At 40.2% G+C, this 114,633-nt stretch overlaps 5 protein-coding genes across 9 annotated transcripts; 2 read left to right on the top strand and 3 right to left on the bottom strand.

The window, feature by feature from the left end:
- Positions 1 to 55: 55 nt before the first annotated feature.
- POLR2J (RNA polymerase II subunit J) lies at positions 56 to 5,533 on the top strand. Its single transcript, XM_060693175.2, has 4 exons — positions 56 to 200; positions 3,131 to 3,220; positions 4,342 to 4,516; positions 5,322 to 5,533. Exons 1-4 carry the CDS (start codon positions 148 to 150, stop codon positions 5,355 to 5,357), a joined length of 354 nt encoding a protein of 117 aa, XP_060549158.1. The 5' UTR covers positions 56 to 147; the 3' UTR covers positions 5,358 to 5,533.
- Positions 5,534 to 7,037: 1,504 nt separating this feature from the next.
- On the bottom strand, positions 7,038 to 45,144 carry LRWD1 (leucine rich repeats and WD repeat domain containing 1). 2 transcript variants are annotated; one of them, XM_034420857.2, is made up of 17 exons: positions 44,895 to 45,144; positions 37,499 to 37,573; positions 29,865 to 30,004; positions 28,198 to 28,432; positions 20,406 to 20,525; positions 18,518 to 18,670; positions 17,981 to 18,178; positions 15,670 to 16,008; positions 15,336 to 15,462; positions 14,288 to 14,397; positions 12,664 to 12,871; positions 12,335 to 12,407; positions 12,100 to 12,243; positions 10,762 to 10,859; positions 9,677 to 9,835; positions 9,106 to 9,230; positions 7,038 to 7,476 (listed from the first exon to the last, which is right to left on the bottom strand). In XM_034420857.2, exons 3-17 carry the CDS (start codon positions 29,942 to 29,944, stop codon positions 7,336 to 7,338), a joined length of 2,310 nt encoding a protein of 769 aa, XP_034276748.1. In that variant the 5' UTR covers positions 29,945 to 30,004; positions 37,499 to 37,573; positions 44,895 to 45,144; the 3' UTR covers positions 7,038 to 7,335. The 2 variants fall into 2 exon arrangements, with proteins under 2 accessions (XP_034276748.1, XP_034276749.1); XM_034420858.3 differs by lacking the exon at positions 37,499 to 37,573.
- On the top strand, positions 44,701 to 70,348 carry ALKBH4 (alkB homolog 4, lysine demethylase). 2 transcript variants are annotated; one of them, XM_034420860.3, is made up of 3 exons: positions 44,701 to 45,148; positions 52,952 to 53,149; positions 66,808 to 70,348. In XM_034420860.3, the coding sequence occupies exons 1-3, from the start codon at positions 45,011 to 45,013 to the stop codon at positions 67,462 to 67,464; spliced, it is 993 nt and encodes a 330-aa protein (XP_034276751.1). In that variant the 5' UTR covers positions 44,701 to 45,010; the 3' UTR covers positions 67,465 to 70,348. The 2 variants fall into 2 exon arrangements, with proteins under 2 accessions (XP_034276751.1, XP_034276750.1); XM_034420859.3 differs by having other exon boundaries at positions 44,717 to 45,148; positions 52,952 to 53,188; positions 66,808 to 70,281.
- Positions 70,349 to 84,294: 13,946 nt separating this feature from the next.
- Positions 84,295 to 102,227, bottom strand: ORAI2 (ORAI calcium release-activated calcium modulator 2). Of its 3 annotated transcripts, none has more exons than XM_034420862.3 (3): positions 102,115 to 102,227; positions 88,600 to 88,840; positions 84,295 to 85,988 (listed from the first exon to the last, which is right to left on the bottom strand). In XM_034420862.3, exons 1-3 carry the CDS (start codon positions 102,117 to 102,119, stop codon positions 85,443 to 85,445), a joined length of 792 nt encoding a protein of 263 aa, XP_034276753.1. In that variant the 5' UTR covers positions 102,120 to 102,227; the 3' UTR covers positions 84,295 to 85,442. The 3 variants fall into 3 exon arrangements, with proteins under 3 accessions (XP_034276753.1, XP_034276752.1, XP_034276754.1); XM_034420861.3 differs by lacking the exon at positions 102,115 to 102,227 and adding an exon at positions 100,516 to 100,923; XM_034420863.3 differs by lacking the exon at positions 102,115 to 102,227 and adding an exon at positions 94,139 to 94,264.
- Positions 102,228 to 103,863: 1,636 nt separating this feature from the next.
- On the bottom strand, positions 103,864 to 114,121 carry PRKRIP1 (PRKR interacting protein 1). The gene is made up of 6 exons (XM_034420864.3): positions 113,928 to 114,121; positions 113,243 to 113,321; positions 111,747 to 111,847; positions 108,194 to 108,279; positions 106,203 to 106,270; positions 103,864 to 104,521 (listed from the first exon to the last, which is right to left on the bottom strand). Exons 1-6 carry the CDS (start codon positions 114,042 to 114,044, stop codon positions 104,415 to 104,417), a joined length of 558 nt encoding a protein of 185 aa, XP_034276755.1. The 5' UTR covers positions 114,045 to 114,121; the 3' UTR covers positions 103,864 to 104,414.
- Positions 114,122 to 114,633: the final 512 nt, after the last annotated feature.

The raw sequence follows: 114,633 nt of genomic DNA, 5'->3' as shown, positions 1-114,633 counted from the left end.
TGGGTGGTGCACAGTCGTCGGATTGGCAGAAGGAACCTGAACCCGGAAGTAGTCGTAGAAATTTGACCACCACCCCCGGAAATATATTTCTCTCCCGGAAGCGGCTGTTTTGCTGAAGAAACCGTCGGCGAGAATCAAGTGGGGAGAATGAATGCCCCTCCGGCCTTCGAGTCCTTTTTACTCTTCGAAGGGGAGAAAAAGTCAGTGGGAGAGTGGAAAGGGGCGCGCGGGGGGGGGGGGTGAGGCAGCCAGAATCGACCCTCCTGGTTGGGGGGGGGAAGGTCTATGCTAGCCCCCTGTGTCTCAAACCCCTGCATAGGGTGACGGGGATGGGGAGAGCAAATGGGGCGGGGGGGGCTATTCGTGATGCCTTGAACTCCTAAAACAGGGATCCCCAAACTTGGCAGCTTTAAGACTTGTGGACTTCAACTCCCAGAATTCTCCAGCCAGCAGAGCTGGCTGGAGAATTCTGGGAGTTGAAGTCCACAAGTCTTAAAGCTGCCAAGTTTGAAGACCTCTGTCCTAAAAGAAAGATTTTCTTCATTTATTTAAAAACTTAAAGGCGGCTCGAATCAACCGCCTACCCTTAGAAGGGGTAGAAATACGAGGGCGAGTTTTTGCCAGAAGAAGCCCTCAGCTTTACTTGTTTGGCGTTTCTTAATTGAATTTTAATTTCTTCAATTCCTCAAGATCTTGAAAAAAAAAAAAACCAAACCAATGCCTGTGAAATAGGCTCATGCTAGATTTTAGAAAAAAAGGTCCCGATTGATCTCATCTCCTGTTGATTTCATGAGTGGCATCTGTATTGATGATATAGAATAGAATTATAATATAGATTTTTTTTTTTTTAATTGGCCAAGTGTGATTAGACCCACAAGGAATTTGTCTCGGTGCATATGCTCTCAGAGTAGCTAAAAGAAAAGATACATTTATGATGTTTTTAAAACAATCCATATGTTTTCTACATTGAATACTTTCTGAATGTTTGTTTCCTTTTACTTGCCAGACTAACCGGCCACCCTAAAATATATACTGCTCAAAAAAATAAAGGGAACACAAGCAGAAGACATCCGAGATCTGAATGAATGAAATAGCCTTATTAAATACTTTGTTCTTTACATACAGTAGTTTATACACTGCTCAAACAACTAAAGGGAACACAAAACTACTGTATGTAACGAACAAAGTTTTTAATAAGGCTATTTCATTCAGTCAGATCTCGGATGTCTTCTGCTTGTGTTCCCTTTATTTTTTTGAGCAGTGTATATCTTATCCAAATCCTAATCAGGTCCAACCCCATTTATTTATTTATTTTTGTGAGCAGATAAGCTTAGCTATATGCTGCCACCTGACTAGACATACTGGGCTTTGGAAATACATGTGCAAATCCTAAGAGCTCACCAACCTATTCACTTGGACTAGATGACCTCCAAGGTCCCTTCCAACTCTCTTATTCTGTGTTCTGGTATATTGCCTCTGGGAGATTTGTATATGTAAAATATTTTCCATACTTATTTCATTCCTTCCTGTTTATTTCATCCATTAGCTTTGATAGCCAAATAGGCTTCAGATTCTGCCTCAGCACACTCTTCTTCAATAAACAACTCAGTCCGAAGATCATTTAATACAATTTATTAGAGTCTAGGGAGATTCTCAGTCATCCAGGTTGTCCCAAAGATGCCTTTTATTCAGAAAGCCCAGTTGCTTCTTGAAAAAAAAAAGCACCTTTGGGACAATTTATTAGAGTACTCTGACAAAGGGGGGGGGGTTTCTATGAAATACAAGAGACCAAGAGAAACCTGGGACAAATCCTTGGAATATCTTTTATACACTTAGTACAGCAGAAAGCAATACAAAAGAAAAGTTGATTGGATGGAAAAAAAATCATCCTATCCAATTGCATCAGAAAGATTGACAGTTTGCTAAACATCCCATAATATTAAGCATGCCCATTTGAATGAGCATAGTTTTAAAAGTAAGAAAAAAAAAGTTAGCATGGGAAAAGAAGTCGCAGTCTCTTTGAATCTGTTGTAAAATGATAACAGTTGGCAGTCAGTTGAAATAGTACATAAAGCTGAATATCCATTTGTTATCTCTGCCTGAGAAAGTTCTTATCTTGCAGTTAGAAAGTTACAGAAATTTGATTGCTAAGGTAGAAAACGTCTGCATTCCATTCTACATTACAGGGTTATGATAAACTGTAAAAGAAAATATAGTATCACAAAACCCAATTTACAGTTGTGTGGCCCTCAGTTTCTTGATGATTTGTGAATGTATATATTGCATATTTTTCCAGTTTCCTCCTTTTGTTATATATTTGGCAGAACTATTCAAATTTTGTAAAGAGATCTGCTGTGTATGTTTTAGTTTATATTTTGCGTATTATGGCTTGGTATGTGCTGATTGATTTTCACCAGGTTTTAGGACTTGCTGGATTTTGTTTGCCCCCGAATAAATAATTAGAATATTTTCAAGTAGGAAATTGGGCTAGAAATATAAACAAACATCTTTGCATCCAAGCACTGTGTCTATTATTTTCTCTCTTATCTTTATTTTAAAAAGATATAGTGATTAAAATACTGGAGGAGACCCGGATTCTAATCCCCACTGATCCATGGAAGTTTTCTGGGAGCCAGTTCCTTTCTTAGTCCAGTCTATCACACAAGCAAGGTTGCAAAGAAAATTGGAAGAAGGAATACATGGACCCTGTCCAAAAAAATGGCAGTAATTGGGAAAAAATTGAAAAACAGATATTTATCTAATGAATAAAATGTTTTTGACAGGCTCTAAATGCTGCTTCCACTCTGAAATGGCTTTATAAAACAACTTCAATTTTGTGTCAAGGTAGCTTTATATACTTATAGTAAAGAGAGAGTTAGAATTAGGTTTTCCATTGAAAAGGACCGTGATTAGTTTCTGACTTGTCTATGCAGGTTTTCAAAAGTTCCTGCCAGAATCCTTGAAAGTTTTGGTCATAGCATGAACTATTTAGGCTGGATTAACATAATCTAGGTTTACATAAAACAGTTGTAACATTATTGCATGATTATCTATAAGAGAAGACTGCACAAGCTGGTGTTAATGTGACCCCACCCCCTTTTTTTTTCTCCTCTGATCTTTCTCATTGAAGGATTACAATAAATAAGGACACAAAAGTGCCAAATGCTTGTCTGTTTACAATCAACAAAGAAGACCACACTCTTGGGAATATAATCAAGTCGTGAGTAGCAATGATTTTTGTTCTTGCAAAATAAAGCTGATGAAAGAATGCAATTAAATTGGTCAACTACCAAGAAAACAGAGAAAAAATAGTGAAGTTTTTCAGTATCCCTAACAAATTTGCTTTTAAAACCCCAGAATATATACAGACCATGTGGAGAGGTGGTGTAATTTAAATATACAATGCAGTAATGAAGGACATACACCGTATTTTTCGGACTATAAGAGGGCACTGGTGTATAAGACGCACCAAGATTTTGAAGAGGCAAATAAGAAAAAAAAAACGTTTATGCCCTCCCCAGTCCCCAGGAGCACTCCGCAGGCCTCGCAAACCCTCTGCGCACCCCGTTTTTCACAAAAATGGAACAAGTGGGGCGGGGCTTTGGGAGGCCAAAAATGGCTGTATTCGGTGTATAAGATGCACCAACATTTCCACTCTCCTTTAGGGAAGGGGAAAGGTGCATCTTATACTCTGAAAAATATGGTATATTTAAACTCCCGCCCCCCTTTCGCTTAATTTCCTTTCCAGAATTTTCTGTTCCACAATATGCTAAAACTTTTCATGTTTAATCACACTCAATATGACCTTATTGCAGGGATCTCCAAACTTGGCAGCTTTAAGACTTGTGGACTTCAACTCCCAGAATTCTCCAGCCAACTATTCTGGTTGGAGAATTCTGGGAGTTGAAGCCCACAAGTCTTAAAGTTGCCAAGTTTGAAGACCTCTGCCTTATTAATTGGTTTTGTTTCTCTCTTTTCTAATGGGGCTTTTTTTCCCTTGAAATTTTGTAGAACCTTGCAAATTATTGGGCTCTTTCAGGACTAGTGAGTTCATTTCCTAATCAATGGATGGAGCTATTTTGGCTACAACAGAGCCAATGCTCAATGCAAACATACACACAATATATGCAATATGTAGAAAAGGGAAGAATGTTCATAGTTACCAAAACAGAAACTTTCTTTTCTAGTTGTTAAAAATGAACAACAAGAGACATATTTCTCTTTGCATTCTTATTGTATAGTTCCAAAGCTGTCTTGAAATGAACAGTGAGATTGATTGGCCCTTAGTCATCCAGCATCAGTTATAATTTTAACAATAAAATTTTGTCTGTTTTCCCCCAGGCAATTGTTGAAAGATCCTCAAGTGTTATTTGCAGGATACAAAGTCCCCCATCCCCTTGAACATAAAATAATAATTCGTGTTCAGACAACCCCTGATTACAGCCCTCAAGAAGCTTTTACCAACGCAATCACAGATCTTATCAGTGAGCTTTCTCTCCTTGAGGAGAGATTCCGGGTAAGTCAGCAGATCCTAACAATCACATGATTTGGGGGCTGAGAGCTGTTTGCCAAAGGCAGAATGATGAAACCTAAAGCTATGTCTGTGAATTAGGTGAGATATTTCAGTTCTGCTAAATACTTAAGTTTCATTGGGGGCTTTAATTATGCATCTACCCTTATAATAGCAAGATGGATTTTGGTGCTGAAATTTGAAACTTTTGGGATTGAGGCAGGTTAAGCCTTGTAGGAAGGCAGAATCGGAATTGTCACCCGTAAAATATTCAAGTATGAAATTGCTAGAGAATAAGGCATCAAGAAAATTGTGGGTAGTACCTTTTGATCTGAATAGGCTCCAAGATCCATCATCTATTCCCACCTCTAATGTCCTTTCTGACATTTCCATCAAATTGTGTTTCTGGGGCTTACCATGAATAATTAGGTACAGAGAAAGAGAGATGAAACAGTTGTGTTGACTTTTCAGATGTCTTGGTTTTCTGCGAAGTGTGAGAAAAATCTCAAGTATAAGAAAATGTTGCACCTTCTTTGATAATTTCACCAATGTGCCATTAATGATGGTGAATAATTAAATGGCTTATTATTTGTAAAAATAATAAAGGTGGACTATGAAGAAATACATTTTGTCTGGTTAGGTTGAGCTCGTGCATTTTGAAGTTCAGATAGACTTGGAATAATGGCAGCTCCTTTCTGCAACAAGGGAAACTTTCCTTACTACTTTTATAATCAGACCTTAAATAAAATTGTCGAGATTTTTATTTATTTATTTTTATTTTTCAGTTACCATGTGTTTATTTTTCTCTTAGGTTGCCATCAAAGACAAACAAGAAGGAATTGAGTAATGGTTATGTATATCAAATATATTTGTAAATAAAATTCATTTTTCAATGTAGTAGTCTACAAGAAATGTATTTATGATTACTTTGCTACTTCATAACCTCTAAGAAATTTCAATATAGGTCATTTACATGAAAGTTCAAGTTGGCTTATGTGATGGTTAATAAATTATACTTCTTAATTGTTGCTTCTTTTGAAGTGATTCATACCTTCAGCAAAAATATGGTAAAATAGTTGTTGAAATTCCCTCCTAATTTAAAACTGACAATATACTGTGTGCTTTCCATTTCAGTTAGAAATACCTCTTGATTTTCTTTCAGAAGCATAGTTGTTTTTACTTGGCTTTCTCAAGATGTGCCTTGGTATAATTTTTCTTTGCCTGTTAAGATACTGCTCTTTTTAAATTATGCAGGCAAACTGTATGTCTATGTACAATATCCTACTGAAGTTTTAACTAAAGAATGGGGCAGTTTTCAGTTTCCGTATTGGTAGAGAAGTAGCAATAGCACTTAAGACTTATATACCGCTTCACAGTGCTTTACTGCCCTTTCTAAGCAGTTTACAGAGTCAGCATATGGCCCCCAACAATCTGGGTCCTCATTTTACTGACCTCGGAAGGATGGAAGGATGAGTTTGGTGAGATTTGAACTGCCAAATTGCAGTCAGCAGAAATAGCCTGCAGTACTGCACTCTAACCACTGCGCCTGTGTAGAGTATAACTGTCTCTTGAATTAAATCCTATATTGTTTTAAGTGCAAGTATTTTGGTTGCCTCCTTCATGTACTCTAGTTTGCTGAACATTTTAAAATGTAGCATTCTCTACTACATGCAGTACCAGAGATTCACTCTTTATGATCTCTGAACTGAATGAGGCTTAGGTTTTTTCTTCTTCTACTGCTGGCTAAAGTTTATTTTATGTATATTTAATTCTTGCACTTACCACTTGCCTTTCTGTTGAAGGCAAAAGTTAGAAGAAAATTCTTATTAAAATGGTGATTGCTAAGGGGAAATGTATCTACTCAGAACCCTTTCCCAGAAGAAAAGATCACCTAGTTATCCAAATTAAACAGCTGCATTGAGTATAAGGTGCCCTTTTCCAGTTTAGATAATAGTACTGATTATGTTCTGCAAATGTGGGACGAATGATAAAATATTCCATCACTAATTTTAAAAAAATGGTGCTTCAGCCTTGTCTCTTGGTAGCCACTTGAAGTTGACACAATATGCTTTCCCAAGCACATATTTTCTGTGCCTCAGGGTATTCCCAGAGGCAATTGTATATAACAGAAAGGAGTAGGGAATGCATTGCAGAACTGCCATTGTTCCCTAAGAGTAGGCCAAGTAGACAAAGTTAATTACATCAAGAGTCAGATGATGAAGAATTATGAAATTAAATTTTACTTATGTTTGCACCTTATGAAATAATAGTTTTACTCAAGGAGGTTCTCATGCTTCCTCCTTTTTGCAGCTTGCTCTAAGGGGAGTCTTCCTTTATGCAATTGCCTGAATGAAATTATCCTTGTACATACAAGTCCACACTACTTTACAATTAAGAGTATTTCTTTTCAGTGAGTTCAACAGTCCTGCCTGCACAATGCAAAGTTGGATAGGTAGCTTTCCCCAAGATCCTTCAAGATAGGGGCCTAAGTAAATATATTTAACATATTTTTTAAAAAGTGCTTCAATTATGTTGTATCAAGTTTTATTAAATACTGTCCTATAAAACAAATACACTTAAGACACAAATAAAGCAAAGTCACAGTTAAGAGATGTCGGCATTGGCAACAACTTCATGTAGTTCCAGCCAATACCTTTGGTTGATTTTCTTGCATTGAGAGATATATATATATATATGAATTTCATCCCACCAACTCCCATCCCTATCCCTAACCCACCCTGATTATTCTCAGAACAGTCACAAATACTGCACTACTGAAATGTGGTTGAAAAAATGGGATTGCTCCTTCTGGGTTGCCAACCCAGCTAGACTTTCTTCCATATTGCGGCAATGTTGACATCTGTCAGCGCGACTAGATATGTAAAAGTGGGATCTGTGACCACGTTGTTCACCAAGACATCTGTCAGCAACTCGCCATTTGCCTTCAATTCCGGCCACTTTAGAATCTACGTGGGAAAAGAGAGTGAATTTATCCAGAAACTTATGAGATTCACAAAATTATTTTATTGCACTGTAAAATGTTCAGATCAGCTATTTTCTTTAAAATTGCAACGGATGTTTGTCAAAGGCTAAGAGTTTTCTCTATATTAATCCTGACAAATTTATATACTGTATATGGGCACATAAAGGTTTGTCAATCTCAGATCTTGGCTGGGGAATTCAGGGAGTTGAAGTCCATACATCTTAAAGCTAGTAAGATTGATAATTTTTGATTTAAGCCGAAACGTATCCCTGTGCTGAGATCTTCTCATATCCGTCCCTCTGTCAGGTGCAAAGAATCAGGACCATATATTAAGTTCCAGTTAAGATGATTTATTGCTCATGCCTTTGTACAGGAATCTACTCAACTGATGGTCAGCACTAAATTGGTGCTAGTTAAAGAGTCAAGAGAATTCAGGGGGAGGGGAGTTTGGACTTTTTGTGGTCCTCTCTTGACTCCGCCTCAGGTTCTGCCTTTTCTTCTATATCTAATTCATAGCAAAAAGCTGTACAGGGAATGAATTTTAATTTTCTTTCAGAGGGGGAGGGGAAGGTATTTTTATGTTTAGAGGATCATCATTCATTCAACCAAACGAAGTATAGACACTGCATTGTAGATAAATGATGCTGATTTGGGATGGCAGGGCCAGCAGCTGATGAAGCCTGAATGGTAGGAATGGTGGCTAAGGAGATAAGGCCTAGTAATGAGATAGGTAGATCACAATTAGTACAAGTTTAAATAATGCAATATTATTTTAGTGCAAATTGTAAATCGATGCCAGGTTGTGTTTAATGTAACCCCAATTTCAATTAATGCAAGGCTAGCACGTGTGCAATGATTATTTGAAGTTATGACGATGCTAAACGAATGGGGATTACAATTGGGCCTCAGAATTCCAGCCACCTAGCATCCCTATGGACACATGATTATAATCTCTGTACTTGACAATCAGGTCACATTTATGACTGATTGCTGTGCCCCAGGATCATATGATCTTCATTTAGGAGGTTCCCCAGAAAGTTAACCAGGAAGCCAGCAGGCAAGGTTGCAAGTCACTGAGGTAAATCTCCCACACCCATGCACTCTCCTCTAACCCGTCTGCACTTGTGCCATGCTAACCATTTGCATATACTCCTTGCACCCTCCCTGAGCCTCAATGTGCCTTCCTCATAGCCCTTTCCACCCTGGAGCAGCCACTTCCCTGCCAGGCAGCCTGCTTGCAAACTTAACTTGGTTGTAAAAACCTGGCAGGAAGTTGCCTCATTTAACAACCATGGGATTCAGTTAATGATGGAAATCAGGACTGCAGGAATTGTTAACGCCATCATGCTTTACAACTGCATTGCTTAGCAATGGAAATTTCGATGCCAACTACTGTCATAAGCTGAGGTTTACCGTGTGCTCTTAAAATTTTAAGTTTATAAAATTAATTTATAAATTCAATAAATAAATAAATAAATAAATTGTAAGCTGCCCAGAACATTTTTGGGTGACCTCAAAATCGAATAAATGAAATGAAAATACTTGTTTGTTATTACAATTCGAACCAACCAACATTGGATCATTGTGACCCAGACTCTACATCCTTCAATACCTGGGAAGGCCCTATTCTCTCGGTTGGGCAATCTTCCTTGGTGGCACAAAGAGCTGACAAATGGTTGCTGAGGTCATACATCCAGATGCTTCCTTTCTCATCACCACAGAACACATATTCTTCTGCTGCAAAAGTAAAGCAAGTATCACCAAATTGTCCAAATGCTTCTAGGCCAGGCTTGAATTCCACATCTGAAGCTCATCTTGCTGGCGGCTCCTTCTCAGTTCACTAACCAACATCCACCCTTCCTACCAACTATATCCTTACTCCACCTCTTCCCCAGTGCTTGTCTGGCATGTTGGGGATTGAAACCAGGGAGCTAACATCATCTACTGCCCCAAAGGTAAGCCTATATTAATCTGGAACTGCAGCATTTCATAAAATACAACACACTTGATGATGAGTTAAGAGCATTCCCAAATTGCCAACCCAACTGGTCAAGCTTATCTGAGGGGACAGCAGAAGCAATAGCAGCTATAATAGACTAAAATAGTGGCAGAGGACATGTTTGTGCCAGAGACATGAATGGAATCTATATCCATGGCTATTCAAACACGATACCATTACTTACTTGGGCAGGTACTGAGAGTGAGGTAAGGAAGATCTGTTGAAGACCATTCCAGTTCAGCCAGAATGACAGCCTGCACTGTCCTCCGCCCACCTTTGCCTTGTTTGAAAGAGCGACTCCAGCTCCAGAGGTTTATAGATGCTCTCTTTGAACTCTTGGTGACTGAAGAGGGAAACAAAAACCACTAGGACCCTTGCTAACCAATGGGTCTGCTGCTAGATCAGCATTTCTCCCCATATTGGCTACTGTTTAAGTCAATCGTCATTAAGGCAATTATCACGGCAGGCTCAGTAAAAATGTGCAATATCAATGGCATTACAATTTATTTTCTGGCAATTATGGTGCAATCTTAAAATAAAGCCCCTAATAATACAGCTATACCCATGAGCTCATAACTTACAACACATCCTGTAAAATGCCGTTGACATCAATTAATTGAATTCAGTGGCTTTGGTCCAATGTTTTCTAACTTTGGGAATGTTTTCTAACTTTGGGAATTTCCAGGAGTATGGACTTCAACTCCCAGAATTCCATGACCATTGATGAAAATTCTGGGAGTTGAAGTCCACACTCCTGGAAATTCCCACGGCTGGGGAACCTTTGTGTGCAGCATAAAATAATAGGTCCCTGTCAGGTATAATTTATTATTCTAAATTAAAACATACCAAGATAGAAGAGTTCTAATGGATAGTATGGACTTTAGAATTGTCTATGTTTGGACTAAGCATGGAACAGCCTGGAAAAAACTCCACGCAAGCCTTGTTTGGACAAAGCCTCCTTATTATCTCTAGAAAAACAGACTGAAATAACACAGAACTGTAACATTTCCCTTCTCTGCTGTTACTCTATGTAAATGTAGATAGATCAGCAGCTCTGAGGGAATACTAATCTCTTAGTTTTTCCGTTTCATCCTTTTCCACCAAATGTTTTCTAAATGTACATGTTAAGCCAAAAGATATTTTGAGAGTATGTGTTGCTCTTTTCCCCAAAACAGACTCATTGTAAAAAATGAGTATGCAAAAAAAGGAAAAGATGCTCTGATGAATTTCCCTAATTTACTTAGACATATCATAATGCTTATTTCTTACCCACAATGTCTTCATTCAGAAAGGCTAGGCCATCCACCCGGTGAGAAGACGTGTCATTCCCTTCATCATCTGGAAACTGAAATTCAACTTCAAAAGCTCTGAAATATTAGAAAATACAATAAGAATCAATCTATTGAGCAATTACTGTAACTTTAACCTACAGTAAGCAAATGCTCTAATATTAAATATATTGGTTTTAATCCTTTATAACAGGTGGACATCTTCAAAATGCATAGGCTGTAGTTGTGTCTACTGTAAATCTTGACAGAAGTTGGACCACAGTTCTGTGGCTGAACACTGGAATCAGTCCATGAAACTCTAACTACATAAACCATTAATTTAGATGAAGAAAAAATATATCTTAAGACTTGAATAAGACTTGATAGAAAAATAGTAGACAACTGGAAACATTCATGTGATATTATTTATTTATTTATTTTATTTTTAAATTTATATACCGTCCTTCCCCTGAAGGACTCAGGGAGGTGAACAGCCAAGGTAAAAACACAAAATACAAAATTTAAAAGCAATTTAAAATAAATTAAATAATATTAGCATTGCTAGTTAATTGTTTTTGCATGTAAGGAGAATTTAGAAATAAGTAAATTTGGCATAACTAACTACAAGTTAGAGTTATATCGTAACTGGTTTGCCATCCACAGATGGCTTGCAGAAGTAGCAAAAAAAATGCAGTTTTTAGAGTTTCCCGAAAAAATGCTGCTTATTTTTTCCAACTCCAATTTTAAAAGCCAGTTTCAGTTTTAACTTCTCTTTTTATTTTTGCCTATTTTCAAAATATTTTGCTCAGCTAAAACATCCTGTAAAGGGCAGTTTGAAATCAAAGAGATCCCTTATCAAAAAAATTGCCAATTATTTATACAGAATATGCAAAAAAGAGGTATCGTTTTCTTTTGATGAAAGGTGTAGTATCCCAATTACAACCACTAAACACTGGGGGGAAAATGCCCCATAGTGAACAATGAGTTCACTTTATGGCCATGACGTTTGCTTAACAACTCTCACAAAAGAAGTCATGAGATCAGGTTTGCTGATGTGATAACATGCTTTGTGACTGTTACAATTTATGACTACAATTGCCAGGCTCACTGTTGTAATTCAAGGATTACTTGAATTTTTCTGGCTGTACACTGCCCTGAGTCCTTCGGGAGAAGGGCGGTATAGAAATTTAATAAAATAAAAATAAATAAATAAATATATAAAATTACTTGTAATTTATCTTTCCAATACAAGGCATGAGCTGATTACATGCTATAAAATTGGTATAGATTCTTAGCAGCCACACAGTTAGATTTTCCCCAGGAAGACACTTCTACTCACCTGTTTTTTTGAGGCTTATCATCCAGTCTAATATCCCAGGCGAAGCAACCCTGTTCGCAACCAGCCACCAAGAACCGATCTGGGCAAGAGGGTACTAGGGCAATACGTAAAGGTGTGGAAATGGTCTCCAGTACCATCAGCTGCCTAACAAATGAAATACATTTCAGTTCCTCTCTTCTAGTATTAATGCAAACACCCCTTTGCAGATGTGAAAGGCGGAATCCTGTATCATTACCTTTCTTGGAAGTTATAGTCACAGTCTGGAATTCCAATGTCCCATGCACATATTTTTTTGTCATAGGAGGCAGCTGTTGGGAGGCAGAGAAGACAGAGGAAGAGATGCAATGAAATAAAAAGACAGGCTTCCAAATAACAAATTAGGAAAATAAGACCCACCTCCTTCAAACTCAGAACCCCAGAATATTGCAGCTAGTTTCAAAGATAACAACCTGAGATTTAGCTTGTTATCTTTGTACTCGCAGACCAAACTAGGCAGTCTGCTCTTGCCTTGACTCGAAAAATGCTGAGAAGAAATGAGTGATTGGAGAACATAAGGTGTCTTACTGAAAAGATGTGTTTCACAGGTTGGACTAAAGCAAGCAGTAGCAATGGGTTTCTTGTGAGCCTTGATTTCTCCATAACAGTAATCGGCAGTCACATGAATTAGCTTTACGATTCCTCTTCTCCCAGCAGCAGCCAAAACGTTGTGTTTTTTCTTTCTCCCATCACTTGTTACCATTGTCAGAGTTGTCCATGCGACAGTATAAAACTCCTAGTGAAAAAGGCAAGGTATCGGTGAAGAAGAAGCCATGCAAGACTAGTAGTTTGGGTAGACTTGGATAAAGACAACCAAGGGCACCAAACAATCTTTTAAATAGTAGTTTTATGAAAAATTGCCCTTACAATGATTTAAAAAACTAAACCAAAAAGAAAAAAAAATAGAAGTGCATAAAAAAAAATAATAAAAAAAAAACAATAAGAAAGAAAATTAAGAATGTAGTAAAGGAAAAGAAATATATAAATAAATTATTTCTCCCTTCTTCAGACATATAAACAGTTTTAGTAGATTATCTTCTCTTAAAATACTGTATAACAAATAATCTCTTTTTCCCCACCTCTCATCTCTTTATAAACACGCTTGCCATTTGAGTTGGTTTGTTATACGTATTTCCCTTTTAATTATTAAAACATCAGCTGGATTATTTTGTATGTTCAGTGTAGCATATTTTTCCATTTCATTCTTGCAGAAATTCACTTTCAACTCAACCTTGGTCTTGGCAGGAAGAACTTTTTGAAACAGTCTAATGACAGATGCTCAAATCTATTATTCAAAAATATTCTTTAATATGTCCAATGTTAAAATATTTTGCTTCATTCTATAACTGTATACTTATTCCATTTGTAACTTTCCAAATTTAAACTTCTAATCACTCTTTTGCTGTTTATTGAAAAACATTTTTTTAAAAAATCTTTAAACTTGTATTTTAAACATCTTCCTTTCACTAAGGATTGAAGGAAACTCATCTAATGTTTTCACACTTATCTATCCAAAGCATGGTTCCTAATAGTTGAAGAATTTACAAGCAATTTCCAAAAGTGATTAGAAAATGAAGTATGTGAATTTAGTGACCTTTCACTGCCATCATAATTTGAGCAAGATGGTTACACTTTCCAAAGACTGTTGTTTTGCAGTCTCTTCGCAAGGAGCAACTATCTGGAGCACTTGTGGCCAATCATAAGTCCTCTCCTCATTCAGAGAGGAATTATGAAAAACTTGTCTACTTGCTGATTCTTCATTCTGCCGCAGTCATTCAGTCTATCTTTAGTGAAGTCATCTTCAGTTTGCTATTTTTTTCCCCTGGAAGTCCAAACATTCTAACTTATATACAAACCTGTTAAAAACTGCATGCGAATTTGCCATAACAGTTTGCTTGCATTCGCTTTTTAAAGATTTTCTGATTATAATTTAGCAGCATCCTACCACTCTTCTGATGACCTCCCCTGACAAATTTCAATTTAACAGAAAGCTTTATAGTAATAGAATTAAGGTATTTTGAAGAACAAAATTCAACACATCACCAGTATTAAGTCATGGAATGCATCAGGAGACATCACTAGACTAATAAAACTTTTGATCAATGTCCCACTAAATAAAAAACAGAAAGTTGAGAGAAACTGTTTCCCTTACCTCCCCAGTCACTTTGTACTTTTTCAAAACAATGCCTGTTTCACAGTCAACCAAACAAACAGAATCTCCGCCACAGGTTGCTGCTGTCCTAGAAGAGCTCACCACAGGGTCTGAAAGATAAAAGCACAATGACTGTAATCCTCTTGTCATCATAAGCCTCCTGTTTTCAATTGCTGTAAAAGTGAAACAGATATTTAAATACATACAATGTGTATATTCCATACCTATTATCTATATAATACTTTTGTAAGTGTGAATCAAGGATTACTACACTCCATTTAGTAGGCTAGTTTCTTCTTCATATAGGTAGACTTCACTTAATGACTGCCCTGTTAGTGACTGTCTGAAGTTATGACAGTGCTAAAAAAGTAATTCCACAACCAGTCCTTGCATTTACAACCCATGCAGCATCCCCATGGTCCCATGATTCAAGCATTTTGTAACCAGTGTATGTTTACACATGATTTCCCTTTGCATGCTTTGCAACCAGTTTGACAAGCAGAGTCAATAGAGAAGTTTGCAGTGAAATTATAAGTTGCAGTCATATGACATCTCACTTAATGACTTAACGATGGAGTTGCCAATCCCAATTGTGATTGTTAAGTGAGACTATCTGTACTGCAAGAATAAAGTTCCCCAAAAAAGCCTGATACTTCAAACATATGAGTAGGATTAGGCCCTTTGCCAAAGTCACCAAAGTCCTAATTTGCTCCTGTCTCTTTGTATTTTTATTAAATTAGGAGTGGGCACCAGCCTGATCACCACATGGTAACTGCAACTTCTTTACTACTTTACAACTTCTTTACAACTGGCATACCTTGAATTATGAGTGTACTGAAAAACAGCAGCTCCTGTATAGCAGTCACCTTCATATTTGAAATACAAATAAGCAACTTGCTGGAGAAAACAAACATGTAAAAATTATGGAAAATTTGCATAAAAATTCAGAATTCACAAGAAGAAAGAGAGTTCCTGCAGAACACTGTGATCTGATTTATTGACTGGCATTTTTCTTCTAGGACAACCCAGGCCACTAGACCATTCTCACCTTTTCTCGTTCCACAATCTAGTGGTGGCTCAAAAACACAGGCCCATAATTGGGTCTTGAAGTCATCCCTGTTGTTGGCCTTACTGTGACATTGTAGAAAATGGACCGGTTCCAGGGTGATTGTCTCCTGTAAGAAGGCAGAAAGCTTTGAACACAAAATGTCCCAGACAGAGGTTTTCTGGATGGAGTTAAAATCAATGTAGGTACACAAAGAGTCACGTTTTAAAGTCAAGCTTTTTAAAGTAGCCCTTTGCCACATCATTATATAACTATTTAACTGACTCACAGAGTTTATATATTTATGTGTCTTTGTCAGTGGAAGGAAATGGGTTACCTCACATTCCAAGTCCTTCACTGGAGTGCTGCAAACATCTCTTTCATCCTCTTCCTCTTTGTGCTCCTCTTTCTGCTGAGTGACCTTTTTGTGGCTTTGTGCTTTTGGAAGCCGTCCTCCATTCCGATGGGCTCCATCAGGATCCTGAGTGGTCTGGGATTCCTTGGCCTGTGGGCGAGAGGCTCTTGTGGCCTCAGTACTGGGCTCATCCTGCAAGCGGCTGAGCTTCTTGGGGCTGGGTGATGCTTCTTCCTTGGAACTGCTTTGAGAATGGGATCTCTTGCTCTTTGCTCTTCCTTTGGAACGAGCCCCTTTCCTTTTGCTGGGAGTTACTGGGCCCTAGTAAAAATAAAGATCAGCAAGGTTCAACATGATGCTGTCAAAATAATCTCAATTGTGCAAGGTAACTTTCCCAACAGAGAAATTTGCCTGGACTTCTTAAATCTACAATGTCCGCCAATCAGATGAATATTATTTTCACATCTGAGAGAGCACCATCCACTATTACATTTCCTATTGACATTAATGGAAAATAATCCATTCATAACCCACCAGACTATTGCAGTGTGCTGTACATGGGGCCAGCCTTGAAAAGTATCCAGAAGCTTCAGCTGGTATAGAATGCAGCCTTACGGGCAATTTTAGGCATCCAAGAACGGTTCATGCAACACTTTTACTGCGCAAGCTGCATTGGGTGCCAGTTTACTTCTGGGTTCAAGGTGTTAGTTATGACCTTTAAAGCCCTACATGGCATGGGCCAGGTTATCTTTAGAACAATTTTTGTTCCATTATATCAGCCTGTCCCACCCAGTCAGGCAGAGAGGGTATGTTGCAGACTTGTCAGTTAAAGAATTCCAACTGGCAGAATCCAGGAAGAGAGTCTTCTTAGCTGTTCCTCCCCATCTCCCAGCTATGGAACTTTCTCTCCCTGGAAGTGAGGTCCCCCCATTCTCTTGGCCTTCCAGAAAAAAAGAGTAAAAACATGGTTCTGTGGCTTTGTTTAGGGCTCATATAGAAGCTCACAGCTGTGAGGCTGGTTAATATTTGAAAAATCCTTCCCCCTGTCTTTTAACTTTCACAGATTCTTAATTCACTCTTGCCTTTTTAAATTTTACATTTTATACACTGTTTTTATAATATGATATTTTGTCTTTAGAAGAGCATATGACGGCCGTGGCCAGGGGGGCCTTTTATCAGGTTCGCCTGATCCGCCAGATGCAGCCCTTTCTGGACCGGGACGCCTTGCGCACGGTCACTCATGCCCTTGTCACCTCCCGGCTGGACTATTGTAATGCTCTCTACATGGGGCTCCCCTTGAAGAGCACTCGGAGGCTCCAACTGGTCCAGAATGCGGCCGCGCGGGTGGTTATGGGCGCAACTCGTTGTGCCCGTGTGACACCCCTCCTGCGCGAGCTGCACTGGCTCCCAGTGGTCTTCCGGGTGCGATTCAAGGTGCTGGTTACCACCTTTAAAGTGCTCCATGGCATAGGACCCGGGTATCTTCGAGACCGACTTCTGCCACCAATAGCCTCCCACCGGCCAGTTCGCTCCCACAGAGAGGGTCTCCTAAGGGTGCCATCGGCCAAGTTATGTCAGCTGGCGACACCCAGGGGGAGGGCCTTCTCTGTGGGAGCCCCAGCCCTGTGGAATGAACTGCCCCCGGAAATACGTAAGATCTCCAACCTCCAGGTGTTTCGTTGCGCATTGAAGACCCTGTTGTTCCGCCAGGCCGGGCTATCAACATAATGATTTTAAATTGGGGTATTTTAAATTTTTGGGGTTTTAAACTGGCCAAATCTATTTAATTATTTTAAATTTTAATCATTGTTGTGTCTTGTGTTTTTAAATTGGCTGTACACCGCCCTGAGTCCTTCGGGAGAAGGGCGGTATAGAAATAAAATTGCTACAACCTTCCTCCCAGAATGAATTTTCAATGCTAAAATATGCACAAAATCCTTTCCTGGCATAAAACATATAGATTAGCTTCACTTACTGCATTAAGCCATGTTTTCTAACAGAGTGGTTTAGCATAATGTGTGAAGTAATACTTCCAAACAGTTTTCCCTTTATTTGACGGGAATTGTTTTGTTTTCTAAATGATGGAAACATTATTAAAAGGGGACATTAAAAGGGAGGATATTTTATTGTACTGCTCGCATTGGCAAAAATGGTTTAAATGGTTCAAGGACAGGAAGTCTCCCAAACTCTTAGCAGTTCCACATGGGGCAACATATTCCTATCCAGAACTAATGATAGAAGATCTCTGAATTTGACTGAGGTGGTCCAACAAAGAAGTCTCTTGAGTTCTGACCTTAGCAGTAACTTTGTTGTCAGCATCCATGGTATTTTTTTTAATTTCTTCTTTTTCTTCTTCTTCCTCCTCTTCTTTCTCCTCTTCCTCCTCCTCTTCCTCCTCTTGCTCATCTGTTGATTCTGCTGCTGTTTCGGTAGCAGGCTTATGTTCCTCATTAATCAACGAAGTAAGGAATTCCTCAGCAATCATTTTCACCTAAAATAAGAGAATACAGACTTGTCAAATTGTTATAATAGGAAAGGAATTTAGAATAGTGTCTCTCAACCTCAGCAACTTTAAGGTGTGTAGACTTCAAAAAAGCCCTGTCTTGCCTAACTCTTAACACTAATGCTGACTTTAACTACTCTAAGCTTACCACTTACTCTGGCTTACCACTAGTTAGTGGTCTCTTGATTTCATGTGTGAAGGTTATGTCTCACAAAGTTATTAAACACTCTGGCTTTGCTGCCCTACTTTTTTCTAAATGTCATCTACTGACCAAAATTCTACATATCCATGTGACAAGAATGCAAACAATTCATAGTCTGAATTTACCCTCCAACGTGTGAAATCGCTGAGCGAGCTGGGACCATATGCTACATGAGCTTGTGCAGACCTGATGAACTTTTTTCTAATTGGCTTCAGTTGTTCAGAAGACAGTGTTTTAGGCATCTGATTTCGAAATTTTTTTCCCCAATGAGCAGAGACCTAGGAAAAAGGCAGACATATGATGAAGTGATCTGGGAAGCCATACATGGTCCCGTACAAAACTTCCCATGATGCAATGTTAGAAATCTTTAGCTAACATACTCTGTTCAAGTTGTGTCCAGCGGATGAGGTAACAAGAAAGAAATAGGGGCATCCACAGGGGCACAAAAAAATAAAATAAAAATCAAGATAGCAGCTACAGCCATAGGATCAAGATTCCATCTTTTCTAAATGTGCATTGTGGATGTTCCACATCTTAAAATGCAGTGGGTTTTCAATTTTACAGTTGCAGGCACCATCTTGATTTTATTGACCTCAGCCATTGATATCCCAGGAAATAGGGCTTTTTCTAGATCCATATTAATCTAATGTTTGTCATCCTATCTTTTAACCACTAGTTCTCCTTTTTAAAAAATATCCCTCTGTTGGATTTCAAAAACTGATAAAATATAGAAAAAGTTAGAAAAAAAAGAAAAGCATGAAAAATAATTAAATATTTAACAAGAAAAAAGATATAAAAATGATTTACTAAAGCTTTTACTATAAAATAGTAAAATCACTGGAGATCCACTTGAAATGGTATAGTAGAGGGTCTCCTGCTTGAGCAGGGGTTGGACTAGAAGATCTCTATTTTGATTAGCATTAAAGAAGATTAACTTCCAATTTCTTCACTACAGATATAAATATATAATACCATAAAATGTCTTACTCGAAGTTTAAACAAAAATAAAAGCATAACATGTAAAACATACATAACAAACAAAAGCAATAACCATGCATAATGTTTCTATAAAAAGAGATCTAATATCAGATGCCAAATCAGAGTTTTATTTCAATCCTTTTCGAGCAAGAAGTCCCAAAGTGGTTTCCTAATGGAATTAGAGTGGACAATTTTTTGTTTTTCACCAAAGTGGTCAATTTTGCCATTTCAGCCAGTCGTGCTGCTTTTGTATTGCAAAGTTTCTATTTAAAAAATTCCCAAACATTGTTATTGTATTTTGATTATAAAAACAAGAGAGGAAGGAATAAGCTTAAAGGCACTTGTGGAAGGCAGCTAGATGAAATAGCAACTTGAACAGGCAACTTTGTGCAAGCCCTTCTTCCTTCTTGTGACAAATTTTGGTTCTGGATTTATGAGTGACATGTCAGATAATGAAAACTACATGACACTTTTCATAGATTTGAACTTGTTCTCATCTTATCAGAGTACAGGTAGTCTGCTTTAATAAAATCACCAGTCAACATTTTCTTAACAGTCATGAGAACCAGAGAATTAAGCTGCAATTCTAATTCTTAACAGTACTAACAGTCAATCAGTTTCACTGTATTGGTTAAAATAAATGGATATGCAAAGGAATTACGTTGTTAGTTGCATAAAGAACCAAATAAAAAATGAGATACCAAAAGCAGTCAACATGTTTCTTATGCTTCCAGCATGCTTCTAGCTTTTTATAGGCATGGAAAGAAAATGGAAATTGCTCATTTATTTTATATATATTTCTGATCAGCAATGTTCTAATACACATGTATGACAGTCAAAGCTATAGTTTGGTTTTGCAAAATTGATGAACAAAATATTTATCTAAATCACTATTATACCACTCTTTCAACTAAAAAGCTTCACGTTTATAAAAAAGGAAAGCACTTTCACTTCACTAATTTCCTCCAACACCTTGAAAAATGCTGTACAATTTTTGATTAGCAGCTAAGAAATTATTCATACTTTGTCACTTACTCTATTAGTCAGCTCTCGACTGTTGACGACTCTCACATGATTGGCCAGCTTGGTGATGTCTTTGCCATTCAACTGACGGAGATTTTGCAAAAGAAATATAGCCTTATAATCATCACTGGGCTAGAGAGAAAAAGAGTAGTCTTGTCTTAAAAGAATCCTTGAAAGCAAAATTTTCATGTGGTAAAAGTTCCTACAGTCCAACTCAGTCCAACACTGCCATCTATTGCTGTCTAGAGCACCTTAGATTCAGCACCCTGAATTTACAATGATCCAGTTAATCTGAATCAATTAATTAGTTAGTGAAAAAACTTCAGGATTGTTAAGAAGGTAGGATCAATCTAAAAGAGATGATTTAAACGACTCTCCTCCGTGCAGATTTCTGTTTCAATGATAAATATTTTTTCTACAGAATCCTAAGAGCCTTCTGAACTGCGAGATGGGCAGCAAATAAGTTTCATAAATAAAAATGAAAAATAACGGACGTTGCTTACCTGAACGTCCCTTCTCGACGCGCAGCTGGAGAATCCAAAGCTTCGGGTTGTTCAGTAGTTGGATAGCCTACACTGAGTGTGTTCCTTTAAGAGATTTCTCTTCAGACACGCCCACTTGCTCAACAGAGTTCCAGTTTTGTTCACGAAGTAAGGAGCAGTAGAGCGTAAGGAAGGAATGTTCAGCAGCCAAGCTGGGTGGGTTGGATTCTCCAGCTGCGCGTCGAGAAGGGACGTTCAGGTAAGCAACGTCCGTTCTCCAACGCGCAGCTTGGAGAATCCAAAGCTTCGGGATTTACCCAAGCAAGTTCAGACAGGGAGGGAAACTGGCTGCTGCACGTTGTCTGAAGAGTTGCATACAGCTTGGAGCACCCGGCGGCCGAAGGATGCCTCCGCCGAGGCGAAGGAGTCCACCTTGTAGTGCCTGATGAAGGGATTCAAGGATGACCAGGTAGCCGCTCTGCAGATGTCCGAGACGGAGGCATTAGTGGCCCAGGCGGCCGTTGTGGCGGCGCTCCTGGTAGAGTGTGGAAGAATCCTCTGCGGAACCGGTCTGTTCCGAGCTGAATAAGCCCTGGAGATGCAGGATTTAATCCATCTCCCGATTGTTGTTGAAGAAACCTTCTGGCCCATGGAAGCGGGCAGAAAGGAAATGAAGAGCGATTCTGATTTCCGGAAATGCTCTGTACGTTTAATATATCTGCGCAGGGCCCGTCGGACATCTAAGAGGTGCCAATCTGCTTCCCGGGGATGTCGAGGTTCGGGGCAGAAGTCCGGAAGGATTAATTCCTGGGATCGATGGAATGAGGAATTGACTTTAGGTAGGAACGAGGGGTCTAGTCTTAGTACCACGCGATTTGTGTGGAAGACACAGAGGTCGCTTCTCACGGACAGGGCCGCGAGTTCGGATATACGACGCGCCGAAGTTATTGCGACCAGAAACGCCACCTTAAGTGTCAGAAAACGGAGGCTGATGGAAGCGAGGGGCTCAAATGGAGGATGCATGAGGGCCTGAAGGACCAGAGTCAAATCCCAGGTCGGGTAGCGATGTATAACCGGTGGGCGCAGGTTAGATGCCCCTCGAAGAAAGTCACGAATCGTAGGGTCTTGAGAGAGAGGGAGTGTTGCCGAAGTCGAAAGTACAGTACTCAGTGCAGCGACCTGGCGACGAAGGGTGTTAGGTGCAAGTTGCCTGTCCATGCCCTCCTGAAGGAATCCCAACACTTCAGGAATGGAAGCAGACGTTGGATCCAGGTGGGATTTAGCACACCAGGAACAGAAGGCAACCCAGGTTGCGTTGTAAATTCGGCACGTTGATGGCCGTCTTGACGCCTGAATTGTGGGAATCGCATTGCTAGGTACGTTGACTCTCCTTAGCAAGATCCTCTCAAACGCCAGGCGGTCAATTGCAACCACTGCGGATCTGGGTGCAGAATGACCCCCTGGCTGAGGACGGCCCTGTCCCCTGGAATCCGCCATGGCCGTGCCACCGACAGTCCTATCAGATCCGCAAACCAGGACCTCCGAGGCCAATGGGGTGCGACCAGAACGACGTCGGCCTGTCTGCTATTATCCTGCGGATCAGACGAGGCAGGAGTGGTAGAGGGGGAAAGGCATAGAGGAGACCCCTGGGCCAGGGAGAGACAAGGGCGTCGACTCCCTCCGCCTGAGGGCACTGGTACCGGGTGAAGAACCTGGGAAGGTGTGTGTTGTAGAGGCATGCCGAATCTGCGGACTATCTCGACGAACAGATCCGGGTGAAGACGCCACTCGGCGTGGTCCAGGTGTTGCCTGCTGAGCCAGTCCGCTGTGATGTTCGTGGTCCCGGCGATGTGCTCCGCGACGAGGGACAAGAGATGCGTCTCCGCCCAGATCAGAAGCAGATTCGCTTCCTCCATCAGCGGGCCTGAACGGGTCCCCCCCTGGCGATTCACGTGTGCCTTCGCTGTTACATTGTCCGTGCGTATTAGGACATGGTGCCCCGACACAATCTGTTGGAATCGTTGGAGGGAAAGGCGGATCGCCCGGAGCTCCAACCAGTTGATCCCTTTGAGACTCTCCTCTGTTGACCACGTACCCTGGGCAACGTGAGAGAAAAGATGACCTCCCCATCCCGTCAGGCTGGCGTCCGTTGTCACTACCAGGTGCTGCAGGTTTTGGAAGTGGCAGCCCTGCTCTATACTCTGGGAGGACCACCAGAGGAGAGACCCTGAGACCTCCGGCGGGAGGGCTACTTGCGCGGAAGAGTTGCTTTTCCTGGCCCTCTGAAAGGGGAGGAGGAACCACTGGAGCTGGCGGGAGTGAAACCTCGCCCAAGGGACGACGGACAGGCAGGATATCATTTTGCCGAGCAGGCGGGACAGGAGCAGCAAGGTCACCCTTCGCGAGGAAAGGACCTGAAGGGCTAATGACTGGAGACTGGAGCATCGGTCCGGTGACAGGAACACCTGGCCCTTTACTGAGTCTATTACTGTCCCGAGGTGAAGAATACGAGTAGTGGGCTGCAGCTGGCTCTTCGGGATGTTGAGGGAGAAGCCATGATGACGAAGGCAGCGACACACCACTTCTAGGTCTCGAGAGGCCCGGACCGGAGAGGGGGAGAGCACTAGGATATCGTCCAAGTAGCAGTGGAGCCGTATCGGATATTGACGTAGATGGGCCGCCACTGCTGCCAGGAGTTTCGTAAAGGTTCTTGGGGCGGAGGAGAGGCCGAAGGGCATTGCCCTGTATTGGTAATGCCTGTTGTTGTAGGCAAAGCGTAGAAAACGGCGATGGGACAGCCGTATGGGTACGTGGAGATACGCTTCTTTCAAATCGATAGAGGTCATCCAGTCCGTTGGTCGAATGGAAGCCAGAATCGATCGGAGGGACTCCATCTTGAACTGATGGTATACGATGAATTCGTTCAGCCTCTTGAGGTCTAGGATGCCCCTGTGACCCCCGGACGATTTGGGGACCAGGAAGAAAATCGAATAGAAGCCGGTCCCGCGATGATGGTGGGGAACCGGTTCGATGGCTTGAATTTGAAGCAGGTGATGGATTTCTGCCTCCATGAGCTGGCGCTTGTCCAGGTTGGGAGAAATAGGGCATTGGACAAAGTGAGAGGGAGGTCTGGAGCGAAACTCCAGGGTAAGGCCCAGCCGAATTGTCTGGAGCACCCAGGCGTCCGTTGTCGAGATCTCCCACTGGGGAAGAAAATGAGTCAGACGGCCGCCAATGGGAAGATGGATGTAGTCACTTCCCTCTTCTAAAGGTACGGGAGCCCGTACCTCGAAAAGGCCATTTGGGCGCTGGGGCCTTTCGACCATGGTCTCTGAAGGCGGGTCTATCGAAGGAACGGTCGAATCCTTGAGAATAGGGCCTTGAGGAGAAGGACCCAGAAGGTCCGGCGTCATTCCGAAAGGGCTGCCTGGTGGAGTAGGACGATGTTTTACGGTCTGGCCTTTTATAAGAGGACGGCATTACCTTCCGTTTATCCTTGTCCTCGACAAGGATGGGGTCTAAGGCTTCACCAAAAAGACGGGAACCTTTATACGGAGTTGAAGCGAGACGCCATCGAGACTTGGCATCAGCTCTCCAATTCTTAAGCCATAATAAACGGCGAGATGTGACGGACAACACCAGGGCGCGCGAAGCGAACTTCGCAGCATTGAGCGAGGTGTCAACCGTATACTCAGTAGCCGCCACCAGTTTGTTGACATCTTGGCGGAGTCGAGAATCTGCAGAGGGAAGGCGCTCCTGAAGCTGGCGGAGCCAGATTAAGCAGGCACGGCTGAAGAAAGGAGCAGAGGTGGCTGCCTTGACCGCCCAGGCGGCCGCATTGTGTGTACGCCGGAAGGTAAACTCGGCTTTCCTATCCGCAGAGCGCAAACCGTCGGCGACATCGTTGGAAATCACAGAGGAGGCCGTCAGGTTGGCCACGGGTGTGTCTACTGTTGGCAACTGAAGAAGGTCCTGGAGACTAGGCGCCAAACAATAAAGTTTCTTGTCTAGCCCCGAAGGGGCGGGCAAGGAGGAAGGCGAGGACCAGGATCGTTGGACTACCTCAGAAAAGAGTTGTGGGCACGGAATAAAGTCCGCCTCCGGCTTAGGCGCCGTAAATAAGGCCTCATGTTGTTGAGAGGAACCAGGCTGATCCACCAGAGGGGCCGGGTCTGCCATATTAGTGGCCAACTTTGCCTTGTGCAGGAGCGACTTGAATAACGAGGGTCTAAAAAGTCCAGAAAATGCTGGCTTTTCGGGTGGCATATCTGCATCATCGGATAGTTCCATATCCGATGGGTCAGCCTCTCCCTCCTCTGGGGACGACTCCCCACCTTGTCCATAGTCTGACTGAGGACCGGACCCCAGGCTCCTAGGTTGGTACTGGATAGGGACTGGTTGCGAGTCCTGGGCCAGAGGCGGAGGAGGAGGAAATCGCCGCTGAGTCCAAGCCCCATACTGTGCTGCCTGCTGAGAAGTTGCTGCCAGGGTCCGGATAACGGTGTCAGATATGACCTGCTGAATGTCATACTGAAAGGGCGGGTGGGCCGACTCTGTGGCGCGCAATCCCGCAGCCGTGGGAGTAAAGGTTGCCTCCGGCTGAGGCCGTCGAGAAAGGGAGGCGTTACACGAGAGGTCCACTGGTTCCATGCTGTGAGCCGGAATCGCCTCAGTGAAAACTTCCATGGCCGGTGGCTGATGTAACGACCGTAGAGGTTGTTGTGCAGCTTGATGGATGGGTTGGACAGCAACTTCAGCTACAGGTGAGAGTGGGGCCGGTAAGTGTGAGAATGTAGCCTGGGTTGACTGGCTGCGCGCCTTCTCAAACTGACGCTCCAAGGCCTTGTGCCTCCTGGAGGCATCCTTGTCCGCAGCTGATGAACGTTTGGTCTTTTTAGGGAATGGAGCAGCAGACGAAGACGAATGTGCTGAGCGTTTTCGTGACCGTTTGCGTTGCTTGGTCTGTTCAGGAAAGCGCTCAGGGGAGCTGTTGTTGTCCTCTAGTTCTGACGAGAGATCACGTTCCGCCATGTTAGGACCTTTTGTTTTCCTCCTTATTAATGTTATTATTAATTTTTTTTTTTTTTTATAGATAATGAAGATGAATTTCAGGTAAGTACCTTATATTTTTATGGTTATGTAGATATTTTTTATTTATTTATTTATTTATTTATTTATTTATTTATTTATTTATTTATTTATTATTTTATTTTATTTTATTTTATTTATTTTATTTTTTTATTAATATTTATAACTGAATGTGAATTAATCAGGATCTTTTCTTTTCTTTTCTTTCTTTTCTTTAAGGTATAAACAGATGATTATGGTAGAAGAGCCAAAAGAAGCACAGCAGGTAAGTCCAAAGAGAAAAATGGGAGAACTAAGAACTCTTAACAGTTATAACACAGAGGCAATGTCATAAGCACAAGAAATTGCCAGCAGGAGGCTTTTGGCTTCCAGCAGCCAACTGCGCATGCGCAAGGCAGTTGCTGGACAGAAAAAAACAGCCGTTGACTTCCTTGCCCAGGGTGGAGGGAATGGCTTCAGGGGAGGGCTGCAGAAGAATAGATGATTTTTTTCTGGCAGGGAGTCCTTTGCTTGTCGTCTCCCCTGATGGTGGAAGCAAGGAGCCCAGCTGTAGGGAGGATTGAAGAAGGCTCGCCGGAGGGACAGGCAATCTGGCGTGAGCTGTCACAAATGGCGGCTCTGAGCGCTGAGGCGGGCGAAAAAGGGCGCGAAAATGTCAAAGGCTCCTAGCACCGCTGTCCAGCAAGCGAGAGGACGAGGAGGGAAGCCAACGATAGAGAAGAGCAGCTGAAGCCTCAGAAGAACTTCCAGTGCTGCGTGGGGCGACTGGAGCTGTGAAACGCCGCTTGCGATTTCAAATTGAGGCTGCTGATTGAAGTATTGGCAAGGGAAAGTTGCGGCGCTGTCCCTGTGCTTCCCAGGCGCGCGATCGTTCAGAAGCGATCCCAGCGCCAGTCAGCAGATCAAGTTTTAATGAGAAAGTGCCGCTGGGAGCAGGGCAACTATCTCAAGCCGCTAATGTCCGAGATCAAGTCCAAGGGGCGGGGGCGGTGTTACCGGCTGGCCGGGAAACCTACCCACACGCCAGCGGCTATAAAGTGGAACGGGGATTCAGATAAGTGGCCAGGGCCCGGAGAAGGTAAAAAGTCCCAGACAGCCTGCCTGAGGTGGCAGGCAAACTCACCCCTGGCCAACCAATCGAAGAGAGAAATTTAATCCAACAAAAATGCAGAAAATTATGAAGAGAATCCAAAGCTTTAGGAACAGTTTAGTAGAGAAATATGAAGAAAAATTCAGACAGTGTCACAGGCTCAACTGAGTGAACTAAACTGGAACTCTGTTGAGCAAGTGGGCGTGTCTGAAGAGAAATCTCTTAAAGGAACACACTCAGTGTAGGCTATCCAACTACTGAACAACCCGAAGCTTTGGATTCTCCAAGCTGCGCGTTGGAGAATAAAATGGACCAAAATCTGTTAGAACTTGTTTCTATCAAACTTTTATATATATTATCTATTTAAATGAACACTCATCAAAGGCTCTCGGATTAGCTAGTGGTGGATATTTCAAAACTTTCTCTGAAAGATTTTCGAGTCTTTTTAAAGAATATAGCAACTGTTCTTATAAAATGGTAAAAGTATTTAGTTGTTTAAACTGCTTTAACTTCATTTTCATGCTGAAATCAGTAAATGATATTTCACAAAAAATAAGTTAATGGATTTTGAGAAGGCAGTTCAGCTAAAACTGGAAGTGGACATTTCAACCCTTTTCTTCTTTCACTTCCAAAGGGAATGGGGAAGCAGTATGGGAGGTCAACTTTTCACCTTAGTCATATATTTAGACGCAACGCATCTGAGCAAATACAGCTGAAAATCAATTAGGATTGAGGTTGAGTTGAATTGCATTTAAAGATCTGTACATATATTTGAGTTGAGTTGCATTTAAAGATCTGTACATATACTTTCATTTGTTTGAAATCAAATATACTAAATCCCAATTTTTCCTTTCTTTACATTTTGAGCTACAACTCTGTAATGTGATGGCAAGACTGTTATGAATAGATGATGAGTAACTGCAGCATCAAATTAACTTAAATGAACCATACAGTTCACTGAAGATAGATGACGAGACTAGAGAATGTTCAACAATGTCAAAATAAGCAGAATTTACTTTATTCTGGGACATGAAGGCATTACAATTATAGCTCTTATTGCAACTCTTCAGCTGTATGAGGACAGCAGTGCTCCAAGAAGTAGTTGCAAGGCCTAAAACTTCTACTGGCTGCCAGATATACTCACTGTCAGATATACATTGTTGGTATAGGTGAGCTCTTCCAGCTGTGGAAACTGCTGCAAGGCTGTCACATCTTCCAAGTGATTATTGTTACAATTTAGGATGCGGAGGTTTGGCAAACTGAGATTGTCAGGAAGCCGTTCCAAGAGATTGTCAGAGAGATCAAGTTCCTGGAGATGGCGGAGATGAGAGAATAACTGTGGCTCCAAATCTTCTGTGGTTATTTGCAACTTGGACAGGCTGGAGGAGGAAATGATTCCATATATTACTGATAATCATCCCATCCACATTTTGGAACATTCTACGTTGTATGTTAAAAATCCAAAAAATGGAAACATCAGACTGAGATGAAAAACATAAACAAGCAATCCTCATTTAATTACCTTAACTGAGACCAGAAGCACCAGAGCAAATTGCTGTAGTCATTACTATGATGACTTACAATAGCATTTTTGCAGCAATCATTAAACTAGGACCACACAGGTTGTTAAGTAAGCATTCTACATGACTGCATTTCACAATTTCCTACAGCTTTCCCATTTACTTTGCTTATCAGAAGCTGGCGGGGAAGGTCATAAATAGTGATCATGTAATCACAGGATGCTGCAATGTTTGGAAATGCAGGCCAGTCATTATGTGCCCAAATTATGATCCTGTGACCACAGGGATAGAGTGATGGTGGTATGTGCAAGCTTCGTCATAACTTTAAAAGTTTATTGAATAAGTGGTTGTTAAGCAAGGATTACTTGTACTGACTTGCACAGACTATTAGGTTACATCAATTAATTTACAATTAAAGAGTACTATCCTAAATTTAATTTAATTAAAATGTTTAAACTCCACCATTACCTTAATAATTCACTGTTCACATAATATACTGCTCAAAAAAATAAAGGGAACACAAGCAGAAGACATCCGAGATTTGAATGAATGAAATAGCCTTATTAAATACTTTGTTCTTTACATACAGTAATTTATACACTGCTCAAACAACTAAAGGGAACCCAAAACTACTGTACGCAACGAACAAAGAATTTAATAAGGCTATTTCATTCATTCAGATCTCGGATGTCTTCTGCTTGTGTTCCCTTTATTTTTTTGAGCAGTGTATATTATTACCTATATTTTATTATTTAAAGCTGCTTTTCAGAGTAATTTCAGGAATAGGAACAGGATCAAAATAGTTCTTAAAATATTCATTTTTTAAAATCATCCCACTAATTATTCTGGGAAAAGATGGGGATGGTTAGATTCAGCAAAGCTGAATTGTTGTTGTTGAGTAAACTCTTGTTACAGAGTATAGGATCAACTTCAAATTGAAAGTTGTCATGATTGCTATTGATACTACTATTCATTCATTCACTGATTGATTCATTGATTCATATAATTTATCTGGCAGCCCATCTCACAACAATGATTCTGGGTGGCATACAAAGATTAATATCCAACAACAAAATTAAATCATAATAATGTGTTCAATTTTTTACAGGTGATTTAGGTTAATTCTTTGCACTTTGTAGCTGTAGTTTTGGGGAGAAAAGAGAAAGAGGGCAAAATCACAACTGAATTTGCTGTGAAGATTGAGAAAAAAAGGGACCAGGAGTAATATTGTATGGTTTTTGTTCTTAAAAGTCAGATTTGTGGAGTTCTATGTACACATACATGCACTTACTTCAGTGTTTTGATCTTTCGTAGCCTTGTAGATTTGGGCACTGCTCTTTCCAGCAGAAGTTCTGTAGTTATTTTAGACATACTTAACTCCTTCCAATATTCAGCAGATCCAAGAGTATATTTAATCTTCCTGAAATGTTGCTGGTAAAAAGAATAACAAGAGAATTGTTTAAATATCATCCCAATGTTGCAGATCAAGAAAATAATTGCTCAGCCAGGGGTACAGTTGTAATATAGGTATTCTATTTCCTTATCTTCTTTAGTAATACTGGACTGAAATGCTGGTTACAGGCACTCTAAGAAATGTGGCTTGTGTCTCTTTTGAAATGGAAGAAACTTAATCTTCTGTATTTATTTATACATGCCAGTTTAAGATACTAAGATCTGTCAAACATTTTATTTAATTTTGGGATTTTCACTTTAAAATGTTATTTTAGAAAAATAATCCCATGTGAAACAAGGTGTCTACTCCAGCAGTTGGTCTCCTACTAGCTATATTTTCCTGAAATTCTGACCGCCTTTCTACCTCAGAAGTATTGTGACAAGTTACTTTACTTTGATTATTCCTGCCTTTCTTAAGATGCTTTATGCCAGTTCCTTTATTTTTTTTATAGGCTTTTCAACTTCAGATCTCTCAATTAGATGGCTCATTAAAAAAAAAACACCTATTTAACCATTTATTCTAGGTCATTTGGTGATTATAGTATGCTTGGCAGGCATTTTGGTACTGTGCTAAACTGAGAATCTTTCTGAACTGCTTTAGGGTTTGTTACCTGTAAATGGAGGTTTTTCCTCCCCCTCTCTCCTGGGATTGCTTCTGAGCATTTATAAGGGCTGAACATTTCATTCACATCCCCCCCCCCTTAAAAATGTGAATTTACATTCAGTCAGATAAGCTCTAAATTAAGGCATTTCAGTATTCTAGTTTTTTTCAGCTTACTAATGCTTGTTGGATTTTAGTACTTGCTGACTGCATAGTAAACCATTCTGCATAGCAAATTCGTTTTTGTTTGACAAATTCCAATAAATAAACAAATCAATCATTCTCCAGTGAATTAAATTTGTTATTATGGGCTTCTAGGCTATCATCAGTTGGAGTCTTGGGTATATTATGCCAGGCATAGCAAAATCATGATGAATTTATCAAATGTTCTGTACCAGCAATTCAGCCAACTTGGAGGCTAAATTTTCTTCAGGCACCTCTGGCTCTGTTTATACTCAAATCTGGTAAAGACCATCATACAGTTGTTGTTTACTGTCCCCCTCCCATATGAAACAGGGAAGGGTAATCCTTCACTTATTAAGATTTCTTTCAATATTACTTATGGTCAGTATTAAGCCTTGTTCATGAGTTCTTTCAATCCTTCGGAATTCATTCAGTCTCATTTTCTTAGGCCATAAACATCTGCTTACATTAGGGCTTCAAAGCAAAGCAGTAGCCAGAAGGAAAAATATATTCCAAAGAGCATATCCCAGAGAAAGATAAACAACCTTCACTTCAGGAGCACAACATCTTATCCAATCTTGGGAAAATAGACTGAAATGAAGTGCATATTACTTCCTTTTCAGCATTACTCCCAATTGTCACGGAAGTATGGAAGAAGATAATTATTTCTTCCTTGCCCCATTAATTTTAAACCATAACCACACTTAGTGCTGCAGTGTGCTCCTTGGCAAAGCAAAAATTCAGCCAGCCAATTTGTTTAATGATCAGGGAAAGATTTTAAAAAATGGAATAGGTGTTATCAAATTTTCTGTCCCTTTTAATAGGTATTGTTGCTGGGGTGGATAAAGGGGAAGTGGATCCCTTAAATTTTGCAGACACTTAAAGGGTAAGCTGGGGGGGGGAGGGGGGGTTGAAGACCTAAAAAGAAATACTGGGAGACAAATCTGGCAGGTGGATTTCCTCACTTAATATTATCATTTGATGTTACTTGGATATTCAGTTGGCATTTTATGAAACTGAACAATACTTTTTTATTAATATTATTAAAGTAGTATTATTTAAAAAACTACTTATTTTAGATCAGCTGTATCTTCCCCATTTTAGACAAGTTGCACAGCCAGAAAGAACGGAAGTCCCAGTTATTCAAGTCAAAAACTAAAATGTCTGATACATAAAAACACCAGAGTTCTTTATTACACACATAACTTATTTCCATGTTGAAAATGTGCTCCATACAAGCCAGACTTGTCTCCCAGCAGGGATCCTCAGCATCAGTAGAAATCTCCTTTAGCATACACCAAACTTAATGTAATGATCTTTAAAAAGCATTACTATTTTTATGGATTTATTTATCTAGGAGGCAATGTAAATACTGCCTCCAGTGTCATTTATTTTCATGAATCCTTCTAATTCATTTTTTATAAGTGTGACTGATTGCACTTCAGTATTTTGAATCCTGCGATCTATTTACATGCTGCCTCATGCTTCTTTTTTAAAAAAGATTTTGCAGAATGTAATTTTATCATAAAGAGGAAATGAATTTCTGACCACAAACAGTTACTTGAAAAAATGATTGTATATGTGGAAAGATGAAGCTTGAAATAAGTCGTTGGAAGATGGAGAGAGACTGTGCCCATCGGCCATCACTTGTGGGGTGCCACAGGGTTTCATGCTCTCTCCCCTTCTGTTTACCTTCTGTTTACCATGAAACTTCTGGGTGAGGTTATTTGTCAGTTTGGAGTCAGGCACCACCAATATGCTGATGATACCCAGCTGTACACCTCAACATCAGGTAGACTGGCTGCTGCTGCTGAAATCCAGGGCTTGGGGCCTGTGTGGATCTTGATGGGGAGAAACAGGCTGAATCTTGACAAGACCGAGTGACTATATCTGGGGTCCTCTGGATTTGGAGATACTACATGTTAACTATTAGCGGGGCAGCACTTCCCCATTCATAATCTGGGGGACCTCTTAGACTGTTTTTGTCAGTAACTTTGACCAAGAGGGTTGTTGCATAGGCACATCTGGTTTGCTAGCTATTCCACTTCTGGACCAGTAGGCTCTTTGGACAGTTGTGTATGCCCTCATCAGTTCAAGATTGGATTATTGTAATGTGCTCTACATGGAGCTGCCTTGAAGATCATCAACTGGTCCAGAATGCAGTAGCACAGGTAGCGTTGGCAGTGGTGTCTATGCTCATGTGACCCTGCTGCTCCATAAGCTGCAGTGATTACCAGTTTATTTCTATGTACAATTCAAGGTTCTTGTTTTCACTTTTAAAGCACTTTGTGTCATAGGGCCTGATTATCTGAAGAAGCACTTATCTTCACTTGTTTCTGCCTGTTCAATGATCAACCTGTCTTGATCCCTAAATAAAACCCGATTACAGGTGGTTCTTAATTAATGACCATTTGTTCAGTGATAATTCAAAGTTACGATGGGTCTGAACAAGTTAGACTTATGGCTCGTCCTCAAAATTGTGGCTATTGCAGCACCCCATAGTCATGCAATCATGATTTAGACACTTGGTAACAGTCCTACATTTCCAATTGTCAGTGTCCCATGGTTTTGTCATTGCCATTTGCAACCTTTCCTGCTGGATTCCCACAAGCAAAGTCAATGGGAAAGCCAGAAGGAAATTGCCAAGTTACGGTCATGTGACCTTCTCACTTAATAACTATAGAAAATTTGCTTAATGATGCCAATCAGAAATGCCAAAACTGCCATTACAAGTTGCCAGTGTTGTATGTCACACCTCATGATTGCATTGTTTAGCAACAGAGTTTCCGGACCTAATTACCATCATTAAGTGAGGTCTATGTGTAAATGAGCTTCTGAATGGAAGAGTCCAACTGATAAATTCAGGTGGTCTGATATAAATCAAGTTCTCAAACTTGTTCATTCTTATCTTTGTCCATGACACCTGACTGAGAGCCAGTCTAACTAAAGCAAAGAAATGACTTTTATTAGCCATATATAAAATTTACACCAGAGAAACTGTCCAAAGTTATATTGATCAGAGTAAAGAAAATAAAGGTGACTCTCAGATTGATGGTTTAGAGAGCACAAAACCATTTTTGAAAAACACTTTGTATTTACATGTGTTGAAAATAGAAACACTGTGGCTGTTGTTTTTGTAGCAAAATTCAGCAACATTTAAAGACCATGGCTGGCAGCCCTGTGTCTGAACCTTTGTTTGATACTGTGGCCTATGCATCTGACAAAGTGAGTTATAAATTACCTACTGTATAGCTTAAAAGTTTATGCCTTTTCATAAAGTTTGTTAGTCTGAAAAGGTGCTAACAGACTCTTTGATATCTGACAGCCAGTTTCTATTTACTTTTACAGGTAATCCTTGTTTAGTAACCATAATTGGGATGACAATTCAATCATTAAGCAAAGTGGTGACTAAGTGAAAATGCAGGTATGCATATGATCTTGCTTCAGCTGTCTTTTGCTTTACAGACCTGTAAATGTCAGGATTGGTTGTAAAGTTACTTTTTCATCACCATCATAACTATGAAAGATTGATAAAACAAGCCAGTTGCTAAATGAGGACTACTTACAAAGACTTTCAATATATTTGCCACAAGACTCTCTTTTTTCTCTCAAGTTCTTAAAAGAGATAGTCAGAATTTTACTTTTCCTAGCGGTTCAGTTCTTATTCACTATATCTCCTTGCTTCACCTTCACAAGAAGTGTGCAAATAGGACTTTGTGTATCTTCTTGCTGCATTTAGCAAAATTTTCTAAAATCTAAATCTGCATTGCAATTTTGTTTAGACAAAATAAAATATCTTGGCCATGAAATTTTCTCTGGCCAATGTTGTATTTCTTCATCTTGCACCAGGTGCTATTGCAGATTCTTCATCCAATCACAACCTCACAAGTTTTCTCTTTTCTGATATGTATGGTTATTGTACATTATGGATACTCACTTATGTCAACCTGCCAAACTGCTGTATGATTTTAACTGTTCACGAAAGAATCTTTCTGTGGACTGAAGCAGTTGAATCTACAGTTGTTATCCTGAAATAAGCTTTATTAGCAGGCCCAACCTTGGGAAATTTAATTCTGAACACTTTTCTTATATAAATGGAATTGGTTAGTCCAGGACTCAAATGACTCTGTAGTTCTCTCTACTTAATGAGAAGGGCAATCAAATACCTTTCCATAATTAATGTACATAATGACGTCTTTTTGATATTCTTCTCAGTGCCCAAGCCACACTAGCTCAAATATGGGTTTTAGAAAGAATCTACTATCAATTTGAATTCTGCTATAGACTGTTGCAGCTGCACTCCCTGTTTATGCCGATACAACTGCTACTTTTTTGTCAGGCATCTGCCTATTTGGTAGATGCTTATATGATTAATAGTGTGTATCTCCAATCTGGAAAAAGAAAAGTCCTGTTATATAGTTTAGATGACTATTAGAAGTTCATAGTTCTAACAAAATATGTAAAAATAATAAATTCTGTTAAATCCATTGCAGCTGGTCAGCCATTAAATTTCTTTCAAGTCACTGGAATGGACTTGGCACTGCAGAAGTTGAGTGAGAGAATAAACTATTAATCATCTGTTGTGCCATCTGCCCTTACTCTGAGCAACCTGTAACATCACACTATTTAGCAATACCACGCACAAATTATACACTTATTCAAAGGTTTGGGATGTAAGCTTTCATATTTGAGAAAGATACAGAGAATAATATTTCTCAGTTAATATTACTGCTGTTTTCCTTGTCTCAGAATCCTTTAATGTTAAATCCCCCATTCCCTAAAGTACTGTATTTGTTTTTTCTTGTAAACATACGGTTTAAATTAATAAAGTTTGTTATACGCAGTTACTGGTTGAATGTAAGTTGAAATTACCACTGAGACTGTTACTGGACAATATCAGAACACCAGATAAAAACTATGCCTAAGCCTAAGGGTTATTATCTTCTATTTTATGAAGGCTTTTGGAATGAATTTACCACAGCAAAACTAGAATTCTCCTTTTTAATTGTTCTAACTACTCCCCTCCATTAAGTTCATTCATTCTTCTTTATACCAATATATCAGCACATTTTTGTATCTATATCAACAAGGGCTCCACAGTTCAACCATGAGCTACATATAGTCTCTGCTATTGGAACGTTGGGGGTTTGTGCCTTCAAGTCACTGTTGACTCCTGGCTACTGCCTGGATAAGTCCCTGCAGTTTCCTTGGCAAGATTTCAAAAACAGGTTGCCGTTGCCTCCTGACTGACTGACCCAAGTTCACCCAGCTGACTTTGAACTTCAAGAGGGCCTAGAACTCATAGTTTCCTGGTTTCTCCACTGATGCCTTAACCACACTAGACAGACTCTACATATTCGTTAGGTGATGATAACACCTGTATCTTGTTTGTTGCCTTTGTACAATAGCAGTTCAACTATTTTAAGTTTGAAGCTTTTAGAATTGATTATGAAGAGAACTTTTTCAGCCTGCTTAAATGTTCAGGCTAATTGTTTGCTCCTCTCCAATTTTACATGTTGATTGTCTATAAAGTTTGCTTTAACCTCACACCATCATGCCATCCATTAGTTGACAGTTTTGTGGACTATGCATCAAAAGAATACAGATGTTGTAACCTCAAAAAGGACAGGTTCATGAAGTTAACAGTTATCCCTATATCTATCATGGACATCTCTCACAGATGTCCATGAAACTGAAGGATGACCAAAAGTACTAAATCTGGGCTGTTATGAATTTTGAAATAACATGATGTTGTTATTTGCTGGAGCACTGATTTACAAAAGGGCTTCCATCTCCATGAAACAAGTAGTGATCTTTTTGTTTTCAACAAGACTTTTCCTCAGGTATATCTCACCCCACCCTGCACCTTTATGGGCACTTCTAGGAAAAAAGTTGTTGGATAGTATTGATGGATCCTGATTCACTTTAGATGCAGTATGGCATAGCAGGAAACCTGTACTCCAAATACCCGTAAATACTGTAGAAGAATTGTATTTACAATCTGAAAGGATACACTGAGCCATGGTGGCGCAATGGTTAAAATGAAGTACTGCCGGCTACTTCTGCTAAGTACCAACTGCCTGCAGTTCGATTCTCACTGGCTCAAGGTTGACTCAGCCTTCCATCCTTTTGAGGTTGGTAAAATGAGTACCCAGATTATTGGGGAAAATATGCTTACTCTGTAAACTGCTTAGACAGGGCTGTAAAGCACTGTGAAGTGGTATATAACTCTAAGGGCTATTGCTAATTATTTATCAATAAGAACCTCCTAGAATTGGTCCTTTGGGTCTCTGTCATTTTATTGCAGTCCTGCAAGTTGAGCTAGAAGCAATTAATGATTGAACAAGGGAAAACATCAATTGCCTCAATTTATGGTCCAAATGATAACAAACAAAATCATATGAAAAAAATCAATCACTTCTTGAAATTGCAGAAAAAGATGTTCTAGTTTTTGGAACATTCTCTTTGAACTTAGACAATTCTGGATTACAAAAAAAGATATCTGGCAAATGTCCAAAATTATTATATATTACATATCATTATTGTCCCTCTCAGATGCAGAGAGCCACAAATACCCTTGAGTAAAGGAATATACATATTATTCTTCTATTCCTAGAAGTTGTTCAAAGAGTTACATGTTCTAATTCATTCCCAACCAAACATATAGATATGGAAATTGGATCTCTTACCTATGCTGATCATAATCCAATAACTGTAAGATTACACAGAGGATTCTTCAAGTGGTGGAGTGTTTATTATTATTGCTAAAAGAGAATATTAAACTGAAGGATCAATACAGATTAAAGAATATCTAAACTAATTCAACTTCTGATGGTTATTTACAGTTTGGAATTCAAATAAAGCATTTATGAGGAAACTATTTCAATAACATCAAATATAAAACTACTGGTATACAAACCAAACCAACAACTTATCATTGAACTGAAGCTAGAACTAAGATTTGTTTTAGAACAAAAGATTAAAGCTATCTATACACATATTAACAGAAGTAAATGACACTTATAAGAAGCTGAGCTTTGCCAAACAAAAATATTTTGAAAAAGGTAATAAACTAGATAAACTGCTGGGTATCAATTATGAAAAAAACAAGACAAAATTCTTATGATTAATTGGGATGGTAACAGATATGTTTCAACAACAGAAAATAAATCATTTTCTTAAACATTATTCCAGATTATGTAGTAAATATTAACATTAGAACAGTATGAAAACACAAGGCAGTTTATAAATTCACAGAAAAAAAATAAGCTCTTTACAAACCAGTGACAATACTGAAAAGGAAATAAAAAATATATATAAACACTGAAATTGAAGAAATCTGTATAACCTGATAGGTTTTCTACAATATCATATAAAATTTTCTAAGAAATTCTGATCAATCTATTAATGTACTAATTAATGAGATTTAACAATGTTCTCTTGGAAGAGAGTTTTAATTTACAGGTAGTCTTTACGAAGGTAATTGGGACTGGAATTTCCATTGCTAAGTGACACAGGCATAAAGCACAATTTCATATGATCACACCACTTATCTATAGAAGTTCCAGAAGCCATCATTAAGTGAGGAATGTGTAGGTCCCTATGTTTATGGAGTATGCTTATTCCATACTTTCAAAACAATACTTATGGTATAATAATGGTCTATTATACATTGCATTTTTCTGCATACCTCAGACTGAAGATTTGTACAACCTATCTGGAAGTCTTCCTTCTTCTATAGAAGCAATCCAACAATAAATTTTTATTTATTTATTTATTTTTATTTTATTTTATTTCCAATTTATATACCACCCTTCTCCCTGAGGACTCAGGGCGGTGTACAGCCAAAATAAGAACATAAAATACAAATATTAAAAAACAGTTAAAAATATATATAAATTTGGCCCAGAAGTTAAGAAATCACAAACCGATTAAAACATAATCCAATCTGTACCTAAATTAATCAAGTAGTTTAGTTACATAACTTACATTTGGATATTGTTAGTCAACCCTGTTGTTTTGAGTCTTCTAAAATCATAAACCATATTTTGGGTCTTTTATTAGACCATAATGAAATCAATCATTTAGGGTCTTTTCCTCAATTCTTTTTAGGGATTATTTGAATCAAAAAGTTGGGCCTTGCAAAACATTCAGTTTTACTGCTGTGATACAGATCAGTTTCAACTTTTTCCATTTTGAAATTGTATTCAATTCCTTCCATTGTATTTTTCAAATGTGGAAAATATAATACTCCTTGTGAGGAGACTGCAAGTTAGTGGTCTCCAGTAAGTTTAGAGTTATGGGAGACAAGAGAAATCCATTTTTGCTCATACTGCAGTTGACACCTTTCAAAAGGATACTGGTTCCTATACTTTCTTTTCTAATCACCTTCAGAAATGGCTTGTTAACTGCTTTTCAGTTATTAGGAATCTTTGGATTAAGGCGTTTTACAACACTGTGTGAATTTTCTTCAATTCTTAGTGAAAAAAGCTTTAATTACAAATTAGAAGACCTAAGTTATTATGTTTTTAATAATAATATTTTATTTTTAAAAAAATATTTTAATTTAAAAATAATCTGTTTAATAAGATTAGAACATTGATTTTGGAAAGTACAAACGTGGATTTGAAATTATAAGAATTCTTCTTACAGGAAAATGTTTTTGTTTTGAATCTCTAAAAAAAATTACAGGATGGAACTTTGAAGATTGGACATTAGAGGAAACCATAAGGAACTAAAGATTACAATGAAAGGAGAACACTTTTTCTTTACTATTATTTTATTTTTTCTTTCTTTTCTTTTCCTGAACTCCAAGTGGACTCCATTTTTATGGTGCTTTGGAATCTCCTTCTCCAGGTCATGCTTGAAGAATGGTGCAAGGTAGCTTTGGTAAGAAAACTGCACTCCGCATAGGCTGAGCGTGCCTGGCAGTAGAAGAGAAAAATGCTGAAGTGGGGTGCTTTGTGCTAGTGAGGCAGGAAGTGGGCCAAGACCACTTGGGCTTTGTCAGGCCAGGGGCTGAGGTGTCCTGGATCTGGTAGGATGGAGTAGACCAAGGCCTCCTGGGCCTGGCAGGATAGGTAGCAGTCTGGAGCCTTCTGACCATAGCAGCTTCACATGCACAGGTGGCCCAAGTGGGTGGCTGAGATAGGAGAAGAGATAGGTGGTGGTGGGAGCTGCAGTGCCCTTGCAGTCATAAATACAGGTAGACTGCCAAGCACCCATGACACTGGAGGTGCTGCAATAGCTGTAACTTTGGGCACAGGTAATAAGTCTCTTTGTTCAGCACCACTGCAATTTAAAATGGTTGCTGAATGAATGGTAGTAAATCAAGGAATATAAACACACATATACATTTATGTATAGTTTTTCCTATTATCTTTTATTTTTCTTATGTTCTTGTAAATCATAATATATTATATTGTTTCAGTACAGTGACATTTGTACAATATTGATTGAAAATTATTAACACTCTAATGTTTAGGTAACTTAGAGTATTGTTGATAAAAAGAGGTATATCAATTGTTATTTACAATTTAGAATGTCAATATTAATGAGTGTAAATTTTTTTACTTTTTTATCTGAAATTGAATATAGGCAGCTCTAGGTAGGATACTTAGAGATTTTCCTGAATTAAAAAGCTTACTACACAAAATTTAGATAATATATTGGATCTTCTTATCTATAAATTGTTGATGATATTGATGATGACGGTTTATCTGGATCCATTCCAGTCGGGCTTCAGGCCTGGGTACAGCATGGAAACGGCATTGGTCGCGTTGGTTGATGATCTCTGGAGGGCTCCGGACAGGGGTTGTTCCTCTGTCCTGGTCCTATTAGACCTCTCAGCGGCTTTTGATACCATCAACCATGGTATCATGCTGCACCAGCTGGAAGAGTTGGGGGTGGGGGGCACCGTGTTGCGGTGGTTCTCCTCCTTTCTCTCCGACCAGTTGCAGTCTATGTTGGCAGGGGGGCAGAGGTCGACCCTGAGGTGCCTTATATGTGTGGTGCCACAAGGGTTGGTCCTCTCGCCCCTTCTGTTCAACATTTATGTGAAGCCACTGGGTGAGATCATCCGTGGTTTTGGAGTGAAGTACCATCAGTATGCTAATGATACTCAGCTGTACATCTCCACCCCGAACCACCCCAATGATGCCCTTGAAGTGATGTCCCGGTGCCTGGAGGCTGTGCGGATCTGGATGGGGAGAAACAGACTCAGGCTCAACCCATCCAAGACCGAGTGACTGTGGTTTCCGGCGCCCCGATATAGTCAGTTGGTGCCATCACTGACTATTGGGGGCGAGTCATTGGCCTCCACAGAGAGGGCTCGCAACTTGGGTGTCCTCCTGGATTCACGGCTGTCTTTAGAAGAGCATTTGACAGCTGTGGCCGGGAGGACTTTTTATCATGTCCTCCTGATTCGCCAGTTGCGTTCCTCTCTGGATCGGGACTCCTTACGCATGGTCACTCATGCCCTCGTCACTTCCCGCCTGGACTACTGTAATGCTCTCTACATGGGGCTCCCCTTGAGGAGCACCCGGAGGCTCCAACTGGTTCAGAGTGTGGCCGCGCAGGTGGTTATGGGAGTGACGTGGCGTTCCCATGTAACACCTCTCCTGCGTGAGCTGCACTGGCTCCTGGTGATCTTCCGGGCGCGCTTCAAGGTTTTGGTTACCACCTTTAGAGCACTCCATGGCTTAGGACCTGGGTACTTACGGGACCGCCTTCTGCCACCAGTAGCCTCTCACCGGCCAGTACGCTCACAGAGAGGGGCTCCTCAGGGTGCCGTCGGCCAAACAGTGTCGACTGGCAGCCCCCAGGGGGAGAGCCTTCTCTGTGGGGGCACCTGCCATCTGGAATGAACTCCCCCTGGAGATACGGACGATCCCGGATTTACACACCTTCCGCCGTGCCCTCAAGACCTTTTTATTTCAGCAGGCTGGCCTGGCCTAACTTCCCTTTTAAATTGTAAATTGTAAATTTGTTTTAAAATATTAGGGGTGTTTTAATTTGTTTTGGGCCAAATTATCTAATGGGTTTTTATATTGTCTTTTAAATTTTGTAGTTTGTGTGTTTTATCTTTTTGGCTGTTCACCGCCCTGAGTCCTTCAGGAGTAGGACGGTATATAAATCCAATAAAATAAATAAATAAATAAATAAATAAATATGATTCAGAAAATGAACAAGTCAAAGATTATGTAGTTCAATGAATGCAGAATCCAAACAGATCAAAAATATGCAACCATGGGGATAACAAAGGAAAAACAGATAATATGCCATCAATATTACACCTAAAAAAATGGCATAAGATGTTCTATTGGTGGTATATTACACAGTGTTGAGTGCCAAAATAGATATTGCATTTTGTAAAAATGGCTGGAAATGCAATATCAGATTGGATCGTTTTTTTTCATATTTGGTGGCAATAACAGAAGGAAACAACGTTGAATTTTGCTTTTCAACCTGTTATTTTTACAATTAATATCCATTTTTTAAATTAAAGTAAATAAAAGTACAATATGATGAGGGATGGAATATTCTATTTACACATGATTATTTTCCACACTTTAGTAAAGAAACTTATATCATAGTAGTGATATACAGGCAATCTGGACCCAGATCAACATCTGAAGCTATACCTGTGACTGAAATTTAAACTGAAATCAGGCCGCAGAGAAATACAACTCAAGCAGAAAAATACTTGTCACAGAGCTCAGGATCATTAAATTCCAATTCTATTCTAATCTCTATAAACAGATATCATCCCAACTCTGTCCTAATTCCTTCCAATTTCAGAAGCCATACTTTTGCTAACATATGTAAAGATCTTCCTAAAGCTTCTAAGATGCTTTCTTTAGTTTTCTAACAACATTTTTCAATATTTCATTATCTTTATAGCATAGAGACAAATGTTTTTCTTTAGCTGGCAGTTGTTCAGAGTTATGGCTGAGGAAACAAGTTTCTGAAAAAATATTACACCTCTTTTCCACAGCAGGATATATATATCCATCATTTAAGGATGGATATATATATATATCCATCATTTAAGGAACCAGAAGAATCTACAATAACTAACACAAAATTGAATGAAAGAACTAATGCAGAAGAAGCATAATTCAAAATGAATAATAGGCTATAAAAGTGGGTTCAAACTAGAATGAAAATTAATAAAGATGAATGCAAATTTCTTCACTTATAAAAAAGAAATAAAATACACACATACATGATCTCTTGACTTCATACTAGAACATACGGAAATGATTTGGGAATGTTAATTGTAAACTATATATGAATCAACATGATACAGCTCCAAAGGGAAATGCAATTCAGAATGCAGCAACAGAAGCAGTAGTTGCCAAAGCAACTATATTCTGCCTTCCTCAGACTCTACTTCATGTACAGTGTCCAGTTGCAGATACTATATTTTAAGAAGATTCACAGAAACAAATAGAAACACAACAAGAAGGATCAAAGGACTAAAAATGTAGTTTTATATCTGAGGGAAATCTGTACTGTATGTTTATTCCCAACAGAAAACAACTGAAAGGAGATCTGATAGCAATTATGAAGAAATAGAACGAAGAAGGTGGATCAACAGTTGGTCAGAACTTAAAACACTTCATAGTGCAAAAACATGGAGTAAGAATCTTTAAATGCCAGGAAAAACAATGTAAGAGAGTTTGATAGTAAAAATATTTATCCTCCAAAAATGGTGGGTTTCCATTGACACAATGTTTACAGAAAGAGACTGAAGGGCCATAGTTCTGAAATATTTTAATTCAAATTCCTAAACTGAACAAGGATTTGATGTTAATGGTCTTAACAGTCCCTCCCACCTCTTTGATTTTAATTTTGCTTACCCCCTTTACGTTGCCTTATATAGTTTTTCAGAAATTCATGGCTGAAACACATAATTTATACATGCATATATTATATAGCACTATCCCTGTATTATGGACCCTTAAAAAAATTAATCTCAGCTCTAACATTCTTACAAATCTGGATAGCCCTTCTGGACATACCAGAAAAGCATCAAAAGGCAGGGAATGAATAGAATTTGGGTTAAAATGGGGGAGCTTTTCCAGCTTTGGGAAGCATTATCATCATAATTGGTTATTTTGATTTCCAAGTCATTTATAGTAGATGATTTGTGTCAAATGATGAGCACCTTTGACTCACCCTGTTCCCAATAAACAGTGCTTTCTTTGTGTGTATTATTATTGAAACGAACCAAATCAGAGCATAGGCAGTTTCAAAGGTATGGGAAAAAATAGAACATGCCTAAGAATCTTGGAGAAGTAAGATTATTTTTAAAGAGCAGTTTTCAACCACAATGATATGCCTGAGGTGGGGAACAGCAGGGAGATGCTGAAAAGGAAAAAAAAATATCGAGCCGGAGTCTTATCTTTGAGGCAAAAAACCTCAGTCTGAAGTGAGATGGAAGAGGGAAAAACTGCATGTGTCTTTTTCAAAAAGGGGGTTATTGTTTCAAAAGGAAGACGAGCAGGCTTTGAGGGTCTGGTTGCCGCCTCGGCTTCCTAAACCCCCTACTGAACAATAAAAAAAAACAACAACAACCCCTCTCTCCTCAGACAGACCGATATCTACCAACACGTAAACAAAATTACACATCACATCACATCACTACGGAGGGACAGATTTTATATATATATATATAAAAAAAAATCCGAGGCCGGAGAGAAAGAGGCGCCGTGTGGCGGCGATGAGGAAAACTGGAGAAGGGGAGGGTAAAGGCAGGAGCAGCGGCATCTTTAAATGCTCGACCGGCCTCGAGACCACAATTCCCATCACGCCCCGGCAGGAGGCGAGGATGCCTTTCTTACAGATAAGCCGCGCAAAGCGCTGCTGGGAAGACGAGTTTCCCGCCACAACATCGCTCCTCCAGAGTCAAGGCGGCCGGTAGGGCCTTGAGGAGAAAAGTCCGGAGAGGGAGGCGGCTCGCCTCAATATTTCCCGCCGGGCGCGCGCTCGCTTAACGCCCCCATCGGCTGGCGGCCCTTGTCCCCACGCCCCCGGGCTCCGCGCCAGCCCATCTCTCGCCGTGCTCGGCCTGAGCCTTACCTCAGGCGGGCGCCAGAACCTTCTGGTGCTGCTTCTGCTGCCACCGCCGGGGCTCGGCGAACCGGAAGCGCGGAGGGGGGGCCCGACGGCGGCAAAAGCTACCGGGGTCGGGTAGGATGGAGGCTGCTAAAAGGCGAGGAGGAGGAGGAGGAGCAGCAGCAGCAGGAGATGGAGGCGGCTTCGGAGAGGCCGGGGGTTGCGGGTGCAAGGGGATCCGCTCTTGCCTGCTCTGCGAGGCCGCCCCGCCCCCGCAGGTAACCCACGCGGCCTCAGAGAAGGGGTGGAGAAGGGGGTGGGAATTGGAGGGTGGGAGGCGGGAAGGAGGTGGTGGTCGTCGCCCAAGCTTCGGCGTGAGAGCGCCTCTGAGGATGTGCAGAGTGCTCGTCTCTCAAGGAAAGGGAGGAAGAATCCTAAGCCGCGTTTGCTACAGCGGGGAGAAGTTCCCTCTTCAGGTTGCCGTTGTATTTTTAAACATTGTATCTTTTACAAATCCATTTTTACTGTTATATCAGGAAAGCTCAAAAGGCTATGTGGCCATTTCAGGCAGGCAAATTTTGAGCAATGGAGGAGAGATGGAAATCTTCCAAAGAAACTCCCAGACTCCAATTAACATCCTGTCCAACATAGATGAATCTACTTTCCAATATTGCCTTACCCATTCTTTTTCTCCCTTCCGTTCCCCCAAATGTTACCTAGATCCTAGCCTAGTTTTTTATTTATGCTTTGGCAAATTGTGTGAACTCAGTCCAGAAGCTCAAACTCCTTAGGCATTTTTTTTTATAACAAAAAGACATTTACAACATAAGGTGAGGGAACATAAAAAGTTATTTCTTTCGATGAGTTTATCTAGACTATAATTATATGTATTCAAATCCAGAAAGCTTTAAAATATGATCAAGTTATTTCAGTTGTGAATCATCTGCAATAATTGGGAACATAACTAAAATAGTATTGAAGTAGTTAAGCATTTTGGACAATTCATGGAAAAGAATATTTTTATTAATAAACTTCAAGAAAGGTTGACATGAATTTGTTTCATCCTACAAAAACAACCACCACCACTAAAACAAACCCTGTGTGTATGTGTATATTCACATGACATAGCGTCAGGATCAATATGATGAATTTAGCAGGATTCTGATACAGATAGACTATTTTCTCCTGTTCCTTTTGCTAGGGCAAAAAGCTTTCAGAGAGCTAACCAGATGACTGCAAAGAATTTAAATCCTTCCATTAGAACTAAATAAGGTTTTTGGGCGAGAAGCAAAATGTTTTCAAAGAAGAAAAAAAATCCAGTTGCCTTTTGGAAAATGCACCTTTGAATAACCATGACCTGAATGATAGAGAATCTCATAAATACTCAACTTGTTCGCACAATAATAAGGAAGCTGGTAGCCATTTCTACCACCATTTACTGGTATAAACTGTCCCTCTTTTGCAAAAGAGAGAAGTGTCATTTCCTTTACATTAAAAAAATGAGAAAGAAAAGCTGATTCTAGCTGCTTAGGATTGCTTCTATATAGACATCTCAATTGAAGATAATAGTATTGATTGGAATCCTTGTGTTGTCACTTTCACTTAATAACTTTCACTTAATCAACTTTCACTTAATCAACTGTTCCACAGATAGCCGGATGTGAGTCCCTCTTTGTGAAGTGGGGTCGTGGAGTACAGATGGGCCTGTTGGTCACGTACCTGGCTCCCTGCCACGTGGCAACGGCCCTGCCCGAGCTCCTTAACGTTATAGCCGAGGTGGCGGTGGGCACCCCCAGAATTGCCATCATGGGGGATTTCAACCTGCCATCTATCGGTGAAACGTCTGAGGTGGCTCGAGAGTTCATGGCTTCCATGACGGCCATGGACCTTACTCAGTTAATTCATGACCCCACTCACACAGGAGGACACACTCTGGACCTAGTTTTTGTCTCTGGTCAGTGGTTGAGTGGCCTTGATATAGGGGATATAGCCATCGAACCCTTGTCATGGTCTGACCACTCGCTCCTTCGACTGGACTTTCTAACCGCTGCACCCTGCCGCAGGGAGGCGGGACCGACCAGGTGGTTCCGCCCCAGGCGCCTGATGGACCCTGATAGGTTCCAGATGGAGCTTGGGCCATTTCCTGAGATTCTGGCTCATGACTCGGCTGAAGACCTGGTGGCCGCCTGGGATAGTGCGGCTGCCGGGGCCTTGGACCGAGTCGTGCCTTTGCGGCCTCTGACCCGGCACCGAACTCACCTAGCTCCTTGGTTCTCCGAGGAGCTTAGGGAGATGAAGCGCCGGAAAAGACGCCTGGAGAGTAGTTGGAGGACCAGCCGCTCCGAACCTGACCGAACACTGGTGAGGTCTCATATTAAGACCTACCTAGTGGCGATAAAAGCGGCGAAAACTAGCTATTTTGCCGCTCTTATCGCGTCATCAGATAATCGCCCGGCCGCCCTGTTTAGGGTGACCCGCTCCCTCCTCCATCTGGAAGTGCGGGATGACCCCTTGCAGGGTCGAGCTGAGGATTTTGTGCAGTATCTGTATGACAAAATCGCTCAGATTCGGGAAGGGCTGGCCTCTGACTGGGTATGTCCAGACGGGATGACTGAGGCAGGTCTTGAGAGTGTTATCTGGGGGGGGTTTGATCCTGTGGCTCCCGAGGACATGGACAGGGTCCTGGGACGGCTGAACGCGACCACATGTTTATTGGACCCGTGTCCCTCCTGGTTGGTACTGGCTTCCCGGGAGGTGACACGAGGCTGGCTCCAGAAGATTGTTAACGCTTCTTTGAGTGAGGGGGTCCTGCCGGCCGCTTTGAAAGAAGCGGTGGTGAGGCCCCTCCTCAAGAAGCCTTCTCTGGATCCGGCTGTTTTGGCTAACTATCGTCCAGTCTCCAACCTTCGCTTCATTGCGAAGGTTGTTGAGAGTGTGGTGGCGCAACAGCTTCCCCGGTACCTGGATGAAGCTGTCTATCTAGACCCGCTCCAGTCCGGCTTCCGGCCTGGGCACAGCACGGAAACGGCATTGGTCGCATTGGTGGATGATCTCTGGAGGGCCCGGGATAGGGGTTGCTCCTCTATCCTGGTCCTGTTAGACCTCTCAGCGGCTTTTGATACCATCGACCATGGTATCATGTTGCACCGGTTGGCGGGGTTGGGGGTGGGAGGCACCGTTTTGCGGTGGTTCTCCTCCTACCTCTCTGACCGGTCGCAATCTGTGTTGACAGGGGGGCAGCGGTCGACCCCGAGGCACCTTGCTTGTGGGGTGCCACAAGGGTCGGTCCTCTCGCCCCTTCTGTTCAACATTTATGTAAAGCCGCTGGGTGAGATCATCCGTGGCTTCGGGGTGGAGTTCCATCAGTACGCTGATGACACCCAGCTGTACATCTCCACCCCAGGCCACCCCAATGATGCCCTTAAAGTGATGTCCCAGTGCCTGGAGGCCATGCGGGCCTGGATGGGGAGAAACAGGCTCCAACTCAACCCCTCCAAGACCGAGTGGCTGTGGCTTCCGGCGTCCCGATATAGCCAGCTGACGCCATCGCTGGCTATTGGAGGCGAATCACTCGCCCCCACGGAGAGGGCTCGTAACTTGGGCGTCCTCCTGGACGCACGGCTGTCGTTAGAAGATCATTTGGCGGCCGTGGCCAGGGGGGCTTTTTATCAGGTTCGCCTGATACGCCAGTTGCGCCCCTTTCTAGATCGGGACTCCCTACGCACAGTCACTCAGGCACTCGTCACTTCCCGCCTGGACTACTGCAATGCTCTCTACATGGGGCTCCCCCTGGGGTGCACCCGGAGGCTCCAGCTGGTCCAGAATGCGGCCGCGCGGGGGATTTTGGGGGCGACGAGGCGCTCCCACGTGACACCTCTCCTGCGCGAGCTGCACTGGCTCCCGGTGGTCTTCCGGGTGCGCTTCAAGGTGTTGGTGACCACCTTTAAAGCGCTCCATGGCTTAGGGCCGGGGTACTTACGAGACCGCCTTCTGCCACCAATAGCCTCCCACCGGCCAGTACGCTCCCACAGAGTGGGCCTCCTCAGGGTGCCGTCCGCCAGACAATGTCGGCTGGCGACCCCCAGGGGGAGAGCCTTCTCTGTGGCGGCGCCCGCCCTCTGGAACAACCTCCCCCCAGAGCTACGTATAATAACAGACCTCCGGATTTTTCGTCGGGCCCTGAAAACCCATTTATTCCAACTAGCTGGGCTGGCTTGAGTCAAATTTTAAATGGATTTTAAATTGGAATGTTTTAATTACGGCCAAAATTATTTAATTATTTTAAACAGTTTTTAGATTTTGTATGTTTGTATGTATGTCTTGTTTTTACTTTGGCTGTTCACCGCCCTGAGTCCTACATTGGAGAAGGGCGGTATAGAAATTTAAACAAATAAATAAATAATAAATAAATAAAGGTTGCTAATTTGAACTGAGAGAGGCTGGTTCTTTGGATTTATCATTTCAAGTTCTGATTGCTGTTAGAGAGTCCGATACTTGGCCGCAGTATCATCATCCCACTATTCAAAGAATAAAAGACCAAGGTATTATACTGGTCTCTGTAATAAAGATTTGATTTATTGAGAGCAGACAGGATCTCCACATCACAAAACTGCTTTTTCAAGGGGAGTACAACCCCATCCAGAGCAAATTTAGGATATGGGAGTGAGCCAGATACTCACTTATGATGACCTATTCTGCCCCATGGGCTTTAATTTCATTTGTTGTGATCAGTCCAACTCTTTACAGTGCTGTTAAGAGCTGAGTCAGGTCTGGGTATGGTTAGTTTTATTAGCATAATGGTTATACCCAATCCCGAACCGAAAAATTTTAGCTTTTTAGAAGCTTCAGGCAGATGTTAAAGAGCAGAAAGAGAGAGAAAACTTGAATAACACATAATGGGAAGAACCAAAGGCCAGGCCCGTAAAATGAGAATAGATAACACTCCATCCAGATCTTAAGGCAACTGATACTGTTTTTGTGCCATGCCTAGTCCTGAATCTCAGTTAAAAGGAAACAACACAATCCTTTTTCTCTAGGATTCTCTGTGGCTAGAAATCTAATGTCTTTTCCACATTCAGAATACAGGTAGCCCTCAACTTACAACCATTTATTTAGCAACTGTTTGAAGTGATGAAAAAAGTGACTTATGATCAATCCTTACACTTATGACTGTCAGCATCCACACGGTCACACAATCCTGATTTACGTATTTGGCAACCAGTTTGTGTTTATGGCTGCAGCATCCCAGGATCACAGGATTTCCATTGTGTCCTTCCCAGCCAGTTTCTGACAAGCAAAGTCAATGGGGAAACTAGATTTACTTAATGACTGTGTGGTTTGCTTAATGAAAAAAGCCATAAAATTGGATGTGATCATGTGATGACTCACTTAATGACCGCATTAAGTTCTGGGTCCTAATTATAATTGTAAGTTGAGGGCTACTTGTAACCACATTTAATCTTGCAGGATGTTACCCAAGTCATCTCACCAGACTCTCTATCCAAGTGGCATCTAAGTCCAAGGATTTGCAAACTAGCAAAGAACCTCGCAAAAAAAATATAATGGCATTTGAATATATATTATTGTGGGAGCTAGTATAGACTGCTTGAACTGGCAGAGGATATGAATGAGGCTTTTCTGTGACAAATGACAAACTTTTAATGAGGCACATGATAGTGACAATGGGATATCTTAAATACCCTTACATTTACTGGAAATCTTATTCTGCCAAAGGTGAGAGGTCTAACAAAATCTTCTCCTCTTTTGCCAAGCACATTGTTTGTCGGAAGGTAAAGGACAGAACAAGGAGTTCTGTTATATTTAATGATAATAACTTTATTTTTGTCCTGCCCCGGAAAATATTTGTAAGCTGTGATTCCACTGTTTAAAATACTGAACCAATAGTTTAAAATACTGAACCAATAGTTTAAATACCTGTTAATTTTAAATATGCTGTTTATTATTATTCTTAATTTGTTCATTTGTCCCTATAGTCTGATTCAATGGAACATAATTCTTAATTTTCTCAAAATTACATCTTTACTCATGGGGTATAAATTACACCATTATAACATCGTCTCTTGAATTCTGCTAAAAGAAACATTGTGAAAATAAGAGATTAATTATACACTACATTTATGTGCATTTTAAAAGAATAGGAAACTGGTTATCTTAAAGCATTTAGAATATATTCAACAAAACAATGGCATAAAGCCAAATGACCAAAGCCCCATCTTCAAAATCTAATACCAACTATAGGTAGTCCTCAAGATATGACCATGATGGAGCCTGCCTATTTGTCACATATTGCCTTAGCCATTAAACAACATTGCCTCACTTAACGACCCCTACTCTCCCTGATGCAACTCTTAAATTAGTGCCCTTAATGATGTTAAGTGGAGTACAGGTAGTCCTTGACTTACGACCACAATTGAACCCAACTGCTAAGTGATACATTTGTTAAGTGAATTTGCCCCATTTTACGACCTTTCTTGCCACCATTGTTAAGTGAATCACTGCCGTTGTTAAATTAGTAGCACGGTTGTTAAGTGAATCTGGCTTCCCCATTGACTTTGCTTGTCAGAAGGTCACAAACAGCCTCCCACCGGCTGGTACGCTGTCATAGAGAGGGGCTCCTCCAGGTGCCGTCAGCCAAGCAGTGTCGACTGGCGGCCCCCAGGGGGAGGGCCTTCTCTGTGGGGGCACCCACTATCTGGAACGAGCTCCCCCCGGAGATACGGAGGATCCCGGATCTGCGCACTTTCCGCCGTGCTCTTAAGACCCTCCTATTCCAGCAAGCCGGCCTGGCCTAATTTTCTCCCCTTTCTTTTAAATTTTTAAATTGAAATTTTAATTTGTTTTAAATTATTGGGATTTTTAATTGTCTTGGGCTAAATTATTTAATTTGGTTTTAATTATGTTTCTAACTTTTATATTTATGTATTTTATTCTGTGCCTGTTCACCGCCCTGAGTCCTTCGGGAGTAGGGCGGTATATAAATTTAATAAAACAAACAATAAAACAAACAAACAAAAGGGGATTAGATGATCCCGGGACACTGCAACCATGATAAATATGAGTCAGTTGCCAAGCGTCTGAATTTTGATCATGTGACCATGGGAATGCTGCAGCAGTTGTAAATGTGAAAAACAGTCATCAGTCACTTTTTTCAGTTTGAACGGTCACTAAAAGAACTGTTGTAAGTTGAAGCCTACCTGTGCAGGTTGCTTCAGGGTAGGGGTTGCCTGCCCTGGACCTCCCAAGGCTAACCCCATCTCTTGAGGCACCCATACTCCACTTCCTGCCCCTCAGGGTCTCTGCAGCCTCTTCCCACCCAGTGTCTCTGCAGCAGTGGTGAATTCCAATTTTTTTTTACTACCGGTTCTGTGGGTGTGGCTTGGTGGGTATGGCTTGGTAGGCATGGCAAGGGAAGGATACTATAACATCTCCATTCCACCCCACTCCAGGGGAAGGATAATTAACACCTGTGTTGTCAGAAGGCTAGGTATAAGATCCTGTAATCAGGGCTGAGTCTGAGTGCCTCTCTGAAGCTTCAAAAAACAGAAAGGTAAATTGGGTGTTATTGGGCTCTGGAGCAGGCTGACTCCTGAAAGTCTCTGAGTGGGAAAGAAACTGGAGGCTTGCAAGCTCCAGACAGCCTAATCTCCCTTCCAGAGGCCTGATTTCCCCTTGGTTGCTGGGTGGGAAGGAAGCTGGAGGTTTGGGTAGATAAGTGACTGCAGGAACCCAGTGGAGTGGGATACGGGGTGAGCGCTACAGCATCCCTGGGTTGGCCATAAGGGCAAAGGATTGTGGTGGTGCTGCAGCTGATGTAACTTTGAAATTGGGTCATAAGTAGCTTTTGGGGCTGTGCTGTGTTATAACTTTGAATGGTCGCTAAGAGACCTGTTGTAAGTAAAGAACTAGCTTTAATACAACACGCAGGAATTCTGCCTAAAAGCATATTTAAGCAAGTGATTAGAAGGCTGCATTTCTGCAAACTAGAACATTTGACAAATAGCAAACGTGGCGATCAGATTCAGTTACTAGTTTCCCCTCTCACATTTTCATTTTCTCCTCAGAAAACTGCAAACTTTGTTTACTGCCCACTGACCGGCTTCGCTGTGGGAGAGAAACAATCAGAATTTGAAGGCTGGGCTTTCCAGTTTCCAGGAGTTTTTTTGCTGGAAGACTTTATAAACACAAATGAGGAATATCAAATGGTGGAGCTAATGGATCGGAGCACATGGAAGCCATCACAATCTGGCCGAAGAAAACAGGTCTTGTCTCAAAGTTTGAATTCCTCCTTAGTTTGGGAGGTAGGGACGGGGTCATCTTTCAGTGTTTATCTTTGGATATCTTTATTTAGTATGTGAGTTCTTCCTTTCATTCTCTTTCCCTGTGATTTTTTTTTTCCAAAATAAAAAGTTAAAGCAACAGAGAAATGTTAGTAGCACCTCTGGTGCAACCACTTTCATTCTATTTTGGTCATGATAAGTACTTGGTTTATTTTATCAGGTTTACTCAATCCAGTTTTCTTGGTTTACATGAGAAAATGAATTATGAACACACCATAGGCTGTATTTGCGTAATAGATGGTTGAACAGATTAACAGAGTTGGAAGGGACCTTGTAGGTCTTCTAGTCCAACCCCCCACCCAAGCAGGAGACCCTACACCATTTCTGACAGTCTCTTCTTGAAAGCTTCCAGTGTTGGAGAATCTACAACTTCTGGAGGCAAGTCGTTCCACAGATTGTATTTTTTTATAAAGTTTTTATTTTTATTTTTCATAAACACATTTACATGTACAGTCATTTCCATCATTTTTCATTCATCTTTTAACTTTCATTTTTCATTTTTACTTTTTTGGGGCTGCTCTTTTACCCTTTACCTTTACTCCAACCTTTCTTCTCCTCCTCCCCTTCTCTTCCTTGTTTCTCCTCCTACTTCCTTCGTTCTTCCTCTCCTTCTCTTTCCTACTTCCCCTTCTCTTCCCCCACTCCTCTCTTCTTCCCCTTCTTTTTTTTTTATTGAAAAAGTTTTAAAACAAACACATTTTCCCCACAACCCCCCCTCCCAACCCCCCCTCCCCCTCCCCGACTTCCCAGAGCAGAACACAAGGTATTTCTATTGGCCTTTAACAATAAACTAAATTACATAACCAATCATTAAACTAACACCCCTAAAAAAAATTCTTAACCCCCCATATATAAAATCCTATTTCTTAAACATAATACTTCTAATATCACTTATATAACGCTTATACAAATAAAAGAAATCATTCATAAGCTATTTGATATTTTTTGGTCTGATACTTATTTTGTATATAATCAATCCATCTTCTCCAGTCCTGTATGTACCTTTCTTGTGTATGATCCTTCAAATATGCTGAAATTTTAGCCATTTCAGCTAAATTAGTTACTTTCAATATCCAGTCATCAATAGTAGGCAAAAAGTCCTTCTTCCAGTGTTGTGCTACCAACAATCTTGCTGCTGTTATCAAGTTCAAAATCAATTTAGTCTCTGCAACTGTACAGTCCGTAGTTATACCCAGTAAAAACAACTGTGGAGTAAATTTCAGTCTCTTTTTAAGAATATTCTGCATCACCCACCAAATCTTTATCCAAAATGCTTTGATTTTTCTACAAGTCCACCATATATGATAATAAGTTGCATCATCATAGTCACATCTCCAACATTTAGCTTGCACATTAGAATACATACATGATATTTTTTTAGGACCTAAATGCCATCTATAAAACATTTTATAAAAATTTTCTCTTAAATTTTGTGCTTGTGTAAATTTCACATTTCTAACCCAAATCTTTTCCCAAGTCTCCATCATTACTGGCTCTTGAAAATTTTGTGCCCATTTAATCATACAGTCTTTAACTAATTCCGTCTCAGAATCTATTTCCAATAAAACATTATACAACCTTTTAATATGCATTTGTTTTTGATCTCTAATTTCAATTTCTCAAATTCTCCTCATTTTGCACAAAGCCCGTTTTTTGATCTTCCTTCTATCTAGCTTGAAGTTGACCGTACTGAAACCATGTATAAATTATACCTTCTTCTCTCAGTATATCTAAAGATTTCAAATACATTACCCCCCTTTCCATAATAAGAAGCTCTTTATAGGTAATCACCTCCTGTTTTTGTTCTATACTTATATTTTCTATTGCATGTCTAGGATTTGCCCATAAAGGTATCTTATAATTTAACTTATATTGATATTTTTTCCAAACCCTTAACAAAGCATTTCTTAATATATGAACCTTAAATACTTTATCCACTTTTTTGTCATATAACAAATAGGCATGCCATCCATATAACAAATCATAACCTTCTAAATTCAAGATTCTCCCCTCAGTTAAATTAAACCAATCACTAATTTGTGATAAAACCGCTGCTTCATAATATAATCTTAAATTAGGCATTTTAAGACCCCCTCTTTCACGTGTATCTTGTATAATTTTCATTTTTATTCTGGGTTTTTTCCCAGCCCAAATAAAAGTATTAACACCTTTCTGCCATTCTCTCAAATTCTCATCTTTCTTAAGCACAGGTATCATTTGGAACAAAAATAAAAACCTAGGTAAAACATTCATTTTAATTGCTGCAATTCTTCCCAATAAAGACAACTGTAATTTTTTCCAATTTTCCATATCCTTCTGTACCTTCTGCCAAAGTACCTCATAATTGTTTTTGTATAATTTTGTATTTGAAGCTGCTATGTATACCCCTAGGTATTTAACCTTTTTAACTATTTCAAAATCTGTTAATCTTGCTAGTTTATCTCTTTCAAGTATAGTCATATTTTTAACTATCATCTTTGTCTTATGTGAATTAACTTTAAATCCTGATACTTTCCCGTATTGATCAATTATATCCAATATGTATGGAGCCGATTCTATAGGTTGGGATAAAGTAATAACCAAGTCATCTGCAAATGCTCTTAATCTATAATCTTGTTGTCTAATTACAATACCCTTCAATTTTTCTGAATCACGTATCTTGTTCAATAGTACCTCCAAAGTCAAAATAAATAATAGTGGAGACAGAGGACACCCCTGCCTTGTTCCTTTCTCAATTTTAAAAGCCTCTGTTAAACCTCCATTAACTATAATTTGTGCTGTTTGCTGCTAGTATATCGCTGAAATTGATTGTGTAAAATATTCCCCAAAGTGCATTTTCTCCATTATTTTGAACAAAAATTGCCAGTTCAAACGATCAAATGCCTTCTCTGCATCCAAAAATATAAACGCTGCAGGGACTTGATTATTTTTTTCCAAGTATTCCAGTAGGTTTACAATTTGTCTAACATTATATCTCATTTGTCTCCCTTTTATAAACCCTGCTTGATCATTGTGAATTATTTGTTGCATAACTGGCATTAATCTATTAGCTAATATTTTAGCAAAAATCTTATAATCAGTATTCAGAAGTGAAATTGGCCTGAAATTCTCAGGTTTAATGGAATTTTGGTCCTCCTTTGGAATTAGTGAAACAAAGGCTGTTTTCCAAGAAGGTGGTACTCCTCCTCCTACTTGTATTTTATTAAATAAAATTTTGAGTGGTTCTAACATTTCAGATTGTAAATGTTTATAATAAACAGCTGTTAGTCCATCTGTTCCCGGAGCCTTACCTATTTTTAATTGTTTAATTGCCCCAACAATTTCCTCGGAAGTTATTGGCTGATTCAATCTCTCTCTCTGTTCCAGCGTTAATTCCGAAATCTCCATCTTTAAATATCTATCAATATCAACATCTTGGATTGCATCTTTAGCATATAACTTTGTATAGAACTCCAAAAAAGCCTTTTTTATTAAATTCTGTTGATAAATCTCTTTACCTCTAAATTCTATCTTGTCTATAGCACGTGATTTCTGTTTTTTCCTCATCGTGTAAGCCAACCATCTCCCAGGTTTATTAGCATTACAAAATGTATTATGTCTGGCATATTGTATGCTGGTTGCTACTTGCCCAGCCATTAACATATTAAATTGCTCTCTTAAAATATTAATCATATCTTTTGCCTTTTTATCTCCCGGGTTAATTATAAGCAATTGTTCTTTCTTTTTAATTTCCTTCTCTATCTCTTTCCGTCTGTTTTGTTGTTTTAATCTATATTTATTATTCAAAAAAATTAATGTTCCTCTCATATATGCCTTACACGCATCCCATACCATCTCCATCGAAGTTCCTTTATTCATATTGTTAATAAAAAATTCTTTCATTTGTTTTTTAAGCTCACACAAGTTATCTTCATATCTAAATAAATTCTCATTTAACCTCCAAGACTTCCTTTCCCCTCTTTCCTGCTCTAGTTCCACCCAAACCGGGCTGTGATCAGTTAAAGTTCTTGGACATATCTTCGTACTCTTCACCCTAGAAAAAAGATCATTTGTAGTTAATATAAAATCAATCCTAGAAGAAGATTGATGCCTATCTGAAAAAAAAGTAAAATCACTCTCCAATACGTTCCTTTCTCTCCAAATGTCTCTAAGCTCCATATCCTCCAAGATATCAAAAAAAGATTTAGGCAACTTGGCACGCATGGAAATCTTGGAAAGACTTTTTTTATCTTTCTGGGTATTTAATACCCCATTCCAATCACCCATTAGAAGTAAAGATCTATAATCCCATTGTAATATTTTGGTATGTAAAAGTTTGTAAAATTTATCTTGTTGTTGATTAGGTGCGTATACTCCAAATACAAGCAGCTTGCCATTCTGTGTTGTTAATTCAATTGCAATATATCTACCTTGAGTGTCAGCCTCAATTAAATTGGCCACTAAGCCTCTTTTAACATATATAACTAGGCCATTTTTCTTTTCTGGTGCTGATGCCACAAAATGTGTACCTAATTTTGAATTTATCAAGTACTTTTGATCTGAGGATTTAATATGCGTTTCTTGCAAACAAATGACATCGTGCTGAAATTGCTTCAAATAATGAAATATTTTCTTTCTTTTTTGTGGAGAATTTAAACCGTTAACATTCCAAGATAAGAATTCCGCTCCCACAGAGAGGGTCTCCTCCGGGTGCCATCAGCCAAGTTATGTCGGCTGGCGACATCCAGGGGGAGGGCCTTCTCTGTGGGAGCTCCAGCCCTGTGGAATGAACTGCCCCCCGAAATACGAAAGATTTCCGACCTCTGGGTGTTTCGCTGCGCTCTGAAGACCCTGTTGTTCCGCCAGGCAGGGTTACTAACATAACGTTTTAAATTGGGGTATTTTAAATTTCTGGGATTTTAATTGGAGCCTAATTATTTAATGATTTTAAATTTTAAATTGTTGTTGTGTTTTTTGTGTTTTTAAATAGGCTGTACACCGCCCTGAGTCCTTCGGGAGAAGGGCGGTATAGAAATAAAATTATTATTATTATTATTATTATAAGAATTTATTTGCCATCTCGAGGCGTTCCAAGCTTTGAGAGCATCAGCTGAACTTCCTCCACCATTTTAGACTTCGGCCTAGCTCCTCCCACTGCTTGTGTTTTTTGGGCTTGTTGGGTTGAATCTTGAGGCTGTTGTGCCAGATGTTGTTTGTAAGTAGCTCTTGTCAATCGTTGATCTTTTGGCAGCTGTACCATCGTTAATGACTCAAGAGTTGGTGGTGGACCCCCACTCAATAGTGGATCTTCTTCCAACTTGGCTCCTCCAGTTAGTGCTTGAGCATAAGTTTGTGGTTGACCTCCATCTTTCTCTTGTTGTGTAATTTCCAATTGCTTACTAGCACCCCCTGGTGAGGGTGGCCTTCCAGCCTTTAAAACATTAGCATAAAAATCTTTTGCCTTTCCAACTGTGTTTAGACGATATCTTTGCCCAGCGTATGTCACTATTATCCCAAATGGGACATCCCATCTGTACTGGAGCTGCTGGTTTCTTAGTTCATTCACCAAAAAACCAAACTGCTTTCTGTCTCTTAACATTTTAGGAGGAAGCTCTTTCAGGACCACCAACTCTTGTCCCTCCACTTTAGTCTTGTTTCTGTAAGAAGCTTGCAAAATGTCATTTTTAATTCTCCTTGTTGTAAAATAAATCACCACATCTCTTGGTAGCTGCTTTTGTTTTGCCAGCCAGGAATTGACCCTGTAAATTTTGTCCATTTGAATTGCCACATCTTCTGGCCTTTCTGAGATCAGCTCTGCTAAAGCATTGGAGCAAACATCTTTTAAATTTTCACCACTCTTTTCTTTCAAACCTCTCAGCCTCAGGGCAAATTCCATTGATCTGTATTGTAACATAACCATTTCATCATCCACTTTCTCTGTTTGTATCATAACCTCTCCTAGTTTAGTTGCAAGCTCCAAGTTAGCATCATCAATTTCCTGTACTCTCTCCTCAATCTTTAACATATGAGTAGCCAGTCCTGAAACTGCATAAACAATGTCATCTCTTATTTCATCATGTTTTTCCTCCACCACACTTGTAAGTTTCTTTAACTCCTCTGAAAATTCTTTCATCATTTCTGTCTGATTATTCAGGGCACCCATTATAAATTCTTTAAGGTCTTGTGACTGTGTATCAGCCGGAAGTTGTTGTTTTTGAGTCACTACAGGGGAACCTCCTCCCCCTTTAGAAGTTGGTGGCTTTAGTTGTTTAGCAGCCATTTTATTTTAAAAAAAGTTTTTTCCCTTTTACAGCCACAGAATCTTATAAACAGTCTTACAAAGTATATTTCAAAGTTTTTCCAAAAAAAAAACAATCCACTCTTCAAGCTATACTCAATCCTCAGCAGTTTACTCTTCAAGCAGAGGGCTCTTAACAAGCAGTTTCCCTTTAACTTTCACTTTCCCTTCCGCCCATAACAAAGGCTTCCTCTCCAGCCTCCAGCTCAAGAGAGCTCCGTTTGCAATAATGTATTCACAGAGTTAAGTTATGTTTCTTTTAGAAAGCTTGCACTCTTGCTTCCGCTCTGTCTGCCTTGTTAGAAATCATTAAAACTCACTGTTTGCCGGCAGAATTGGACGCAGACGTCTTGCTCTGTTTAACAGAGGCACCAGCGATCCGGAGCAATGGGAGGGGTGAACTGGGGAGCTCTCACCCTCCGAGTCCCTGGGATTAATCCAGTGACTTTCGGGGAGCTCTACCCACCCCCTCCGACTCTCCTCTCCTTCTTTGCCCGAAGGAGAGTTTTTTCAAACCGCCGGACAGCTGTTTAGCGCTGTCAGGGCGGTTTTTACAGATCGGGTGGCTGGCGGTCTATAAAGACCATCCTCGTCGTCTGCGGAGCCACCGGAAGTCCCGTGGAGCCACCGGAAGTCTCTTTTTCCCCCCTTCTAACCTCCTCCTCTACTCCTCTTTCCCTTCCCTCTTCTTCCTCTCCTTTTCCCTTTCTTCTTTCAACAAGGCAGATTTTTACTTAAGATTCTAAAATATAGAGGAAGAAAAAGGAGAGAATCTACCAGAAAAAAATGCTGAAATATTAGTGGAAGCCATGAAAGAAAGTCCAGAAAAGATAATGAGCTAGACGAAATTTACAGAGTATATACAAGATATGCGGTGAGGAATAATCTACCTAGAGAAATACATGTTAGATTTACCAAAAAAACGCTGAGAACAGAGATCTTGCAACTCATGAGGAACACAACGATACAATATAAAGGTAGAGATATAGTGGCATTGAAACAAGCTCCAAGAAGAGTGAGAGATCTAAGAAAAGAATACCAATTTTTGACAAAACATTTGATTAAAAAAGGAGTGAGTTTTAGATGGTTGATACCAGAAGGAATCTTGGTGAATTTACAAGAACAAAGGCACAGATTGGATACAATAGAAAAGGCCGAGTATTTTATCGGCAATATTTATTTATTATTTTATTTTATTTTATTTTTTATACCGCCCTTCTCCAACAGGACTCAGGCGGTGAAGATAAAACATAACATATAAAATTTAAAAGCAGTTTAAAAGACATTAAATAATTTCGGCCCTCAATTTAAAACAACCCAGTTAAAACCAATTTCAAATTAAAACCAAAAGGATAGGATCAAGCCAGCCCATCTAGATGAAATAGATATGTTTTCAGGGCCCGACGAAAAGTCCGGAGGTCTGGTATCGTGCGTATCTCTGGGGGAAGGTCGTTCCAGAGGGCAGGTGCCGTCACAGAGAAGGCTCTCCCCCTGGGGGTCGCCAGCTGACATTGTCTGGCCGACGGCACCCTGAGGAGGCCCTCTCTGTGTGAGTGAACTGGCCAGTGGGAGGCTATTGGCGGCAGAAGGCGGTCTCATAGATACCCCGGCTATCAGGAAGAGAAAAGAGAACAACTAAAGGAGATAACCAAGGAACAAGAGGAAAGAGCATTGAGAGAAGGGGCAAAAGCAAAAGAGATAAAAGAACAAAGCGAAACAAGAGTGACTAGATCTACTAAACAAACAAGTAAAAATGGAAGAAGAAGTAAAAGTAATATCAGTGAATACAATGGACTAAATTCAGTAATTAAAAGAAGGATATTTAACAAATTAGAAAAATTAAAATTAGAGATTATATGTCTACAAGAAGTTCATATTAAGAAACAGCATAAGTATCTATTGGAGCAAAAGAAATTAGGAATACTATATACAATACTTGCCAGTCAAAGTAAAAGAGGGGTAGCATTATATATTAAAAAAACAATTCAATCCAAACAGATTTTTGAAGATGAGGAAGGAAGGATATTAATGGTTGAAATAACTTTGAATAAAAAAATAATGTTAGTGGCAATATATGCTCCAAATGATAATCAAGAAGAATATTATGGGAAATTACATAAAAAAATAGAATATGAATATGAAGAGATGTATAATAGGGGATTTCAATGCAATAATAGACGAGTTGGATTATAAACCTACAAAATTAAATAAGATGATAAAAACGTTGCCAAAAACTTTTTCCACAATGATAGATGAATTAAGTCTACAAGATGCTTGGAGGCGAAGTCAACCAAAAGAAAAGCAGTACACATTCCACTCAAATAGACATCTATCATGGTCAAGAATAGACATGATGTGGATGTCAACAGAATTAATAGCTAAAATACAAGAAATTGATATTGGAATAAATGTATGGGCAGACCCAATCCAATAATAATGACATGGAAAGGGAAAAAAAGAAAAATGAGATGGATATTAAATCAAAAATTACTAAATGAAAAAAATTTCCAACAATATATGGAAAAAGAATTGACTTTTTTTTTTTAAGAGAATAAGAAAGAAGATATATCCTTACAAAACGTGTGGGATACCAGTAAAGCATATATTAGAGGATTGGCAATAACATATTTAGGAAAACGAAATAAACAAAATAGACAAATGCACAAAAATTTAGAGGAAGAATATAAGAGATTAGAGATGGAACTACAAAAAAATAAAAGATTAAAAATCTGTTGGATTTGAAAAAAAACATAAGATGAATTTAATGGAAAATGAAGAATTGGCGAATAGAATAAAAGCTACAAAGCAATTTTTTTTTGAAAATGCAAATAAACCAGGACGATCGTTAGCATATAAAATGAAAAAAGAGAAAGAAAAGAAATTAATAAGTCAATTAATAGATCAAGATGGAAAGATATGTTATAGAAGTGAGGAAAAGAAGAAGATAATTGAGAAATACTACAGTGGATTGTATCAACAAGAAACAGTAGAAGATAAGATAGAACAATATTTGAAGAAAACGGAACTGCCTAGAATTCCAGAAAAGTCCAAAAATTATTAGAAGAAAGAATATCTATGATGGAATTAATGGAGGGAATTAAAAGACAGAAAAATGGGAAGACACCAGGCCCAGATGGATTACCAGCAGAGGTATATAAAACCCTACAAGATGTACTAAGCAATGTGATGCTGCAAGTATTCAATGAACTATTACTTAAAGCTAAAATTCATGGATGGAGGCATATATAACTTTAATACCAAAAGAAGAGGCAGATCTGCAACAGATAAAGAATTATAGATTGGTATCTTTATTAAATGCGGATTATAAGATTTTTGCATCGATCATGGCTGAAAGATTTAAAAAATTACTAAATGAGTTTATACATTTGGATCAAAATGGCTTCTTACCAAAAAGACAAATTAGAGAGAATATTCAAACTATATTAAACGCATTAGAATATTATGAACTACACTCAGAGAAACAAATAGTGTTGTTATTTTTAGATGCACAAAAGGCGTTTGACAACGTGAATTGGCAATTTATGATAAAACAGTTGAAAATGATGGATTTTGGAGACAGATTTATAAATATGATCCAAACTATATATAGAGACCAAGCGCCAAAGGTGATGGTAAATGGTGAAATGACAGAGAAAATACATATTAGAAAAGGAACCAAGGCAAGGATGCCCTTTATCTCCATTATTATTTATATTAATGTTAGAGATTTTAAGTAGAAAAGTGAGGCAGGAAAAGGAAATAAAAGGAATGAGAATTAAAAAAGAATAATACAAACTACAAGCATTTGCGGATGATTTGGTGTTTATCATGGAAGACCCAATAGAGACAGCGGCAAAACTATTAGAACAAATAGAAGAATATGGGAAAGTAGCAGGTCTGAAAATCAATAAAGATAAGACAAAAATATTAGTCAAAAATATGAGAGAAAAGCAAAAGGAGATGATGGAGAAACTGGACATTCAAATTGTGAAGAAAGTGAAATATTTGGGCATCTATCTGACATCAAGATGTGCAACACTCAAGGAAGACAATTATCACAAACTGAAAAAACAAATTAAAATAGACCTAGAGAAATGGAGAAACTTGCAATTATCACTAATGGGAAGAATAGCATGGGAATTAATAAGAATGAATGTATTACCAAAAATATTATTTTTATTTCAAACTATACCAATAAAACTGGAGAAAAAATATTTTGAAGAGTTGAAGAAAATAACATGGAAATATGTGTGGCAAGGAAAGAGAGCAAGGATTAACATAAAAATGCTACAAGATGCAAGAATTAGAGGTGGGTTTGGCGTTCTGAATTGGGAATTGTATTATCAAGCAACAGCGTTAACATGGATTAAAGAATGGATTTTATTAAGGAATACAAGACTATTGACATTGGAGGGTCATGATTTACAACTGGGTTGGCATGCCTTTTTATGGTACGGGAAACAAAGGATACATGGATATTTCCAAAGACATTATGTAAGAAATGGTTTGCTATCAGTGTGGGAGAGAGTGAAAGAAAAACATTATTTGAATATTCCAATGTGGCTTTCTACAATAGAAGTGGTGACATACCCAAATATTTTGAACATGGGGAATATTGTTAGATATAAAGACATTTTAACAAATCGGGGAGAACAGGGATTGAGATAGATTGGTATACAAGACTGCAAATACAATCAAGATATGAAGCAGATCTTAGACAATATGGCTTTAACTTGGGGACATCAGAACTGGATGAAATATTGACAGGAACAGGTGAGAAAATGATTAAGAAATTATATAATTATTTATTGCGTATTAGACTAGAAGATGAAGAAGTAAAAGAAACGATAGCATGGGCAAAGAATTTTGGATACACCATAGAATTGGACAAATGGCAAGAACTTTGGGAAAGAAATTATAAATTAACAATGGCAACAGCTTATAAAGAAAACCTGTATAAGATGTTTTATAGATGGCATATGCCATCCGAAAGATTAGCTAAGATGTTTAAAGATAAAACAGCTAAGTGTTGGAAATGTCATCAATTGCCGGGATCATACTGTCATATGTGGTGGTTGTGTAAAGAAACAAAACAATATTGGGTGAAAATACAAACATGGTTAGAGGGAATGTTGCAGCAACATATAGAGTTAAAACCAGAGATATTCTTATTGGGAATTTTACCAGAGAATTATAGCAAAGAAGATACATATTTGATTATTCATATAATAACCGGCTAAAATTGTATTTCCACAAAACTGGAAAGCAGATAAAATTCCGTTGGAAGAGAAATTATAAAGAAAATTTTAGAATGTGCAGAAATGAATAGATTAACATTGAGAATAAAAGATAAAGAGGAGTCGATACATTTCAAGACATGGGATAAATTTTATGATTGGTTAGAAAAGAAACATGAATAAGGACATAGAGATAAAATAGAGAATAGATGGGAGAAAACAATTAGAAAAATAGATACCCAGATGATGTCAAGTAAAAGGAGAAAGGGGAAGGGGAAGTAAAAGGGAAAAAAGTGAGATATTATAAAAATGTACGCAAATGATGAAATAAAAATAAATAATTGAATAAGAAATTGAAACGAGAATAAAGATAATTAGGAAATTGGGGCTGCTCGAATACCACTTTAGATTGAACTGAAAAGGGAAACAACAGGAGAGGGGAAGGAGTAGAGAGAGAGGAAGGGAAAAGAGAGGAGAGGAGATTAGTTCCACAGATTGTTTTAACTGTCAGAAAATTTCTCCTTAGTTCTAGGTTGTTTCTTGATTAGTTTTCATCCATTGTTTCTTGTCTTGCCTTCTGATGCTTTGGAGAATAAGTTGACCCCCTTCTTTCAGGCAGCCCCTTAGATATTGGAACACTGCTATCATGTCAGTTTGTGATGCAATGTGTTATGCAAATCACCTCATACAGAAGAACATAAGTATATATATACTTGGCCATCTTTCAACAGAAACAGCAGTGAAAGGGAGAAAAGCTAGAATGGTAATTTTTTAGGTGAAGGAGTAGTTGCACTGAGGAGAAAAAAAAGGGAAACAAAACTGAGCTAAAAGTTAATAATTCAAATCTCATTGTCAGAAAATCTCTAGACATGCTTAAGCAAGACTTTTTTTATTGCTATTTGACCTATTAAAATTAGCTATATTAAAGTTAATTGAGAAAAGAAAGAGCAAAGGGGTTGGAAAGAAAACCCCAACCACTACAAAAAAGCAATGAATAATGTTTCCTTGTAGTTCCAAAGCTACTTAAAAAAAGCAAATATTTAAATAGGAAATAGAACTAGAGTTACAATTTGATTATGTGCAACCAAGTCAGTGTTAACTCATCACAACTATATAGATTTTCTCAGTGACAATATCTCCTGAATGTGATTCTTTTACCTATCACTTATCACCATTGTAACTCAGTCCATCGAACTTGCTCCTGGTCACTCTCTACTTCCACCTTTCCCCCCAAATATAGAGTTCGCTAGAGAATTAAATCTTCACATAATGTGTCCAAAGTATGATAATTGGAGTTTGGTTATTTGTGCCTTGAATGAGAAACAAATCCTAGTTCGTTTTGTTTCAAGATGCATTTGTTGTTTTCCTGGTTGTTGATGGTTGTTTGCTTAAGAAAGCAAATTGAGGGCAAGAATTTCTTGGGTACCAACCAGCTAAGCAATCAATAAATATTCTTCAGTTGTTAAACAGGAAATATGTCTCAGGTATCAATTTCAGTAGCAATTAAAGCACAATTAATCACCAGGATAAAAACCCTTCTGGAATATGTTGATGTTTGACACTGCCATATTGGCCAAAAGTCATTTATAGAGTGACATTCTGACATTTTAGACTGTTCAACGCTTTTTATGTCAGATGCAAAATAATATAAATTCTTATATTGAAATTGAGTTTTCCTGCATATTTATGGTAGATTTTGTTTTGAAGATCACTTATAGGAGGAGATACCTCTTTTAAGATAATATGTGTATGCAGTGTATGCAGAAACCAAATATTTTAAACAGATTTGTTTTCAAAATTTGTCTTAGCTATACAGTATATAATTTTAATTAAAATAATAGCCAAGAGTTTGTTGTTCAGGAAGGAGCACTGCTTGACTGTTTGTCAATCTCAACTAGAATCTATAAATTAATATTCTTACCCTGTTATTGCAGGTGGTGGACTAAAATCAGCAGTCTAAACCTGCATTTTTTTTAGAGATGCAGTCTGAATTGGGGATTTCATTGCTCTCTGTCTTCATCTTTTAATTTAACCCTCCTCAAATATTCTTTGTTCTTTTTTAATAGGACTACGGCCCCAAAGTGAACTTCAAGAAGCAGAAATTGAAAGCTGGCAATTTTTCTGGATTGCCCAGCTTCAGCAAGGAGATCGTGGCACGAATGAGAAAATATCCAGTTCTTGAAAGTTTTTCTCCTGTTGAGCAGTGCAATTTAGATTATGCTCCTGAGAGGGGATCTGCTATTGACCCACATTGGGATGACTGGTGGCTATGGGGAGAAAGGCTGGTGAGTTTAAACTTGCTCTCAGATACCGTACTTTCCATGTCCTGCGACTCAGAGGACAATCTCCAGTTATTTCCTCTAGTTCTTCACGAAAACAAGCAGAGGCACAGGTCTAAATCTCCTGATGTTTCTCAAGAGTATCAGATTAATGATTGCCGTCTTCTAGAAAGACTAGAAAGCACTGATTGTTCATCCACAAAATTAGTCCCACTCAGAGAAATCCTGGTTGCGATTTACCTACCTCAGAGATCACTCGTCGTTCTCAGCGGACCTGCTCGCTACCAGTGGAAGCATGCCATTTATCGCAACCATATTAAAAGCCGTCGCGTATGTGTCACCTTCAGAGAATTGACTGCCGAGTTTGGTCTCGGAGGAGAACAGGAAGAGCTGGGTAACAATCTCTTGGACATTGCTCTAACATTCAAGGGTTCACCTGTATAAACCCCCCGAGGGGAAAGCATTGAGGCTTTTCTTTGGCTGCTGGATATTAACGTTCAGGGCTTTCATAAACCTGCTGCCTTTTTTTCCTCCCCAGAGTGAAGGTATACATCATTCATTAATCTTACAAGGGTGCTTCTCAGAGTTATGTTCTAGAAATCTTACTAAATTTTTTAATCTACACTGTGGCTCTCCAGATGTTACTGAATTTAATTAATTTATGTTAACAGTGAAGAGAATACATGCCTCTTCTTTGGAATCAGAAGATTTCCTTTGAAAGTCTGCTTGCAGCGCATGGTCTGTGGCTTGTGTGTCAAAGTTGTGGTACAGGACCCACAATCCTCATCCTTAGCTGACTAACTGGGGCTGTTGAGAGTTGTAATTGATCATCTGGAGGGCCATAGCTTATATGGTCAGATGTATTAATTAAAAGTGTTAAATTTCTTATCCCTAACCCTGTTAAAATTATTAGTTTTAAGGGTGGGTATACATTCATTTCTCTCTTTATTTAACTCAAACTCAAACTTTAATATAAGAGAAATAAATTAAAAACAGAGTTTTTAATCCTTCTCACAATTATGGCATTTGTCCAAAGATGTCATCCTTGATATAGTCCAATAAAATATCTATTAATCATTATTTATCATCAAGATGATGATCAGTATCTAAACTGATTTTTAAAGACTGGTGAATTCACATATGCATAAATACCAGAGCATTCATTTTTTATCTTTACCTTCCAATCTCTATATTAGAGATCCTTGTATAGATTTATTTAAAAAGAAATTTAAAAATCATGATTAGAAAATGGAGGGGAAAAAAGCTGAACAAAGAAATAAAACCACAAATATATATTTTTTGTGTTCTTCAAGTTCTACTGACTGCCTGGACTAGTCACTGCAGTTTTCTTGGCAAGATTTTTGAAAGAGTTTCCCATTGCCTTCTTCTTAGGGCTGAAAGTGAGTGACTGGCTCAGGTTATCCAGCTGGCTTTGTACCAGCAGGAAAAGAACTGTTTCCTAGTTTCTAATTTGCTGCCTTAACCACTATAGCAGAGTTCCCAACCCCCGAGCCGTAGCCCATTACCGCGCCTCGGCCCGTTCAGAATTGGGCTGCACGAGTGGGTGGGCACTTGCATTCATGTACTAAGCTTAATTTGTGTGAGTGGTAGGCATGGTGCCTATCGTTTGCACAGATGGAACTGCGCACATTCATGTGCATGCCTGCTACTCACACAGAACCATCCCCTTTGCTCTGCCCACCAGTCCGCCAAGCTGGAAAGGTTGGGATCCGCTGCATACAGTAAACTGGCTCCCAACAATCCTCATCCTTTTCTAACTAGTTTTATAAATATGAATAAATTGATGTCACAATTCATTAATGTCTTCCGTAGCTGATCTTAATTGTAAATCCATTTTCTTTGTCCAAAAATAAAAAATGAAGCAATTTCATTTCCATGGTGGCGCAGTGGTTAGAATGCAGTATTGCAGGCTAATTCTGCTGACTGTGAGGAGTTCAATCCTTACCGACTCAAGGTTGACTCAGTCTTCCATTCTTCCAAGGACTCAGATTGGAAATTGTAAATTGCTTAGAGAGTGCTGTAAAGCACTGAAGTGCTGGTAAATACGTGCGGTTGCTACTGCTATTCCCAACAATATAAATGCAATGAAAATATTGTTTTTTGTGGAAAAGGTTGTAATCTAAAAATCTGCTGAAGTTTTTTTAAATCCTTGTTTTAATTAGTTAAACATGCAGGCAAAACAAAGATACATACATGCATATATTGTATGACCACAATTGAACCCAAAATTTCTGTTGATAAGCAAGGCAATGGTTAAGTGAATTTTGCCTCATTCTGTGACCTTCCTTGCCACATTTGTTAAGGGAATCACTACATTGTTGAGTTAGTAACATGGTTATTAAATGGACACTGGCTTCTCCATTGACCTTACTTGTCAGAAGGTTTCAAAAAGTGATTGCATGATCCTGACACATTGCAATATGCTGGGTGCCAAGTGTCCGAATTTTGATCGTGTGAGGATGCTGCAACAGTCACAGGTGTGAAAAATGGTCATAACTCAACTTTTTTCAGTGTAACTTTGTAACTTTGAATGGTCACTAAAGAAAGGGTTGTAAATTGAGAACTACCTGTGTGCATACTTAAGGTATTTTGAATGTGTTTACAGGTAATCCTCAAGTTACAACCACAATTCAGCCCAAAATTTATGTTGCTAAATGAGACAATTGTTAGGTGAATTTGCCCCATTTAATGACTTACTTGCTACAGTTGTTCAGTGAATCATTGCAGTTTTGGGTTAGCACCATAATTGTTATAGGAATCTGGCTTCCCCATTGATTCTGCTTGCCAGAAGATCACAAAAGGTGATCACATGACCCTAGAACACTGCAACTGTCATAAATATGAGCCAGTTGCCAAGCGCCCAAATTCTGATCACATGACCATGGGGATGCTGCCAACAGTCATGTGAAAAACAGTCATAAGTCACTTTTTTCAATGCTGTTGTAACTTTGAATGATAACTAAACAAATGGTTGTTAAGTCCAGGACTACCTGTATATGTGTATGTACGTCTTAGCTTCAATTGCTCCATGAGCTGTTGTATATAAGGGAACCATTCTTGTTTGAATTTCATTAGATTTCTGCTGCATAAATGTACTTTTAGTGGCTGCATATTCTTCAATTTTAAACTTCCAATCTTGTACTGACAGCCAGGTTTCCCCCCCCCCCCAATATTGTGTCAGATTGATTTGTTGACTGATTGACTGTCGAGCTATATGTTAATAAATTATGATACCTTTCATTTATGTTCTCTGGAATCATAAGTGAAAATATTTGTTGTTTTAATTCAAATTTTATTAAGAATTTTCTGAATGTTTTGGTGTATTTCTTTTTAGTACTTCAGTGAGTTTTTTAGCGTAACTACCATATATAATAAAATATTCTATCTTGTTGAAACTTTTTCAACAATTTATTTAGCACTACAAAGATTGAAAAATCCCTCCACTAGGGTTTGATTATTTATTAACTACAGTAAAATATCTTCATGAAAAAGGTAGCATCTGTATTTCTATAATTAACAAGGCTTTTATAAGTGCATGTCTTTGATAGATGATGAAATTATTGTATAGTATGGTTGTGGTTTTTCTGATACAGACTGGTTATTCCTAAATGTAGCCTAATTTTAGCTGTTATTATATACAAAATATAATGTAACTTATTCACTTTCCCAGTTTACCTTGTTGGGGAATGGACCTATTTTCCATTATTACTGTTTTTATATTATTCAGCGAATATATCCCATTAGCATAACACACTTATAGTACCATATTGCAGTAAATTCACAAAACCCATCTCCCATCTTTCCTTAAAATTGCAAAGCTAAATAGGTCATAGTATATGACTAATCCTTGCACAGGTAGTCCTTGACTTAAAACAGTTCATTTAGTGACCGAAGTTATGCCGCCACTGAAAAAGTGATTTATGACCATTGCAGCATCCCCATGGTCATGTCATTTACATTTGGATGCTTGGCAACTGGTTCATATTTATGACGGCTGCAGTGTCCTGGAGTCATGCGATCATCTTTCCCGACCACCTGACGAGCAAAGTCAATGGGGAAGCCAGATTCACTTAACCAATGTGGCAAGTGGTAAAATGAGGCAAAACTCATTTAACACATTTCTCACTTAGCAACGTAAATTCTGGCCTTAATTGTGGTTGTAAGTCGAGGACTACCTGTATACTAGCAGATAAAACATGGCAAAACCACAAAAGTAGGAAGCCAGGAGGATCTGCAGGAAGTCAGTCATGAAGGACTCCTTGGGAGGACTGGATATCGCTGTGGTTAATGAGATTAATTTGCTGATGTCATTTGCACGATGTGGCTGCAGTATGCAAAACATATTCCAATGGATCCAGAGTTGAGGCTGCACATTAGGCATACAAATTTGAGACGCTAGAAGGCCAAAATGGGCAAATTAATGATAAATAAGAGTGATCAATAAGAGTGAAATGGATGTTGGCTTACCTGAACGTCCCTTTTCAGCTCACTGCAATGACAATCCACACATGGGTAATCACTTCATGCTTAGCTTGAGACTCAGTGTTTAAACTTTTTCCGTTGGTCTGGCCATGTCCTCTTCAGTCTTTTTCACGAAGGCATGTGCAATAGAGCGCGTAGAATCACCATCCAAAGGAACATACAACCGGCCGTACAATCCAAGGAGGAACCGTCACCCAGAACCTGTAGAAGAAGCACAAAGAACCACCCTGGCCCCAGAGCAGACAGGCCATAGGGAGGGTTGGATTGTCGTCGCAGCGAGCTGAAAAGGGACGTTCAGGTAAGCCAACGTCCATTTTCCAGCTTCGCTGCTCCGACAATCCACACATGGGATATACCCAAGCTTATACACACTGGGCGGGGGCCTGACTGCTCCCCTGGTCCTGGGCAGAAATTACACATCGTAAAACACGTCTCCCAAATGATGCCTCGGTCGAGGCATAAATATCTAATTTGTAATGCCTTACAAAAGAAGATAAAGATGACCAGGAAGCCACCCTGAAGATGTCCTCTACTGATGCTTGGGTAGCCCAAGCGGCCAAAGTGGCTGCACTTTGAGTAGAATGCGGCAAAATCTTCCCTGGCAAGGGCTTGGCTGCCAATTCATAAACTTTAGAAATACACGCCCTCAGCAATCTGACAACTGTAATGGGCGAGACTTTTTGTCCCATAGATGACGGGTTAAATGAAACTAACATTCTTCGGAAGGAAGCCGTCCGTGCAATATGGCGCCGGAGCGCTCTGCGTACATCCAGCGTGTGCCACCTCGCTTCGGTTGGATTGTGAGGATCAGGGCAAAAATCTGGTAAAATGAGCTCTTGAGCTCGGTGAAAGTAGGAATTGATTTTAGGCAAAAATGCTGGATCCAAACAAAGTACTACATGATTGGTATGAAAGATGCAAAGGTTACTTTGAATGGAGAGTGTTGACAGGTCAGAAACCCCGCGAGCAGTTGTCACCGTTAATAGAAATACAAGCTTTAATGACAAGAATTTAAGACCGACGGATCCCATGGGTTCGAAAGGTGCATCAGTTAACGCTTGTAGTACCAACGTGAAATCCCATGTTGGATATCGATGAACTATGGGCGGAAGAAGATTATTAGCACCCCTGAGGAAGGAACCAATCCACGGGTGATGTGACAAAGTCCCGTAAGTATCACAGGTAAGTACCGTAGATAGTGTTGCCACTTGGTGACGGAGGGTCGAGGGCGCTAATCCCTTGTCCAGTCCAGATTGTAAGAAGTTGAGCATGTCGGACATGGATGCTGATGTTGGCTCAACATGAGCCCTGGAACACCACTGGCAGAAAATACGCCACGAAGCATTGTAAATTCGAGTTGTTGAAGGTCTCCTGGAAGTCTGCATGGTATCTATAACTTTCCCTGAAAGATTGTCCCTCCGCAAAAGGACCCTCTCAAATGCCAGATGGTCAACCTGCGTCACTCGGGCTCCAGATGACAGACGACCCCCCTCGCTGAGAGAGACCTTCTCCGGAGGAATCTTCCAGGGACGAGACACTGACAAATTTACGAGATTGGCGAACCACGCCTGACGCGGCCAGTGAGGCGCGACGAGAAGGATTTCTGCATTCGCGGTGCAGTTTTCAAAAAACTTGTGGTATGAGAGGAATAGGTAGATAGAAGGCATATAGAAGGCCTCGAGGCCATGTGCAACGAAGGACATTGGATCCTTCCGCCCTGGGAGATGGGAATCTTGAAAAGAATCTTAGTAGTTGTGCATTTTCTGGTTGAGCGAACAGGTTGAGAATTGGGTTCCCGAATATCAGAGACAATTCTAGAAATAGCTGAGGATGAAGCCTCCACTCAGATGGGTCGAGATGGCTCCTGCTCAGCCAGTCCACTTGAAGATTCAATGACCCCAAAATGTGTTGCGCTGTCACAGAAAGAGTGTGCCTCTCTGCCCAGTTCAGTAAACGTTCCGCTTCCTCCATAAGTTGCTTGGACTGGGTGCCCCCTGTCGGTTTATATGGGCCTTTGTAGCCATATTTTCTGTTAGTATCAAGACATGGCGACCAGAAACCTGGGCCTGGAAATGACGAAGTGCAAGTCTCACTGCCCGTAGTTCCAACCAATTCATGCTTTGGCGACGTTCCGCCAGAGACCGCAGACCTTGTGCCACCTGCAATAGATGTGCGCCCCATCCGTGAAGACTCGCATCGGTCATTAGCATGATGCGGCCGGATTCCTGAAAGAAACACCTCTTCAGTAAGGCTGATGATGTCCACCATTGGAGAGACAGACGGACTTGAGATGGTATCTGCACTTTGGACAGGGAAGTGCTGCGTCCCCATCTCTGGAATGGTAACAGGAACCACTGTAACAGGCGAGAATGGTGACAAGCCCATGGACAATCGATAGAGCAGAGATCATCTTCCCCAACAATTTGGAAAGGAGAAGCAGCGGAACTAATCTTTGTGATAAGATTGATGACACGATCTCCTGTATACTGTGCTGACACTCTGGCGAAAGAAACACTTGGCCCTTGAGCGAATCTATCACCGCTCCTAGGTGGACAATTTGCGTGGTGGGATGCAGGTGGCTCTTTTGTAGATTGATCGTGAACCTATAGTGTTGAAAGGTACGAATCACCGTGTTGGCGTCGGTCAGTGCCTGCGATGGACTGGACAACAGAATTAAGATGTCGTCCAGATAGCAAAGTAATCGAATTGGTACAAGGTAGACGGATGCTGCTACTGCTGCAATCAATTTCGTGAACGTCCTCGGTGCCAACGAAAGTCTGAACGGCATGGCCCGGTATTGGTAATGATGATTTGCATACGCAAATCTTAGAAACTTCCAATGTCCTGGGTGAATTGGCACATGCAAATACGTCTCCTTCAGGTCCATTGACTGTAGCAGGTCCCCCTGTCTTACTGATGCCAGAATTGATCTGAGCGATTGCATCCTGAATCGCCTGTACAATATAAATTGATTTAATTGTTTGAGATTTAATATCCCTCTCCAACCCCCCCGAACTTTTCGGAACTAGAAAGAGGATGGAGTAAAACCCCATCCCCTCCTCATTCTGTGGCACCGGTTCGATAGGTCTGATATGTAAAAGATGTCGAATCTCATCCTCCATAAGTTGTTTCTTTACATGGAGATGAGGAACCAGGCACGGAATATACCTGTTTGGTGGTTTGGAGAGGAATTCCAATGTCAGACCGAATTCTACAGTTCATCGAATCCAAGCATCCGCTGATCCGGAGTCCCATTGGCAGTAAAATTGTTGAAGATGGCTGCCAATTGGGGATTGTGGCTGGGAGTCACTTGCCACAGCGGAAGGACCGGTTACCGGTACCCCTGAAGTATCTTTTGGACTGGGCCTGGTGTCTGCCATGGTACCGGAACGTTGCATGGTCAGATTGTTGGTTAAATCCCCGTGGGTAAAATTGTTGATAATAGGACCCTCCGGATCCGGAATCATAACGAAAGGGCTGACGGTATGAATAAGATGCGAATCTGCGGTCCGGTCTCCTTTGGGAGGAAAAAAGGACCTTCTGTTTGTCACATCCTTCTACTAAAGCTGGATCTAAAGCCTTCCCAAAGAGTTGTGACCCTTTGTATGGGGCAGACGCAAGTTTCCATTTAGATTTGTTATCTGCTTTCCAGTGGCGAAGCCACAAAAGTCGGTGCGATGTTACAGCTGATGCTAAAGCCCTGGAAGCAAACTTCACTGCATCTAATGATGCATCTGCCGAATATTCAGTGGCGGCGACCACCTTATTAATATCCTGGTGTAAGCATGCTGCCTCAGGAGGCAAGCGGCTTTGCAATTGTCTGAGCCAAATGAGAGATGCTCTATTGAAGAAAGCAGAAGAAGCCGCCCGGATAGCCCAAGCGGTCGCTTGATGAACCTTTCTGAGAGACAACTCTGACTTCCGATCTTCCATCCTAAGGCCCTCCATGATGTCATTAGACAAGATAGCCGAAGAGGTAAGATTAGCGACTGGAGCATCTACTGCTGGCAATTGTAACAGATTGTCCAGATTAGGAGCAGCACAATACAGCTTTCTATCATGGGCGTTAGGTCCCACAAGAGAAAGGACGTTGGATTACCTAAACATTCCTTTTCTTGGCGATGCGAAGCAATTCATCTGTGGGATTCCATCATTCTTCAGTTATAGGGACTGAAGGAGTACTGTGCCTTTAAATTTTTCTTCTGGCCACTCCTTCCTGGTTCTGTGTCACCTCAGTTATTTCTCGAAGGAATTCTACAGGAGACGTGTTCTGAAAAAGGAGGAAAAAACACAAGACACCTCCACCCCACCCCAGACAGCCTGAGAGGTGGGATGAATTGCTTCGCATCACCAAGAAAAGGAACGTTCAGGTAATCCAACGTCCTTTTTCCATGGCGATGCTACGCAATTCATCTGTGGGATATGCCCAAGCACCCAAATACTGGGAGGGAGGCTGGCTGGGCCCTTGGACCCCAGGGGAGTGGACAGACTGCAACACCCTCCGGCCAAAGGAAGCTTCTGCCGAAGCCACGGAGTCGATCTTGTAATGGCGGACAAATGGAGAAAACAACGTCCACGTAGCAGCGCGAGAAATGTCCAGAATGGATGCTTGAGTGGACCAAGCGGCTGACGTGGCAGCGCTGCGGGTTAAGTGCACCCAAATTCTCCCTGGAGAAGGTCTGCCCTGTGAGCTATAAGCCGAGGCGATGCAAGCCTTAATCCATCTGGCTACAGTTTGAGATGAAACCTTCTGACCCATGGATGCTGGGTGGAAGGAAACCAAAAGTGCCTCAGTCTTACGAAAAGAGGCAGTTCTGGCAATGTAGCGGCGCAGGGCTCGCCTGACATCTAGTGTGTGCCACTGAGTCTCTAGAGGATGACGAGGTTGGGGGCAAAAATCAGGCAGTATAATCTCCTGTTGCCTGTGAAAAACGGAATTAACTTTGGGTACAAAGGAGGGATCTAGTCTGAGGACAATTAAATTGGGCTTAAAAAGACATAGGTCACTACGGATTGATAGGGCTGCTAGTTCAGACACCCTCCGTGCCGATGTAATGGCAAGAAGGAATGCCATTTTCAGAGTCAAAAAGCGAAGATTCACAGAAGCTATAGGCTCAAATGGCGAGGTTGTGAGTGCCCTCAAAACTAGAGACAAGTCCCATGAGGGGTACCTATGGATGGGCGGAGGCCGGAGGTTAGTAGCCACCTCGCAGGAAACTTCTATTGCGGGGTTCGAGGGTAAGGGACCGAGTGTCACCAGACCCCAAGACCGTCGCTAAGGCAGCCACCTGACGTCTAAGTGTGGAGGGAGCTAAGCCCTTAGCAAAACCCGCTTGTAGGAAGTCTATAACTTCTGGCACTGACACGGAAGTAGGGTCAATATGTCGAGCGGTACACCATTGACAGAATGCTTTCCAAGAGGCATCATAGATCCTTACGGTTGACGGGCACCTAGCTGCCTGGATGGTACGGATGGCGTCCCCCGATATATTGTCTTTCCTCAGGTGGACCCGCTCAAGCGCCAAACGGCTAATTGTAGCCACTGGGGGATTGGATGGAGTAAATGTTCCCTGGCTGAGCAAAATCCTGTCCTAAGGGATGCGCCACGGACGTCGCATGGAGAGGGACACCAGATCTGTGAACCAGGCGTGTCGGGGCCAGTGTGGTGCGACCAGAAGAAGTTCTGCATGTTCCCGTAGCAGCTTGCGGATCACCCCCGGAATCAGAGGGATGGGGGGAAAAGCATAAAGTAGACCCGGGGGCCATGGACACCTTAGGGCATTGAAGTTCTCGGCTCCCGGACAAAGAAAACGAGTCACAAACCTGGGAAGCTGAGCGTTGTCCCGATGGGCGAATAGGTCCACCAGTGGTTGGCCGAACTTCTGCACCAGCTCTTGAAACAGATCCGGGTGTAACTGCCACTCGGATGGGTCCAGATGCTTTCTGCTGAGGCAGTCCGCTCTTATTTGCAGACCCGGAAATATGTTCCGCCCTCAGGGACAGTAGGTGAAGCTCCGCCCAGTCCAACAATGTCTCCGACTCCAGCATGAGAGCCTGAGATTGGGTGCCCCCTTCCTGGTTTATATGGGCCTTTGCCAACATGTTGTCCGTGAGGACAAGGACATGGCGGTGATGCACCATCTGTTGAAAATGGACTAGGGATAGACGCATGGCTCTCAGCTCTAGTACATTGATATTGTCCCAAGAGTCCGACTGTGTCCAAAGTCCCTGGATCATCTGAGTCTCCAGGTGACCTCCCCAACCGGAGAGGCTCGCGTCTGTGGTGAGCACTATTCTGAAAGGTTCGTGAAAACGACAACCCAGTGCTAGGGTCCCCGATACCCACCACAGGAGGGACACACGTACCTGAGGTGGAAATGATACTGTGGTCCTGGATGACCCCTGGCCCAGTCTCTGAAACGGCAGGAGAAACCACTGGAGTGGTCGTGAGTAACGCCGTGCCCACGGTACAATTCCTAAACATGAGATAAATTTGCCAAGCAAACGAGACAAAGTTATGAGAGACACTCGCCTCAAGGCCAGGATATGGAGAACCAGGTCTTTGATGTTCTGTTGATGCTCCTCCGAAAGGAAGACCTGTAGCTTCACTGAATCGATTCAAGCTCCAAGATGGACGTGGAAGGAAGGAGATGGCTTTTCTGACGATTTATAGAGAAGCTGTGAAGTTCCATGACCCGACAGACTGTCAACATGTCCTGCTGTGCTTGGGTGGGGGAACTGGACAAAATCAAAATGTCGTCTAGGTAACACAATATGCGGATGGGAATTAGCTGAATGGAGGCCGCCACGGCCGCCAACAGTTTGGTGAAGACCCTCGGGGCAGATGAGAGACCGAACGGCATCGCTCAGTACTGGTATTGTCGTCCGGTGAACAGAAACCAGAGGAACTTGCGATGCTGGGGGTGAATTGGGACATGGAGGTAGGCCTCCTGAAGATCGATGGACGTCATCACGTCCCCCCTTCGAACACAACTCAAGATGGTCTTGAGAGACTGCATCTTGAACCTCTTGTACCTGATGAATCTGTTGAGATGTTTGAGGTTCAAGATGGCTCTCCACCCTCTGGAGGACTTGGGGAACAGAAACAAAATCGAATACACCTCCTTCCCTTGATGAGAGGGTGGCACCGACTCTATAGCCCCTATGTGTAGAAGATGTTGAATCTCTGCGCTGAGGTTGTCCCGCCTGACCTTGTTGAGGAGCACTGGGGAATGAAAAAATTTCTGGGAAGAGTTTGAAATTCCAACGTTAGACCTAGACCCACCGTGCGATGGATCCAGGGGTCGGACATGGTGGATTCCCACTGGGGCAAGAAATGAAGGAGTCGCCCCCCAATGGGAACGAAGGGGAGGGAGTCATTTGAGGCTAACACAATATAAGCAGAGTTTGAACTCGGGTCCCCGAGCAGGTACTCTGCAGCCGCCATTGACAGGGAGCGAAATGGCGGCGGAGGAAGAGCCAGCGGACCAGCAACCTCACAACCGCTCGCCGGCGGCCAAGAATTACAGCCCTCAGGCTGTGCCGACTCTCCTGTTGAAGAAAAGCCGCTCGCTGCGAAAAAGGGCGGTGGACAAGTCAAGCCAGCTCACCAAGCGACTCCCATGCCTGCAGCCGACGGCTAGCCGCCTCCGTGGCAGCCGCACGCCATTTGGAATTTTTTTTTTTAAACGCTCCCTTATCTGACCAAAAAATTATAACTATATACAGGAATTATCTACACTATCTACAAAAGTCAAATACTAAGGCACTAAGATCAAAGAAGAAAACCCTCAGAACAAGAGAAACCTAAACTCATGTCCCTACACGAAGACTGAGAGAAATAACTGAGGTGACACAGAACCAGGAAGGAGTGGCCAGAAGAAAAATTTAAAGGCACAGTACTCCCTCAGTCCCTATAACTGAAGAATGATGGAATCCCACAGATGAATTGCGTAGCATCACCATGGAAAACCAGGTTGGTTCCACGGTTTCTGAATTACATCAGAAAATAAAGGTGGACATGGTATAAAGTCTTGTGCAGCTTTGGGTAATCTAAAGAGACCACCATGGAGATTAGAAGGGTTTGGATCTCGGGAAGAAGAACTGTCTTCCACGCCCATATTAGTAGCTAACTTAGCTTTATGTAGAAGCGATCTAATTACTGAAGGACGAAATAAACCAACAAAAGCTGGTACGTCAGGATCCATCCCTTCATCCTCAGACAGCTCAAGCTGGCCATAATCATCATCATTTAAAATAGAACCCTCAGCATGAGTAGGATCATGTTCAGAAGGATATGCTGTAGTATTATAATCCTGTATTGGCCCTTGATGGGCAGAAATGACCTCAGCAGCAAGCAACTTGGTGCCCTGTTGAATGGTAACAGCCAATATCTTAGAAATGGCCTCTGAAATTACAGATTGAACATCTAAATTTGGCGTAGACTGCTGACCATCATCTGCTCAAAGACCTGCAGGGGTAGGTGTGAAGGTGGCTTCAGGCAACTGGCAAACTACCCCAGCCGTACATTGTCCCATTGAAGATGTAGAGGGAGCGTCATTGGGTAAACCTCCAAACAGTGGCTGATCCGAGATCACCTGTCCAGGTGTCAAATTGGTCACTTCAGGTTGAGCAGAAAACACATCAGCCTGTCTCCTGACTTTATCAAACTGGCGTTCCAACGCCTTGTGATGCCTTTCTGCATCTTTATCACCCCTGGTGGCCTTACTGGAAGATTTGACCTTATCCTTGGCCACTTTACTTTTGGCCGGTGTTTTAGCACTTTGAGAAGCTGAGTGCTTTGTGTTATGCATTGTGGGGGGTGCAGGCTCACATTCAATATCGGATGATAGTGCAGAATCTGCCATAACCTCAGGTCCCCAGCAATAGTACAAGTTTAAGTATTTTAAGAATTTTAAGAAAGATCAAGTTACTAGTCCTGATCAAGAAAACAATTTTTTTCTTTTTTGAAGGGAACCTAATAAGGTCCAACCGCTTGAAAAATCGCAAAGGAAGTCAACAGTCAAATGAACTTTAACAAAGGCAAACCTGTCCTCACGATATGCAAAATGGCGGTGTCTGCAGGCGATGTCACTGAAGAACCAGCAATGTCAAGCAATAGCAGGAACCAGGCGGTGGAGAGGCAGAGCCCCTCAAAACCCGCTGCTTCACTAGGCTCAGCTTCAAATTAAGTCCATGAGCCTCAGGCAGTTCAGACAGGCTGGAAAGTCTGAAGCTTTCAAATTCGCCGCTGTGGCTTGACAGGGAAACAAAATGGGGGGTGTGAGCAGGAAAACAGCTCCTCAGCGCTGCCACGGTCTGCCAATGATAGTAAAAAATGGCATGAAGGCTTAATTCGCCTTCCACAGCGCCGTGAAGCTGGTTCCTGTTAATGGAGTGTGACCCGATTCCTCAGGCAGGGACTCTGACGCCGCTTGTTAAGATAGGGCTGTGAGATGGTGGCGGTTAAGCCAACAAGCCGGAAACCGGCACACCACCAGCGGCAAGTAAATCGCACGAAGGTACCTCAAGAAGCAGCCTCCGGCAAGCTGCTTTCCTTAAATTATCGGCCAGTGTAAGCGAGCTGGAGGCCAGACACGCTAAACACACCGCCAACAGCCGAGGGGAGAGCGCTCCAATCCCCCACACCTTCACGTTGTGCAGCTTACCTGAAATTCGCTAAAACAGAGCTCAAACAGCAAGATTCAATTAAGTACAGTCCAAAAATAAAAACAAAACTACAGACCAACAGAAATAATTCAAATTAATTCTCTGAAATTGACAGAGAAATCCAACACCAGTCTCTTCAGCAGACTGAGTGAAAAAAGACTGAAGAGGGTGTGGCCAGACCAATGGAAAAAGTTTAAACACTCAGTCTCGAGTTAAGCATGAAGTGATTACCCATGTGTGGATTGTCGGAGCAGCGAAGCTGGAAAATTGGCAGTCTGGATGCTGGTAAGATCAGCTGTTTTTGGACAAGGAGACGGTTACCATAGCAATTTTAAGATGTGTTCATCCTTTCCCTAAATGTTGTTTCCTGAATCTACAGTTCACTTTGCTGGGATTCTAGTTCAGTTTATCTCCTAGCTTCATCCTGCATTTTTGTAATCCTGCTCCAAGTTTGCATACAATGCTATAAGAGGGTTCTGCAAGAGATTCTTTGCCTTAAGTTGTGCGTTTCTGGAATGGTTGCATAAATTAATATGGAACATCTGTCTAATAATATGTTATACTGTAAGAATGCAACTCTAGATCATGTAGTAAATAAGACTGGAGAATGGAGGAGAGATGGACACAGAAGATAAAATTGGTGGCTTCATTTTTTTAGTAAAGCCATAGAAAAGCTTTTTACAGTTTTATATTTTACAGTTTGAAAAGCCTTCTCAAACATTTGGCAATCCTTAGTGATGATGATCTGGATTTGTGAAAATAAAATAAAAATGATGGTAATAAAGGTTTTGGTGTCTTGTGCTGTTGTGTTAAAAGTCTTAATAATGCTTAAGACTTCAGTGGAACAAACTGTAATCAAACAAACTTTCTTTTCATAAACGTTCAGGAATTCAGTTCCTTAAACAAATGGCAAAAAATACATCTCTGTAAAAGGAGAAAACAAAGGGTTGGGTTTTTTTTGCTTCAAGTAGTAACCAGAATCTAGTACTATCTCTGGTCAATATAGAAACCCCAGAACAAGATAAAAATTCCATTCCACTTCTACATCTTAGTTGGCTTCTTTCTTTAAGCTTTTAAAAATATTCTTCTAGCTACTGTATACACTCTGTAAAATAGCGGTTCCCAACCTTTTTGGGTCCATGGACTGGCAGCAGCAGCAGGGGGAGAGGGGATAGTTGTGCATGTGCAACCTAATCCTGCAGACGTGCAAATAAAGCTTTGTGCACTTGCCCGCCGATTGCACGGCTCTAGTTCCCAAAAAGCCACGGACCGGAACTGGTTCACGGCCCGGGGGTTCATGACCTCTACTGCAAAAGAACCGAACCTATGGCATTTAGAGTAGGTCAAATTAATTCATTAAATGTGCTATACAGAATTAAAGAATATGTTGTTGTTGTTGTTGTTGTTGTTGTTGTTGTTGTTAGCCTTTCTCCGAAGACTCAGGGCGGCTTACAATTTATTCATTTATTTATTTAAATTTTTATACCGCCCTTTTCCCGCGGGACTCAGGGCGGTGCACAGCCAACACTAAAACACATATATGCAAAAAATTTAAAAGCAATTTAAAAGTACATTAAATAATTTGGCCCCAGTCTTATTAAAAACTAAAACAACCATTAAAATTCAAGTTTAGGCCAGCCCAGCTTGTTGAAACAATAAGGTCTTGAGGGCACAGCGAAAGGCGCACAGGTCAGGGATCATCCGTATCTCCGGGAGCAATTCATTCCAGAGGGCAGGTGCCCCCACAGAGAAGGCTCTCCCCCTGGGGGTCGCCAGTCGGCATTGTTTGACCGACGGCACTCTGAGGAGTCCCTCTCTGTGGGAACGTATTGGCCGGTGGGAGGCTATCGGTAGCAGAAGGCGATCTCTTTTAAATACATTTAAAAAAACCATTATAAAAACATTTAAAAATTAAAACATTAAATATTAAATATGTTGATATTTAATAAACCATAGTTTACCAGGATATAAGCCAGTGTCCTTCCCTCCTTTTCCCCTCCATGCTAGGAATAGAAAATCAAATACTGTATAGTCCCAAAGGTGCTTTTTTTCAAGAGGCAACTGGACTTTCTGGTTTTTCTTTGAAGACGTTTCGCTTCTCATCCAAGAAGCTTCTTCAGCTCTTGAGAGAAAAAAGCATCTTCGGGACAACCATGACCTGGAAGATTGAGAATCTCCGTAGACAATACTGTACAGTATTTTTATTTTTTTCTTTTCATCTTATTCCATCTGAATTGAGTCACATGTAAAAAAAAATTAAAAATAGACTTGATAGCCATGATCTTGGGCAATATTTGACTCAAACCTAAATTGGAGTTTACAGTTAGTTTGCTGATTACACTAGATAGCATATAGAATAGATTGTGCTAGATTTTAGCCCTACTGATATCAAAGGACATGAGATTAAATTGTGGCTAGCTTGTCCCAATTATTGTAATAAAACTAAAGTGAAACTTAATCCAGATCCAATCAACTGCTCCTAAGAAACTTTCTTTTAAACTACAGGAATATATGGCTCTTCTACTGCCATGTAAATACTGCATATAATCTATTTGTTGTACTGCAGTTTTCAGAGAGTCTCAATTACCAGCTATATATCAGACTTGTGATTTAGGCCTAATTTGAAGATACCCAAATACTCAGACCATCTCCAATACACATATTATTTAAATCATTAATGACTTAAGAGATTTTTTAAAAAAGGAGTACAGCAGTTGTTTTGAAGTATTCAATAACTGGTACTTTATGTAGATTCGCAACTAGTATATCTTTTGCAGAAAATGCACATACAATGAATATATATATATATATATATACTAATTATACTAAAAGAAATATATCTGGCAAGCAAACCACTGAAAATAAGGGATGAGGTATTACCTTTGAACAATTTACCAGCAGAGATTATATTATATGATTATATTCTATTTTTCCTTTTCAAAGTATCCCTAATTTTGCATAAGAAAAAAGTTTGGGGAAATGTATTTGTAATTCATCATACAATTATTCTCTTATTTGCAAAATACAGTAATTTTTGATTATACATACTGTAAGATCTGTGAAATAGGACACTGATGTCTCATGTAAATAGTAGGGCACATGTTTTTAAAGATACCTGTTTATTCATAGGATCAACTCTTATTATTAAATTAAAATGCATAAGGTAAAATTTAATTTTCCCAAACTAAATAGAGCTAAATGAAATAATCCACATTTTGCTGAGCTAGAATTCTTTGAACATACAGAACTGTGGTTTGAACAAGGATTCTTGGACTTGCAAAAAGGCCTTTTCCAAATACTATCCACATCATGACACTACTACAGTATTTCTATATCATAAAATAACTTTGCACATCAATCAGAATTTGTACTTCACATTCCAGCTGTCTTCTGATATTGGAGAATGGTATCAGCTTGGAGGCCTTCTGCAACGTAACAAATTGTGTCACCAGGGCTGTGATGTTTTAAAATTACAACCTTACGCATACAATTCTGTTGTGCAATCAAGAGAGATTTCTAAATTTAACATACTGTATATTCCTCTTTTAAATCTTTCTTTTATAATTAGCATTTAGAGAAAAAAGTATCGCAGTAGTTTCCCAAAAATTCTCATTAACCAAAAACATGGGGATTTCTGGGCTAAGAGCTGTTTTTTCTTTTTTCAATGGGGAAAAAAATACTTTATAGAAGCAATATGAAATAATAAACAAAGAAAAAAAAGGCAGGCAGAGTAAAAATTCTTGGCTCAAACTGAATCTATCCTTGTCGGTAATCCAGAAATACTTCCTGGGTGTGAAATCGCAAAGCAGACACATTTCACAATTTCCATAGCGTCTATTTGCATGTGATGATGTACAAACTCACTCCCAAAGTCATGCTTGTAAACCTTGCCAGTAAGAGAGAGCAGTGGCAAACAGAGTTTTTCCTTACTCCATGCATTTCCTCAAAAAATACTACAAGTTGCAGCAATTAAAATGCATCACAACCACCCAGCTATATAGACCGTTTTCAAGTTATGGAAATGGAAAGAATAACTGCCCAAATGTAAGTAGCCTTCAATTTTATAAACATGGTTATGTTGGCTGTAGTATGAAGAACCAAAGGGAAGTTGATCTGGGCCTCAATGAAAAGCAGCCAAATTTTTGGCATCAGAGAAAGATAGAATTCTAAACAGCCTATCATGCCTTTCTTCTGCTGCTAAAAAAACCCTCAGCTGAACATGAATTTAGGAACAAAAAAGCATCTGTTTGTCACACAACTTGCAAACCCCTGTCATGCCCATCTAGCTGCACTTTCAGTTTGTGGAGCTCTTCAATCTCTCGGTTGTGGCGTTCTGTTTTGTGGCGGACAAGCGACCGGTAGAAATGGATGGTGAAGACAACGAAGATGATCCCCACAGGAACCATAATTATAGTAGAGACGAGGGCTGCATGCCAGCCTGTATGCTGGCTGGTCTTCTGGATAACAGTACTATCATTTCTCAACACAGAGTCCACTGGCAGAAATTTGATCCAGCATAGGAGGACAACCTCGGCAAGGAAGAGAAGGATGCCCAAGACAGTGGAAAACCCCCATGCCAACTCTATGTATGGATGCATACGTTCGTGGGGAGACTCACTGATGGAGTTCAGGTTGTGGATGTTACTCACTGCTTCCACGTTAGGCAAGATGCAAGTGCTGATAAGTAGAGCAAAGAGATGCACAGCAACTAAAATGGTGGTGCAAGCACTAAAAGCAATCAGCAGCATTTGGGGATACTGGTACTGCATCTCAAGCTGGACTTCAACCATTGCCACCTGCAAAATAACATATTAAGAGGTGACTATTTGCTTGACCTGAAAGACCAGGTTAAGGACAGATCATCATGGAGAAAATGTATCTACCTAGTTGCTAAGAGATCAACACTTATCTGATGGCACATAACCAGTCAATTTGATTGGGGTTCCATTGGAGATAACCAATTACATAAGCATGTTGCCAGGATAGAAGTGAAGGCAGTCAAATGAAAAGAAGTCATCCACTTATGTAATTTTGTTGCTTGTATCCTTACAATTTATATTGATATAGTTTCCTGATTGCTTATTTGTACCCTATGACTATCATTAAGTGTTGTATACATTCTTGATGAATGTATCTTTTCTTTTATGTACACCGAGAGCATACGCACCAAGACAAATTCCTTGTGTGTCCAATCACACTTGGCCAATAAAGAATTCTATTCTATTCTGTTCTGTTCTGTTCTGTTCTGTTCTGTTCTGTTCTGTTCTGTTCTGTTCTGTTCTGTTCTGTTCTGTTCTGTTCTACTCTACTCTACTCTACTCTACTCTACTCTACTCTATTCTTCTTAATGCTATCTTTTTAAGTACCTTTAAACTGTAGAGACCACACACACACAAAGGTTGAGGATGTATGTGGTAACTTTATTGTCTTACATAGTGACATTATATAGTTTGTTACTTTCAAGTTACAGCATACTTGGCAGAATATCATTGGCTCACAGAATCTTCCAGGTAACTTAAATCATAGATTAATCATTACTGCTGTCTTAAGCACTTCTAATATTTGGCTATCATTAAAATCTAACACACATCCCACTTCCTCTCCTCCTGTTCCTCTTGTTTACAGAATTAGGGTCTTATCTTCTAATATAATTTCCTGGCACTTACGTGTAAGTAACCTTCCTTATCTGAGGTTTGCCATCCAAGATAGGAAAATCCCTGCACATATGCAGATTGCAGATTCCTACACTTTAAACCTAATTGTATTAAAATTTGTTTTAATCCATGACTCTGTTGCTAACATGGTTTTATGTTTCGGGAAGGAAGGTTCCTAAACATGGCATGGCAAAGCAGTGGTGAAATCCAATTTTTTACTACCGGTTCTGTGGGCCTGGCTTGGTGGGCATGGTGTGGCTTGGTGGGTGTGGCAGGGGAAGGATACTGCAAAATTCCCATTCCCTCCCCACTCCTGGGGGAAGGAAATTGCAGAATCTCCATTCCCACCCCACTCTGGACCCAGCCAGAGGTAGTATTTGCCGGTTCTCCAAACTACTCAAAATTTCCGCTACTGGTTCTCCGAACTGCTCAAAATTTCCACTACCAGTTCTCCAGAACCTGTCAGAACCTGCGGGATTTCACCCCTGATGGCAAGGCAAGGTAAGGTGTAGAACAATGGCATAAATTTTTTGCACCTAAGGGTTGCATTTCCCCCCCAATCCATAAGGTAATAACACAATGATGTCACTAAGCATATTAAATGGTGCAAAGCCAAAATTTCCTTCCTTCCTTCCTTCCTTCCTTCCTTCCTTCCTTCCTTCCTTCCTTCCTTCCTTCCTTCCTTCTTTTCCTTCCTTCTTCGCCACCCAGAGTCACATTTTATGAGGTGGGCAGCCATGTAACTATGATAAATAACATCTATTTTTATCTTTATTTCTTTTCTAAAATCAAGAAATTATCTCTGCTGGTAAATGTTAGTGCTGTGATACCAGACAGCTTCAGGATTCTGAAGGCTGGGAAGTCACATAGTTTATAAGTTGCCACCTCCGATGTAACAGGAATCATGAAAGTGGCCGTTTAGGCCACCAAGTACAACTTGCTGCACAAAAGGAACCAAGACAAATGAATCCAAACAACAATCGTATAGCTTCTGAGCACATGCAGTGAAAAGAGAGCCCAGAATACAGTATACCCTAAGTCTACATCTATGTGACAGTTCTTAGAGAGTTTTAAAAGTACCTCCCACAAAGGAACTGGACATGCACGCTTTGTACTTTTTACTGAAAAGAAAATTGACAAACAGGATGTGAAAGCAATGGAATGGAGAAGCTCATTTATCATTTAAAAATGAGCATTTGCTTATCATAATTCTGCATGCAAAGATTGGCTTTATGCTTACATTGCAAACTTTTAATGCTCCTCTGGATACCTCTGATCGCAGGTTAGCTTTGTTACATCTGAATACAGGTAGTCCTCAACTTACAACAGTTCGTTTAGTGACCAAAGTTACAACAGCACTGAAAAAAGTGACGTTATCCCGTTTTTCACACTTACAACCGCTGCAGCATCCCAATGGTCACGTGATCAAAATTCAGATGCTTGGCAACGGACTCATATTTATGACGGTTGCAGTGTCCTGGGGTCATGTGATCACCTTTTGCAAGCTTCTGACCAGCAAAGTCAATGGGGAAGCCAGATTCACTTGTGGCAAGAAAGGCAGTTAAATGGGGCAGAACTCACTTAACAAATATCTCACTCAGCAACAGAAACTTTGGGCTCAGTTATGGTTGTAAGTCAAGGTCTACCTGTATTAGAGAACCCAGTGAAGATCTCAAGGAACTCAGTTCTACAGTAATAATCGCAGATCACAGATCTGAAAACTCGTGATAGTCTAGCAGCTATAAAAACATACCATGGCAAATCCAGAGAGGAGGGCAGAGGTCCGGCTGGAAGCTTTCAACTTGGCTCGACTCAAGTATAATTTCCTCCATGAAAGGGCCTGAACAGAGTGATGATTGGAGGTGACCAGCTCCAGGTAACTACGACGGACCCAGTCCCGGTAATCCATGCCCTTGCCGGTGGGCTCAGCACAACAGGTAGAAGAAGGAGGGTCTACCGGGACATTTAACTCGGAACTCATGATGAAAGTCAAGCTACAGAAATTTTTAAAAATCCAACCATTAGCAACTGTTTATAAATAAATTATAAGCTAGGGTTGACCAAACACTTACACAATGATTTAGGCAAGGAGAATTAGTGTTCCTACATTTACTTTACATATACTAATTTGTATACACACACAGATATATATTCACTGATTGCAAGTGATTAAATAAAAGCATTTATTTAATGAATTCCCAATGCAACCTGCAGAAATGTACTGATTAGTGCATTTTAATGCAGCACAAGCATTTCAGCTGCAGGAGGCAGAAAAAAGCAAAACTAAAAACTAAAGTAACATAGAAGGGAAATATGGAAAAGAGGCCAGTTGGCATGACAATTACAGGATTAAAATTAATACTTAGGAATGGGCCTAGGCTGGCAAGGAAAAGTCAATCTGCATACCCTGAAATGGCGAACTTTAAAACCAAATGAAAAGAAGCTGCTGAAAATGTAGGATAAAAGGAATACAAGTGAATGCACCCCTGATGAGAGAGCAAAGCTGACCAATATGTAGTTATCAAAACATATGTGCATTATTAAAATGCTGTTAATTTGCAAAATCAGCAATATTCTGAAAGAAGGCGCCTCTGAGGCATGTAGGAATAGGAATTATTGTTAAATAAAATTTGACTTTTTCTGAATATAGCCATTGTTCTCAAAGGCAATTTCCAGTATTGCTCTTTAACAATACTGTAGCATAGTCATTGTTTGTCACTCCTCTTCAGAATTAGAGTCAGTTAAAATGATGCAACAAAAACACTGCATAAAACTTATGTAGCTTACAGCTGTTTGAAGCCCTGGGAAGAAAAATGAAGCAAAAGATGAAATTGCACAAGTTAGTTGATAGAAAAGTGAAGTAATGGAAAAAGCGCATAAGAATATTGTAATTAGGCTAGCTGAATAGCATCCAGGTAGTCCTTGACTTATAACAGCTCATTTAGTGTCCGTTCAAAGTTACAACGGCACTGAAAAAAGTTACTTATGACCATTTTTCACACTTATGACCATTGCAGCATCCCCATGGTCACATGATTTACAGATGCTTGACAACTGACTCACATGTATGATGGTTGCAGTGTCCCAAAATCATGTGATCTCTTTTGTGACCTTCTGTCAAGCAAAGTCAATGGAGAAGCCAAATTCATCTAACACCTGCGTTATTAATTTAACAACTGCAGTGATTCACTTAACAAATGTGGCAAGAAAAGTTGTGAAATGGGGCAAAACTCACTTAACAATTGCTTCACTTAGCAAAATAAATTTTGGGCTCAAGTGTGGTCGTACGTTGAGGACTATCTGTATTTACATACTAGTATCAAGCACCTTTTCAACAGATATATTTTTTTTAAAATGGATTATACAACAATGCCTATTACATTCAGCAATGACTGATATAGCAAAATGTACATTTTGTGCCTTGGTCCCTCCCCACCCACTTTAGCTTCTTTCCAAGAAAGTAGTGCTTGTTGAAGCTGCTTGATTGATAATTTTTTTGGGTTCGTGTCGTTTAATATAATACTTACTTCTTCTGTTTTCAAATTTACCTTTTGGCCTGTCTACTTCGTCTAAACAAGCATAAAAGATGATAGATTTGCAGTTTCATTGGCAACAAACAATAGTATATTAAATTTAAACAATATGCCATAATTATTGCCTTCAAGTACATTTTTTGCTTTTATGCACAAAATATAGTTTTATGGACAAATAAAGTAATACACAATACATTTTGCAAAATAATAGTGTAACTTCATATTTGTAAAAAGTGCTTAAAAGCAAGCATTGTATATATTCCAAGTTCTTCCACCAGAATTTCCTGAAATTTGAATTTTGTACGTGTAAGAAAAACCAAATCAACAATGCAAATTGGGAGCTTGAGAACAAAGAACAGGATGAAAGATAAACTCATAACTTCGTCAGAAACCAAAAGATATTTCCGGTTGAAAGAGAGAAAAAAGCAAGTTACAATTCAGAGCAAAACATAAATCCTGTATCTTTTATTTTAGGTGGTACTCCAGCCTGATAAATGATTAAAGGTAAAGGTAAAGGTTGCCCTCGCACATATGTGCTAGTCGTTCCTGACTCTAGGGGATGGTGCTCATCTCCGTTTCAAAGCCGAAGAGCCAGCGCTATCCAAAGACGTCTCTGTGGTCATGTGGCTGGCATGACTAAATGCCAAAGGCGCACAGAACGATGTTACCTTCCCACCAAAGGTGGTCCCTATTTTTCTACTTGCATTTTTTACGTGCTTTCGAACTGCTAGGTTGGCAGAAGCTGGGACAAGTAACGGGAGCTCACCCCATTACGTGGCACTAGGGATTCGAACTACTGAACTGTCAACCTTTCGATCGACAAGCTCAGCGTCTTAGCCACTGAGCCACCATATCCCTGATAAATGATTACCTGATAAATGATTATAAATGATTACTTGATAAATGATTATCTTCACTTAATTAAGTTCTCCATTAAGCTACAACTGTTGACAAAAATAGGATTGCCAATATGATCGCCAACGTCCGATGACGGACATGGCACAAGAAGGAAAAGAAGAAGATTAAGCTATAGTACCGAGTTTGTCACCTGAACTGATCTGAGATATATAGTGCCACCACAATGTTGCAGAGTTCCTAGGAGGCTTGGAAAGCTGAGATGATTAACTTTAGGCTTCACAGGAAATTTGGCAAAGACTGTTTTGTAATTTCTTTGAAATTACAGGATGGGGTATTCCCATTAAGGGAAATTCCTATCTTCTTCCATCTCCTGCCTGCTGAGATTTCCCCCACCCACTTGGGGCTTGGTGTTTCGGCATCTTGCCTCCATTCCCCGGTTTCACCAAGGGGCAAGTTAGTGGCCATTTGTGATTTTAATTTCTCCATCTCCATGAAAAGAAATCACAGCAGGGAAAGGATGGGTCCTTGACTTACAAAAAGTTGGAAGTTACAATGGCTACAACTGGTTTTCACACTTACAACTGTTGTAGCATCCCCATGGTCACGGGATCAAATTCAGGCCCTTCACAACTAGCATGTATTTATGACAACTGCACTGTCTTAGGGTTCATGTGCAGCCTTGGTGGTGCAGTGTTAAATAGCACTTAGCTGCCAGCTGCCTGCAATTACTGCAAGTTCAAATCTCATCAGGCTCAAGGTTGACTCAGCCTTCCATCCTTCCAAGGTAGGTAAAATGAGGACCCGGATTGTGGGGGCAATAAGCTGACTTTGTATAAAAAAAACACCGCTGGGGGGGGCCCCAAAAGCCCAACTAAGCAGGTATATACAAAAGTATGACGGCTATTGCTTAATGCATTGTAAGCCGCCCTGAGTCTCCGGAGAAGGGCGGCATATAAATCGAACCAATAAATAAATTAATTAATTAACCGATGCGCCCTTCCCAGCCAGCTTCTGACAAGCAAAGTCAACGGAGGAAGCCAGATTCACTTAACAACTATATGATTCATTTAACAACTGCAGTAATTTATTTAACAGCTGTGGCAAAAAAGATCAATAAAATGGGGCACAACTCACTTAACAACTGGCTTGCTTAACAGAAAATTTGGGTTCAACTGTGCTCGTAAATCAAGGATTACCTATAGTTCCAATGCTGGATAACCATTTGTCTGAAGTGGTGTAGGGTTTCCTGCCTAAGCAGAGGGTTGGACTAGAAGACCTCCAAGGTCCCTTCCAACTCTGTTATTCTATTTAATACATATTTTGAGAATGTGGAATCCAAACTTTGGTGACCAGACTTCCAAAGTAATGGGAAATTACAGTTTTCCCAAGAGTTTATGGTTAAGTGAAGCATGTTTTCTTATCTGGCTTTAGTGGTCAGATCCAGCAATAGTCATGATCTAACACAGAAGCAATCCACACACAAAAAAAAGGCAGCAATTTTTCTGCTCAGAACTTGACAATCTCTCTCAACCTCCCTGGCTATCTTACCTTTCATCTGATTCTTTGCAGCTGTGTCTCGTTCCTTCTCAACTATACCCTTTTTTCTTTCATGGTTCCTGAGTCACATAGAGCAGCCAAACACACTCACATTTTTTGCAAGCCCTACAGGATGTAAACACGGCTCTGAGTGAAATTATGCACTCTTGCATAATTTACTCTGAAAACAGAAAGTGAGGCAGGAAAGAGCCATAAAAGAGAAACAGAGACAGCTTATTAAAACCTCAGATTTCTGGGTAAAACTCTCCAGCGCTGTTCTTCTTCTCCATTTTATTCCAGCTATGGAAAATCTCAAATCGCCTAGCAATGCAATTCTAGAACAAAGACTATTGATCTCCATCTTGCATCACTGTGTACTGTTGAATATTTAAAAATGTAATGTTTGGTCCTAAATATATCAATATTTGACCTAAAGGTTCTAAATTAGTAATCCTCAAAGAAAACAGAGGTTGTTAACATTCTCCAATTGTTTCCTAAAAAGGGGTGGAGAGAAGCGAAAGGAAAAGAAGGAACTTGGTCTGTCTGTCTGTCTCTCTCGCCTGAGAAAATAAAGGCAAAAACCTCTGAAGAACAGCATTTTAGGGAAACAAAACATACAGTAAAAAGTATAGTTTTTACTATACAAAATTAAATTGTTCACAATAAATCAATTATTTTTACAGGACAGTTCGGATTTCAATAACTGGAAGGATGCACTGTGACTGATTTTGCAGAATATGAAAAAGCATTCCCAGAGGAGATGCAAAAAAAAAAAAAAATCCTATCTGCATTTCCAACTTAGAATTATGACTGTTTTTTTCTTACTTAAGAGGCCACTGTGCAAGAATAACCTTGTACTCAGTCACAGGCCACTTACAGCAATAGCACTTAGACTTATATACCACTTCACAGCCACCTCTAAGCAGTTTTACAGAGTCAGCATATGGCCCCCAACAATCTGGGTCCTCATTTACCCACCTCGGAAGGATGGAAGGCTGAGTCAACTTTGAGCCTGGTGAGATTTGAACTGCCGAATTGCTGGCAGCCGGCAGTCAGTCTTAGGCCATGCATTCATTTATTCAACTAAAGAAAATTTAAAACATTTCACCCAAATAAACCACCTGGTTGGATCCATTTATATTGTCAGAAATCAATCAAATGGGATGTCGGGAATTTTTGTCTTAGGAAATTTCCATTGATTCCAGTGAATGTTGTACTTGGCGTTTGACCACATCTGGATCCAACGGACAATAAAGACAATAATGTCAAATGCTAATATAAAACAGATCCTTGCAGCACCCAAAAGGCTGACTGAGAGCCAGGCTCATTGCAAGCCACTTTTTTACTGGTTGATTTGGAGCTTACCTGCTATACTACCCAAGCCACTGTTCTGAGTGTGCATCACACCATTCAAACAACAACAAGTGACTGATGTGCCACGATCTTCTGTCAGTTTGCAAGGCTGCAAAGCACAGTTTCTAGATCACTGATATACTCTGCTGACTATAGTTCTGCATCTTACTGTTGTGTCACTTTCTCTTCTCGTTTTAAACAAAGAGAAATGGAAATCAACCACAAGGACCGCCTACATTTTACAGCCACACTCACAGAGAATACACAACTAGATCTATTAAAGGGCTGGTGTTTGCATTTGCTCAATACATGGCTTAGTATATAGGGAAAGTCTGGTTTGCTTAGTAGTTGAAGATTCAAAGAACTGAACTACAGTAATCTGGAAAATTCAATAGCTCCCTGTTAGAATATAACCAGCAGCTGCCAACATCTAAATCAGAAATTGATGGACCAGATAGGAAGAAATGTGGTGCCCTAAAGAAAGCAACTGGATGGACTCCAGAGGATGGTAGAGGACAGGAAGGCCTGGAGGAACGTTGTCCATGGGGGGACAACGATGGGTCGGACACGACTTCACAACTAACAACAACAACAAAGAAAGCAACAATATACAATGTAAGTATTTCCATTCCCAGAAAGATTGTTTAATAAACTGGGAGCCACAAGAGAAATGGACTTGATTTTGTAATTGCCCCCTGCCTTTCCTCATTTCTAATACTTCCAGTCCTCAACTTCTGACCATTTGTCTAATGACAGTTCGAGTAAATAATAGCCTCGGACTTCAAGGTCTGTAAAGCATTTCCAACTGTCACAAAACACTGCACTAACCTCCCCCTACAGTCACGTGATCGTAATTAGGATGCTTGACAATTGGCTCACATTTACGACCTGTGGCTCACAGTCATGTAATTGTGAATTGCCATTTTTTTTTGTCAGTTTCTTGTTAAAAACGCCACTGAGGAAAGTGAATTTGTACTTAAAACCATATGAATTGATTTACGACCGCAAGGTGACTTGATTTACGACTGAGGTAAAAATATTCGTTAAATCAGGTTGATTCCATGCTGACTCAACTTATCATGCAATAACCTATGACAGAAATTCCAGTCCCTTTTTGTGATTGGCGAACCTGTAGTAGTATCAATTATAATGTAACTGACACTGTAGTAGTATCAATTAAAATGCTACAGAACAGCCAGGCTCCTATGGCAGCCACTGAATACTTTGACAAATCTCACTTATTTAAAACATTATACAAGTATGATAGTGCTCCAGATTCTGCAATCTAACAATACATGAAATGAGATGTCAAGGGGACACAGTTAGTCCCTTTATTAATGAAAATTGGGACTAGCAATTTAGTCATTAAGCAAGGCAATTGCTAAATGAAACATCACATTTTTATTTCAGCTTTCCTTTGGTTTATAGACTGGTCACGAAGTTATGGTTTTAATCCCATTTATATGGGATGAAACAGTAACTGAACAGTGAACAGTCGATAAAGGAGACTGCCTATACGTGTAAACTTAGTCCTTCAGCCCTGCACAGTCAAAATGCCAACAAAAATGGACTGTGAGAAGGGAACTGATGAATATCATCCACTTTCAGTCCATCATTCCTCTATGCTAGTGGTGTCAAACTGGTGGCCAGTAGGCTGGATGCATCACATGCAAGCACGCCCACCGGAGGTGGGTTTCAGCAGGTTCTGACCAGTTCTGGAGAACCGGTAGCGGAAATTTTGAGTAGTTCGGAGAACCGGTAAATACCACCTATGACTGGCCTCTACCCATCTATTCTCTGCCTCCCGAGTCCCAGCTGATCGGGAGGAAATGGAGATTTTGTAGTAACCTTCCCCTGGAGTGGGGAGGGAATGGAGATTTTTTTTTTTGCTTTAATTTATATGCCGCCCTTCTCCGGAGACTCAGGGCGGCTTACAATGCGTTAAGCAATAGCCTTCATACTTTTGTATATTTATACAAAGTCAGCTTATTGCCCCCACAATCTGGGTCCTCATTTTACCTACCTTTGAAAGGATGGAAGGCTGAATCAACCTTGAGCCTGGTGAGATTTGCAAGCAGCAAGATGTTAATTACAGTGCTTTAGTCCACTGTACTACAGGCTCTTCCTTTTACAGTATCCTTCCCCTGCCATGCCCACCAAGACATGCCCACCAAGCCACACCACGCTCACCAAGCCACACCCACAGAACCGGTAGGAAAAAAATTTGAAACCCACCACTGACGCCCACCCTGGCTCTGCAAAGGCAAAAAACATTGAGTTTGACACCCGTGCTCTATGCTGTTAAAAGAAATCCAGAATGTAACCTACCACTATGATTTCAACATAGTTCTTATAGTATCTATAAGAAATGGATGCTGTAATTATCTGCATTGGACAAGATATTTTTATTTACTGTACTTAATTTGCAGGCTATGTTTCGGTTGGAAATGAATACTCAAAAGTGTAATTTCCAATTACAGGATTGCTACAATCCCATACGTGATTAGGTGTCTTGGCACCAAAATGTTTCTGTACCTCTTTGACCAATTGTGGGGCAGCATTATCCCTTGAGATACTAGTTCAGTTTTTTTCAGAGAAACAAACAGAATAACCGAATAAGATTGGGAAGGGACCTTGGAGTTCAACCCCGCCCCTCTCAAAAGCAGGAAACCTTGGCTTACACCATTTCAGACAAGTGGTTGTCCAATCTCTTCTTAAAATATCCGTAACAGCATAACACAATGTGTTAACATTTTATAATGGGGTCCTCTCAACTGACAGGAAGCCCAGCAAAAGAATCTTCATCAGTCTATCACTTAAGGAGGCCACTAAGCTGATTTAACAAGTACATATATTTGGAGGAATTATAGGTGCTAATAACAACCTTCAATTGTATTAATAATATTGTCCTATCTCCTAGCTTCTTGCCTTTAAAGATTAGACCAATCACTAACTTTCTCTCCTCTTTCAGGAGCAATTAAAAAAAAAACCCAATATAACCTGTCCTAATTCTTTACAGACCAAGTCCAATCTGCAGCCACAGGACTACATGTTCTTCCCAACAACTTTGGTGGGAGGCCTTTAGAGCCTTTCCAAAATTTAAAATTTTAACATGTTTGAAAAGAGAGATTCATAAATACATGAAAAGAAATCCTTTTTATTGCATGTAATTGATTCTATATAAATTAAATTTAAGGTCAATTAAATACCACAATCTTCTACATCTACAATCTACGTCAATATTCACCATTGTCGCATGCAACTATCTCTTTATCTTGGTCTTGCCCACATATTGGAGATAGGCATGCCTAGTTCAAGCAGTTTATACCTACTTGCCTTAAAATTATTACAACTCAGATAATTTAGATTCTGTCCATGGGCTGCATTAATAATCAAATTCAATAACATTGGCATTAATTCTTGGACCATAATTATATTGAATGGAAACATTCCTTCCTCTTTATTGACTTTCCAAGTAGAGATTTTAAACCTTTGGGAGAGAGAAAGAAGAGAGATTGAGAAGCCAATCATTTCTTCCTAACTGCAAAATAACTTGCAATAACAGTTTAATGAGATCTTGAGGATGTAGCAGTTGAGGTAGGTCTCTGCAGGACTGAAATTTAAAATTTGTTACTACCGGTTCTGTGGGCGTGGCTTGGTGGGAGAGGTAATGTGACTGGGTGGGCGTGGCCACTTTTTTTTCCTTTTAACTTTTAAAAGCATTTTTTGCAGAAAAAAATGCTTTTAAAAGCCTCTGACGATTAGGCAGCTCAGCTGGGATCACCAGAGGCTTTTAAAGGCATTTTTTTTTCTACAACCTCTTTGGCCGAAGAGGTTGTAGAAAAAATGCTTTTAAAAGCCTCTGATGATCCCAGCTGAGCCGCACGATCATCAGAGGCTTTTTTTTTTTTACTTTTAAAAGCATTTTTTCGACCCAAGAGGTTGTAGAAAAAATGCTTTTAAAAGTAAAAAAACCAGCCTCTGATGATCACGCGGCTCAGCTGGGCATAGGGGGTGGGGCAGGGATTTTTGCTACTGGTTCTCCAAATCACCCATCGCCATCGCTACCGGATCAGGTGATCCGGTCCAAACCGGGAGCATTTCACCCCTGGGTCTCTGGCTTCATGAGTTTTGCCTGGGAGAGTCCATTTGGTTTTGCCACAAGTCACGCCAACAAGCCTCTCTAGAGATGGAAAACATTTTGAGAACACCAGAGCACTTAAAGCTGGGTATGGTTGTAGTTGATATCTGTGGTCGACAGGTAAATCCCATTACCGTTTTAATATCTCTGCTTTAAAGGCAGAAGGGGAACATGGTGTAAAGGTTCACACAAAGAATGGAAGAAAACATCTTCATTACCCAACCTTTCCCAGTTGCGGAATTCTGGGAATTGGAGTCCACATATCTCAACCTGCCAAGCTTGAGAAACAGATAATGCTGTGTTATTATTTCCTCAAAGTAAATTTTTTCTAACACCCTCCCAATTTGCACAATTACTGAAAAGAAGGAAAGGAGAGACTAAAAGGTGGCATTTCTCCAAGGATACTCAATGGGTTTCTTATCTGAAAGCATTTACCACCACATGAGAAAGCTTTTCCCTCCCCTGTCTTCACACTCACACTTGCCATCGGAGACCAATTCCTTTTTTATTTCGGAGCAAATGTTGAGGACTATTTATTTCATTTCTCTAGCCACCCAACTGAACCAAGTGATTCTGGGCAGCTTACAATTCTAAAATTATAAAACAGTGAAAAAAAAACAACAATAAAACAATAAAAAATATCCACAAAATGAATAAACAGCAGCTGTGAACTAATAGTAAAGTCAAATAACAGGGCCTTTAATGCTTTCCGAGCCCCAGGCCCTGGTACATAGTCAGGTTTTTAAAACTTTGGGAAAAGCCAACAGGGTTGGGACCATTTTAATCCCTAAAGGGAGAATATTCCATTAGACAGAGGCTGCAGCAGAAAAAGCTCATTTTCTAGTTCCTACCAGTCATCACTCTGTGGCTGACAGGATCTGCAGTATGCCCAATCTGTTAGACTGTCAGTCTTATTCTAATATCTTTATAGGATGCTTCACATGTGCAGGATTATTTTTCTTTTGACACAATATATTTCAATTGAGGTAACTATTCCAGGATTTACATAGCTGGACTGCAAATAACTGACCATTAGGTGACCAAGAAGAGAATTCTGCATTATTTTGCCACCATCATGTACCCCCCACTGAAAATTTGTAACTCCACTTCCCTTCAGGCAAAGAAATTTGTTTATTCCAGTGTCTCTCTCCCGAGAATACTGTGGACAGTCCAGAAAAGAAACCAACGGATCATCAAACACATCAACTCAAGAGTTCTTATTTAAGGCACACATGTGTCCTGCTTTGGACACATTATGTGAAGAGCCAGCTTTCTGGAGAAGGCTCCGAGGCTGAGAAAGGTGGAAGGAAAGAGAATAAGACAACGACCAGCAGCAATGTGGGTGGACTCAATTACAATGGTGATGAGTGCTCCATTGGGAGACTTGAAAGACCAGGTTAGGGAAGACTGTCATGGAGAAAATCTATGCGGTCGCCAGGAGTCACCATGGACGATGGCACATAATCAATCAATCTGAAACGGAGCACTGTTTTTTCTTGCTAGGAATACACCAATCAATATGCTGCCCACATATAGCTATGGAAATTACTCCACTAGACAGATGCAAATAATCAAGTGACAAATAGATTCTTCTGTTTCCACCTTTCCCTGGTGGAGTTATTGTGATTAATATTACCTTCTGCTTTTAGCTATCTGTCCCTGTGTTGTAAATTCTTGCGTTGGACTCCTTATTCTGTCAATACCAGAGCACTTCTGGGTGGGGCATCTTGCTTGTGTGCAAACATTCTCACAACATGCTGATTTCATGCAGAAAATATGATGTGCCTTACAAATCAGGCATCCTAAGTCTATACTGACCTGCCTAGGAATAAATCTCATGGCTATTCTCTCACTTTTATGCCATCCAAAAGCCAGCAAACAAGAAAACAAAGAGAGAGAGAGAGAGAATATTTAATGCAATGCTTACAAGCACATGTTGAAGTTGAATTGGAAGACTAATAATACGGTACATACTCAGTAAAAGATAGAGAAAACATATGCACAGACACACATATACATGCACATATTCCATGCACACCCGCCAGAAAATATATTCTTTTCCATTAAAATTACAGCAGCTTTCCCCAATCTGGATTGGATAACTACTCCATCCTCTCTCAGCAGCTAATATCGCCCAATATATTTTATCAGAAACCTTTTGGGGGCAGCCTGATCCAGCTAAAACATGATTTTTAGAGATTTCAGCAGAAAATATCTGAGCATCTCATCTTAAGTATTAAACACTTACCTATTGAAATCCATAATTCTCAAACGGAGCTCACATCTGCATTGTGTTGGGCTGATCTGAGATCTTCCAGGCACACGCGCGTGCACACCCTATACCACGAAGAGAGGGGCTCCTGTGCTTCTAGCTTTTAAAAGATACTCACTCCAGATACTTCCTGCCACTGGGAGCTGCTTCTTTCTTTCAAGTCCATTTTTGATGCTGGCCCTCAGCTGGCTCCTACTGCAAATGCTGAATATTCTTAACATTCCCCACTCAATATTGCTTCCTCATTGCCAATTTCAGATAGTAAGCTTTTAGCATATATATGGACCGCTCCTTTTCCCTATAAAACTTTATAAAAGAGCACGGTATATTGCTGGCCCTTAGAAATGACAGAAAAATATGTTCATATGTATACAGCAATGCAGTCTTAGAGATTAGATAAACCAAAACAGAAGCTTACAACTTTATGGTGAAGTCGGAGGTGGAAGTAAATGGCAGTATGTTGGCAATAAGCCAGAGCCCTGTCAAATTCAAACCCACTTTTTCCCATAGGGTTGAAAAGAATTTGATCTGAATCCTTCAAAACACACAATCAAGACAGGAAAAATTGGATTGCTGCCACAAAATACACAAACTGTGTTCCTCTACTCCTGCAAACATACAGTATATATTTAAGATTTTGGGGAGTAGAATGGTTTTATAGAATTATGGGAGATAAGGGTTGAAAGGGACATTAGTGATCATCTAGTCCAACCCTCTGCCTAATGCAGGAATCCACTATAACACTACAATGTAACTTCTCCCCTGCACCCCATCTTTTAAAGAGCTACAGCTATATTTGCACCATATATTAAGTTTGGTGAGTGTTAACTTTTGTTAAGTTCCCAGTACTTTAATATCTTCTGTAAAAGTAAATCCAGTCTACTTAACTGTCTTCAGCAAGCCCAGAAAATGAATTCAATAGCAGATTAATAATACTGTGGAAATGCCTTTACTTATTAACAAATTGTGGAGGCAGTGAAAAGTATTCCCAGAAAGTAAAGTAGGCGGTTGTGATATCTATCGGTATGTAGATTCTTGCAGGCAAGGCAGTTTATTAAAAAAATAATAATTTTACAGTACTTTGTTATCAATTATTTATCAAATTTTATTTATCAAATTATTTGTTGCATTACAGTAGAAATAACGTTCCTTGCAGGCCGACCTCTAGATACAAGCTTACAGTTCAGATTTTATGACTCCGTTTGCAAAACACGGTTTCTAGGTTAACCTCTGTCCACACAATACACTGAACACAAGTGGGTTCTGGATTCGCGGCACCCACTAAGCCAGGAAACACAGAAGCAGGCTCAATGCTCATCCAAGTTTCAGCACATTTTGCCGCCTGCCAAGCCTTTGCTTCAGCTGGTTAAACGTGTCCAGCGAACAGGAGGACCTCGGTGCAAAGGGGAGGAAGCTCTTCCGAACCCTCCCACGCCTTGCCAAAGCCTCGCTTTTTTTTTTTGCGTCGTGACGGACAGAGCCTCCCACCCGCTCTTACCTACCTCTTTGTGCACCTATGAATATGCGAATATGCAAAGTAGGCACCCACCTCCACCAGCCCCCCCGCCGACTTACCCCATGGACGACGGGCAGCTGCGGCGGCGGCGGCGGCTGCAGGAACGCCAGTGTCGTCGCCTGCGGTGCTGCCAAGGCAACGGCAAGGCCTTGTCACGTGACCTCGCGATAGTAGCAAACATGTGACGGAGGGATTCGCTCGCTTTTCCTTCTCCGGCTTAAGACTTTTCTCCCGCTGAACCGTTCGGGGGAATGAGATGGCCAAAGGGGCCTCACACTCTAACTCTGCATTGCACATACATACATACATACATACATACATAGATTTAGATTTAGATAGATTTATAGATATAGATATATAGATATAATTAAACTGGGAAATAAGTTCGTTTTCAGCCGGTTCTTTTCACCAGTTGGACCTGAATATTTTTGAGTTTTTCGATTATCTGTCCTTTTTCTCAGTGGACAGGCAGGTTTTTTTCCCCCTTCACTGCCTTAACCAGCAAATTCTCTGTCCCTTTTTCTCAGAAAAGTGGTGGTTTGCCACTTGCTTTCTAAAGATACGGGCCTTATATTAATCGGAGCATATGGGAAACGGTCTCATTTTGAATTTAAAAAATGGACTCTGACCTAAAATTAGTCCTGAATCAATAACATTCCCTCCCTCAAACCAGTCAACATTTATTTAATCCAATTTCAACAACACACAGTCTTATTTTTTTGGAGCAATGCACAACTATTCTAAAATTGGGATGAATTGGTCCCCAAAGATCTCTGTTCCCAAGTAATACCATTTATTTTGCTTTTTCCACAGAACCTGTCCCTAAAGGTTCATAGCTAATTCTGTCTCAAAGGAACCCAGTTCTGGCTTGAACAGATTTATTTATATACAAACTATAACCAACATTCAACTTAGGCATAGTTGGCCTATAAACTGAAGGTTGCAGAAAGGCATTTGATTTCTCTCTTCAATGCAGAAAGGATTTTAACTTCCTGGTAATCAGTTTCTTCACCAACACACACCTGAGTCACAAAACAATTTCATCAGACAGGAATCAATTATACTAGGACGTGTTCTGTTGCAAAGTTAAAGTCTTTATTAGACTTTTTTATCAGTATCACTTTTTTATATTACAATTTTGTAGACAAATCAAGTAAAATGGGAGTCAGAGACGTTCCTATTTTTGCATAGGCTTCAGCTGCAAAATTCACACAATAGGTGAAAACACAATTTTTGATTTTGGCAGACCAGGGATGAAATCCAGCAGGTTCTGGAGAATCAGTAGCGGAAATTTTGAGTTTGGAGAACTGACAAATACCACCTCCAGGTGACCCCAGGGTGGGATGGGAATGGAGATTTTGCAATATCCTTCCCCCAGGAGTGGGGTGGGAATGGAGATTTTGCAGTATCCTTCCCCTGCCACACCACACCCACCAAGCCATGCCCACAGAACCGGTAGTAAAAAAAATAGGATTTCACCACTGTGGCAGACCATGTATATAAACATAGTTGATTTACCACTGTATAGGAATGTGGCAATTGTATTTCAAGACGGAAGACCCATTTAAAGATTATACCAAAATTAAAAACTGAGAATGAAATGTTTGAGTATCTTTTTTCCCACACTGATCAGCCAAATAACCCTAGGAAACTCATGAACTGTTACTTAACGGTGCTCAAATGTATAGTGCAGTGAATATGGAAGATCTATTTATCTTAAATGGCTTTATGTTTTTGGCAGGCAAATTCATGGATGAAAAGTCCAAATGCACAGTGTGTATCCTTCAGAGGCAGGAAAACAAAAACACTTGGATGTCCTCTTTTATTCAGAAATGTTTATAATAAAAATGAACAACACACTTTTGAAGTGAAACACTAGATCTTCTTAGTTGTTGGGAAATCTTATCTTGCAGCAGAAATGCAAGGAATAAAGGCTAATTTAATAGAGACTCCTCAAAAAATTAACTTTTTTTCCTCCAGGAAATAGAGACTATTTCCTGCCTCAAAGTCAAGTCCATTTTCCAGCCACATTTTCCATTTTGTATATTTAAGTCTCTCAGGAGAAGATCTGCTTACAGACATAAGCTGATGAAGAAATGTCACTTTGGAGCAATAGCAGAGGAATTAGAGTTACATGATGCTGACACTTTTCCCTGAAACCCTGCACAGCAGTTATACAAGAAAGTTTGAAATCAACTTTCATTAGATTTGGATCCAGCAATGATATTCCATGGGACTGTTATGGCCATATCAACAGTGCCACAATGAAGTCCAAAAGAGCAGAAAACCCCTCTTGTTCAATTCAGTTTTAGCTCAATGCTAGCTGGCTATTAACTACAGTAGAGCAGCAGCAAGACCATCATCTCTTCATCACAAAGTTGGGTTCCTTCCCATCATCTTTCTCTTCTTCCTCGGAAGTTTCATCTTCACTGGTCTGCTGTTTGGGGGAATGATCAGAATCCGCAGCTACAAATGCAAGTATAAGAGAAAAGAAGGTCTGATTAAAGTTATGGAAGTTTAATATACTGGCATTCATTACCATCAGAACCAAGCAGAATTTTACATTCAGAAACAGATTGCATCTGAAAGAAGAAAAGGCTGTTCTTTTTATGTTAGTCTAAGATTATGATGCCACCCTGGAGGTGGCAGTGGCTTGACTACCTCGTTAACCATTTAGGCTTCTGGTTTTATTATGTTGCTGTAAACCATCCAGAATCACTTATTTAAGATGGGAAGAGTAGAAATTTAATTAATAATAACAACCACCACCACCACCACCACCACCACCACCACCTTACTCGGAACAGCTTAATCTCACTAAAGATTAACTAATAATAATAATAATAATAATAATAATAATAATAATAATGTAAAAATACTGGAAACCTCTGCAGACTTCTTAGATCTAGTCCCCAGTCTTCCTCAAATTGGATTAGTCTTTCTTCCTCAAATTGGCAGGCTTGGATGTAGTCAATCTCCCTCCCCTTCCTGGCAGCTGGACTTCTGGGAGTTAGTCCTATCTCTTCCAAGGGCATCAGGTTAGGGAAGAATGAGTTAATAAAGAACTGTTCTTTTCCCCCTTGCTGTATCCACAGAGGGAGGGGAACCTCCTATCTCCCTAGCTCTACCACCAGACAACATCATGTAAATATGTTCTTCTTGTGTGAATGAACAGCCTACTTTTCATATTATGGAAAATATTTTTCTTCTGCTGCTTCAAGCTGCAAACATGAACTGCAGTTCTTACGATCTTAATGGAATTATATTTCCATGATCACTTTGCCTTCTTTCCCTCATTGGGAGAAATGGAAGCAACTACCAGGCTGCAGTGAATTGTGGCCGTTCAGAAAATGGAGGTGCACCATGCAGCCCAACAATAGAATGCCTTGCTTTGCTTCACTAATGGGAGTTCTGCTGCGTTCTGACACTGTGGAATGCCAAGAGCTTACATTACCAACACAAAGCAAGCAATTTTGTTGTTGGCCCACAGGGTTCAATTCTAGAAACGGCCCCATTTTTCAGCTTCAGCTTCTTGGAAAATAGCTTCCAGGATTATACCATGTGGCTCAACAACATAAAGGCCTGCCCTCCTTACCTTAACCCAACCTCCTGAACTCTGGAGATCTATAAAAGGTAAGCAAGGAGGTTTTGGGGCCCAGTGGAGTGGGAAGCAGGCCCAAGGCCAGCAGGGACCCAATAGGGGAACGGGGAGCAGGCTCATAGGACCCTGAAGGGCAGGAAGTGGATCATGAGGTGCGTTAGGAAGTGCAGGAGGCCTTGGGAGGCCCGGGAATGCAGACCTGGGCCTGTGCTATGCCTCCCCAGCCTCTGTCATTCCTGCTGCGTTTAACAACCACATCAGGGAGAGCAATGAGTGGAGTATTGTTAAGTGAGGCAATCTTGCTTAATGACTATCACCACTTGCAACTGTATTGGGCAGGCTCCATTACAGTCCTAAATTGAGGACTACCTGAACAGGGCTCTTGGCTGGGGAAGGCCACTTTAAAAGACACCCACACTAATTTATGTGGCATGTTGTTCCTGCAGACATACAATTTCTGCTGAATTGGACAGAAATGGGCTTTCTGGGATTGACAAAATACATTTTCTTTTAGGCTGACCTCAAGATTACAACTTTTTGAGTTACCTGCATCTTCATTCTTTTGCTCAACTTTATTTTTCTTTGCCAGCAATTTCTTCTCTTTCAATTTCTGACTGCAAAAAAAGCAAGAGAGAAATTAAATACTGATTAAATGGACAACTCTTTTCACACTTTGCAGTTTTTTTTACTCCAATCTTAGTAAAGATGTAAGGTTTAAATATAACCTTTAATTTGCAAAGAAATTCCTATTTAATTGAAATAGATGAAAATAGCTCTTAAATATTTTCCATCTCTTTTACTCTGGCTCAAAATCCAAAATATTGGGTTTATCTTATTCATCTTATTCTTTACATGATGCTGGACTGGGAAAACTGGGCTATAAATAAACTGCTGTTTCCAGTAGCTTGGAAAGATCTGTGGCCACCTACAGATAAATATATGAATTGCATCACATAATTTGTATCATCTCTTTTAAATGATAGCATAATATAAATTTCAATCCTTTCAGCCACATATTTTCCCATTGTTCCATCAATATATCATGTCCAAAGTTCTTAGCTCATTTCAACATTATCTTCCACTTCAATTTCATGATCATCATCTGTACCAAGTTCAACTTATGTCTTGTGCTATTCAATTCCAAACGTCTTGTTATCTACCTTAAATCTTTCTCTTTAAGTGCATATAAAATCATTGAAAAATAAATTCTTCCGTAGTCAATTGATTTCTTGATTTCGTCTTATTTTCACCTTGCTCTTGTAACAACTCTCACTAGGTTAACTATCTCACTTTGCCAGCTCTTTCCTATAAAAACCTTCTTAGACTGAGACTGATAAAGGCATTTTCGGACACAATTTGGATTTTCCATATTCTCAACAAGACACTTCTATTATAGTGATTTTTAAAAGCTACATTAAATTTAACTTTATTGTATCACAGAAATCCATGCTATCAAAATCTTCAGCCATGCCTTTCTTTTTCTCTCAGAATTCTTTTTTTTTCTCAGCATCATCCACTCTTTCATCCAAACCAGAGAAGATTGCAAAATACCGTTTTGAATCAGTCAGCCCCAATCCTCCTTGTTCCTTTGCATTTTAGAACACTTCATATTTAATCCTTGCCTTTTTCCCTTAAAAACTAAGATGTATCTTTCTGCCATTGCTTAAATGGTATATCAGTTGTCCAAATAGGTATTAAAACAAAAACATGATTCTAAGCCCATGACAGCGAACCTATGGCACACGTGCCAGAGGTGGCACACAGTGCCCTCTCTGTGGGCACGCAAGCCGTCGCCCCAGTTCAGCTCTGCTGTGCATGCGTGCGCATGTCCCACCGGCCAGCTGGTCTTTAGGCCTCTGCCATGCATGTGTGGGGTACGTGTGGGAGGCTGCACATGCATGTGTGGGGGGCGGGGCGCGTGCATCACATGCGCATTGCATTTTGGGGGTTAGGACACGTGCTTGCGCTTTGGGCACTTGGTCCGGAAAAGGTTAGCCATTACTGTTCTAAGCAATATTCATTTTATCACAAAAATTCTCAGCAATAGCAACAGTAATTTCTCTCATCTTAGCATATCCTTCTTAATTTCATTTTATGTTTTAACATAGTTGTTTTGAAATAACATACAATTCATATTAGTTATACTAATACCCAAATGTAGCATTTTACCTTTTCCTCAATTTTAAAACAGTATTTTTCATCAAATCTTTTTGTTCTTAAATCGTCATTTTTTTTGCTAACATCTTCGTTTTCATTACTAATTTTAAGTGAAGGAGATGAGCCAAGTTTAATTTGGAACTTAAGAAACTCATATTCCTGGTCAAAAATAAAGAAAAGACAAGCATGATATAAAGCTCATGATATAACCCTCAATTAGGGCAATGCAGAAACTAATGAGATAATACATGAGATCAAATTTAGTTATTAAATTTATTAAATTAAATGGAAAAATTGGAATTAAAAAATAGTTCTGCTATGGCTAATACAGAAGCCCTTTAGAGTTTCTGTATCAGCCACCAAGAACAGCTTGACCTTACCGCTTCTTTCTACGTTTGGCTGTCTGTTTTTCTGCAACCATCTTATTCTTTTCAAGCTTCTTCTGATATTCTTCATCTAATTTTTGCTAAAAGAAATAGAAGCAATAAATTAAATCTGAAATTGTAAACAATTCAATGAAAGTATATTTATACAGGGACTTCCGGTTGGCACCGCAGGCTTCGTGGACGGTCTCCTCAGACCGCCAGTCCTGTGACTTCGTAAAAGCCGCTTTGACAGTGCAAATTGGTTGTCTGGCGGCTGAAAAACCTCCCCTTCGGGAAAAGAAGGAGAGGAGAGCCGGTGGGTGAGAGTAGAGCTCCCGAAAGTCCTCTGGAATAATTCCAGAGGCTTGGAGGATGAGAGCTCCCCAGTCAGCCCGCCATGAAGCTCCGAAGCCAGGACGACTCTGTGTAAACAGAGCCAGAAGCCGCAATCCGATCCTGCTGCCAAAAAGTGAGTCTGATTGATTACAAGCGCAGGCAGAGCGGAAACAGGAGAACAAGCCTTAAAAGTAACAGAGCTTAACTCCTGAGTTACTTCGTTTCAAACTGAATTTCTTTGAGCTGGAGGCTGAAGATGGCGCCTTTGTTATGGTTTTGAAAGTGAAAGTCAGAAACGAAAGTGCTTATTGAGAACTTTGCACTGGGAGAGTGGATTAAAGCTGCTGGGAAGTGAGATCTTGTGGAGAAAAGACTATTTTGCCTGATAAATTAGAGACTATAAATTACAAGCATTTTAAAGTTGTTCAAGGGACTTTGTGGCTTTGGAAAAAAAAAATCTTTTTAAAAGGAGGAAAAAAAAGATGGCTTCTAAACAAGTTAAGCCAGGAGTTGCTAAAGGAGGGGGAAGTTCTCCAGTTGTGTCAGTGGTGACACAGAAAGCACAACTTCCAGCTGATTCACAGAGTCAGGAGGCTGCTCTTAATGATTTTAAAGAATTTATGAAAGAAGCCATGAATAATCAAGCAACAGCAATGAAAGAAGCTATGAATAATCAAGCCACAGCAATGAATAACTTAACAATACTTGTGGAAGGTAAATTAAAGAAAGTGGAGGAGGATATAAAGTCAATTAAAGAGGTGGTTGCAATAAAACACAATAAAATAAGAGATGATATTGTTTATGCTGTATCAGGATTGTCAAAACTTGTTATCCAGCTGGATGAGAAAGTGGAAGAAATTAATGAAGCCAATTTAAATTTGGAAAGCAAAATGGGAGATGTCATGACCAAAACAGAGAAAGTGGATGATGAATTGGTAATGTTACAATACAGGTCCATGGAGTTTGCTTTGAGATTGAGAGGCCTGAAAGAAAAGGGCAAGGAAAATTTAAAGGACATTTGTGCTGATGCTATTGCAGAGATAATTAAAGAAAGACCAGAAGATGTGGCAAGCCGAATTGATAAAATCTACAGGGTTAATTCCTGGCTGGCAAGATAACAAGAAAAAGATGGAAAGCAGATACAAACTTATGCGGAGGTTGCAGCTGGACAAACTATCATGGAAGAAGATCTGGATCTTGGGAGCCTACCCCCAACTTTGGAACCATCTAAGAAGGGAGAGCCATAAGCACAACGACTGACCTGATCAACTTATAAACTTCAAGAACAACAATCAAAAATGCAACAATCTCAAGATTTATCTCAAGAAGTCCAGAAAACAGAAGCAGTTGGGGGGGGGGGGGGCTAGGCCGAAGAGTAAGGTGGAGGAGAATCTTCAGCTGATGCTCATGCGGCTTCGAAAGGCTAAAGATGGCAACTAAATTCCTATCTTGGAATTTTAATGGCCTAAACTCAGCACAAAAAAGAAATTGAGGGTCTGGAAAAAGTATCAATATAAGCTAAATTATAAGATACCCGTATGGGCAAATCCCAGACATGCAATAGAAAATATAAGTATAGAGCAAAAAACAGAGGTGATTACTTATAAAGAGCTTCTTCTTTTGGAAAGGGGTATGCTGCAACTGAAATCTTCAGATGTATTAAAAGAAGAAGGGATAATTTACACTTGGTTTCAGTACGGTCAGCTTCAAGCTAGATGGAGGGAAGATCAAAAAATTGGTGTTACGCAAAATGAGGAAAATCTGGTGAAACAGATTAGAGATCAAAGTCAGATGCATATTAAAAGGTTGTATAATGCTTTATTGGAAATAGATTCAGAAACGGAATTGGTTAAGGATTATATGATAAAATGGGCACAAAACTTTCAGGAACCAGTGATGATGGAAATGTGGGAAAAGATTTGGGTTAGAAATGTTAAATTTACGCGAGCACAAAATTTGAGAGAGAATTTTTATAAAATGTTTTATAGATGGCACTTAGATCCTAAAAAATTATCATGTATGTACTCGAATTTGCAAGCTAAATGTTGGAGATGTGAATGTGATGATGCAACCTATTATCATATATGGTGGACTTGTAAGAAAATCAAGGCATTTTGGATAAAAATTTGGTGGGTGATGCAGAACATTTTGAAAAGAAGGTTGAAATTTACTCCTCAATTGTTTCTACTGGGTATAACGACGGATTGTACAGTATTAGAGACTAAATTGATTTTGAACTTAATATCAGCAGCTCGGCTGTTGGTAGTGCAATACTGGAAGAAGGACTCTTTGCCTACTATTGAAGAGTGGATACTGAAAGTAACGAATTTAGCAGAAATGGCGAAAATCTCAGTGTATTTGAAGGACTATACACAAGAAATATACGTATCGGAATGGAGAAGATGGATTGATTATATTCAAAATAAGTATCAGACAAGAAAATATCAAATTGCTTATGAATGAATGTTAAGTATTAGAAGTATTATGTTATCTATAGTGGAGTTAAGGTTTCAGGGGGGGAGTTAGTAGTCTGAGGATAGGTAGGTTAATTTAGCTTATGATTGTTAACTGAAATATCTTGTATTTTGCTCTGGGAAATCTGGGTGGGAGGGTGGGAAAGGGGGGGGGAATATTGGGGGGGGGAAATTCTTTTTTTCTGTAAAACTTTTCAATAATAAAAAAAAAAGAAAGTATATTTATACAATTTACCAAAAATTCACATTTCAAAAAAGCCACCTTATTTACCATAATGCTAAATGGATTTGCCTAAAGTATCTTTGAATATACAAATGTTATTGATTCATGTCCTGGTTCTGGACTTCCCAGACACATAGCTGGATGTATTGGGAATAGAACGCCACATGTGTTATTTAACAACATGGTCATCCAAAAATAAGGAACTATATTTTTCTGCACACTCAGAAGATGAGTACCCAGGAAACAACTAGCTTGTAAATATAAGTTTAATACATATTGAAGGGAAGGAAAAATGGGCTAAAAAGGAAAAAAAATATCAGTAAAGTTTTCTGATGGGAAGAAAAGAGCAAACAAAGGAAAATGAAAGAGAAAGAAAACGTACAAACACCTGCATCACTTTTTAATATTTTGTTCTTGGAGAGAATCAAAGAAGGAAGGGGAGAGAGGGGAGAAAGTAGACCTTTTTGTAGTTTACAGAACAGCAAGGATTCTCGAGGTAATCAATATCAAAGCTTTTGAGGGAAAGTCATTTTACCTTCTCAGCCATGGCATCCATAAAATCTTGCCTCTGATATTCCCGCCGCCGAAGATGTCGATAGACATGAAATTCCCCACTTCCAGCCCCAGCACTGGAACCTGTCGAAAAAGAAAAGGCAAAAATATATAGGGCTGAAGCAAAATATTCCATCTTAATCTCCAACAGTTTAAGAGTCCCAAATAGCTGAGTTCGGTAAAGTCTCTCTTTAAATCTTTGAAAAGTTGTTACCATTTACTAGAAACAAGTTGGATCTGAAACAATGAAAATTATTTCATTCCACATATCTTACCCCAAATCTAACAGACAAGAATCAGTGATGTGGTTTAACACCATTTTGGCATAGGAAATACATGAACATTTCAATATAACCCCAATATAACAGACCAAGTATAATTGAAACTATAAAAGAGCTCAAAATTCAGGAGAAAAAAAAATAAAATCCTGGCTAGGCTCACTTGTATAATCACTCTACTTGCTAGACCCTACTGCCAATGGTACATGTTCCCATATTCATTGTCACCTACAGTAATCCCCATGGCAACTTAGAAAAATAAATTCATTACATATTATGAATTTGAAATTACTTAGAGACTGAATAAAACAGTCATGTGAACCTTATGACCTTTTCATATGAGATCTTCTATGAAGCATATGCTACTTTATGAAAAATTAAATACAAATGCAAATATGAGAGTTATTTTTCATTTTGCTAATATGAATTTCCCTCCTCTACCTAAAAAGGGCAAATGTGATCAGTTATGTTCCTTGGTTTGGTGTAATAACACCCTTTGTCTTGACAAAGACTGTTAATATTCCCAAGGATGAATGGAAAAAGTTTTAAGTTTGTTACAAGTAGAGGACTGTCCATTAAATAATGTAAACTCACACATTTTATAAATTATTTTGTATAACTTATCCTAAATTTGTTAGATATGAAGATCAATTACGTGAAGCATTCAAGTAAATCATGCAAAGCAAAGCCCCAGTCATCTTATTCAGCAAATATCTTTGATTGTGCACAGTGCAGGCATTTCTCATTATCTATGCCATAAGAGTTACTTTACCTTTGCTTTTAAGTAAAGGGCAAGATTTTGAGAAAGCAGCTCCTTGTTAAAATCATACTATAAATTCACATCCCTGGCCACCAAAATCTCAGATTTTCTCTGCAATATCTCACAACAAACAGAGGTATAAGTCATTGTTCAAAATCTCTCCATTTACAGTTATAAAATTGAAACATTATTTAAGAATCAGGGGATTCAGAGTTGTAAATATCTCACTACAATAACATCCATGGATCAGAGGAATTTGAAGAGTTTGTTAAGGCTAATATCAAAGTGCAAAATTGGACCAAAAATTGCCTCTGAAACAAGTTTCAAACTTTTCCTTGACACCATCAATTTTACTCTTCAAAACTCCTGTTTTTCCTCCTTTTCTCTAAAAGTAACGAACAAAACCCAAGAAACTACTTAAAAGACCCCCCCACAACTTACCCATAACATCTCTGACAAATTCTGGAGGTGGGCGGGGTGCCCATTCATTCAGCTTTTCAGGAATTGGAACTGTTTTATCCTGCAGTGAAAAATAAGCCACACTCTGATGCTTCCAATGGGAGTTATTATTTAGAGCTACAATTAAATTGCATACAGATTCTAACAGTGGAGAGAAATCACGACTGATTTTAACCCATGTAGATATTCCATGCTTGACTACACATTGTGGATCCAAAGTATCACAATACTGGAATGCATAAACATCAGACTGCCTTGATAGATCCAATCCTATATTCCACCAACCAGCAGCGAAATAATCAGGATCAGTGACACTAATTCAAATCTTTATTGTCAGTGCACAACATTTGTACAATGAGATTGGTTGAGCTCCCTAATCTTTATGCTGAGGAAGGGGAAGCTTAACTCCTCTACTCAGGGACGTAATAGAAGTAGCTGAAGGAGAGGATGCCAAGCCACAAACTTGAGGAAAAAAACCCCAGGACTGATTTGGATGACGGGGAGAAATCTCCCTCTTCAGCCCCCTAGTTCGATGATTGTAACAAGGACCCAAGTGCCCTCAGCTGGGGGAATGAAAGCAGCCAGGTCTCATTTCTCAACCGCCAAAAAGCTGGGGAGAGCCAAGGGGAAGTAGCCACGCCCACCAACACATACCCCGCCCCCTCACCGGATTTCTCATTAGCCTCTCTAGCTTGAGGCGCTGCTCCTCTGCGGCACTCCGGGGAATGACCAGCGGCTGCGGCTCCTTCCGGGGCCGAGGGGGCCGCGTCGGCCCCGCCGCCATCCTACTCCCAAGTTTCCCTCCCCCTTGTGCAAAAGGCCGCGGCCCCGACCGATGACGTCACGGAGGGCGACGGTCACACAGACTCGGTCTGCGGAGGCGGAAGAAGGCGGGGATAGTGACGTTCCCGCCTCTTTCCCCCCTACTACTCTTCCTTTCATAGGAAGAGCGAGCCCTTACTTTCTTTAATATTAATGAGGGCGGGAAACCTGAGGAGGCGTGTCTCTCCTGAAGCGAATGGAAAGCCTAATGGGTTTCCCAGGATTCCTCGCGGCTTCTTCTAATTCTGTTTATTATAAGCGTCTCGTTTATAGCTATGACAACGAGAACGCTAATAATTGCATTTGGGGATAATCCAACCAGCTTCTAAATATTTCCCTGTTCAGTAAACACGCTTGTCCACGTAGAATTAAGTTATATCGATCGCGGGTCTAATGTACATTTTATTCGTTTATTTACATACTGAATTTGTTCACTTGATGGGAGCTTTGAAATTGGTTAAGAAAAGGATCCGGTGGTTTTCAGATATAAGAGAATCATTTTGTTAACATAGGTCTGTGTAGCTGCCTACCACAAGGGCAACAGAATACCT

The sequence above is a fragment of the Pantherophis guttatus genome, chromosome 1, assembly GCF_059756535.1.
Source record: "Pantherophis guttatus breed Tessera chromosome 1, ASM5975653v1, whole genome shotgun sequence".
NCBI lineage: Eukaryota > Metazoa > Chordata > Lepidosauria > Squamata > Colubridae > Pantherophis > Pantherophis guttatus.
This window is presented reverse-complemented; position numbering and strand designations above follow the sequence as displayed.

Excerpts from the sequence above, each read along its gene's own strand:
- ORAI2 (XM_034420861.3), bottom strand. Across the intron at positions 85,989-88,599 it reads TCCTCTCTGGATTTGCCATG|GTGGCAATGGTTGAAGTCCA; the intron begins GTATGTTTTTAT and ends GTTATTTTGCAG.
- LRWD1 (XM_034420857.2), bottom strand. The coding sequence starts at position 29,944 with ATGTCTAAAATAACTACAGAACTTCTGCTGGAAAGAGCAGTGCCCAAA. Across the intron at positions 20,526-28,197 it reads CCAACAATGTATATCTGACA|CCCAGTGATGATTATAAGGC; the intron begins GTGAGTATATCT and ends TTTTCTCTCTAG. Across the intron at positions 15,463-15,669 it reads TGAAGGACTTGGAATGTGAG|GAGACAATCACCCTGGAACC; the intron begins GTAACCCATTTC and ends GCCTTCTTACAG.
- POLR2J (XM_060693175.2), top strand. The coding sequence starts at position 148 with ATGAATGCCCCTCCGGCCTTCGAGTCCTTTTTACTCTTCGAAGGGGAG. Across the intron at positions 201-3,130 it reads CTCTTCGAAGGGGAGAAAAA|GATTACAATAAATAAGGACA; the intron begins GTCAGTGGGAGA and ends TTCTCATTGAAG. Across the intron at positions 3,221-4,341 it reads CTTGGGAATATAATCAAGTC|GCAATTGTTGAAAGATCCTC; the intron begins GTGAGTAGCAAT and ends GTTTTCCCCCAG.
- ALKBH4 (XM_034420859.3), top strand. The coding sequence starts at position 45,011 with ATGGAGGCTGCTAAAAGGCGAGGAGGAGGAGGAGGAGCAGCAGCAGCA. Across the intron at positions 45,149-52,951 it reads AGGCCGCCCCGCCCCCGCAG|AAAACTGCAAACTTTGTTTA; the intron begins GTAACCCACGCG and ends TTTTCTCCTCAG. Across the intron at positions 53,189-66,807 it reads ATTCCTCCTTAGTTTGGGAG|GACTACGGCCCCAAAGTGAA; the intron begins GTAGGGACGGGG and ends CTTTTTTAATAG.
- PRKRIP1 (XM_034420864.3), bottom strand. The coding sequence starts at position 114,044 with ATGGCGGCGGGGCCGACGCGGCCCCCTCGGCCCCGGAAGGAGCCGCAG. Across the intron at positions 111,848-113,242 it reads ATTTGTCAGAGATGTTATGG|GTTCCAGTGCTGGGGCTGGA; the intron begins GTAAGTTGTGGG and ends CTTTTTCGACAG. Across the intron at positions 104,522-106,202 it reads GCAAAAGAATGAAGATGCAG|CTGCGGATTCTGATCATTCC; the intron begins GTAACTCAAAAA and ends TTGCATTTGTAG.